The sequence below is a fragment of the Catharus ustulatus genome, chromosome 1, assembly GCF_009819885.2.
Source record: "Catharus ustulatus isolate bCatUst1 chromosome 1, bCatUst1.pri.v2, whole genome shotgun sequence".
Classification (NCBI taxonomy): Eukaryota; Metazoa; Chordata; class Aves; order Passeriformes; family Turdidae; genus Catharus; species Catharus ustulatus.
The window spans coordinates 55,203,674-55,333,398 of NC_046221.1; the positions used below are offsets into that span (position 1 = coordinate 55,203,674).

A 129,725-nucleotide genomic window follows, 5' to 3' on the forward strand; every position below is an offset into this window, starting at 1 on the left:
AGAATGATCACAGATGCTGAAAGAACCATTGAACATGTCACAATTAGAGCTATGGAGATTCCTGATGGTTGCTCACAGTCGTTCCACAAGCCACATAACATTGCATCATGATGTAGCTCCCACAGAGTGTAGTGGGAAGAGCAGCTGTGTGCTAGTCCTCAGAGGGTTGATGCTCTTCCCCACCTTGTTAGTTAGGTTAATTTACAACGCATGCTGGGAATCAAGCAAAATGCCTAGGAAAGCACAGCATCATTAATGGTTTATGTACGGATTCCCGATTGTTTAGTCTTGACCAAAAATGTAACAGATATTTTATTTTACTATTAAAAAAAATTGGACTAGTCTTGTTGTGAGCAGAGTATCAGATGCTGAGGGATGTGAAGAGGATTGGAGAGAAGGAAAGGCCATAAGAGAAGAGTTTATGATTTCTGCTTGTGTAAAGAATGAATAGCCCATTGACTGATAAGCAAGAGCTTTCATGATTTACATGAAGAAATTGATTTCTAAGTAAGAATCAGGCTTTGTTTAGACATTAGTTGGATTTTACATACATCACAGAAAGGAAAAGGACAGCTTTCAGCTAGATCAGCTTGCTGCAGGGCTGCGCATTTGCCAATGCTGCAGAAAGTGTTACAGGAGTGCTTAGCTGGAGTGGTGAAACAAGGGTGAGGGTACAATGCTTTCAGTAGTATTTAGACATTTTCTGGATGAAAGCACAAATTAAATCATGATTTCAGTCAGCAAAGCCTCCTGCTTCATACTACTGGAGATGAGAGATGTGAATTTATTATTGCTTACAGCTTATGTTAGAGGTTGACACCTCACTCAGCCCAACTTTCTTCCTCCTCCTTCATCCATGATTTCCATTTGGGCTCTGGGACATCTGCAGGCATCAAGAGTAAAAGAGCAAAAGTCAAAAACCCTCCCTGAAAAGAAGCCTGAGAGTCTTTTGAACTCTATCCCGCCTGCTAAGAACAAAAGAAGGCCTTGTATGCTTGAAGCGAAACATACCACATTGCAACAAATGGGAAGAACAGTTCCCATGAAAGAAATGAACATGAAAGAAGTGCTCCAGTAATCAGGGTGTTAAACACAGCAGCGTGCAGATAAGCAAACAGTGCAATGATGCAAAAGGGAAGAGATGCCAACCTAGCAACCTACAAATCCACAGCTCCAGAAGAAGGGAAGAACCTGCTCTTGCAAGGTGCCGGGGAGCACATTCTCTCCTTATCTGTATGCCTGTAGCAGGTATCAATTTGTATGATCCTGCTTTTATGTTTCTATCATTTTGATTCAAGAAAAGTAGATGGTGTAAGAAAACAGAAACCACGCACACTCATATTAAATGCCTAACTCTGATGTTCATTATGGGAATGCAGCTACTTGTGCTGATGCATCTGGTCTCCACTAAAGGTAGGAAATCATGTTATTTGAAATATTTACTCATAGACAAGAGATGTTTTAAAAAGGTTCTGCATTTACCTTTTCAGGCTTTGCAACACAGCACAAAAGACTTACCCATTAAAGAATACATGATGCATAAAGTAATTTTTTAATTATCACAGAAGAGGATATTTTATAGATGACTCTAAATTTTTAGTAACTGGTTATATTCACTTCCAGAATAAATACAAGGTACTTATTGTCAGACAGGTTGCTTGGAATTTCTGCTTTGTCATCAGCTCAATTTATAAAAAATAAAATGAAGAAAGTATTAATTAAAATTCATATCCTGTGGCAAGGTGACAGTCATGTCCCATTTATTCACATGTATATTGCTACACACAGCTGTAAACTGAAGCCAGTGCCAGGACAGATGTCACCTATATTTAATCTTAATATTTATTTTGATAGCAATAAAATTACCCAATGCATAAAACTAAAGATCAATAAGCCTGCACAGTGCCCAGTTATTGGATTAATGCTTTATGGTCCATCTGACTTACAAGTGCTGGCAAAAAGGATTGGCATAGTTGGGAGTAAATATTTCATGGGATAATGAGGTCTCCTCTGCCTGTATTTTTCACAATACTGTGTACAGTGTTTGGCCAGATTGCAGGCTTTCTGCCAGCTCGTTCTACACAACGATGTTTCAGTACGCAGTATCAATTCCTGAAGGCCATAGAATAGAAATATTCGCAACAGAAATATTTTCTATTTGAAAAGATTTATCCTCGATCATTGTACAGTGCCCTCTCATCTCGAGCTCTTCTCCTACCTTAAAGTGGAAGTGTCATAAGACAACGTGTTACATTTGTGATGACACAGTGTCCTGGCATTCAGCCCCCCTCCCCTCCCAGGACTAGATCCGAGACACAAACGCGCGATCCACACGGGATACAGACGCTGCTCCTCCCCAGGTGGGATGCGATCCCACCTTCCCGTCCCGCCGACACCGCCGACCGCTGAGGGCCTTCACCGGGCCCGCTGAGGGCTGTGAGGTTTTCTGATGTATTTTAGAGGGGGCTTGAGGGTGTTCTTTTAGTATGCTCTGGCTTGCTGGAGCGAGCTCCCGCCAGCAAAACGGTGAGCGCGCCCAGACCAGCATCACAGCCTGGGGGCGGGCCGAGGGAAGGAGACCACCCCCCTTCTCCCCAGGGAGCTGCCTCCTCTCGCCGGCTGAGGGGCGGTCGCCGCCGGCAGCGCCGTCCCCGCCGGGCGGTAGCCGAGGGCTGCGTCCCTCCCTCTGGCCGGGGCCGGGCGCGGGGGCTGCCAGCGGATGATCGCGGCCCGGCGGCGGCTGCGGATGAGCCGGGCGAAGGAGCTGGTGGCGTACTGCCTGCTCCTGGGGCTGTCCGTGCCCCTCCTGCTGCTGCTGCCGCTCCTCTGAGATGCGCCGGGCGGCGGCTCGCCCCCGCCGCGGGGGGACGGGCGGAAGGGGCCGGCGGCAGCCCCGCTCCGCCGCCCGGCGTGCGGCCGGCGGCAGCAGCAGCCCGAGGCACTGACGCCCCGGCGGGGGAGGATGAGGAGGCGCTGGAACGAGCTTTGCAGCGGTGCCACCCAGCCTGCGCCGGCGGGCGGGCTGCCTCTTGTCGCAGAGGGGCTCGGCCGTGACCCCGGCCGCGCTCTACCCCTGTACAGGCTGTGATGCCGCCGCGCTCGCCGCTCCCCCGCCCCGCCTGAGGGGACGCCGAGCAGAGCCGCGGCGTCGCAGCTTTCCCTTTCGCCTTCCAAAGTTGGGCTTCGGTGGCTCGGGGCCGGGGCGGCGGCGCCTCCGCCTTGGGGCGGCCTCGATGGGTCCGCGGGCACTGTCACCGCAGCCGCCCTCCTGATCCAGCCCCAGCGCCCGCGGGACGGCAGCTGTAGCCCGGGGCGGCCGCGGCGCTCGTGTTGCTGCAAAGCCGCTGCTCCGCGGGGCGGAGTGTGTCCCCGCCGGCTCGCCGTGCGGGGAGGCGGGCCGGGGGCCGGCTGAGATGGGAGAGAGCATGTCCAAGAGGCTGAAGCTGCAGCTGGGCAGTGAAGCGGAGATGGAGGAGCGGGCTTTCGCCAACCCCTACCCCGACTACCAGCCCCAGGGAGCCGTGGCAGCCCCCAGCGCGGCGGACACCCACCGGGACAGGGCGCTGCAGCCTCCGGTGGAGGAGGAGTCCCTCCCGTTCGGCGCCGATGGGAAGGTGAGTCCCAGGCGGCGGGCGGGCGCCGCGTTCCCGACCCTCGGGCCCGGCCTCACCCGCGGGTCGCTCACTCCTGGCGGGAGCGGCGGCCCCGCGACGCGGGTGGCCGTGGGTTCCGCCCCGGGGCGGCTCCGGCGGGGTGCGGGCCCGGCGGCGGGGGCGGAGGGGCTGCCCGCGGCCTGCGCGCCGGCCGAGCTCGGGGCGGCCGCCGCGGCCTCGGGGGCGCCCGAGGGGACGGAGCTGCGGGGTGAACTGAGGGAAGGAGCGGGAGCTCAGCCCGGCCGCGCGGCTCGGAGTCGGCAGCAGCGGCTCTTAATTCAGGCTGTTTGTTTTACTCCGGTACGGGAGTGAACGCGGTGCCGCAGACGGAGGTAATAGAACGCTGTATAGCAGAACAGCTATAGCTGCTCTTACTACGGTGGTTCTGTGTTTTAGAAGAAGTTGTCAGCACAAGTTGCTCGAGTTTCAACGGAGAAAGTGCGTAAGGGAACGGAAAAGATAGGTGCCCATCTAGAAAATGAGAGTTTGTTCTCAGGTAACAGCAACACTCAGTCGTTAGGTAAGAGAGACTGCTCTCACGTGTTTATTTACTGACATTCGCACGTTAATAGGTTCAGGTGCACCATGATAGACACCTGAAAGTCGGTTCATTTCCACGGAACGTCTGCTTGGTAGGACTGGTCACACAGGATTTGCAGTCTTCCTGCTCTGCTTATCTCCTCGTTGCCACGTGCTGCTGTTTGGTATACTAGGAGTGTCTTAGGTTTTAAGCAGAGAAGCTGCTCTGGCCTAGGCTGTTACCATGGAAGCTGGGTTAAGCTGCAGAAGGAATGCAGACTGTGGACTTTCTGTCCTTTAGCCCCTGTGCGGCCTCCATCCTTCAATACTGTGCAGCTTTGTCATCTTTTGCGTGGAAAACACTGCATGGTGACACTGCTACAAGCACAAATGCATTGAGGGTGGAAGTTAGCTTCCTAACTCTCTTGATTGTGTGCTGGGATGAATAAAGGAAAGCAGTTGTTGTCAACTGTATTTTTCTGCTTGTGGCAATATGGAATTATCTTGACTTAGTGATAGAGTGAGACAAGGATGGTGATGCCCAACAGTGGGAGGGACATTTTTTCTGACCACTGTAAGTACCGGCAGCTCACTCTATCCGTCCAAGGCAATGAAATGTTTGACTGAGTTGTTTATGACTGAGGTTTATGAAGTGTACGTAGCTAAGCAGGGTGCAGAAAAGAGAATACTTTGGGAGTTCAGTGTTTTAAGTGCTGCAGTTAATTGCAGCTGTCAAAAGCAGAGCATTTGAGAAGGTTTAAAAAGCAAGACTGGCTTCAAAAGTGAAGTCTGCTTTGTTTTGTATCCAACTCCCTAGTAATATGCTGGGTGTTGGTATAACTATTTTTTTGTTGTTGTGGAAGAGAAGGGTTATTTCTTTGTTCTTTTATATCTGGCTTAGTCTATAAAAATCATCCAAGTATGATGAGTTCAAGTATAAAGGCAGGGAAGAGATGGCAGAACTGCTATAGCTATATATTGTTGTTAAATTGGTAAAAGACATACCAAATCCTCTGTAGGCCAGTCATCTTTCTTGTGTACCTGCTTTAAATCCCACACTTCATGTCCATTTTTTAAAAGGGAAAATACTCCTTCATTTATTGCTGATCTAGATGGACTAAAGCTTTCTCAACTGAGATAACCAGAAGAATGGTGAGATATCAAAATAAGACAAACATCCTTAAAAATTACCTTTTAGACTATGCTAGCTCTGTTGCAGATTAGTTCAGTTCTAATTTACTTTGGATTTGATTCTAGTGAACGAAATTCAGAGACATTGTTCTGTGGCAGAGCTGAAATGAGTTAGTTAAGAATTTCTAGCCCTGTGTTCACATTAGGAATGCCTGCTATGCTCTCCTATGCATAAGAATGGTGTTTTACAGTGGGTGCAATTGTTTTTTCCCAGCATCAATGGTGGATGACATATCTTGTTACGGAGTGGCAGTCAGTAGCTATTTGTGCTGGTGTGTTCAGAAAATATGTTAGAGCACCTGAGTAGTTGTGTATTTGGTAAAAGGTAGTGTCTGAGCTTTGTTGAGGATGAAGCACCTCTTGGAAAAAAATCTTCTGTACTGGCTTAAAACCATGTAACTGCAGCAATTCTGTGCATTTCATAGGAGAAGGCAGAAGCAAGTGTACATTTTCTTTTGCATCTGTAAAATCTCAGGAGTCATCTTATGTGTTTCTGAGCTAGAATATAGCTGTGAGTATATTTATGTGAATTTATATTTTTGAAGTATTTGCATGCTATCACTCCTAGTACTATCATTTTATGAGATTTCATGGTAGGTACTTCAGGGGTGCTTTTGTTGTTGTTTGTGATTTTCAGTTTATGTTGTAGTGTTTTATTTTTGCATTTAATAGCTCCCATTCCATCAGAGAAATAGCTTTGCTTGCCTAAAGCCCCAGTGAAGACAAAAGGACTTTACACAGAGTAGGAAGTCTGTTCCTTAAACTTCTGTACACAATCACATAGGGTTTCCTAAAAATGAGAGCATCTTTCAGAAGGCCTCAGTGCACTGCATAATTCCTTCTTCCCATCTGCTGCTGAGTGACTCACGTAATGACAGCCTGAGGTGTGCGGGGCTCTGCTGTTGTCATGGAAGGCAATGCATTATTAATCTGTTTGATTTCTTTGTCATGATTGCCATCTAAAATTCACCTGGTTGATAAGCTCTTCAAGGCATTGTCTGAAATGTGAGACAATTGGGACAAAATTCTGCATATAGAAGAGTGTGTGGATAAAAAATCGTTCAGAAATCTTGAAGGTATGGGAGTAGATTGAGGTTGCTGATTTGCTTTCTTATAAATAGACAGAGTAAACACTGCAGCTATCTGTGTGGGCTCTGCTCTATCTGTAGTTGAAATTCACTGTTTTCATAACTAGGTTTCTTCAGCATTAAAGTATCATAAACTTAAATTGCTTTTGCAACTTGTCTGAGAAAGCCAATGTAATAATTCATCAGACAGCATTAATTCTAGATTAATAAGAAACATAATTTTAAATTTAAACCTTTGCTTAATAAGTGATGAATCTTTCAATTAAATATATATCCTGTAGCCTTTTTCCTTTTCATGTGGACCCCACAGAGATACCTTAGCCTAAAAAGATATCTGTAGATGTTATCTTAAAGTGATCAGTCCAAAAATTTTCAAAATGGAAATGTAGATGGTCAGGGGAGACAGAGAGATGAATAGTCTCATAACAAAAAACACTCCCTAGTTCCTAGTTCCCTAGTGTGGTAGAGAGTTACAAAGCTCTAAAGGATTTCTTGGAGGAAAAGGGTGAGGAGAGCTTGCTCCTGAGTAGTGGTGAAAGCTTGTTCTAGGACCTCTTTATTGCCCTCTGCCCTCAGAGCCACCACAACCCTGTGGCTACATTTATAATATAGTCAGGTGTGATTTGGGATTCTCCTTCACACTGACTGCAGGCCAGTAAGGTGGGAAAAAAAGGCCTGGTATTACCTGCTCAGCCAGGGGAAGGTGGAAGCCTAGACAATGATGTGGATTTTGTGGTTGTGCAAAAAAAAAAGGATCCTTGTCATCAAGAAATTAATGCAATCTCAGCCCTCGCTTGAAGATTGTCAGAATTCTTTGTGGAATAACAAGACAGAAGCAAAAGTAGGTTCAAACTTCATGGGTTGGTCACTAGAATGCCCAAACTTTAACTTCTTTTTTAGGCAAATTCTTTCTTTATAAGTTTTTTCCTGACTTACCATGGTGTTCTAAGACTATTAGAAAAACGTGGTATGTTCTGAGAAATGTATACACTGCCTTATTAGGCTTTGCAGGGGACTCCTTACAGAGAACCTGTTTCAAAGATAATGATGCACATTGGCAAATATGAATTAATAGTGATATAGAATATTTACTTAGATTTATCATTTGGGTGGTTTAGTGTTTAGTTCCTAATGCTTTCTCAATTTCCTGTTACTTCTAATAATTCCTTTATGTGGCTTTTAGTCTTCCTTCTCCTGTAAAATACGTATTTTTAAATATATGTATGGATTTTTGTCATAGCCTCACTTGTCTTCTCCCTTGTTTTTTGGGGGTTCTGTGGGGTTTTTTGTTTGTTTGTTTTTGGATTTTTGTTTTGTTTTTCAGAGTTTATTTGCGTTGTCTCACTGGGTGTTTTAGCTGTCTCACTGGGAGCAACATGTTCTCTGTGTTCTGGGACAGATTCAGCAACAACTTACACCAGTGGGAATTATACAACTTACTGCACTGGAGGCAAAATTCAACCTCCAAAGCCAGTAAGTATTTCTTCCCACTTTTTTCCAGAGATGTGGGATAAGGTAGCTGCATTCTTGAGCTTGTTACTTTTTTGACTGCTCCTGGCTCCCCAGCTCAGGCGTATGCTGTTTTTATAGAGGGCTCTGAAACAAACGAGGTTTGCAGTATTCTCTGTTATTCTTCAGAGGGAAAAATTTATTTTGCTTTTTGAGAGTCTTGGTCAAAACTGAGCCTGAAAATCAGTTTGTCATACTTGATTGTCCCTCACTAGCTCCTGACAGTTGTACACGGTCTGAAAGGAAGAAATGCTATTTCTTTCCTACAGCACAGATCAGCACTGAACATCTCTTAGGGCTTTTCTGATGCTTTTGTAGTGAAAGCCTCTTCTGCTATTCAAGAGGTGACCACAGAGTTAAGCCTGTTTGGTTTTAGTCAACCAGTTCTGAATGAAAATACTTTGTAAAATCAAACCCCCAAGTTCTGATTAAATTGTCTCACATCCATCCACTCTTCATCAGTTTCTAGTTTTATCTTGCAGACCTGCATGTTAATGAGTTGTTACTCCAGCTAGTTATGTGGGCAAGTGCAATAACACATACTTGCTTCCTGGTGAAAATAAATTTTATTTGGATCTAACTGTACTGATCTGCTGTCAAGTTCAATATGTGCAATATATCTACTCTCTGTGCATTGAGGTAATTTAGAATTGGCGAAGATTTTAGCTTTTTGCAACTTGAGGACCACCTAAAAGTGTCACAACTGGGCCAGAGACTTCTGTGTAGTGGGTGACTTTAAATCATACAACAGACTTTAATTTTCTCAGCTTTCAAGAAGTAGCATGTTGGTGTTGGGCTACCTGGAGGACCAGCAATTTTCAGTATTGTTCTTTTGGTTTATCAGTCTCTATTTCCGAAAATGTGGGATATCTGTTAATCATGTTTGTTCTTGTTGCCAATAATCTGGAGATTTTTGATGATTCCTTGTGGTGATCTAGATCTTTAAGTTTTGGGATTTTACTCTCTTATAACCAATGAGATATATAACTTCTTTCAGACACAAATGCATTAGTCTTCTTATTTCTTGCATGCTTGAAGTAGTTATTTCAATAACTTGAATGTTTGCCCTTTTAATGATGTTTTTCACACCCTTATATCCTCTGAGACAGAGTGATGACTATGTTTAAAGCCTATTCCTAAGATGGCATTTGTAGCAGTGTAGGAATTTGCCTACAGCTACTGATTTCTCTATCTCTTCCTCCCCTCCACCTTTTTTTTTTAATTTTTATTTTTACTTTTTTTTCCCATTATCACATATATGGCACTAAGTGACAGATCACTGAAAAACAGTGCAATGTGTTCTACAGACAGCAATGTTTCAAAGCATTTATTAAGCATGTGGTTTTACAGAACTGGCATTTGTTTCTGGAGGACCTGAGAAGTATCAGAGAACTGTGAATGTTTCAGAGACTGGGTGATGAGCTTTGACAACATCTGGAAGATAAAAATAAAATAGAACTTGTTCTTCTGTACAAAAAGGCTGGTCACCTCCTAGCAGACCTTGCTAGATTCTGCATATGGGATCCTACTGCCATCCTTTCTGGTCTGCTTTTGCAGGAACTTGTGGAGGTGAGCATGAGAGCTCATCCTGCTTCAATAGACCCATGCTTCAATGCATGGGTGTGAAACCTGGCTCCTTTACAGTCAGTGGCAAAGTTCCCAATGACTTCAGTACAGCCAGAATTCCTCATTTCAGCAGAATTGTGAGTTTTACACTACTACATTCTTCCTCACCATTGTCTGTCATTTATTTTCTGCTATCTGCTATGCAAGTTTGGTTTTTGCATGAGTTCTTGATGCAGTAGCCACTTAAGCTGTATTTTCTTCTTTTTGAGATGCACTTGGCTGTAAAACAACACAGCGCCATGTTATGTGTCCTGTTCTACACATCATCACCAGCAAAGTGAGATGAAATAAAAGTGTATTTCTCTTGTTTGGTGGGTAGCAGTGTGTGTATAGGTCACCTCCTTCCTACTTCAGCAGAATCAGTTGTTTACTTCTGCAGTCTGGTTTTGCACATAGCATCGGTCACCCAAAACCTGATGAATTAAAATAGGGTTAAGAGCAAGATGGTTGTTTTGGGAGGTGGTAGTGGCAAGAAAGATTGGTACATAGGCAGCTTGTGAGGAAGCTGTGAGCTCAGGTCTCCATTGTCCTGCTATGACTCTGCACTAGTTCTTAGTACAGGTGTCATGAGCAAGTAAATGCCAAGAGGTGTTTTTGAAAATGAAAGGGTATGTAAATGTCTTTGACAAATGCAAATGAGATTACTCATCCCGTGTCTGTCAAACCAGAGTGTTGCTTTTAATGACAAATGAATGCCATAAGGCGTCAGGGTTGCATTGTCAGACTTATATCAGCGCTGTGATATTTGGTCCAAATGCACATGCAAGACTTTAAAGTTTAACTTCTCTTACCTATGATATACAGTACATACGTAGCAGCTGCTTATTGCTTCATCTGCTCTTGGTTCTGGTTTGTTTTAATACCTTGACTGTAAAGCTGGATATGGCTGCAATGGTCAGTAAGAATTGGTATGTTATTGTAATGTTGACTGCAAGTGAAATGTTTTGGGGTTTTGGGAGATTTTTATTTGCATCAAGATGTATTTTTTTATAATAACAGAATCACAGAATTCTGTGTTGGAATGGACCTATAACAACCATTGAGTTCAACTTAAGGGAATGGCCCATGTGGGGATCAAACCCATGACCTTGGTGTTATTAGCACTGTGTTCTAATGTAGGTGTGTAGTCCTAGTGCTGAATTTACAGAACATGAGTTAAATTTTCTTTAGAAACCCTACAAATGAAAGAAAGCAGATGTATGGAAACATGTACTGCTAAAAAGGACAGCATAATTTAGACTTCTTGTGATTAGTGCCAAAGGTGAGTGAAGTTACATAAGTACAGTAATTTCATGACCACAGGGCACACTGGAATATAAGGCGCACCTCCGGGAACCGGCAAATTTCACTGGTTTGTACATTATATAAGGCGCCCCGGAGACTATAAGGCGCACTTTTTTTTTGCTGTGAAGATCCGTACCGTGTGCAACAAAGTAACTAATTAGTAACGGAATCCCACGATCCTGGAGTTTACTCAGGCAGCTGCTCAATTTGCAAACGTTTTTCACAGATTGGTGTAGCCTTTAAACGCAGCTCCAAGCGTCCTCCCTGTGCGCAGGGCCCGGCACTCCCGCCCGCCCCTGGCTGGCGAGGCGGGGCTCGGGACGGCCATGGCTAGGGACCGTCCGCGGCTCAGGGCGGCGTGGCACTGCCTGCTCCCTCTCTCCCTGTGCGGCTGCTGCTGCCCGGGGACTGCCTGCTCCCTCTCTCCCCATGCGGCTCCTGCTGGCTGGGGGCTACCCACTCCCTCTCTCCCTGTGCAGCTGCTGCTGGCTGGGGCCTGGCCAGTGCCGTCCACCCTCATGGCTCGGCGCTCCCGTGGCGCCGCCCCCCCTCATGGCTCAGCTCATGGCTCGCACTTTTTTTTGCAGTGAGGAGCTGTGCCACGTGCAACACAGTAACGAATTACTGGCAGGTGCTCAATTTGCAAACATTTTTCACAGATTTAGCCTTTAAATGCAGCCCCAGGTGCCCTCCCCATGCCGCGGGCCCCGGCACTCCTGCCCGCCCCCGGCACCGGCTGGCACAGCTCACAGCTCCTGGCTACCACCGCACAACTGCGGGTCCCGGCTTCCCCTGCCCGGCAACCGCAGCTGCCACGGGCCCAGGCACTCCTGCCCAGCACTGGCTGGCGCAGCTCGGCTTCTTGTTCCCCCCGGGCCGGGGCTGGTGGCAGCTCCTTCCCTCCCTGCGCGGCAGCAGAGGCCTGGGCTGGAGCTGACTCCCTCCCTCCCCGCGCGGCTCCTGCTGGCCACGGCCGCCTGCTCCCCTCGTGACTCGGCGCTCCTGTGGCACTGCCCCCCCCATTGCGTCTCACGCTTCTGGGTTGGCAAATTTCGCAACTTTGTCCATTATAGAAGGCACACCGGACTATAAGGTGCACTTCCGGGTTTGGGGGAAAATTTTCGTCAAAAGAGTGCGCCTTATAGTAGTGAAATTACTGTACTTTTGTTCTTTAAATTTTTGTTCACTTTGGAAGGCTTTGAATACAAAGCCTATGTAGCTTTGCCTGCTGTCTCACTTCAATGGAAAAAGTGATATGGTTCAAATAAATAACAAAACTATTAATTTCCAAACCAACATATTTTGTGTTTTCTGCATTACTTTTTTGCTAATAATGAACCTTTTTAGTTACCATAACCAATATGGCACAAGACTCTATTTGGTATAATGAGGGAAGAACTCTTTTTTTCAGTGTTTTGACAATATAAAACTTGAGCAGTAGTTGGGATGATAGTGGTTCTTCTTTCTGCAGCAGTAGAGAAGTAATGCCGCAGTTGAATTCCTGGAGAGAGCCTTTTCTAACTAAAGATACTCCTCAGCTCCTGCTATCACCCAGTATGTTGTGAACCAGAAGCGAATGTGCTATATCAGGGATCAGAGATATCAGAGATCAGGCTTCCTGGTTTTTGTTTGTCCCTACAGGAATAACAAGTCACCTGCAGAAAAGGCTGAATGCCAGCTGGAAACATCCACGTGAGATGAATGTGCTTCTGACGAAAATCAATCTGTGCTCCACACAAACGTGCATGTTATGCTCAGTTGTAATGCTGCCCTAAGATTCCTTGAAGGAAATTATTAAATCTTCTAATGCCACCTTTCAACATTCATTTCTTCATGTAATTAATTTATTTTAGTGCATGTAAGCATCTGTTGCAGACTTATAAGGGAATATTACTAAATGATCAGTGACAGTGCTCAGTTGTGAAATCTTCAAAGCAACTAGGAAAAAAGAGAGGCAATGGTAGAGGAGTAGATAGCTGGGGAAACTTTGTTGCCACTTGTAACCTAGTCACACTGACATGAGCTTAGGAACAGCTTTGTTGGGGCTTACAGATAATTATAACAATAATAATAAAAAATATCCTTTAATTTGTGCTTTTACAAGCACTGAACCAAGACAAGTAAGTTACAATTCAAATTTTAGAGAGAGGTATTACCAGCCTGAGCTAAATTGTTTGTATGGGACTGACCTTTCAATGAAGAACCCAGGCATCCTGATGTCCTAGTATTCCCTCCTACTAATCTAAGTAATTTAACCTGGTGTTTGATATAAAATATTCTGACTTGGTAACAGCAGGTGTATTGTCAGAACAAAAAGATAACCAGTATGCTTGTGATGTGCAGTGGGTAAATAAATGGGGAGTGTGAAGCCTTAATTCACTCATCAAATAAGCTGAGCTCTGTGCCTGGGTGCATCCACGTGAATATCCTCATGCTGTTTCACCATATGCCTTAGCATTGGCATAACTGTCTATTGAAGGAGAGAAGCCCTGCCCTTGGAGATGGTTTTCCTCTGTGTGTTGAGACCTCACTGATCTAGTTAAAAAAGGGAGGGTGTTGGGTGGTGGTGATGTAGATACATAGTACAATTCCCTAACACCTAAAGGTGCTCAACACGATATTAGGGCTGAAGAGTGACAGGCTTCAGATGCCTACAGTGTTTGGCTGCTATATCTAGAGATACTGGAGAAGATTAAGGTGTCTCTAGCTTGTTTCTAGAATGATATGTGTTCAGTGTGAGAGGTAATGGCACAATTTCCTTCTCCCTTCTTGTCCTACCATGCATATCCTTAAATGGATTTGAACTATTGACTCTGGAGATTACTGGTGTGTCAGAAGCCTTGTGCAATTTTTACAGTTTTTCTGATTTCTGAATCTGTTGGATGGATGTTTAAAATCATTGATATTTATTTGAAGTTCCACTCTGAACAAGAGTACAAGATGAGGTACGTCTTGAGTAATCAGTTCCATGGTGGCATCCCGGACCTGTAATTTATTCAAACCCTGCACTTTTGGCATATGCTATAGTCAAGCAAGAGCTTACTTTACTCCTGTGCCAATTTCCCTGTTCCATAGGCTTTGAGGAATAATTAGTAACATATCTTCCCTAAAACTGTGCATAATGAGAGAGAAATGCTGGCAGGTGTAAAGTATTCTCTGCTATATTTCATACATTTAATCCATGTAAACTTTTTTGGTGAAAAGTAAAAGCAAGCAGTGTGTAAAATCAAAGACTTGTTTCTTTGCCTTTGTGCCTGAGCTGAAGATGCTGAGCTGCTCCTGCTCATCTTTGGCTTGATTGTCTTGAGTATGAACATTTCTTTTCCTTGGGCTATTTCCTGCTCTGTAGTGGTTCAAAGGCTGTGCAGGGACCTTGTGATGAGAGCAAGCACCTATAACATAGGGCTTGTGCTGTTTGCCCGTAACATGGTCTTGGTACCAGGACCCTGATAAGAATTATATGCTGTTGCAGTGTCCACAGCTGCTTTTTGTGTGACTTTAAAGAGTGCACAGCTAATTTTTGTCTAATGTAGATACTTGTACCTTACCCTGAAAGGTACAGTAATTTCATGACTATAAGGCACACCAGAATATAAGGTGCACTCCCGGGTGTCGGCAAATTTCCGAACTTTGTCCATCATATAAGGCACACCGGACTATAAGGCGTGCTTCCGGGTTCGGGCCAAAATTTTAGTCAAAAGGGTGCACCTTATAGTAATGAAATTACTGTAGTCAGAAGCATTTACATGGGACACACTTAAGATGAACCACCTTAATGGTGCTGATTGCTGTATATGTTATTTATTTCCTAGTTATTGTTTGATTCTTTTTGGTTTGGTTTTTTTTAAACAAGAAAGTGAAGTAGGCACTTTGCATTCTTTAATTAGTTTCTTTTCTGCCTCATTCCCTGTCTCCTGTTTTCAGGTCAATGCTCGGTTCTCAAAACGGATCCAGGCAAAAATCAAGGACCTTCTGCAACAAATGGAGGAAGGGCTGAAGACGGCAGATCCACATGACTGCTCTGCCTATACTGGCTGGACTGGTGAGAAAGTTAGAATTTGGATGAAATGTATTTGTTAAATGGTGTAATTGGATTTATTCACGGAAGATTCTGATATTCTCATAGGAATGGCAGAAATACTCTGTTATGGGCATTTTTGAGAGTTGTTTTTTCTTTTAATTCTGGAGCCTTGGTCACTGTTTTCTGTAACTTGCATTGACTTCAGCAGACAAAGATACAGAATGATAATTGACTTTTGTATATGGAGATAATTGTTTTGCAAAAGGAGTGGATATTCAACGGCAGCACTTTTACCTCTTGTTTCTTTAAGCTTACTTTTAAAAATGAGTCATTTTTCTAGTGGTAACAGCATCTTCCAGTCACTGGAAGTAGGTGGGGGGAATATGTTCTGTGGCCAGGATCTTGGAGCCTTCAGATCTGGAATTTGGGTAGTTTGGCTGTTCCTGTTCTGTCTGTACAAAAATGGTAACATGATTGTGTGAGGAGGGAGAGTGTAGACGTATGGTTGCAAGACTGCGAAGATCGTGAAGAAAATTACACATGTGCAGGTGATGGTTGTTGCTATTTTTCATTTAGCATTGTATCACTGATGCTGTCCAGATGTAATTGGTGTGATTTAACCCCACCTGGGAACTAAATATCACACAGCTGAGCACTCACACCCTGCCCCTCCTACATCCCCTCTGCCATAGTTACACAGGGAGAGGATTTGAAAAAAAAAAAGATAAAATCCATGGGCTGAGATAAGTAGTTTAATAATTGAAATAAAGTAAAATAAAAAATAATAGTAATGGAACCAACAATAATAATGTAATGTAAATGAATGAATCAATGTAATGAAAAGGGAAGAGGGATAAAATTCAAGAGAAATTAGTGATGCAGAATGCCTTTGCTCACCACCAGCTCACCGAAGTTCAGCCCATGCCTGAACAGTGATTGGTGGCTTCCAGCAAGCTTCTCCCAGTTTAAGTACCCAGCATGATGTCCTGTGGTAGGGGATATCCCTTTGGCCATATAGTGTCAGGTGTCCTGGCCATGGTCCCTCCCAGCATCTTTGCACCTGCTTCCTGGCAGAGCATGAGAAACTGACAAGTCCTTCACTTAGGGTAAGCATTGCCTAGCAACAGCTAAACCATCAGTGTGCTGTCAGTGTTATTCTCACACTAAATACAATCCACTGTAGCTACAGAGAAGAAAATTAACTATATTCCAGCTGAAACTAGGATCCTTTAGGCAGAGCCGACAGTTTTTATGTCTGTAATGGCCACTGTTCTTTAAGTTGCCAGGACATGTCTATTTGGGCCTGTTAAGTGGGACTTCACCGGATAGAATGGCATATTCTGTTCCTACTCTTCTAGCTCAAGCTTCAGGCATACACTAAACTTTTAGCGCCACATGTTTGAAATGTGCCCTGAGGAGATTTATTCTTTTATCTCTGTGTTGTGAGGGAAGAGCAGCTTGGAAAAGCTCTCCAGCCTTCATCCATCCTTTGGCTTAAATCCGGCAATTAAAGGGTAAAATTTCTTTGCTTTCTTCTTGATATTTGGATACAGATGGTGCTGTGGGTGTATGGGTGGGGAACTTTTAGACACCTCAGGCTTAAAAGATAGATGTGTTTCAGGGTCTGAAAGTGACCAGCTGCTGAGTGCGCGCAGATCTCCAGTGGTGGGCTTTCTCATGCTGACAGTACAGAACGGCTCCCAGGGAGCTGTGTTCTGACACAGTGACTGAAATTATGGCTGATAAACCAGAGCATCTGAAAATGAGTCATAAGGTAAAAGTTAACACAGCCATCATTAGCTGAAACTGGAATATATAGATGAACAAGTGATGTTGTCTAATGAGTGTGGGATTTTTCCATCCTGTAGAAGGATTGCCATCTACATCTACAGCTTTCTTTCAAGGCTCCTGTGGACATGGTTCTGAATAAAAGGATTTAAATGATCTGTTTTTTAAAATACTTAATGCAGATACTTTTCCCCCAAACTTGTTCTTTGCTATGTTGTGCTAGTGTGCAAATCAGAAAGTAAAGGTAGTGCTGTAAACAGCAGCCCTGCTTTTTATGTACCAAGTCTAGAAAATCTTATTGGCAGTGCAGTCATGAGCATTGGGTTGCATTTTGTGAACCATCTTTAAAGTCTTGGAACGCCTACTGTTGACATGTAGCAGTCATAGGACACATGTAGGTATCTATCTTATACAAGTAGTTTTTTACATGCCAGACCTTTTGGAGGAACCATTTTAAGGGTGTTACACTGAGAAACCCTAGGAAGGATTAGATGAACTGGACTTCATGGCTACATTTCTAATCATCCTTTGATTAAGCCAAGATATTTACACCTTTGTTGCAGCATAAAAAAGGGTTCCACAAATCTCTGTATATAGCCCACAAGTTCCCATGATGTTGAACTGGGCTACCCAAGCTCTTCAGCTTTCTTTTTAGATTCACCTAAAAAGGCTTGCACGGAGCCTACACAGGGAATATGTGAGGATGTACCAGCACTTGTGGTGCTGTTGTTCTTGTACTACTGAGGTAGCCTCTCTGTGAGCTGAATGAGCCTTGCATGTTCTCAGCTTTGGATGAGGCTCAGGAGAGTGCTCTCTCCATTCAGAAATGGATTTAAGTTACAGTGTGGTGTGGAGATAAGTGATTTACTTCTGCTCCTGTATGCCTGCAATTGACCAATAGGCATCCAATTAGATGGATTTGTTTCACTTCCTTCAGCCTATATTGTTTTTATTTCTAAGGTTTTGGTTTGTTTGAATGGAAAACTATGCAATGAGTTTAATGGAGTGAAGCTTGATAATACCTCCTAGCATTCTCTGAGCCCTGGTTTGACTTCTGGCTTTTACAAACCAGCTTGACTTGTATAAGCTTGTACAGTAATTTCACGATTATAAGCCGCACCATTTTGACTAAAGTTTTGGTCTGTACCAGGAAGTGTAGCTTGTAATCTGGAGTGGCTTATATATGAACAATGTTCTAAAAGTTGCCAACCCGGAAGTGAGAGCCTGCAGCAGCCCCAAGCTGAGCTGGAGCCCGGCCAGTCCCGGCAGAGGCAGGGCCGGCGGTGCGGGTGGAGGGCTGGCAGAGTCGGGGCCAGCAGCGCGGGGAAGACCGGCAGCAGGGGGAAGCCCGGCAGTGGCGGGGGGCCAGCAGCGCGGGGAAGCCCAGCAGCACGGGGGCCGGCAGAGCCAGGCCAGGGTGAGCAAACGCCGTGGCGGCGGTGCAGGCGGCGGGCGGGGGCGAGTGAGCCTGGCGGCGGAGGCAGCGCTGCCCGAGTGGCCCCACCGAATGGCAGCGCCGGGCTGGGCCACCCGGCTCCGTTGGTAGCCCCGAGCGGGCCGAGCCCGCTCGACCCCGAGCTGAACCATTTAACCCTGAGATCCCGCAATTCTGTTACTAATTGGCAACTTTGTGAAAGTTGCACACGGATCCTCGCTGCGAATGAAAGTGCAGCTAATAATCCGGTGCGGCTTATACATGGACGAGGACCTAAACGTTGCCAACACCCTGGAAATGCGGCTTATAATCAGTTGCGGCTTGTAATCATGAAATTACTGTAATCTTGTTGTGAAATACTTTTAGGGGTTATGAAGAACTTGGCAACTTGAATCCAAAAATTCACCAAAAACTTTCACAAATCAAATGTGAAGTTACTTCTTGCGTATAATAGATGAGTATTATACAATTAGTGTACTCAGTCATACATGTTCTTGTTAGCTCAAATTTATGAATCTTCAGTGATTTCTTTGTGCAGTGAGTTGATGCTGGCTGAATGCAGGGCACCCACAAAGCCTCTCTCACTCCCCTCCACAGATGGACAGGGAAGAGAAAAATGTAACAAAAGCTTCACGAGTTGAGATAAGGACCAGGAGAGATCCCTCACCAAATATCATAATGGGCAAAACAGGCTAGAATTAAAGATATTACGCAGTAGTTTCACGATTATAAGCCGCACTGAGTATAAGCCGCGCTTCCGGGTGCCAGCAACTTTTCGTTCTTTGTCCATACACAAGCCACACCTGATTATAAGCCGCACGTTACAATACAGAGTGTGATAAAAGGTATCTATTCTATCACCATCTGTTGAGGGTGGGGGCAGTGATCCTTATCTCAACGGCAGATATTCTGCTAATGGACCATCCATTGAAACCAGGCAGGGCATTGTTCTTTATCTTTTCACAACCCATCCTTCCTCCAGCGAGTCATTTTCTGCTAATGACCCATTGAGTCCCACTGTGTGACTGATAAAATTACTGCCTCCCATTGGAAGTTGCTCCAGCCAGGGGAAAGAGCCCAACATTTCTTACCAAGATAAAAACAGAGGTTTTGGGAGACTAAGGGAGCACCTTTCTCCACTGGACTCCAGAGGAAAACGGGATTTCTCCACATCACCACTGGACCTCCGGAGGGAAACTGCACCTTCTGCAAGAGCACTGCTTCAACTGAATCACATCTGTCACTGCAGGAGAACTGCAACCACCATTGAATGGGACTGCTACCAACACCCTGCCTGTCAGGGTGTCAGGTTGTACTCTGACTTTGTCAGGGTTTGGAGTTTGTTTCTTTGTAGTACTGTATTTCTATTTTAATTCCCCTAGTAAAGAACTGTTATTCCTAATTCCCATATTTTTGCCTGAAAGCCCCTTGATTTCCAAATTATAATAATTTGGAGGGAGGGGGTTTACATTCTCCATTTCAAAGAGAAGCTCCTGCCTTTCTCAGCAGACACCTGTCCTCCAAACTAAAACAGCAACTTTTTGTTCTTTGTCCATATATAAGCCGCACCTGATTATAAGCCACACTTTGGTTTCGGACCAAAATTTTCATCAAAATGTTGTGGCTTATAATCATGAAATTACTGTAATTGAATTTATTGCTAACCAAATGAGAGTAGGATAATGAGAAGTAAAATAAGAGCTTCGAAACACCTTCCTCCCACTCTCCCTTCTTCCCAGCTCTACATTCTCCCCCAGTGACACAGAGAGACAGGGAATTGTTTCACCTGCTGCATAGGGAGAGGAGTCATTCCCCTGCTCACCCACAGTGTCCCTCCTACAGGAGACAGTTCTCCATGAACTTCTCCAGTGTGAGTCCAACTCACAAGCAACAGCTCTCTGCAAACTGCTGCAAGATGGTGCAGTCTTTCAAGCAGAAGCTGTTCCAGCCTGGGCTTCTCTCTCTTCAGGGATTACAGACTCCTTCCAATAGGTTACAGCCTCCTCTTAAGAATCTACCTGCTTTGGTGTGCTTCATGAGTCTTCTCCATGGGCTGCATCTCTGCATCCCCATGGGCTGGAGGGGCACAGCTGCCTCACCATGGTCTGCACCACGGCCTGCAGAGGAATCTTGGCTCCCATGCCTGGAGTACCTCCTCCTTCTCCTTCTTCACTGGCCTTGGTGTCTGCAGAGTTGTTCCTCTCACGTGTTCTCACTCTGCTTTTCTCTGGCTACAATTACAATGGCACAATAACTTTTTTTCCTCATCTTCCTAAATCTGTTGTCACAGAGGCATTATCGCTATTTCTAATTTGCCCAGCCTTGACCAGTGGCACATCAGCAGCTTGGCTATGCAAAACCAATACAGTTTGCCAAATGTTGAGGCCTGTGTCATGAGTTTTCTTTTTTTTTTTTTTTTTTTGAAAATTGAGACTCTACCATTGGGCTTCAGTCTGGTAATTTTTATTTTTGCCACAATCCAATTGTAATGTCATCCAAGTAGTAGCCCAGTGCCTTCACACTACATAAGCTAGGACCCTTGACTGACATGTTTTTATTGCCAAAGTACCTGTTTACGAGTTACTGGTTCAGAGGTACCAAAGAGGGGAATATGATATGCTTAGAAAGAAAAGTAAGTGGAACTCTCTCTTTTTCATGTGTTTGTTTCAGGTATTGCCCTCTTATATCTGCAACTGTACCGCGTCACAAAAAATCAGAGCCATTTGCAGCGATCTCTTGATTACGTGAAGAGAATCCTTCGCAATCTGAATGGCAGAAGAGTTACTTTCCTCTGTGGTGATGCTGGGCCATTGGCAGTGGGGGCAGTGGTTTACCACAAACTGAAAAACGACAGTGAATCTAAAGAATGTGTTGCCAAGTAAGTGGTGGATGGTAGGAAATATCATGCCTTTGTTTTGTAGAGAGCATTGGTTCAGTAACTTTTGCAAGTGAAATTTTAGAGGACAGGATTAAAGAATGGAGACTTTGTCCCCTGATAAGTTTTCAGCACAAGAATGCAAAATAGACTTTATCTTTGTTAAAGCTGGCTTGTACTTGATTCATATTTAGTGGGTTATCTTGAGTCCTCTATTGCTGTTAGGACAGGATGTCCTGGGCATATCTGTAGTGCATGCACGTTCTGATTTTTGTCACATTGAAGTGACATTTAACAAAAGCCACACGCTTGTCATTGGCAATATGTAGTGCTTGTGCAGTATGTGATGCTTTCTGTAAAAAGTGGGTCTTAATTGTAGATTCAGTACAAAGTACGTGCACTGCAGGATCTGGAAGCAGCCAGATAGAAACACAGTGTATCAGATTGATACCTAACAAAAATTTAATGTAGCAAAGAGGAAGTATTTGCAGGAGCAAATTTGTAAAGGCAAGGATTTAATTAGGTCAGAGCATATGAAGGGTGGCCTGAAAAAAATCCAGCCCCTTTTCAAAGTAATCTAAACGGAACAAGTGTTTCAAGAAATCCCATTTAGATGTAGCTTCATTAGAGAGCTGAGTGTGCCTTTGCTGGTACAGGGTTGATTGCTATCCCAGCAAGGGCTGAAACCCTGTGGGGCTTGCATTCAGCACCACAGTCCACCTGCTAGCTCCAGCAGACCTCAGGCTGGCAGAATTTGAAACGAGGCTTAAGTCCTCATCTCCATTCTGGTTTATGTTTGGAAATATAATTGGTCTCTTTCTAGTCTAGAGTCGTAGTGTGATTTATCTCTGCTGCTGTTCCTGAATGAATACTTCGGTTTTGAAGTGAGTGTTAGGTTTGGGGTTTCTTACTTTAACAACTGGCAGTAAACTTAGGCATGTCATTTTGAATGCAGCTCAGAAAGCAGTGTTGCTTGCTGTAAGGCAAGAAGCATGGGTATAGCAAAATGAGATTAGCAGTAAATCTTTTAGTGTTACCTCTCCTTGGAAAGTAATTTCTATGAGGAGTACTGAAAAGGAGTTTGGTTTGATGACTTTTCATTTTATAACTTTTTGTTTACAAATATATACATGGCAACAGCTGAGTGGTACATTATAGATGCCAAAATGTAATCTGTGATTTCACTTTTAACTTTTTACCTTGTCCAGTTGTATGAGTTCAACAATAAAACTTAAGAGTGGACAGTTTAGAAGAAAATAATTTAATTCTAAACCCAAAGCGTAGTTCTGAGAAGGGACATATAAAACTGTTCTTTGTGAGTAGCTTTTCCCTATTATTAAGCAGGGACAGCATAAACACATGATTGAGGTCAGTGGTTTTGCTATGGAATGATATTAATGCTAACATTTCTCCTGAGAAATAACAGCCAGGGGAATCTGGGAATTGATTTAGGTCTTAATCCAGGGTGTTGTTGCCCCTCCCCCAATTTAAAATCATGGTGATGATCATCACCGTGGTTTCATCTAATTATCAATTTAATCAAAAAAGATAGGAAGAGACAGGGAGGGAGCAACTGGAAAACAGATCTCTGATCCACCTCAATGCTAATACAGACCGGTAGAGTATTAGCAGAGAGTCATTCTGGAGAAAATGAGAGTTACTATGGCCAGCGCTTCTTGTTTTTTGTTTTTACAAGCAAAACACTTGTGCATTATAGCAGTGTCCTTTTCAAAATGAGGTGCTAAATGTTTGACACAATGTGTTTTCTTAGGAGAGAGAATGACGAATGGTGGTATTGGGGTTTTTTGTGTGTTTGATTTTTTTCTCTCTTAAACATGTACAATTAAGTGTTCCTCACTTTGGTGAAATTCCCAGAGGCTCCAGGAGATTTCTGTCTTTGCTGGAGTAGCTAGCTGTCTGGGCTTCCCCTCTCCTACCGTGCATCTGTTTCTGTCTGCACAAAATCCTGACAGTTGTGCTGATACTGACTTGGCTCTGGCTCAGAGTTTCCTGTCTCCAAGATGGCAGGCGTGCAGAGCTCCTGCGAGTAAACCCGGCAGCCAGCTGGACTGGGCTGATTGAAGTGGCATGGTGGGCTTCACTATTTGTTCTGCATTTGATTGGATTGATAGTTTGTACAATGCACAATCCAGTGTGGTCACTACAGAACATACTGTCTCTCCCCAACTTCCATGTCTGATGCAGGTTGTTGCAACTTCAAAGGACAGTCATCAGCACAGATTCTGAACTTCCAGATGAGCTGCTCTATGGCAGAGCAGGTTACCTGTATGCCTTGCTGTACCTGAATACTGAAATCAGTCCAGAAACTGTCCCACAGTCTATTATCAAAGAGGTAAGACACTTTTCTCTCTCCAGCATCACATTATTAGTGAGGTTGAACTGGAATCACTCTTGTGCATATTTCAAGCAATTTAAGAGAGGAATGCTGGAGAGAAGAGGGATCTAGAGCTGGGAGCCCAATCTCAGCTCTCCATCCAGTCCCTTCCTCCTTTCCCTGCTGCCCAGCTGGGGCTGGGACAGGCCAGTGTGGCTGGGTCTGTGTCTAGCCAAGGAAATAGGTCAGTATTTAACTAGTTTTGGCCACTTGAGACATGGTTACAAAAAAATCTTAAGACAGAAGCGTGGAAGTATTTTAAGTGAAAAGAGAGGGAATTCAGTGTGGGGAACATTCACAACCAGAACCAGAAAATCCAGGGTTTGAAAAAAGTACAGTAGTTTCACGAATACAAGCCGCACGGATTATAAGCCGCACTTCCGGTGCCTCGACAATGTTGCTGTCTTTGTCAATAGATAAGCCGCACCCGGAATATTAGCCGCACTTTCGTTCGTCGCGAGAATCCGTGCGCAGCTTTCACAAATTGGCCAATTAGTAACAGGATCGCGGCATAGCGGGCTTTACTGGCTCGGGGCGGGGCCAGGAAGGCTCGGCCCGCTCATGGTTGCCGACGGGGCCGGGTAGCCCAGCTCAGCGCCACGGCTCGGCGGGGCTGGCCGGGTGGTGCTGCCGCCGCCGCCGGGCTCACTGGCCCCCCTCTCCCGTCAGCACCGCCCCGCTGCCGCGTTCCCTAGCCCTGTCGGCGGCCTGCCGCCGCCCGGCTCGCTGGCCGCCGCCGCGTTCCCTAGCCCTGTCGGCGGCCTGCCGCCGCCCGGCTCGCTGGCCGCCGCCGCGTTCCCTAGCCCTGTCGGCGGCCTGCCGCCGCCCGGCTCGCTGGCCGCCGCCGCGTTCCCTAGCCCTGTCGGCGGCCTGCCGCCGCCCGGCTCGCTGGCCGCCGCCGCGTTCCCTAGCCCTGCCGGCGGCCTGCCGCCGCCCGGCTCGCTGGCCGCCGCCGCGTTCCCTAGCCCTGCCGGCGGCCTGCCGCCGCCCGGCTCGCTGGCCGCCGCCGCGTTCCCTAGCCCTGCCGGCGGCCTGCCGCCGCCCGGCTCGCTGGCCGCCGCCGCGTTCCCTAGCCCTGCCGGCGGCCTGCCGCCGCCCGGCTCGCTGGCCGCCGCCGCGTTCCCTAGCCCTGCCGGCGGCCTGCCGCCGCCCGGCTCGCTGGCCGCCGCCGCGTTCCCTAGCCCTGCCGGCGGCCTGCCGCCGCCCGGCTCGCTGGCCGCGCCGCGTTCCCTAGCCCTGCTGGCGGCCTGCCGCCGCCGCCGCTGGCAGGCATGCCGGCCGCCTCGCTGCTGCGTTCACGTAGTCGCCCTGCCGGCGGGCCAGCCGCTGCCGCCCCTGCCAGGCTCGCTGGCCGCCCCCTCCCGTCTGCACCGCCGCCGCGTTTCCTCGCCCTGGCCGGCACTGCAGGCCCCCGCACCGCCGGGCTCCCCCACGCTGCTGGCCCCGATTCTGCTGGGCTTCCCCCGCTGCCAGGCAGCCCCACCCGCCGGCCTTCCTGCTTCTGCCATGCTCCCCTGCACTGCTAGCCCCAGTTCTCCCGGGCTCCCCCGCCCTGCTGGCCCGGGCTCTGCCGCCCCCCCTGCCCCGCCCTGCTGGCTCAGGCTCTGCCGCCCGCCCCCACACTGCTGGCCCCGCCTCTGCCAGGCTTTCCCACCTCTGCCAGGGCCGGCCGGGCTCCAGCTTGGCTTGGGGCTGCCGCGGGCTCTCACTTCCGTGTTGGCAGCTTTTAGAATTTTGTTAATAGATTAGCCGCCCCGGAATATTAGCCGCACTTCCGGGTTTCCACCAAAATTTTGGTCAAATTGGTGCGGCTTGTATTCGTGAAATTACTGTAATTAGAAATATTGATAGATTAAATTTCTACTCTTAAAATACAAGTGATTTCAGCATTAAGGAAAACATCTTTTCTCCCTCAACACTCATATCCAAATTAATTGAATATTGTTGTCCTACCACTGTATTGTGACTTATTGTTTGTTGTGGGTTTGCAGAAGCAAAACCCTTTGAATCAAAATAAGCAACACAGGTGATCAGGGTGTGCTCTTTTTCTTAGGTAATAGATGCTATTATTGAGTCGGGGAAAAACTTCTCAAAGGAAGAGCGGAAAACAGACCGTTGTCCTCTGTTGTACCAGTGGCACAGGAAGCAGTATGTTGGAGCAGCCCATGGAGTGGCTGGGATCTATTACATGCTCATGCAGGTAAGAGCATCTTCTGTTGGCTTGGGTGAAGTAGCAGGATCTTATCTTCAGCTTTCATGCATGTGCAGTGTTTTGCTGGATTGGGGTCTCACAATTTGGAGTTAAGACTGCAGCACAGAACTGTGCAGAGGTGCTGCCTAAAGTTTTCATAGCAGAAGAAAACTGACTAGGATATCATCACATTAGAATAAATTGAGTTGTGGTTCAGAGCACCAGTTTTTTGGGATCTGGTTTCTTGTCTTCAGCGAAGACAGTGAAGGGCTTTCTCTCATCTTCATACTTACTTCTTCTGGTGCCTGCAGGTAGAACAGCTGAAAATTCACTCACTATCCATCACTCTTCAATTTTTTGCTATTTTTAAATTATTGCACTGGTGATGTCTCCTGTCCTCTGTGTCCTTCCTCTCTTCTCTCTCTTCCCACTGTCTTGGTGCCTTTGGAAGACTATCCTTAATCACATATTAGTTTTCAGCATGCTTTTATTATTTAGATGTTTTTCTTCTTTCTTAGCTCCTCTATTTCTCACACAAAAGTTTGATGTTTTTTAGAGCGTTTATGACCCCTGCTTTCTTCTTTCTATTTTCCTTAGTGAGATTCCTCCTCTTTCCCAAACTTAAATTAATTCCCCCCACCCTGAGATTTGCAATAGGATTATGATGTTTTCCCAAACAAACCTGTATATCTTATTTCTATTCTACAGTCTGGGAAAAGACCCTTACAATTCATTATAGAATATTACCATGGAACTGCAAAACTTTATTGCACCTGTTTCTGGTTTTTGAAGGTGCTGCTGCCAGTGTGTACATCTTTGTAAATATCAATTTCCTTCTCAACTCACACAGAATGAGTTTCCTTTCAGGCAAATGGAAGGACCATACATCTTCACGGTCTGTAGCTGTGTACAAATGTTCACTGCAGAAGTGACTGAGCTCGTATTTTGTGCTGTCACTGCTCAGACATTCCTTGCTTAGAAAAAATGCTGCATTTCAGATTACCTTATACCAGTTCCACCAGCAGTTCTGGTTAAACCAACTGACTTTGTTATAGAAGTAGCTACTGCTCTGCTACCTGGGGTGAGTCTTAACCTCTCTACACCCATTTTCTGCAGTGACCATCCCACTGGGGCCTCAGGCTGCTCTGATTTACTGTGCTCCTATCTTTACCTACCGCTTTCTCCAACAAGGTTGCTCACCCCCTTCTGCTTCCTTCAACTTTCTGGCTTCCATTTTTCTTTCCCTAGTAGTGCTAGATTTTCAGAGAAGCATCTAGCCTTCTAAAGAAGGCTCTTTAAAGGCTCCATCCTTCATTTGCTGTTTGAAGCTCATAGCAGAAATCATTGCACATTGCTTTTTGGTTTGAGCAGAAGCTACTCTGTCAACATGTTAAAATCCTAGTTATTTTTCCTTTACATGTAATTGCTGCTTTTAAGAATTACCAGAAAGCCATTGTTTATGCAGCATTAGATTACCATCTTTTCACTGTATGTTAAATATTGTGAGTCATCCAAAGTTGAGTCACCCACTGCAGAAGAAGACTGCATATCAGAGTCCAATCCTTTCCCCATCCCTCCCACACCAAATGGGGTGAATTTTGCTGTATTTGTATCAAAGAATGCAAGAGATGGTTTGTTGAGTGGTTATTAAAAAAAAAAAGGCATTTAGCATTGCACTTGAAATGTGAAGATCACTGAGGATCATTCCTGTACAGCACCTATATCATAGAATCACAGAATATGCTGAGTTGGAACGAATACATCAAGGTCATCATCCAGCTCCTGACCCTCCACAGAACACCCCAAGAATCACACCATGTGCCCAGACTATTGTCCAAACACCTCTTAAACTGGAGGAAACATGTATTGCTGGATTTATTTACAGGGTACTGGAAGAATAAGCTCTTAGCTATGTTGAATAACTCATCCAGGAGGTAGAGGGAGAATTCTGAAATTCTAGCTAGGGAGTCTCTACTCCCAAGATCCTTTCACTAACCCTGAAGCAAAAACTTGTGTTTGCATACCATTGCTTTTGACCAGAAGGTCAGGATGCGCACCTGAGCTGTTTGAAGTAAGTGCTGGTAACCTCAGTGCTTGGGAAAAAACTCACTTGTACTCAAATCTTCTTGGAAGCACAAGGTAAGAGGTTTGTAAAGAGCTCTGCTCTTCCTGGATTTACTTTCTAAGGGTTTCTGATCTGGGCTCGGCTTGCCTTGCACAGCTCAAGACTGAAGGCATTTACTGCTGTTGCCCATCCTCTTTGCCGTCTTCTGCAGGAGAGCTATGTGAAAACAAGAGCCTCAAAACAAACATTCCTGTGAAGCCTCCCCACTTCACAAGGAGGGTTCTGAGTGAGGGCTGATTAGCTTTGGGGTTGTTTTTCATGACAAACTGCTCTGTATTCGGGTGTATTTTTGATGAGCAACATGAACATTTCTGTTCCACTCAGAAAAGTGCAGAACTGGAGTCTGCTTGAGGGACCTGGTAGATAGAAGTCTGGCAGAGGTTTTCTAGCTGAAGGATAATAGAGGTTTCTGATTTCTTCAGGTTACTCAAAATATAGCTATTGAAAGTTTTCCTTCATTTGTCTGTCAGACTTTGAATTGTGGGAGTGTGCTCACCTGTTGAATACAAATATGCTGGAGCTGGTGGGAAACAGCAGCATTTCATAACATTGAATCAGTGATAAAGACATGTTATTAAAAAAATTAAGCTCAGCTTTTAGGCTGCTATAGGCTCCAGTGTTTGTGGTTGTTCCCACAGATTGCAGAAATTCCAGAAATCATATGAAAATATAGAGAGTTCTGCTGGTAAAAAGGTGGAAAATGGGCTGGTAGTGGAGGGAATGCCAACCAAGAGCAACTGTAGACACAACAGTTATTTGGCTTTTAAACCTTTAGTTACAAGAAACATACAGGATGATGAATGTATTCACCATTTGACAAGGATGTAAATTAAACAAAAAGACTAGGAAGAACATTCATAAGAGCAATTGAAAGATGAGTTTGTAGTACAAAGATGTTTATATATCTGGTGAGGTAGCTATTGCTTCTGAAATTGGAAATGCAGATTTATAGCCCATAGCTTCAGGGAGTTTTGTTTATGATGGAAACCTTCAACCCTCATAAATTTCTTGCTAGATATGCTTGCTATATACTTTCCTATATACTTGCCTTCATTTGCTGGGAAATAGTTACTTCTTAAAACAAAATGTGTAACTCAGTATGTTGGAAGTGTGTATTATTAGCACCATGTGTACAAAACGGTCTTTTTCCTGTAAGTGTTCTCACTATTTTGAGTTACAAAGAGAGATTTGAGAGTCTTCATACTCTGTTCTTGGTTCTTCCGTAGTCTTTCTGGGTCATCTCCATTAAGACAAGTAACAACTTGGTGCCCCAATTTCTTTGTCTCTTGCAATGACGGTAAAAATGCTCTTCGCAAGTGATCCACAATATTTGGATCAAGGGCATGTATGTAGAATACTTGAAAACAGATTGTAGAATTAAGTGTTGATACACAATTTGCTACTACTTCTGTTGATGTGTTTAGTGATGTTTATTTTATTTCTTCAGCCAATTGCAAATGTGGACCAGGAGACTCTGACAGAGCTGGTGAAGCCAAGCATTGACTACGTGCGTCATAAAAAATTCCGATCTGGGAATTACCCGTCATCACTGAGCAACGAGACTGACAGACTGGTTCACTGGTGCCATGGTGCCCCTGGAGTCATCCATATGCTCATGCAAGCTTACAAGGTGAATCATTCTGTTTTCATAGATTTCACAGATTCACAGAATATTCTGGGTTGGAGGGGACCCACAAGGATCATCGACTTCAGCCCTTAAGTGAGTGGCCCATGCAGGGATCAAACCCACATCCTTGGTGTAATTAGCTCAAAGCTCTAATATATATATATAAACATATATACATATATATCTGTCTTTACAGAGAGACTTATATGCAGGCCTGTTAGCTTGCAAGGCTTTAAGTTAGTATCTTTCTAGATCTAGGCTTTTGAACAAGAACCCCAAGCTAGACACCTAAAAATCTCAGACTACAGTAATTTCACGAATACAAGCCGCACCAATTTGACTAAGATTTTGCTCCTAAACCGGAAATGCGGCTAATAATCAGGAGCGGCTAATACAACCTCAGAAGTGCCTGCCAGAGTGCTGAGCCGAGCAGCTGCAAAGTCGGCATTTTGCGATTGTTACAAATCGCTACTCTGTTGCACTGCGGGTGGAGCCTGGCTCCCTGTAGGCAGCACGGGGGGCGGGGAGAGAGGCAGGAGAGCTCTCTTTCCTCCTCTGCCACAGCCCAGGGGAGAGACCGGGGGGGCCCGGCGCCGCCATTGCCGCGGCCCGGGGAGGAGAGGGGGGACCCGGGCCGCCCCTACCGCGGCCCGGGGAGGAGAGGGGGGACCCGGGCCGCCCCTACCGCGGCCCGGGGAGGGGGGGAGGAGCCCGCGCCGCCATTGCTGTGGCCCGGGGAGCCGACGGGAGCCCCGCACTGCCATTGCTGCGGCCCGGGGAGGGGGGGGAAGCGCGCGCCGCCATTGCTGCGGCTCGGGGAGCCGACGGGAGCCCCGCACAAGCCATTGCTGCGGCCCGGGGAGCCGACGGGAGCCCCGCGCAGCCATTGCCGCGGCTCGGGGAGCCGACGGGGTGCTTTGTCCCCGCCCGCCGCCGCCGCGGCAGGAGCGGGGAAACTCCGTCCCTGCCCGCCGCCGGCGCCACGGGCGCGGGAAAGCTCCGTCCCCGCCCGCCGCCGCTGCCGTAGGAGCAGGGGAAGCTCCGTCCCTGCCTGCCACCGCGGGGCAGCGCCGACCCGGGGTGACCGAGCCCAGGGGCAGCGGCGGCCGGCCCTGAGCTGCAGCACCGTGCTGGCCCACCTGGCCCCGTCAGCGGCCCCTAGCGGGCCGAGCCTGCACAGCCTTAGCTCAGCCAGTAAACCGCGCCCTCCCGCGGTTCTGTTACTAATTGCACGCGGGTCCTCGCTGCGAACGACAGAGCTGCTTATATTCGGGTGCGGCTTATCTATGGACAAAAACCGAAATATTTGCCAACACCCAGAGATGCGGCTTATAGTCAGTGCGGCTTGTATTCGTGAATTTACTGTACTTACATTGGTGTGTTTTAAAGAGAAAATAAGTGGGTAAAATAGCTTCTCAGAGCACTAGCAGTTACTAGGCTTTCTTGGAAAAGAGACATCTATTTAAACAATTTGGCATCAGAGTCCTGGGTGTGAGGACATTGACCTAAATGCTCTGAATCTTCACCCTAAGAGTTTTAACAATTACATTGATTTTCAAAAGTATAGGTTCATGTGCCTTGCCAAAGAATGTCTTCCATAAATTGCTCCTTTATTAAGATAAAATTCTTGAGAACTTAACATCAGAGCCAAGATCCCAGGCCCCTTCCAGGGCATAAATAAAACTGCTGAGCTACCAGAAGCCTGCTGTTTGCCCTTCTCTGTTCTTAACTAGGCTTGCTACCTGTTTTTTTTGTGCTTCTGATTTGCATGACGTTTGAAAGTACGCCATTTAATTGAATTTATCCAAATCAATTCTTGCTTGTGACAGCCTTCCCTTATTCTCTGATTGGCATCTGGTGGGCTGATGAAAAGCAGGCAGTGTGGAATAATTACTCACACTGCTACCTGAAATATGGACTTTAAATTTCTTTCAACGTTGCTGCATGTAACAGCAGTTGATTTTTCTTTGGACTGTGGTAGGAGGTTGGCTTAACACTTCTCCACTCTCTCCTTCTTTGTCAATGTGATGCTTTCCCCAGCACAAAATGTTTGCAGGATGTGAGAGAGATAGGGCCATGTTCTGATTGGCAGTCTCCTTTTTGGCCTCTTTCTGTGGTTAAGGTGATGAAAGATACTCTTTATATTCAGCTTTTTGAAGCACTGTAAGAAAAAATTGGCACATGTTTTGCTGACTATGCTTTCATACCAGGCACAGGACTTGTGATAACACACAGCAGTATTTGTCCTGGAAATCAAGTGCTGTTGCCAGGACTTAATTCAAATTGTTACAAAGTGTCAATTCAAAATGTTACAACTAAGCAGATCTCTATTCAGAGAGAGGCACTCCTTTATCAAGCTTGTGAATTTAATAATCTTGCATGTTGGTTGCTTCTATTATGTTATTAAATAGTTTGGCAGGGGATACCATCTCCCCAGGATTAAGTTTTACAGTAGTGCATCAGATTTGTTTTGCTGGGGTTATTTTGGTAGGGTTTGTTGATTTGGGGTTTCGCTTGTTGATCTGTAAAGTGACTCAGGCAAAGGTGAGCAACAGAATGGCTTTATAAAGGTGGAATTCTGGTGTTAATCAGCTAAATTACTTGGTTTTGTTTGCTTCATTCTGGATGAGCCCGCTATGTTTAAAGTGCATTTCAGTTGCAATAAACTTTGCAAGTGTTCCTTTTCTCAAACTGACCGCTGCTTCTGAGTACATACTATACAAATATACTAATACAAGTAGCTATAAAGGTAATGTAGGGTTCCTGCTTGTATTTGTGACAGAGAAAAGAGTCCTGTGCTATGCGGGGAGATATTCTTGTGCATTTTTGATGTGGAATTGAAGGTAGACAGTGAGTAACCAGGAAGAATTAGTTATGAAGACCAGACCACCAATTTGAGTCCAGATTTCATACCCAATATTCTCTTTTCAGTATTCCTGGAGGCAGCATTACATTTCTGTATTTTCAAATTCTGGTTTGGAAATAGAAAACAGAGAAAAAAGGACCATGTGCCCTTCAAATAGATTACAGGTTTTAGAACCAAAGGCCTTGAATTTGAGTTTTATCTTTGGAGTCCTAATTTTGGAAAGAAAAACCTAAGAAGTTTTTTCTTTTGCCATGTAGGGAAAGGAGAAACAACTTAGTAAGAAAAGAAAGACAAGTCTATGAAGAATGAATTATTGCCATTCAAAATAAATTTTATATGGAAAAACCTCACTCAAACAGCAAAACATCTCTTGGGCAGATTCCTTTGATTTTCATTAGTACTTCAATTGATATGTGTTTATTCTCTGTTTTTATTCCACAGACTTTTAAAGAGGATAAATACTTGAAAGATGCTATAGATTGCAGTGATGTCATCTGGCAGAGAGGTTTATTGAGAAAAGGTTATGGGATCTGCCATGGTACTGCTGGCAACGGCTACTCCTTCTTGTCTCTCTATAACCTAACTCAGGATAGAAAGTACCTCTACCGAGCTTGCAAGGTGAGCTATGCAGCATCCCAGCAAAATCACTGTACCTTTCACTTCCCAGTGCCTGTACAAGGGTAAACTGGGGTGGGAGTGGGCTGATGTGCACTGGGGATGGCTGCGATATTGGGTGGGATAACAAGGCCCATTGTGAACGGCAGCGATCTCTTTTATGGTCTGAGATCACTCACCGCACAGTAGTGGTGATTTGAGAGTTCTTATTTTTCAGCCTGGGCACCGAAGGAAGAGTCAGAAGCCATTTTCTGAGGTTTCCAAGGTTGTTTATTCTTTCTTATCTAAGGAATTTTCTCTCTGACTCACGGTTCATCCTGCAAATCGTTCAAGGCTTTCTGCCTGCCCTTCTGGGCAGGCCTTATCTTTTACACTATAAATTATGCATACACTGTTTATAATTAATCTCCAATATATGACACCTACATTGCATTGTCCAGTTTTCCCCTAGACCAATCCAGAACTGACATCCTAACCCAAAAGATGGATGACATGAAGAAGAAGAAAGACATACCATGCCCTAAATCCTCCATCTTGTGTTCAGACCCCTAATATAAACAATTTTTAAAACTTCACTTTTCTACCTTTTACTACTCTAATTTATACTCTACTTATATTTTTTGCGACTTTGCAATTCTTCATATAAAGATGATAAGTTCTCCCAGGAACTTAAATTGAACTCACAGGGGTTTTGGGCACCTTGCCAAGGCATCTGAGCCCCCTGCCCAGGTTCCAGGGAAGCCAGGGGAATATCCTGGGTTCCCATGGCCCATCACTTTCTCCACTTTCTGGACAACTTCAACTATGTGTATGGAGAGCAAGCACTGTCTTAATAAGCAGAGTGAAACACACAAATGATCTGTAAGAGAGGAGGGGCTAAATATATTCGGAAGAAAATAAGAGCCAGAAAATTAGCCTGCTTGAACAATAACAGACTGATGTTATATGATGCTAATTAATTCCACTGAGAGATCCACTGTCAAGTCCTCAATCAGTACTGTTTGTAGTCTTTTGTAATTATTTGTTTTCAGACTAGTGCCTGTTTGGGACTTTTAGAGCTCTGAATTGCAGTTATTAAATTACTCACTTAGAGTTTTTTTTTTTATTAATACAAATTACAAAGAAAGACACACTCAGATTTTCTCCACTGGAATTGCCCAAGTTCTGCTATCAGCTCTTGGCTATGCTAGCAGTTACTGAAGGAGAAAGCTTTCTCTGCCTGTTCCCTTACCGTGTAAGACCTTGGGTTTTTTTATTTGATTTTTTTTTCCAGTTTGATTCACTGACATGAGGTTTCATTTTGTGTACACAGCTTTTTAGCTGAAGCTTGTTACAAAATATTGCAAGTGAAATTTGATGAGTTGCTTCCTAGCTGCTTTTTAGTGAATATTTGCCATATATAAATTTACTGTATTCATCTCTGCAGTCAGCCTGCCCTCTGTCAGCAGAGCTTTAAAAATCTATTGCTTGTCTCACATTTATCAAAGCATCATGCTATGAGGACCTGTAGACATACCTGCATCCTAAAGATTGAAATAAAACCCACAGCAAATTACACATGGAGTCACCCACTGCTCATAGATGAGCCATAACACCCTGCAGGCATTGCTGGCAGCATGGCTGTCAGCTCTGCCTATCATCCTTCATGCTAGCACACCATCTGCAGCTCTGTGCAGCATTGTCAGCTCCTGTTGGTGCTGCATTTCTGGCCCAACAGAGCACTGGTATTTGTCCACATCTCTCTAGAGAAAAGCAAACATAGCTGCCTCAAATCTAGAATAAGGAAGAGACTCAGTTATGTACCTGAAATCCCTTTAAGAAGGAAGTTGTCATGCAGCAGCCAAAGACTGTTTGCTGGAGGTGCCCTCCACAGACAGTGGATTTGCCGTCACTCTGATACTTAGCATCTCCAGCATCCCCTTGCATGGGATCTTGAAACAGGCAAAGGAATTTGCTTGTCTGGCATTCTTGAAATCTTTTCTTTGTGAGCCAGAGCATGCAGGGGAAGCAAACATGTGGTTATGTTGATACCTAGAAACATGTAACTGAGAGAATGAGATGGCTCCCCTCCCAGGGGTGCTTCTTCAAACCAAGAACATTAGGCCCAGGGGAAGAAGCCTTGCCTGGAATCCCTGGTTACCTCACAAAAGCCATGAAATGATTTTCACATTTGACAAATGAATCACGAATAGAAGAGACCTCTCTTTTATGATTCACACTTTCATCTTCACAGCTTTCATCTCAGATTTTCACGCAGGCACCCAGGAGGCTGAGGCACTCCTAGCTGGCCTGTCTGTAAGAGGAGAGAGGGGCTATGGCATCCTGGGCTTCAGTTAACAGACCATTGAGCCCTGTGCTGTTCAGCCTTGTGATTGCCACTGTTGGTGGTAAGCATGCCCAGTCTGTGTGACAAATGTCAGATGCCTTCCTAAGATATTTTTTCTTTCCTCCCCAAGATACTGTGACTTACTGGATCTGCATTGTGCTGAAGCTATGAACTTGCAAATGATGGTTGTGTTTCAGTAGCCTAGGGTGCATTTTTTAAATTTCTGTTGCAGTTCCCAGGCTGGAAGTAATAATAAAGGCTAGTGTGCAATCAGATGTGGATGTTGCAAGAATTGATTGTAGCTTAGAAACATGCCATAAACATGTTTTGTCCTCACATATAAGACAGGATTATATGGGAGAATTAAAACATAGTTTGGAGATTTATAGCCACAGGGTGCCCAAAAATGTTTAATTGGTTCTTAATAACAGTGTGAATCACAGTGTTTGTGGTTTTCCCTTGTGTTTTCTGAAGACACTCACACACATGCACATACCTCTATCAAGAGAAGAAAATTCATTCCCCTGCTAAATATTTAAACAGAATGGAGTGGGGAGGAAGAGAGGAGATACCACCCATTTCCCTGTAAAGAACAGACAGATGGCTCTGGGATCATATTTACACCCCATAGAGGCAGAGCTGGGGCATCCTCTCGTTAGGCTGATATTTGCTAGCAGGTAGCCCAAATTGCAGAGGAAGCAGGGAGAGACCTCTCAGTTGTTTGCTTTGCAGGAGTCTGTGCATGTATTTTGAACAAGCGGTGGTTTGCATTCAAGCACAGAAATGCCAGCAGAACTTGTACCCCCCTAATGCTCTGGGGAGCCATAAAGGAGAAGTAGCTGATTGTTACTGAATTGATCCAGGTGTGGTTCATAAGTCATGTGTCTAATGTAGCTACTGCAGCAGTGCTGATCAAACATGAGAAAGACGCTGTTAACTCTTTTTAATAGTTATCCATCTCCTGCAACAAAGTATTGATGTCCATAATTGTCTAACTGTATTTATAAAGATTTTTCATAAGGCTTGGGGAGAGCAAATAAATAAAAGTAATTAATGACAGCTGAAGATTTAATACTCTCAATTGGTGCACAGAAATGAAAGAAAACCAAAATGCAAGTAAACAGCTATAAGTCCTGAGTTTGTGGATAAATTAACACCAAGAGAAATAAGAGACTGGTGCAATATTAGTAAAATTTTGACTATCTGTTCTTACAGCATTTTCCTTGGCATGTAGCAGGGTTGATTTACAAAAAGCAGATGTCTAGCCCACCATTACATTGTTACGAAACTGAAACTCATTCTATGCAAATACATATTTTAAAACCTGATTGTGGCCTTGCCATGGTTGAAGGAGGACAAATTGATTTATGTGTTGCGTGTCTGCTTACACTGCTTCACATTTTGCACCTATTAATGATATTCAGATACTCAAGCTTGCGTTTAACAGTGTTGAATAAAAATACGTATTTTAATGTGTTCCCCAGTTTGCTGAATGGTGTTTGGAGTATGGTGCACATGGATGTCGTATTCCTGACCGACCTTACTCCCTCTTTGAAGGTAAAGTGATGGTATTAAAAATGTTTTTGTACTACAGGAAAGAGGAGCATCCTTGCAATTTTGGCACACGTAGGAATTGGAAAGTCTTTGGAGGGATCCTCCTCTATTAAAGCCCCCCTCACCTCTGCCTAAAAGAAGGCAGGGTGGTAGGGGGTAGAAAAGGACAAACAAAAATCATTCACTATCACAACTTTTATTCCTGCTTTCATTTCAGCAATTTGAATGTAAAACCAGCACCACTGTTACTCCAGAACAAAATTCTGCTGTGCTGATGCAACTTGGTTTAAAGCAAACAGAAGTTCAGGCAACAGTTTTGTCACTGGTGGTTTTTAAGAGGGACTAGGCAGAGGAGCGGCTGTGAGTAGGGGGGGGTCTCAAACTAGTTGCTAGCTGTCAGAACTAGGCTTTCTCTGCTGCCGTACTCAACCAAGGAAGTTTTAATGTGAACCTGAATCACTTGAACAGGAGAGTCCTTAACGGCTTATCTGTAAGTTCAAGATGTTACCAGATACTTTCCTAGAGCTTTGTATTTTTTTTAATGTAGCTTATTTTCTATTCCCTGTATCATCATCATGTTACAGAACCAGTAACAAGGAATTACAGATCCAAGTGGGATTTAAGGTAGGGCCCCAGCTGCTCCATGAACAACGAGCGTCGTGTGCCACCTGCTGCAGATATTTGAAATTACAGCAGCCAAGTAGGGATATTTGCAAATTAACAATTCTGGGCCTTAACAAACACAAGAGAGCAGCAGTTTATATGCAGCCCTTCTAAATACAGAGTTAGTGTCTTAATGCTTAAAGGAGAAAAGAATAAGTATTCCTATTCCTGGGAGCGCCCTTGCATGCAATCTGTTGTATAAAAGCTTTGAAATTTGTTGAGAAGGTGAAAGAGTGCAAACAGCAGGATGAATTGTGCTTTAATGCTGACACACAGCTTTTATTTTAGTTTTTAGTTGTCTGGGAAGTCTCATGTGCTTGCAGTTGTCCAATTCTGCATTTGACAGAATGCATGCTTTGATCGGAATTTGCACGTGCATCTTATGAAATGGTCCTAAGTGTTTTGTTTCCATCAGATATTGGCATTCAGAAAGGTTCCTTTATATGTGCTTACCTGTTTATAAAGTACGATTTTAGTTTGGTCATAAAACTGACCTTGTATCTATCACCCTATGAGTTCTGCTGGATGATGCCCTTTGGGCTCTGGATAACCTCTACATGAATAGTGAGGAAATGAATCTGTATTTCACAAGTTCATTAAAGTTTTGGCTTCTTCTTTTAACCAGTGCAATGACAAGCAAGAGCTGCTCAAACTATGAAGGACAGTCCAAGCTTGGATTAGCTTTTTCTTAATTTGAAATAGCATTGAGGTTGTTCAGTTGAAGAGATGTTAGCAGAGACATCTTCATTCTTGCCTTTGATATTTTCAAATAAAATTTGCTTTTCTTGGCAAAGTACAGATGAACTTGCCTTTCCATAGGGCCTAAGTTCACCTCTTTAAAAATAGATCCTTGTGAGGGAGGAGCTCAAAAAGGAGCTTTTGCCTTTGCTGTTAGCTGTGCTATTTTAATGTACTCAAAGATTTCCTTCTCATTATGTTTTAGGTATGGCTGGAGCTATTCACTTCCTCTCAGACATTTCAGTACCGGAGACTTCCCAGTTTCCAGCGTTTGAACTTAGACCTCAAAAGAGGGAAAACAAAGTGGAACAGGATGGGTAAAAACATCATTTTGAAAGGAAACTGATGCCAAAAGAGATAAGACTGTTTAGTGCCTCTGATAGTGAACCAACTTGACGCTGAACCGACAGATGGACAGATGGATAAAGCCCTTTTCTCACCCCTCCTGCCCCAAAGGACCATGAAGTCATTAGAGCATGAACAGGAGAAGCCACACTTAAGTTCTGTTAAAGTGATAACTTCAGATGTAGGACCAGAGAAGTCAAGTTCTGAACTTAATCTTTTCCGTTGTATTTGTCTTCTTTGGGTCTTTGCCATGCTCTGCACGTTTATTGGTGTTGTGTGTTGATCTGAGTCTTTTGTTGTTAGCCAAAAGCTGGTCTCTGTGTGAATATCTGTCCTGTACCTTCATGCATGACTCACAAGAGCAATGTTGCTTTCTGCAGTGTGGTCACCCACAGAGAGAATTGGCTGCAGGACAGTGCCCAGCTTCACTGGTGTGCTGGCAGCTCTAAAAAGAGATGAAAAATGTTTCTATGTTCATTTTTTTCTGCCTTTTTCTCCACAAGCTTACAAGCTAAGCTGGTGGAGATCAGCCAGTTTTGATGAAGAGGCATGAGACCATTTCCATTTTCAGAAACTCAGCAGGTTGAAGGGATCTGACTTGTCTTTTGCTGCTGTTGCGGGAGGCTTCTTTGAAAGTCTGAAAGAGATGTTGGCTTTGATACCTGCAGCTGGTTAGTGTGTTAGGTACTTATAGCAGGGTGGAGATGCTTCTCCCCATCACTGCGAAGTCCCATCCCATGCCATGAGATTAAACTGGAGGTGGAGTCACTCGGACTAACCTCCCTTTGTCACCGGCAGCAGAGCCTGGACAGCATAACTGCTTCTCCTTTCCTGGACCTCAATTTAAAATAAACCTGTCCATCATATACAGATGAGCAAGGGAGGGTGACAGGGCAAGCTTCTCATGTAGGTAGTTCAGGATGGTTATTTCTTTGGAACCAAAGTGGTGATTTGTTCATCTGTCCCCTCCCCTCCCATGTAGTAGTGCAGGAGTGATAAACAGCAGCTGCTTTTGGAGGCTGCAGAGGGTTATTGAGCAATATGAAGCCATTGCTAGTGGCTGTAATTGAAGTGTATTTCACCTTCAAATCCACAGAGAAAAAGCTCTTTTCCTGTAGTCTTAACTGCTGCTAGTGCTTTGCTTCCCCCTGTAGTGTGGTGGGGTTGTGAAATACTAGACCTGCCTCCAGGTACTCCTGAGTATCAGGCCATTGGTTTGGGAGGAGAGATGGGGCATACTCCGAGCACTATTAGAGCAGGTTTATGTGTCCAGGTAGTACCTAAAGTGTAGCACCCTCCAAATCACTCAGGCTCTGTGGTCATCTTCCCCCAGGTCTCCTTGTGCTCTGTCATTTCAGATGCTGATTGTAATTGGTGTCCTCTGTCGGGTGCGAGTGTGACAGATGGCAGAGTGTGACATTTGGGCACACGTTGGGATATCTGTGACCTGTGGGCCATCTGCTGAGTGCCAATGTCTGTGGTTGGGCTTGGAGATGCATTGTTGCTCCTGTATAAATTGGTCTTGATTTGTCACCTTGCAGGTGACTTCCTTAAGCACATTCCAGTGTCTGTTGCCAAATCCCTTAGGATGTTCATAATTACTCCATTCAGTTCTGCTGGACAACAGCACTAGTGTCAGTGCACAGACAGCTTAATGTTACAGTGTAGCAGCTCCTCTGCTGGTTTGTCAGGTAGGATTAAAACATGGGAGCAGCAGAAGAGACTTTTCCACCCCTCTGGCAAAGGCAGAAGGTGACGTAGTACAACAAACCTAGCTGCATCTCTACAGCCAGGGGTGGGGGAAAATGCTGAAAGACAGTGGGAGTGGGAAGTGCTGCATGGCAAGCAGCTGGACTGAAGCAAACAGGAGCAGAGCAGCAGAAAGTGAGGAACAGAGGGAGTTATTAATGTGAGACGTGAGTGAGGAACAGGAAGAGCTGGTCACGGAGGCAATGCACAGTGCACCAGCAGAAACCATTTTGATGAGAGATTCCTCTGTGCCAAGAATGGCAAGAGTTAACTGTTTCTTTCTTCAGCCTGTGGATCCTTGATCTCGTCCATAGAAAAGCCAGGAAGGAAACTTGCCCAGCAAGCCTCAGAGAAATACTAACAGAGGTAGACGCTAGCTCTGTTCCTGTTTCACATCACCCCCCACCTCTTTGTCCCTTCCCCTCGTGGATGCAGAGCATGTTGGGTGTGTTAACAGAGAAAGGGCTCACCACATTTACAGGAACTGCCTGCAAACATTGGCCACCTTGGCAAATCCCAAGCCTCTGTTGTATGAGCTGTTTAACTCCGGGGTCTGCTTGCAGGTTTTTCATTCAGTGATTATATGCATATTGGCCTTGGCTAATGTGCTTGGAATGGCTCCTGTGGGGTGTGAGTTTGGCTGGCTGGAGCCTAAAGGGAATTAAAACCTGCTAGTTTTAAAAAGATATATAAACACTCAGATCAGCTGAATGCTGAGCAGATCCTCAAGATGCTGGCATGTACATGCCACAATGATGAGCAAGTCAGCTACCTGCTCTTCTGTACCATAGCCAGCCTTCTGCCCTAGTGGGGCCTGGCAGGCCTGGCACCATCCTTCTCTGCAGAATCCTCTCAGAATTGAGTAAGACTGGAAATGTATCAAGCTGGGAAGTGTCTTGACAGTGCATCTGCCTCATCTTCCTGATGTGACTTTCCCTGTGGCTTCTCCTCTCTGTCCGTCACAGCGTTGTGGTATCTAGGGTGGCCCCTTAAGGAAAGATACAGTGTGAAGGTGATTTCACCGAGGCATTGTCTTCAGAAATGACATCAAACTAAAAATGTAGAAAATGTCTTAATATTCCCTGGTTTGCTTTGTCTGTGTGTAATAGTCCACCTGTTGCATAAAGCAGTAGTTTTAAAAATGGAAATGCTCTTTGGGCAGAAAAAGAGGAAAAAAATGCTGATGTTTTATTCTTTGGCTTTATTAGTAAAGTTCAAGCTATGTGGTGGTAATTTGTGTCTTTTTTTTCTTCATTGTGGTTCTCCTTCCTTCCCTCCAGCACTGTGGTGATAGGTGTCCCACTGATCTGACTGCTGAGCTGCTTCCCTCTCTCATAGTCCTGCAGGATGAAACACATGCCAGAAAGAGGGCAGATTGCTTTTTTTGTAATCTTCACATTTTCTTAGCACTGCAGGTGCCTTTCCTGCTGCTGCTTCCAGGTGATTTTTAGTGAACGTTGCTTAGTGCAAAGCTCTGCTTTCCTTTGTGGCCACACAGGTCCTGTTGAAGAGTTTGCAGCTAAAGCCAGACTCAGGATGAACTGGTTTGTAAAACACATATATGAAATCTCTGTCCAGCTGAATAACAGCTGTTTCCCAGCTTTGAGGAAGTTTGAAATGTTGCTCTAGGTAGGCTTTAACAGAAGGAAACATCAAGTATGCTGCAGGCAAGAGGTACTATTTCTGTTTCACAAAGCGCCTTTGTGCTACTCATGGCCATCTTGGCCACCAAGAGAAGCTGCTGCTTTTTCTGGATGGAGAGGATCAGTTCTGTACAAATTCAGATGTAGATGGGTAACTGCATTGGGGCTTTTCTAGCACAGCAGGTCTCTAACATCTAAATTGCACATGAGAGGTAGATAGGAAGAAGTGCTGTGTGTCACCCCATAGCTAGGCACCATTGTGCTACCTGAGCCCTGCCCAGCAGGGTGTTTGATATAGCTGCCTTTCCTAGTGAAACTTCGCTTCTTTTTCCATGTGTTTTCATTGGTTTCATGTAGATTCACAGTCAGGACCACAGTACATGATTTGTGTGTAGGGATCTGACTTTAAACCACTGCTTGTCCTAGACATCTACAAGTGAATTGTGGTAAATCCAGCTTGTAGCAATTAGGTAAGATAGGGTTAGGCAGCAGAGTGGGACAGGTAAAGAGGCATCCCTCCTTGTGACACCTCTCACTGCATAAAGCTAAAATAACAGATTTGCACAGGAAGGCAGGGCTGCTTGTCACTGTTCCCTCTGCCTTCTCTGCTGTCCCCTTCACCTTGCAGCTTGGAACAGGGCTGTGAGTTGCACCTCTCATCTTTAATTGCCTTATTATCGAGCAGTTGCTTTGTAAAAGCTGTCTCATGCTGGATCTTGACCTGCGTGCTGTCTCTGTAGTCATTTCCCTGCCAAATAGTACAACTGTAAGGCAGCTCAGCTCCTGGTGACGGGATCAGAGGGGAGAGCTCCTACAGCCACAGGGCCTATAAAGGCATCCTGGCTCACCTACTCAATTAGCAATGTTAGATCTGAAAAAGTGTTACGGCTTCTTGGCTAACCCGTGTGCCAAAAAGTGATGTTTTGGATGTATAATTATGAAGCTAACCTTTCTGAAGTTTTGGAGTTGGTTTTTTTAAAGCAGGGAAGAAAGAATATCTCCTTTGCTTCTTCACATGGTCTGAATACTTTTTTTGGAAAATACAGTCCCAGCTGTTGTTACATCAGTGTAAGCTGTCACAGAGGCACCAAAGGGGAAAAACCCAAAAAAAACCTCCACACACCATAAAAAGTTGTCACTTCCCAGAATGATGAAACACAGACCCCACCAGAGTTACATGCAAAGTGAACCAAGAGTCCCTGGTGCCTCTTCTCATAAAGCAGCATACAGTAAATTCACGAATACAAGCCGCACTGAGTATAAGCCGCATCTCTGGGTGTTGGCAAACATTTCGGTTTTTGTCCATAAATAAGCCGCACCCGAGTGTAAGCCGCTCTGTCGTTCGCAGCGAGGACCTGCGTGCAACAAAGTTGCCAATTAGTAACAGAACCACGGCAGGGCGGGATTTACTGGCTCGGCTCGGGCTGTGCAGGCTCGGCCCGCTCGGGGCTGCCGACGGGGCCAGGTGGCCAAGCCCGGCGCCGCCGCTCAGCGGGGCCGGCCGCCACTGCCACTGGGCTCGGTCACCCCGGCCCGGTGCTGCCCCGCGGTGGCAGGCAGGGACGGAGCTTCCCCCGCTCCTACGGCAGCGGCGGCGGGCGGGGACGGAGTTTCCCTGCTCCTGCCGTGGCGGCGGCGGGCCAGGATGGAGCCTGCCTGCTCCTGCCGCGGCGGGTGGGGATGGAGCACCCCGCCTCCTCCCCGAGCTGCGGCAATGGCGGCGCGGGGCCCCCCCGTCTCTCCCCCGGGCTGCGGCAGAGGAGGGAAGGAGGGAGCTCTCCCGCCTCTCTCCCCACCCCCCCGTGCTGCCTGCAGGGATCCAGGCTCCACCCGCGGCGCAACAGGGTAGCAATTTGTAACAATCGCGAAATGCCGGCTTTGCAGCTGCTCGGCTCAGCACTCTGCCTGGCACTTCTGAGGTTGTAAATGTCAGAAAATTATTCACATATTAGCCACTCCTGAATATTAGCCGCATTTCCGGTTTGGGAGCCAAATCTTAGTCAAAATGGTGCGGCTTGTATTCGTGAAATTACTGTAGTTGGGAGATTTCAACAGAAGGGCACTGACCCCCTTCTCATTCTTCCTGCTGCCAAGTCATAGGGGCAGAGACCTCAAAGGTGTCCTTCTCTGCCTGCTCCCTGCCTCCTCAGAGATACATCAGACACATTTTGGGGATGCACAACTGAAGAAAGGCCCTCAAGGGATTACATTATTCATGTTCCTGGCTCCCCACCCAGGTTCAGTGGCTCCACTAAAGCATCTCCAAGTCCTGTCAAGATGTTTAACCCCTCTGGATCACACCTCACTGCAAGAACCAGGAGACAAACAGGCACAAGACACAGAAATCACCTTCCTGAGGTAGATTGAGAGATCTCAAAGGCCAGCTGGGAGTCAGCTGCTCATTGGTCCAGTGCCTCTGGAAGGGGCAGGGAGTGCTCCATCCCTAGGGCTCCCAGCCATGACAACCAACCTTATTTTGCAGTCAAAACACCACCCTGCCTCATCAGCAAGGCACCAAAATCCCTCTTGTGTTTGAGAGAGAATGCAGTCGCTGCACCCAGAGAATCCCAGCAGATAAAGCACCAAACCCCCATGAGGAAGTTCACATTAGCAAAGCTGCAGCAGATGGCAGCTCCTAGGGCATCACCACTGCCAAGTAAAATCCTGTTAGAATTTCAAGGTAGCCAGAGGAAAGACATGTAAACAATTTGCAGTTAATGCATATGGATGCCCACAGAGGTAGTGTGTTTTCAAGAAAAGACCAAGCAAGTTTGCTAGCAGAGAATTCCCTGTGCTGTGTGAGGTGTCATTCATCAACACTAGGAAATAAACAAGCCAGACTTGAGGAAAACTTCACCTGAAGTTGAATTTCACTGTACAAAGGTTTCTATTCAATGTGTCCAGGACAATGCCAGCTGTCATAGATACATTTCATAATATAAAAGGACTTAACAATATCTATCTATTAACATGAGGTCTGTTGCCATTTATATTGACAGAAAAAGGTTGGAATTACTTTTAAAAAAATGTTTTGTAAACACAACTATACTCAGTGACATACACAGCTTTTACACTTCAAGTACAAGCTAATTTAGAAAATACATACAGTTGTGATGCACAGATGGACCTTTTATAGATTCATCTATTAAATGTACTTTTTTGTTATCTGAAGTGTCCCTCAAGCCTAAAGACTGCACACACAGAAGTACTTTGCTTTGTCCCTTATTATGATGCACAATAAGGGAAAGTCTTGGTTACAATTTCATCCAAGTCAGGTAAGCAGGGATGAACTCCTCCAGTGCTAGCTCTGCTCCAGATGGCTACTGACTCCACCAGCAGAAACAATGGCCTTTACAAGTTTTTCTGTTAGACACTCATATTCATGGCAAAGGGGGTTTTGCAAATCCAGCTTGGTACCTAGAAAGAAGCTCACAGAAGCCACTATCATAGAACAGCACAATAAAGCTTTGGTTACTTGTGCACAGGTCTTCAGATTACTCCAAACCACCTCAGTGAGACCTCTGAGCCCTGGGTGGTGCCACACAGGAGCATTCACCCGGTACCCAAAAGACCACATGGGCCTCCTAACCCTAAGCTATGTTATTTTTCAACAGCAGGATGCAAGGGCATCTTTTTGTCACTGCTCAGTGACATGACTGAATATGAACAAAGGGAGAAGGTCCCATTAGTACAAAGTCATGTTTCAGAGCAACTTCAAATTTTTGCTAGACATGGATGGGTGTGAGAGCCCTGATGGCAAAGGGGCTCTGTGTTTATTTGAAGATGTTCATTTGTGGTCATTCAGAGGGTTGGTCATGAACACTCACAGCAAAATGCATGAAGAGCTAAGAGATACTGAAAGCCAAATTATCTGTGCATCAGGTCAAAGAAAGCTATTAAGTACCTGTCTCAAAAAGTTACTATTTTTCTGACCTAGAGAGAAGAGCAGATTTACAGATCTGTCACCTAAGATGACAGCTTTACTTGGTACTCTTTGTGGCAGCAGACTATAATGAAAGATACTATTTCTCAGGAACTAAACTCCCATCAACGCCAAAGAGAGTAAATTTGTACCTCTGCTCCCATCCCTTCTTACTGTAAATATTTTCCAATTTAGGAAAGAAAACTTATGTCTTTCTTATATGTTTCTAACTGGTCTATCAAGAGGTACAAGTAGCTCTGAGATTGTAACACCTTTCCTTTCATGCCAACATCTACCTCATTCTCTGTTTCATGCAATCTCAGCACTGGCAAAACAAGGGGAGCCAAGATGCCAATCACAGAGCCAGGTGATGGACAAGAAACACTCAAGTCCCAGTCCTTAATATTTGGATGCATCATTTAAAGGAACAACTCCCTCTTTTCTAGGGCACTTGGCAAAGCCTCTGCCACAACTCAACCAATACTGGTACTCTATAGTCACAGTGACCTTTATCAGAGCATCTTCCTGTTATACATCAGAAAGAGATGGTAGTCACAATTTCTGGTAAAATCATTGCCCTGCTGCTTCTACCTTTATCCTCTTTCTCTGTTGTTTCCCTTAGCTGACGGCATTTCTGCTGTGGGGTCTTAAGAGGTTGCATATCACTCTGGTGTTGCAAGAACTGCTATCAGTAACCTGCCACGACGCAATTAAAACCTTGATTGAAATGAACAATAAATAAAAAGACATACAGGTTTTAAATATAGGTTTCCATTTAAAGCATTACAAAGACAACTTCTCTCATTTTGAAGACAAAGAAAAAATCCACTTCTACTAAAAAAAAAAAGGAAAAAAAGAAAAAAAATTAAAATCACCCCTTTGCAAGTAACTTTAATGAGGAAAGGTGCAGGGAAGGGAAGGAGAGAGGACTTGGAGAACTAGCAAGTGTTCAAAAGGGCAGGTGCCCTCCATCTTGGTCATTTTGCAATTGCACCTTCTTCTCACACAGTCAGGTCAGAGAGCCAGAGTCCTCACGTGGAGGATTTCACCACCTGCTCATAGGGGGGAGGTGGTGTGTTGCAATAGGAAGGTGGGGGTGGGTAAACCGGGTTTCCTTGTGGGGAATTGGGCTGGACGTGGAAAGCCATAGCCATGGGATTCATCACAGGTCCACCTGGATCTGTGTAATACGGCACTCCAGGTTGTTGTGACCCTGAAAGAAAGAAAAAAAGGGAGAGAAAAGGTATCAGCAACAGCAGAGGCATCAGGCTGTGCTCTCTCAGGGCCTGTGCTCTGCATACTCAGACTAGGTTTTTCAAAGTGTTCATCAGAGCAAAGACAAGGAGTATCTTTCTCCCTTCAGGAAAAAAAAAAAAACAAAACAGGCTGGCAGGACTGTATTCACCTCTTCAGATACTACCAAAAAGTTTCAGTTTTGCATCCAATGGAAATCACTTAGTGAAACAAAGGGCACCATTGCCCCAAGCAACTACCATTTGAAAGGGAAAACAGCGAGCCCTGTTCAGTTGCTCTGACAGAAAAGCTGTTCTGTCTGCACAGAGAAGAGGCGTGGGATCCCAGACGGACAAAGGAGTCTCTACTGTGGTCCTGACTCAGGTGTCAAGTCTTACAAAAGGACTTCAGAGATTATTTTGTGGTGTCCTGGATCTGTGGATAAGCCAAAGTGAGGCTCAGATGGATAATTTCCCTCCTAGGCATAATACAGTTTAGAGGTGAACCTGCATGAAGCAGGGAGCCAAGCTGTAGTCAGTTACTGCTGGCTAACACAATGAGACAAGATTGCTTCGCATAGATTCAATAGATTACATCGGAGCCTGCAGGGACAGGGAAAGGAAATGTATGGCCAAACACAAAACTCCTTGGCTATGACACGTAAGGAGTAGCAGAGATTGCTGCCAGTAAGAACAAAGCTGGCGTGTAATCCTCCTCAGGTATCACAGTGGGTGGTGGAAGATGACTTAATGCAACTGAAGTCACAGACTATCTCAAGACATAAGTTAGATTTTTTTTATCTTTCTCTCTGTCTGTTTAAATAAAGATAGACTGGGAAAAAAGTCATGGCTAAGCAACAGGTTTTCTTCTTTTGGTGCCAGTCTGTGTTTCCTATAATGACAGAACTTCTAAGGGATCTTCCCCTTTCATTCTCCCAGTCAGGGTCCCAGAAAAGCACGCCCAGCAGATGCTGCTGGAATGGCAGAAAGATGCTGCTATCTCTGCAGCGAAGGAGTGAGACAGGCTATGAGTCGTATTTTGAGAGCTCCACCTCAACAGTGAATTGGCTACTGGTACCAACCAGAGAGTGACTAGTGGAAAATGGGAACTTGCTTGACTACTAATTGTCATTGCTTTTGCTGTTAAATATTTCTAGAACAGTAGAAAAACTAAAACTAAAAAATAAAATAAATGGTGGGGTTAGCTTCAGAGCCCAGAGCTTTTAAGTAATAGTAATAACTGTCTGGAAGCAGGTGCCATAATCAGGTCATCAAAAAGCTTGTGCTTATTTTATATTTACCCACAATTTATGTTCCATGAAGCACCATGGAAGAGTAAAACCATGTTCTAAATTTAAATCTGGTGTTTATCAATCCAGCCAAAGACATTCCCTATTCACATAAACTCAAGGGTATTTTTCAGGCTTAAAAATATTAGTCTGGTTGGATTGGCTCCACCCAGTTGAAAAATATTCTGTTCAGTCAAGGAGAAAAACAGATGCAGATGCAGAATGGGAGCTCTAAAAAAATTCCTTAGGATTTAAACAAGGAAGGTGAGTAAAATGTCAGTTTGTATCTGTAACATCTTTTTAACCATTTTGGCCTAGAAGAGTTCCCAACTGGAACTAGCTACCAGAGGGGAAGAAATTACAAATTTAGAAAGCAGTTTTACCAGAGGAGTCCTCACTAGGTAGGTCCTCCTGATGCTCACAGTTATGACTTACCAGACAGACAGCAATCAGACTAACAAGGGAGAAAAGACTATTCTGCCATAGAAAGACAGCAGCATGGAACATTGAAGGCAAATCAAAAATACTTGCAAGATGGCCAGATTCTGGAAGAAAATGCTAGGCTTTCTTTCACCTCTGCCAGATATTATCAAGTCTATTTAAAACTCTTTCTTCCTGTGACTGTTGAACACCTATCATTTTGCCTACAACATAAAGGGAGAGCTTGCCAGCCTCCTTCCATGCATGGACACACACCTGTAAAGCTATTAGGAACCAAACAGACCTGAAAGTTCTGTCATCCCATGTGTTTCAAAACCACTTCCACCCCGCAGCTGAATTACATTGTTGGAAAGGCTGAAGACATCACTCACTGCAGGAGGTGGCTGCATGTTTTAGTGCAGTGCAATCCCTTGTACAAATCACACAGTTTCCAAAAAACAATGAAACAAAAGCTCAAAACCCAACCATTTTTAGTGCCTTGGCCAGAGTAAGAAACCAGTGAAACTTCTAAGAGCAGTGTCTGACCTGATGCAGTGTTGACTGGTTGTCTGGTGTAAGACACATTAAAAGTAGGTTCTTCTACTAATGGAGGAGGGTACATCCGCCTCCGGATAAAGAAACCAGCTCCACAACAGAACAAAACTCCCATCATCAAAAGGAACCTAGGCAAAAAGAAGAGGGAAGTCAAAACCTGCACATTCAGGCAGCATTTAAATCCAGACTGCTGACTGAGAATACATCAGCCTCCAACTTTTAACAGGGTTTCTTAAATAAGTTTCCTCTTGAGAGCAGGTCTGTCATTTGGGATAGCACTCATAGAGCACTTATGGATATATTATGGACATCTTCAGTGATTAGTACCATTGTCAAAGTTCTCTGGCATGTAACTCAGAAGTAAAAACACCTGAACTTTTCAAAAGCTCAGATTCATACCTGACCTTGGCCACTGGAATGTTAAACCGGAATGCCAGGTCAGTACAGATTCAAACTGCACATCTTGGATGCATGCCCCAAGCTTAGTAGCATCTAGGTTGCTCAGGATGTTTGTGGAGTACAGAGAGGAATACTATTCTGCATTTGCCATTAAAATAAGAATGTTAGGTATTTTTAAATTAACTCAACCCTTTAATTTCATCTCCTGTGGGAAATACGGTAACTGGCACTTAAGCTCAAGCCAGAAGACTGAAGCATTCAGTACTAATGGTGAAAAACTTCTGTGCTTCCTAAGTGGGATATTACATTCTCCCTAAAAAAGAAATGATTTAGCTACCATTCTCCTCCTCTCAGCATCTTTTTCAACCTCACTAAAGTGTCCTCATCATTTCCTTGCCCTGGTGTGGTGGAAACAGGAACATGCAGCAAGGGCACATCAGATTTTGTTCACAGTGGCTTTCACTGTGTTTCCTTGATCAGTTATCAGACACTTCAGTGACTCATGCAAGCTCTTGTAAGTAGGAATGATTCTTCTGCCTTGTAATTGCAATCTTGTTTCATGGCTTTTTACTGGAAGACAATGACTGTGCTTTTTTGGAAGGGAAGTTGGCCAAAGGCAAGCCTACACACCATGCTTATCTCCTCTGGAGAATTCCCAGGTGGCTGAGAGGAACAGTGTGGTGCAGCCTGGCAGCACGAGTTATTTCATTCAAAGGCTAAAACTCTGTTCTTGTTTCTACATTAGAAATGAGAGCAGAAGGAGATTCTTTTTCCCTGAGCCAATATTAATACATTCCCCTTTGGCAGTGTTCCTGCAAAGGATTTTTTTCTGAACAGAAAAACAGAGATTTATGACGTCACCCCAGGGATTGAGATAGAGAGCTCTTCACTTATATCAGTAAGGATTGTACACTGAAATGCCACAGTCAGCTTTGGGAAATCTCTGTATTATAGTATACACCAGGCTTCTGGTTTTCACTGTTTATTTGTTTCAGTTTCAAAGGCTTTTTTTCAATCAGTCTTCAAATTCCACATTAAAATGCCTGAAATCAGGTTTTCTAGGAGAATCTTTGCTTTTTCTTTACTGTAATGAGATGGTTTTATTCAGGTGCTTTCTTAAATTCCACTCCAAAAAGAATTTACCTTATTTTTTCATTATGCATATAACACTGATTAGTTTAAGCTTTATCCAGATTACTGAGCTGCTGGTTTCACAAGCTCAATCTTTCTGCCTTCTTTTCCTTTGCTGTCATCTCCAGTGAAATCCTCATAGTCACAAATGTACCTCTCTTCCTTTTTAATTGAAGCCTCAATTCAGCTGGCAAGAATATATTAAACCCTGCCTAAAAGCACAATCTTGCTTATATGATCCTCTTTTAAAACTGAGTGCCCAAAAAAAGGGAAGAATGTTGCTGCTTGGTAGTACCTGGGACAGCCATAAAGAATTCAGCATTCTGGATAAAAGTGGAACTGCTGCTTATACAAAGCAGCGGGATGCAGAAGCAGGAAAGGTCAGTCTTACATGATTAACCTCCTATTTTAGTATTTTCTTACAACATCAGGAGAATGTATAAGAAAAAAACAAAATCCGTGCATTTCTATGCACACATATACCTTCCTACATACTTGCACCTACTATATTTAAAATACCAGGGCTGGCAATATCCTGATTTAAGTCCAACCAACAGGACGAGGACAAACACAAAATTCCCAAATTCCCTGGACCTACCAAAAATACCATAGTCGCTGGATAGAGAGAGCTCTTACACAGCATCTTGAGCCACAGCAATCCTCATAGGAGCGACATCTGCAGAGAAATAAAGAGACAGGGGTGTTAGAGGAGTGGCTGTGGCTCAGATTAAAACGGCATCCCCAACCCTGACACCATTCCCACCCCTGACCAAAGCATTATTTTAAGAACAGACTATCCTTGGCTGGATAAAGCTGTCAATCATATACATGGCACAGTTCTATTCCCAATCAGGAACTTTTTCCATGTTATTGAAACTACCTTCCTGTACACTTAACCTTAAACCACCTCAAAACGGATGAATATGGTGTTCAATTCTATATAAAAAAAAAAGGTAAGTTATAAAGAAAAGCAGTATCACAGTGTTTTCTTTCATAGTAAATGAAAATTGCAGACCCCCAACAGATGTTTGGAGTTTTATTCACTGGAACAGACAAGAACTGCCACAATAAAACTGCCAGATCACCCTTTCTTTGAAATCAGCAGCTTCCAAGCAGAGAAACCACTGAGTGCAGAGAAAATTCCAATTGTTTGCAAATTTTATACCCTCTTTTCCTTCTCAGAAATTGCACTAGACTGCAATTGCCAACAACTCCCATTATTAAAGCAGCCTTTCCTCTAAAAAAGCCCCACACTTCAAATTTTGTACGCACAGAACATTTTTAAAGGTATTACAGCACCAATCATTGTGAGCACGAGGTACCACTTCATGAAAAGCAAGCACATACGTTAAGGGCAACCTCTGAACAATTCCTACAATAATTCCTATTCCCACACCAATCAAGTCTACTTAATAGGGAAAAGGACCAAGTTATCACAGAATCTATGGTATGTTACAGACTTGGATGGAAATAAACAGATTAGCACATCCACATACAAAAAGAAAAGAGGAGGTGACCACAATTGGATTAATCTTCTTAAGGGTGTTCATATCTGTGTGCAGAATGCACATATTGATTTAAGCATCTGATCCTGGAGGTTTGCTCAACTGCATGACTGTGCTCCCATATTTGTATGCGAACTAAAACCATGTCAATTGAATAACTCTACAGACAATTACACATTTACATGCTCAATTAACAAGGCTTCAGAAAATACATTGTCACATAGGCTTCAGCCTCTAACTGGGGCTAGAGGGCGATGCTCTATGGATACATAATCAGTTGTTTTGCAAGTGAAAACAGTTATTACTCTTCTGATGACAAATAAGTAGGATTTATTCAGGCAAGCCAGGGGATCTGACATGATCATCATGGCAAGGCTAATTAAGACTCAGGCACCCTGTTTGAGACTTAGGCCAAGAAAGTTGCTCAAGCCAAAAGAGAAAACACCCACTTTGCTGTCACTGAACCTGAAAGTGACCCACCTGCAGCTTTTCTTCTTGAAAGCTTCCCAAGATCCTGACAACTTCTCACACTTAAAGCTACCAAACTTCACGTAACTACTAACAAGACTTAGCGAGTGAGCATTAACTTCAGTCTCCTTGGCACCATGAAATTAAATATTCCTCCATGCTTCCACAGTGGTTCAACCCAACAGGAGCTTTCAAGACATATGTTGAAGTGAAAGACAGATTGAGGTTCCTCATGAAAAGGGCTGCAAGCTGCTCTCTTCTGCTACACCAGTGCTCATAGTACCCCTCTGGTCTTCAATATACTTTGGTTGGAGCACTTAACCCATGGTGATGGGTACTTGCCCCCTTGGCTGATGTTGCACAGCAAGGATTTTGTTAGGCCAGAAGAGCAGAGAAGGAACAGAGCCCTTAAATCCAGAAGCCCTTCTTGAGTCCATTAGGACAAAGATAAAAAGAAGGATTTTTGGAATGTGAGCAGTCTATCTCTGCCTCCACACGCTGGCTCTGTCAGTCCAAACACCTACATCTGACCACACACAGAATGGAGAGTGGAGGCACCATTTCCCAGAGCCCCAAGAGCTTCACCTGTAATAAAACTTAAACAGAGAGGTCAGAGAGACTGCACACACACCTCCCCCATGCCCACCCCTGCCTTGCTTATTTTGTACCTGTTTTCTCCAGAGCCAGAAGAGATGAGAAATGCCTATTTTAATATATATAATTATGGTGATTCAAACCATCAAAATTAAAGGAGCATCTGTAGAGAAATATAGTACCTCAATCTATTTTTTATCTGTAAATTACCCAGGTTATGAGTCAGCACCATTTTTAAAGTCTCAATGGCTTAGCTTTTATTCCTGCAAAAGAAAGCTAAAGCACCAGCTGGAAAGCAGAAAGACTACACTGCTGAATATTTATGAAGCTCCTGACATCACTGACTGACAAACAAACAGGCCATCAAAGAAATTTCAGGTGACTGAATTTTCAAATCGTTGAAAACAACGATGCAAAGGATGGAGGAGCCTCTCATCCTGGCTGCAATTCCTGGGAGTCAGTAAGCTTTCCGAGCCAGCTCATCGCAGGCTGAGCACTGCATTTGCTGGGTAGAGCTGTGAAAGTAAACCACTACCACAATCCTCACAATCCTTTGAGATCTGACACTGGTAACTTTGTCACTTTGTACCGATAAAACAAAACAGGTTCTTTATTCTGTGCGCCTGTGAGAACGGACACATGTACCCATATGTAGGAGCCTGGAATCAAGGCTGGAATCAAGATGATGCCAACCTGCTGTTTGTACTCCCCACCACTTCACAGCAGCACCAAAAAAGACTGGAAGAGTGAACATTCCATTTGCTGATACTGCCATCAGACTACAGCAAAAGCTCTGCTGATCTCTTGTTCTTGATTCAACACAGTATGGAAAAACAACCCAACTCCTGACAATATTGATCCCAATTACATGACAATTAACTTAATTACAAAAGCCATATTTACTAGCTGGCAAAAGTCAACAACAAAATCAGCTTATTAATAGAGTAACTTGCAAGCTTAAGTATAATCAGTCTTTGATGTACTGTCTCTCACTGCCTGGCGGCAAATCACAGCAGAATTAAAACCCTGGTTCATTAAAAAAACCCACAATTAAGCACATGCACATTGAACTGGTATGCATTTTCTTTAAATTGAACCCATGCTTTGGCTTTGCTTTACAAGGAAGGATCAGTGTGCCCAAAGCCAGCTGAAGCAGAATGTGCCTTACTATCAATCAAAACTGGACTGAACCCATTTATAGAAGACTTTCCTAAAGTCAATTTCCCTCTTTTCACAGATCAGTGATGATCCCAAGAACTGCATTTCTCTAAGACAATGTTCATTTCATTGATCAAAAATTAACCTATGACACAGGATAAGACATAATTAGTTGCTTTGCTGATCTGCAACTTCACCAAGAATACAGTCTCTCAAAAACTGTCTGCAATGGGATTTATGATTTAGAAGGAAAATCTTTTCATTCATAATTCAGTGGAATGAATGGACTGTATGTGCATGTCCAGTATCTTGCACTGCTGGCACACCAAAGAACTGCTGTCACCCATCAAAGTTGTGTGTCAGGTTACAGGGACAAGATTTTTATCTGGGTTCACACTTAAATCATGGCACTGAACTTCCTTCCTTCATGGACAAGTAAAGCATAGAGTTTCACATAAAGATATACGGTATGACCCAAACCATTACAAACCAAGTGATCTGTGGATAATAGCTGCTCAATGAAATGGTCCAATAGCTCTTCTCCAGTTATACCTGCACCTACACAGTTGAACAAATCCCTTCCTACAAGAGTTGCTGCAGCAAAGAGCTGCATTCCCTACCACCATCACATCTTTGAAATAAATAGAAGCTGTAGTATTCTTAGGTTTTTTTCTCTAGATGTTTTACATCATATGGGCCAAAACCCAATTTAACGTTTAAGGTGTTTGATTAGTAATGTATTTTGGAAGACTGAAACGAAACAGAAATTGTCAACCCACATGTAGTGGCAGAAACCCTACTGTATACACAGAGATAGAGCAGGTAAAATAAAACCACAATCTCACATCAACAACCAGATGTAGTAAACTGCATCATCTCTAACCTCACCTTGTTTTGAAGACAAGTCTGACATGAATTCCAAAAAAAGGTCACCAGTCATAGGTTAAATGATTATACATGGGTATGTAAATTCTATGATACAAATTGGGATTCACTGAAACAAAAGAAGCACTGGCAGTTTTGGAGTGGAGGGGGAAAGAAAACTAAAGGGGACAGTGTAATGTACACAGTCAGGGGAGTGTGTAAATGAAAATACAGCAGTAGACCAAAGCTAAGAACACAAAGGAGACATTTTGGTGGTTGGTGTGGCATTAGGCGAAGCTGAGGAAGTGCCGAATGCAGCCCTAATATTGGCACGGGCAAAAGACCAGGAGTCGTAAGAACTGTAAGGGGTGAACTGCTGAGGTTTGGTCATCTCCAGGCAGATTCAATGCTGAGCCTCCAAAGACAGAAGGTTCAGGTCTGCTCCCATGGAACAGATGATAGCAGACAGTTGAAGTGTGCATATGCATTTACTTGTTCTAGAACAAAAAAAGTTTTAAAAATGAAGTAATCTAATCTGCTTGCAGCTCAACTGCCAGGACACAATGATGCTGAACAGAGAAAAAGCAAGCCTTGAAACATAAAGAAAAAGCAAGCAATCACCACAAAGTGACTAGCAGAAACAATTCTGATGAAGTTCTGAGTTGTGGCTGTGCTATCAAAGAGGAGTGATGTCACTGCCACAAGACTGAGACCTGACAGGTGAAAAATGGGAAAGATCAACAGAAGGTGTACTATGTACCTAAGAAAGAGTTATTTTTCTACCAAGTTTACCTAAACTTCTATTCATTTCCAACATTCCACAGGTGCATTTCCATCTTTCCATAAAAATGCAGTCTTCAAAGCAAATCCATTGCCTGTACTGCTGTCTAAGGAAAGACACAGACTATTGGCTGTAGACATGGAGAAGAACACCACACAATGGAGGGGTTATCCCAAGGAATCTGTGTTGCTACAGGTGCCCACAGAACATGGAAATCAAAACACAGTCCATCTCTGCACTCACAAGTCCCATCTAAGTAACTGTTTTTGAGTCTCAAAGTGGTTTAACCTCTCTCCAGAAAGATGCTGCAACACAAAGGCCACATCCTTCCACTGGCATTCACCCAAGTGCTTGAGGAGCAGTAAGACAGGTAAGGTCTTTGGCAGGTGGAGCAGAGTCATGGGAACATCTGCATTCTGGCCTTGGTCTTAGGGTCATTTGTGTCTCCTTGGCCTAATTTCCAGCAGACATGATTCTACCACAGTCGCCTGCAGTTACAGGTTCTCAGCACCAAAATAATTTATCTTTTTATAAATAGCAAAGATCTCTCAGCATATGCAATAACAGTGCCTTGTAAAAAACAGGTCTGATAAGTATGAATAGTTAAGTTTATTACAATAAATACAGTTGCTTCATAGGTGAATGCAGCTGTGACCTCAGTGCACATCTGTACTTCAAAGTGAAATCACTGCTACAAGGATAGCATTAGAGAGATAGTTATCCAGGTACAGTAATTTCACGAATACAAGCCGCAGCAATTTGACAAAAATTTTGGTGGAAACCTGGAAGTGCGGCTAATACTCGGGAGCGGCTAATATGTGAATAATTTTCTGACATTTACAACCCCAGACGTGCCAGCCAGGGTGCCGAGCCAAGCACCTGCCAGTAAAAGCTGGCATTCCGTGATTGTTACAGTGTTACTCTGTTGCCCTGGCTCCCTGCAGGCAGCACGGGGGGCGGGGAGAGAGGCGGGAGAGCTCTCCCCTCCTCTGCCGCAGTCCAGGGGAGAGACGAGGGGAGCCTGCGCCGCCATTGCCACGGCCGGGGAAGAGGAGGGGGGCCCGCGCCGCCATTGCCGCGGCTCGGGGAGCTAATGGGAGCCCCGCGCCGCCATTACCGCAGCTCGGGGAGGAGGGGGGGGGGGGCTCTGCCCCTGCCCTCTGCCGCCGTGGTGGGAGCAGGGGGTGCTCCGTGCTCGGCCAGCGCCGCGGCGCGAGTGGGGTGCGCTCTCCGTGCCCGGCCAGCGCTGCAGCGGGAGCAGGGCCGGGGTGAGCGAACCCAGAGGCGGCGGCCAGCCCCGAGCGGCACCACCAAGCTGGGCCACCTGGCCCCGTCAGCAGCCCCCAGTTAGTATTTGGCAACTTTGTTGCACGCGGGTCCTCGCTGCGAACCACAGAGCGGCTTATATTCAGGTGCGGCTTATTTATGGACAAAAAACGAAATATTTGCCAATACCCAGAGATGCGGCTTATACTCAGTGCGGCTTGTATTCATGAATTTACTGTACTTGGTAAATCACACAGCCCTTAACTACATAAGAAAATGCAAGACAAAAAAAAAAAGGAAAAAGGTTGTCAGGCAATTTTTTTCTACGGAGTAGAAACAACTGAGATAGAAACAATATTTTCTCAGATCAGAGTCCTTTGTGTACTTTGACACAACTAAAATCTCCTACAAGACAAGATACTTGGCTCCTGTCCTTCACACAGAGGTGAAAAACCAGAGCAGGCAACAGATGAAAAAGGGCTTATTTCTCAATTACTCTTTAGGTGAAGAGCCTATAAACACCATCTCTGTGCAAGAGCTCAGCAGAATACAGAAATCCTCTCCCACTTCTGATGGGACGAGAAGTATTTGCTCAGGTGCTTCCATCAATCCTCATAATCTTCTGCTACCCAAAGGTTTGCCATAACTCCAGCCATCTCTTCCCAGATCCCAAGCAGAAAGTCACCCTACAGAGGAACTGTCTTTGCTGTCTGTAAAAGTACTGCATGGCTTTCTGGTCAGTACATATCCATCTAAAAATTTTCTCTGCTCCCCTTGTGGCAGAACCTAGAAAGAATTGCAGTGTTTGGGCTTTGGCAGTATACAGAGCCTTAAACAACCATTTTTCAACACAGACTAAACGCTTTTCTTTCACAGAACAAAGCAGAGCATTGCCTAAGGCTCTGACAAAAGTAAGCCACAGATAATGCCTCTGACACTTTTGAATTTTTTGGAGGTGGAATTGTAAATTTCTCATATCAACAGGAATGAGGACTTGTAGTTAATCATCAGGCCCCTTATTAAACAGATGATTAGTTCTTCATATATCAAGCTGCTCCCAGTGGGTGGGCAGTCCTACTGCATCTCATCCCTACTTTGGGAAATCATAAGCAATCTGCTGGCAGGGGGCAATGGGCATCCAGGAATTTGTTGTCTGCCTCAATTTAAGATACTAACACATAGTAAAGCTTTTTTTCCTGCACCGAGCCATTGCATGATCAAATGCAGAGAAGTAGTAATGGCCAACTGTTAAGTGCCACCAAGTCTTTCAAAACTTTAATTCAGGGTTTCCCTACTTAGAAAGGATTAGAACTTCAAGATTACTTAGGTGTCAGAATGCACTTTGACACTGTCCACTGAAGATCAAACCAGGCGCAACCCTTTTTGTCCCACAGACAGGAAGCCAGAGGAAACTGATTCTCAGCCTCTCATTAGGGTTCTTACCTGGGACATGGAAGAATTAAGACCTGATGAGTATTTCAAATCAAACATCCTCCACAGGAAAAAGTGAGGCTCACTCATGGTAAGTCACTACTATGGTTATCACATCCTCTGGAAATGAGAAGGGGATGGGACTGGATTCTCGGCTCCACCTCAGCCAGGGGAGTACCCCACAGAGGATGCCCTCTTTTCCTCTTTCCTCACCTTTCTCAGAATCAGCTGTCTATACCTGGTTATTCGTCAGTCTCCAACTCCAAAATCATCCCAAGCTTTAAAATTGAAATTAGGTCCATCACCTGTCTGATGGCCTGTGAAGGTTGAGACATTAAACCCCTCTCCAGGACCTACTCCTAGCAAGCTGAGCTGGATGTTAATTTGGTAGCCTAATTCACCCTCGATTCCTTTAGATAACTGATTAATTGAAGGAAATTCCAGTTTCTGGCAAGGCACCTACCTGCTTTGTAACACCAGTCTCTTATTTGGAACAAGGAGTAAGCCACCCCAAGGGCACTGACTTTTGGAGCTAGTTGTAACATTTTGCTTTGTCATTGTTTAAGGCAACGCAGGACTGAGCAATGGTGGTGGGTTTCTGTTGCCTTTTATATGGATGGTCTGGTAATTACTGCTGTTCTCCTCCAGACACAAACCGTGCACTTACGTTCTTGTATTGAACTACATCTGCAAACAGGCCCTTCCTGAGTCTGCTCACTGCATAAGTGGTGACACTGGAGTGAATCCAGGTCTCTGTTTCTGTACAGTGCCAGCTATTCAAGGCACCTGGAAGCATGCAAAACTATCACACTGCTTCCCCTCTCCCTCCTCCCTCTTGGCTTCAAATCAAATGAAAGGATAAATCAGCAGCTATATTACTGCCCTATGCACACACCTGCTGACACTCCATGCAGCTGTAATTGCAATGGAAAACTAAGTGTACCATCAGGAAAGCAAACTTAATGAACAACAGTAAACATAACAGGATGTGGAGCACAGACAATAGCCACCATCATGCAACACACCCAGTGTCTGTTTTGGGGTGCTTTCTCAGTCTCTTGCGCACATGTTCATGGAAGAAGTGCCCTCTAAGCTATCTGAGTAACAGCAAGAGAAAACACATTTTTTAATGTTTTCATGTGGGACACTTTGCAGGTTCTTGATAATGCACAGAATTATTATGGACTGATCACAAAGAATATAAGGACTCATATTCAAAACCCAGATGAATACGGGTGTGTGGTAAGTACAATAAAACTTAATTGGTAAAGTAATAGAATCATGTGGAAATGTGCAAAAAATTCATTTTCAAAACCCATGAAAAACCACAAACTTAATATATTCCTCATTTTTCTAGACAATAAGAAAAATAAGTTACTCTTCCCATGCAGGGCAGGAACTTGTTTTAAACATGAAGAATATTAGCAAACATTCATTTCTAAGGTTTCCATTAGTATTCTTATACTAATTCTAATTGAAAAATAAACAGATTTCATCAACACAAATGTGTACATGTGTAGTTGTCTGCTGTATGCAGTAAACTGGTTTCTACAGTGGAAACATCCCAAAAATACAGCACTTCCACCTGCTTTCAGCATTAATTCAGGATAAGAATTAGAAGATACTATGAGATGCCAGTCGTCTCTGTTCTGTTCTTCACATAATTACCAACAGCAATGATTAACACTTCCTTCCAGAGAAAATGTCCATGTTTCTTTCTGGAGGTCTTTCATGTAGTAGCACACCTTTGAGAAGTCAAGACTTACTATAGACAAGAAACCCACAGCAGAACTCAGATGCAAAAAGTCAGTATTTAGGAGGTAGAAGAAGATACAGGCTACCAAGGAGGCATTTAGAAATCATCACATATACAAGTAGGTGTGATGTTAGAAAAGCCAAACCTCACCTACAACTAGTAGTTGGAAGGGACACTAAGTCCATTAAGAAGAGCTTCTAGCACTACACTGACAGTGGAAGCCATCTATGGACAAACCAGAGAGCAGGAGATGTCATTACCCTAACTTCAGCACAGCTTTCCACCCTGTCTCCCTCAATATTCTCATAACCAAGTGCAGACCTTAGAGTCTGGACAGGTAGGCAGTGAAATGGGTTAAAAAAAACCACAAACAGAAACACCATGGTGAGGCTCTGAGGGCAGGGGATAATGGGTCCCCCTCCCTGTGGCTGAGTCCTTCACTGACTCAGTGACATCAGCCGTGCTGTATCTATTGCTGTGGACACTTGCCTACCACTCATACTCAAAAACATTCCTGCTGTTTTATAAATATGCCATGAAGCCTGGCAAGGAGAGGATTAGAAACATGCATCTGGAATTTGTCACCTCATTAAAAGCCCCAGTATGATGGTAGCTAACAACTGAAGGAAAAATAAACAAGAAAATACCTATGGGATTGATCAGGAAATATACTTCACCCTGCAGTGAAAGGGACATTCATTATCATTCTAATCAAACTGCTACCCATCAACAAAACATAAGGCAGCCTTCCCTCTCCTATTCATGCCCAATTTAGAAGTGGAAAACCAAGTGAAGTATCTTAAGTGCTGCTGGCATCTGCTTACAGAGAAGGTGGTTTTGCAATCTAATGCATTCTCTATGTTACTATGCACACTATTGCCATGGAAGAAAAGTACCTTGAGTGTTTCTTCTGCCAACTATCAGCACATCTGAGATAAGGTTGAGCTGGCTTACTTAAGTGAGAGTGGGATGAGGATCCTTGTAGAGCATCAGTCGAGTTTCTTGGGACAGCTTTAAACTCTGAAACACTTTCTGTGCATCCACACAAGGAGACATAAGATCTAATTCTTTAAGCAAAGTCAGGAATAACTTGGTTCCCTGCTTTTCCAAAGGGTAAGAATTAGACTCCTTATCCAACGACTAATTCCTTTCTCTGCTTTATATTTACTTACTTATTTTTCTAGGTCATATTAAAACATATTTTGCTTAAGTAGGACAAAAGTAACTGGCAACAGTCCCTGGTGATTCGGGCAACAAGGACATGGAGAAATGGTTGGATGGGTTAGCAAAATAAGTTAAGAGCAGTCTTGGAAGTTCTCTGTACTAATGACAGAAAACTAGTGCAAGTCTCTCAAATTCTTGGTAAGACTTCCATGTTCACTTCTGGTCAGAAATAAGCTGTATCTTACACAGGAGAGGGAAAAATTTTTGGAAAATTATCAATTCCTCAGTCTAGCCTTAAGAAATGAAATTACATTTGAAAGAAACATGCTTGAATTAAACTAAAACTTACTGATGATATATGAAGGATAGAATAATTATGTCCATTAGAAAAATTATTTTTTAAAAATACTAGTACCATTCAATAATTGGACAGAAAGATGTATCATTAGTTCTGGAACAGCGATCTCCAACCTTTGCCCTAGTTGAAAGACAGAAAACATAATAGACAAGTTTTAAGAAAGTTTTGGACAATATCTCTAACAGATTTTTCTTTTTAAAATTATTATACTGAAAGGCAGATTGAATAAAAAAACCTAAAAAACCCTTAAGCTCTAAAACAGGAACTGTCAAGTTTTACCCCCCCAAATCTGAATTTCCCAAACACTTCTTTTGGCACACTGTTCCTCTGGCTTAGCAGACACATTATCTGTCTTTGGATGGTTGAAGTAGAGCCTTTACAGGAAAGATTAACTCAGCTATCTTGCCTTTAAACTTCTCATAAAAGCAAACCACCACTTTATATGAGGAGTCCACCAGATTTCTATTACTCTGGGTAATTTAAAGAGAGGCAGGCACCTTCTAGGAGAATGTGCCTACCCAGCAGTGATAAGACGTGTAGATGGGCCAGTTCAGGGATATCTTGGTCCCAGCATGCCATACTGCATTCGTGAGTAGACACAGCACTTGGCATTTCTGAGCTGACATGCCAACCTTTTCATTATAATACCAACTGTCTCAGTGAGAGATGTGACAGAGTGTCAGCATGGGACTGAAATCACAGCGAAATCATTAAAAAGGATTGCATTGTTGGGCTTTGTAAGTCTCCAAAGACAGGACAGTCTTGAGACCAAAGGAGAGACTACATATATTAACTGGGTAAAAAAACAGGGATAGAAACAAATGGAATCTATTGTGAACTCCTTTAAATGTACATCTAAATATATCTGCTTCTTATGGAGTGTTGCTACAAAAATTGTAAGATACAATAAAACCTGCTTCACTACAGCACATCCCAGATCTAGATTTGTACAGAGGAGGTTGTCTCAGGACAAAGTTATGCATTATGCTTTTAGATAATTTAACATGTAACCATATACTGATGGAGACGATGCTATTCATGCCTCCTCCTCCACAATATGCAGAATACTCCCTTCCTCCCATTTCACCAGTGTTTGCCAAAAACTATACCAAGCTGATTCAACACTGACTCGAATGTGCTAAAATGAACAACTTTCTGTGGGAATAACAAATTGAATTAACTCAGTGAAGGGTCAAACAAGTGCTGAAGCAATGGGACTTCACCCTAAGATACTGAGATTGGAGTTGTGCCTCTTCTCCACCATACAGGTGTGAAAAGACAGAGCACGTAGGAAGCAGCTGGGGACCCTAGACAACAGAAACTGAAATTGCAGGAGTAACAAAGTAGAACAGCCCAGGCAATATAGACATGCATGACCTTCCTATTGCCTTGATGCATCTCCCCTTTAACCCTGCTGGGCTCCTGTGCACTCCAAATACCCTCTCCCTACTCCTTTCCCTATTCCTTCATTTGTCACACATAGTATCGATCCTCTGAGCTTTATCATCCCCAAATCCTTATCATCTTTTCCTAGTGTTTCTTCATGCCCACTTAAACTCATAACCACAACAACATTAGCATTAACGTGACACTCATCACCATCGGGACAATTGCTGAGCACAAACATCCCACCCTTCCCTTCCCCTTCCTTTTTCCATTTACTTGCACTACTCAGGAGAGTGGTAACCACAACACTTTCATGCAATGACTTGGGTAACATGGTGCTGCAGTAACTACTGCAAAACAAACAATGACTAGTGACAGTCTTCTGATTGACCTGACAGTGTCAATATACAACAGGATTTTTTTGTAACCCTTGCTTTGGCAGGACTCTGTATGTACACAAAGGGTCTGAACCAAATACCCAGTCTCCAAGTAGCCCTTGTATTGCCAAGGGAGACAAAACACCACCTGTGAAAGCACGTGGGCAGAAAGGTAAGCAAAACACCAAGGTGATGAGGAATAACACACTCCTGAATGTCAAGGTACAGTGGGATTTTCACAATTTTGTAACATCCCTGCTTCTTTCTCACATTGCAGAAAAGCAATATAAAATGTAGGTGGAACCAAAGTCTGTTGTTATTAGCATGCAAAGAAAATGAACTTATTTAAATTCCCCCATCTGTTCTGGCCAATCATTTATGAGTAATTTGCAACATTTCAGTCATCTGAAAAAAAGACAGTGAGTTCTAGGCACTAACACGTGCTAAGCAGTTAATATCGAGGATCACAGGTGATTAAATCATGGTGTTTCATTCTTTCTATCATAGTGTTTCATTCTTTCTGTGGGCTTTGTTTCACAATTGGTTTCCTGGCTGCTTTTTGTCACTAGCATTTCTCTCCTGCTTCTGGCAGATGAAGTGGAGGTGGAAATGAAAAGGGAGGGAAGTTCTTGGGTAGCATAAGGATTAAGATTATAGTAATTTCCAATCCTTCAGCAAAAAAGAGCTTGCTCAGAGAACAGATAACCTAATGCTCTTCCACCCCACTTTATTTTTTTTTAAAGTTATGTTTACAGTTGTTTGCAATTTTAAAGTTATCAACCCAAACAAAAAGTTTACTACATTTATCTCCTTTCTACCCCCAGATCCACATGGAATGTACCTCCCATCCACATATTACCTCCACTTTTTTGTCACTGCTGTGGGCAGCATGAAACAGAAAACTGCAATTACAGAAACCCTCAGTCATACACCTACAGGTCATTGACATTTGGTTCATACCCAAGCCTGATGTGAATGCAGATGCCACTTATCAAAAGAACAATTAAGCCATGGATAACAAATAATCTCAAATTAAACAACAGTAATCTATTAAATAATCTCTAAATTAAACAACAGTATTAGCACAGGGACAAGTTACTTTCAAAGCATTCTTGGTACTCTGTCTGATTAACTGTCATTGTCCAAAACAAGGGGAGAACTGCCTTCACATTGCTCTACTTATGCTTCTTCTCAGTGTTCTGAAATAAGAGCTGTTTAAGTACTTGAGTTTTATTTTCAGTTGGAAAGGTCATCTGATATGTGTGGCAAAATGAATCTGTACACTTTTTTAATAAGGAAAAAGGGAAAAGATATGTGTTATAGGGAAGGAGGGAAATGAAAGTTTACTGCATCTTCATTTTCTTAATTTGCAAAAGTCTCACAGAAGTTATAGAAAAAGTATAATTAGTAAAAGAGTAATAGTCTAAGAGCCTACAGAATTGAATTCTCTTTTGAAAAAGAAAAGTAATGACTACTTACATATAATATGTAGGATATAATCCTTCAAAGTACCAGCAATGCTTTTTGGCCTCTGTACACTACAAAGAAAGAAAAATATGGTATTAATATTTACATAGGATGATGTACAGTTATAAACACAAGCTTAGAGTATTTATAAATACTGTGACTCGGAGCAGTTAGGAAAGGTTTATATTCCCAAAGATTTCCCAATCCAGACACACACAGCGAGTGGGAAGTCAGTTCATGTAAATGACAGCATGTCCTGCCAGGATTCAGATCCCTCACGCAGGGACGGCTTTGTCTGCGGGGCCCCACCAGCTTCCCACAGTTCCCAAACAAAGTCAGTCCCGAACAAACATCTGGTGCAGACCCAGGAGCGAGCTGCATGTGTTCCCTGGCAGAGTTGGTGCCTTAAAAAGATCACGGACAACTTAAGAGCTCATGTGTGGTTACAGTCCCTTACGAGACCTTCAAGGCACAAGCAATTTGATGATACTACGCATATGACTACACAATAATCCAACAGTTATAGGGAATTATTCCTCTTTCTGGAAGTGTGTGGCATGTGCAGCCAGGCTCAGGAAGGAGCAGAATGGAGAATCACCTATCCCATCTCCTCTTCCTACAGCTTGGAAATGTCTCAAGTGTTTACTGAAGCAGTGGGGAAAGGAAACTGCTTTCTGCAGCTCAGGGGTATTGCTCTCCTTTGTGGATTGCCGGCGTATCCCTGAGAAAGGATGGCGAGAGGCATTTTCTCGGCATGTGTGTGCCAGCGACGTGAGAAGCGCTCATCCTTACAGGCACCGCCAGAGCACAGGCGACAGCTCGCAACAATAGTAGCCCCTAATAAAGAAAACCAGATGTCAAGCTCAAGCTCTATGCAACGCACAAAATATTTCTGTGTATCCCACTGACATCACTAGTACAAATGCCATCTTCACAGCAGACACAGCTTCAGCAGCTCCCCTGCAAGCTGTATTGTCCAATCACAAATGGCACGGCATTGTGGGACACTCACTGCAGAGCAGTGAGGAATATCTGGGGTTTTAGCAACAATTCCCTCTGCTGCTCACACCTGACACCTGACGACAGAGAGCCTCTGGCACACTGCCAGTGTTTGGATCATTATTCCTGTTCACTTGGCAGCTCACCTTTAAATAATAGCTCGTTTAAGTTTATTAGCCTTCCCAAATCCCAGAATACTAAATGAATCCAGTTAAGACAAAGACAGAGTGATTTTAGATCCTTGACTCTCATTCTTCATGAATAAAAAAGGCTGCAAACTCTTTAATGAGTGTCTGATGAGCTAAATCACAGACAGATCAATTACAGCCTTTGAAGACAAACTGCTAAGGATTAAATTGTTACGAGTGGTACAGGAGATTGGGGGAGGAGGAGAAGATGCTTTCGATGCATGTGATCAGGCCTTTTTCCAGTAACACAACAGGCTCACACCAGTCTATGAAATGCACAAGCTTTAGCTTATGCTGGAAGGACCAGTCCCCTTTCTCTAGGATAAACACAGCAGAAACCTTGTTCCTCTCTCAAATTGATGCCATGGTCCAGGCAGTAAATTCAGGACTCCTTAGCTTCTGCTGAAGCAAGTGGTGTTGAAAGATCCATCTCTGCATTTGCCCTACGCTGTCCTTCTCCCCTCTCCTTCAAAGTTTCCAACCTTTTAACCCATCCTTCCAAATATTTTCACCAGCTGGCTGTTTCCTCTTACTCTAAAATTAGAAATATGTCAAGTTTCTCTCCATAACACCATGCAAACCTACATGCATTGAAAAACCCAGTAGGCATGCTGCCAAGTCACTGAAAAATATTTGGTTCTTCACCTTTGAAGGCTGTAGATCAGCAGATGTTGGCTAAAATTCCAGTGCCTGCAGGTCAGTCCCCTGGGAAGCCTCATTTCAGAGTATAGCTTGGTGTGTGCACTGCCATTAAATGCTTTTCCTTCCTGCTTCTCAGCCAGTATGAGTCACCATTTACCTCAACAGCCTTGAAGCCTTTTGTCAGTCCCAAGGATTTTAATTGATGTTTTCCCAGAAATGTTTCTGAGCACGTGGAGCCTGCACACCCTTTGTAAGTGTAAAGCAGACATTTATATTCAGCACTGCCCCCCCCCATATTTTAATCTGCTTTACAAGTCCTAAAATGAATTGGGAGGATTCCACCTTCCAACATCTCCCTAACTGTAGGATTTCTGTTTCTGCCTCTAAATAACTCTTCAGACAGCCAATATGCTTACTGTTGTCATAAGAAAGGGTCCAGCCTTTTCCAGCTGGGAAAGTTCCTTCCAGTTTACAGGGCTTAGATACCTGCACTAAACATCCTTTGCTGCCCAGATTTAGTTTTAAATTGGAAGAGCAGGCACCAATCCCAGTTCTGCCTTTTTCAATATCACAGTTCTATGAATACTGCGTGGCAGTTGTTCAGCTCTCCTACATGTGAATCGGGCAAAAAAAGCAAGTGGACCTCAAATGTGAGCAGCAGAGCAAAATCTGATCCACATGACATGTCAGACAGATTAACACGCACAAGGACAAACTGCCGAGCGCCCTGCTCAGTTAAACTCCCACTCATCTCCATGGCAACTTTACTCCAGTAAAGCCTGACATAAAGCAGGCGGTACTAACCACCCTCTCCACTGCTGGTTAGCAGACTTCGCAGGAATTTGCTGCTGAGAATAAGTTGAGAGTGTCACTGCACCAGAGAGATGAATGGAGGTCAGGGTACAGACTAGCTTTTCCCACCCCACATACATCCTCTGAAGAAGGCTACAATAATCCACCACTTGCCAGGATCCAAATTATTCTTCTGAGTGGTACTGGCCTCAATAGCTAAGCTGGTGGACAGCCACACAAGAGTAAGAGGAGACATCAGGCCCTCAGCCTTTGGAAAGCAATGTCCTTGTAGTTGTTTGAGACTATTAAACCCTCAAGAAAGCACAGCTAGCAGGTACTCGCTGCAGCCCACAAACCAGATGCAAAGGGACGATTAGTCATATTGCTGCAATACAATAAGACCTCACACATCAGGATGGGTGCCCACTCTGCCAGGTCCCATAGGAAGCCAGGCTGTATATCAAACTTTCTAACAAGCACTCATTCATGTATTTTAAAAGCCATTTACCCATTAACTAATAGCCAAAAGTCTGTCTATGGTTTTAAAACTAAGATTAGGTACAGTCCTAGTAATACTTCCAGCCTTTCTAGGGAAAGGACTCTGCACATTTCTCTTACAAAATTCTCCTTTCTATGCCCTTTAAGATTTTGGCACAGCTATAAAACACAAATATGAGAGTACATTCATTTTAAAAATAAATTATGCAGGCCTAATTGGGTGTGCATACATAATCTTTAGAGAATTAACGGTATGTGAATTAGCCAGATGCTTGAATACATTCCTTAAGTTTGCAAAGAAGAGAAAGAGAAAAAAACACAAGACTTGGTTTTTTGTTTGTCTGATTTTAAATAAACCAGCATCTGTCTTGTAGCCTGTTTCCTCTGCAAGACTGTAGCAATTGCAAGCTGTCTTTTTCGGTGGCCTCTAAATTATTTCAGATTTTCTTTAAAAAAGGAAACCTGCTTCCTGCCACAGATTGATATTGCAAATGTTACAGCTGCTAGTAAGAACAATGAGAAATAGGAGTTACTGAAACATTAGCCAAAGACTGGTTTTGATCACACCATAAAATACAGAATACAAAATGCACATGTAGGCACATGGCGTGGGGGATGCTAGAGCACGCAGCCTGCTCACTGAATGTCAGGTGGTACACCACAGATAGCATTTCTGCAAATCCTGCAAAGCCTATCTCTATCAGGAATATCCTCCACATTGCACATCACTACCTCTCAGTCCACAGGACAACGAAAAGAAAATAGATCTGATCGATTAATTACTCTTTGTAATCAAGGGATTCACAGCCAGTGCCTTCAGTGGAGGTTTGGAAATTAATAACAAAAAAGTAAAAGCAAATAATGCCCCATATGCATATTCCAGTATCAGAACAGTCCTTTTTTGTTACGGGTACCAATGAAAACAGCAGCCTGCTGTGGACAGCTGTGCCTGTGGAGGGCAAATGGAGGGCAATTGCTATCTGTATGCTGAAGGGATGTCCAGAGTGAGTTTGTGACATCTGCTCAAATCCAGATTCTGTAGGAGGCATGGGGCTGCTATCAGTCACAAGGCCAGTTACCAGCAACTAAGGGGGAGCCTTTCTTTTCCATTATGTATTACAGGATCCAAGGCAGATTCAGAAGAACAAATGCAGGTATTTAACAGTCTCATACTGACATGATGGAAATTGCCTGCTTAATGGTTGTAACTTCCCACTTAGCTGGGTATATGCTATACATTAGTAGGGTTCAAGATGATCCATATGCCGGTTCTTGTGGCTACAGCCTCTGAGGCTTTGCTCAGGTTAATACACAGATGAACAGGAAGAAAGAGCCAGAAGTATCTATGACATCTTAAACATCTCGTTGTTTCTAAGCATCACACAATCTTATTCCAACACAGAGCCAGAACTCTGTCTTCCATACTGTTGGATCAAACCAGTAACTGAGAAAATGGGAAGGACAACACTTTTCTCACCATATGGCTCCACAGCATCTGAGAAACAACCATCTATACCTGCTGCCTCTCTTACAGAAGGCCACTTGTAAAATTCAGATCTCTCCTGGTTTCATTGGTCACTGCACCTGACACATATTTGATGAAGCCCAGACAAAATGAAGATAAAGTCTATGCTGCAACTCCAGACTAAATAGGCAGTTCCAGAAGGCACATTATTGGCTACGAATCACAATGTTTTATGGGTTCTGACCTTTAAATCTGCATCAGTTTTCAGAACACTATCTCCTTTTCAGTGCCTAGACAAGAGCTGGAAACATTATGAGATACAAGCTAGGTTGTATCAGAAGGACTACTGCGTGCTGAAAGTTTGAAAGACTGTATTTGCAGACACAAGAATATGAGGCATCCTGTTCTTCCATTGCCAAGAAAAGGGCAAATTATCCATTAAAGTAAGAGACAGCATATCCTGAATGTGGAAAGTGCAGCCTAAGGGTGAAAGCATTTTGGTAGAGAAAACACATTTTGTTTTAGCCTTGCCTGAAAACATCAAAATTCATCCCTACTTCTTCCCTGGTGATGATAACAGCTGAGGGTGAAAGTAACCCATCCACAAAAGTATTCCAAGACACTGAACTCACAAGCCATGTTACCAGTGATTTCAACATATACCTTTGTTGCAAAAGACAGGAGCAACTTTTACTAAAACTCATGATTATGTTAAGGTATTTTTATTTAATGAAGTAATGAGAACACAGCAGGAAGCTCACATATAAAAGGATGCCAATCCTTTATGAAGCTTTCTCTCTCATTTAATAGTAAACAGAATAAATACTATTTCAGCTATACAACTCTTTGATCAACACCAAGATTACAAAGACATATAACTCATAGTATAAGTAATGATTCTCATGTATTTCATAAGGAAATTAAATGGTTTTGGTTCAAACTTTTTGGTTAAGACAATTGGTTTTGGTTACACTTTTTGTCTGTTCTCTAAGAAAGAAGGGAATATTTCTGATAACAGGATTCGTAAAAGAAACAACTTTTCCGCCTTCATTTAATTAGTGTGTGTTTTGTAACAGTAAAAAATTTCAGCACAAGCATCTAATTGTTATTATTTCTTGTGCTGTTCAGAGAACACATATTAATTATCATATTTTTATTCACAAAGTATTATTTTACATTCAGCTCTATTAACCTTTCCCACAGAGGAAATACAAATATCCCTTGTATGTCATTTCATTTCAGGAACCTCACTCATTTATTTGTTAATTTTTTTTTTTTTTTTGGTCCATTATGCAGCAAATTGTAAATGCACTTCAGTCCCAGAACAATACCATTTCAATTGAATATAATTCCTTCATCCATATCCAGGGGAGGAAAAAAGGAAGAAATACAAGGCAAAGCAAGGCACCCTTGTTTTCCAGAGCCCAGGACAGGAAGGGTGCAGCTCAGCACCGCGGACAGCGTTCTCCCTCCCCGCAGTGCCCCAGGGTTGCTGCACCTTCCCCACAGCCCGACTGGGGCAATAATTCATCTGTACAAAATCTCACCCACACACATCACCTCACTCAGCTCTCAGGTCTCTCTCACCCACACCTACCAACAGTAGCCACACCTCTAATTATCTCTCTGCATGTGTGAGTCCTAATACGAGAAATTAATAAGCACAACTGCCATAGAATCACAGAATATCACAACCTGGAAGGGTTCCATAAAAACTTAGTCCAGGTCCCTGCTCCTCACAGGACTACCTAACATTACACCATATGTTTAAGAGCATCATACAGATGCTCCTTGAACTCTGACAGGTTTGGTGCCACAAACACTTCCCTGAATAGTCTGTTCCAGTGATCTCAGCAAAGAACCTTTTCCAAATGTCCGATCTGAACTTCTACCAATGCAGCTTCATTCCATTCCCTCATGTCCTACTGCTGATCACCAGAGAGAAATTAGCACCTCCCCATCCACTACCCCTCTTGAAGAAGTTACAGACTTCACTGAGATCACCCTTCAGCCTTCTTTTCTCTATGCTTCACAAAATGAGTGATCCCAGCTGCCTTTCATTAAGTCTTGCCTTTCACCACCTCAGTGACTCTCCTCTTGATGCTCTCCAATACTTTTATGTTCTTCTAATATTGTGGCACCCAAAACCGCACACAGGACTCCAGTTGGAGCCACACCAATGCAGGGTAGAGCGGGACATTGGACCAGCTTCCCTGGATCGGCTGACAATGCTGTGCTTGATGCATCCAGGACACAGTTGGAACTTTTGGCTTCCAGGGCATACTGTTGACTCATATCCAACTTCACATCAACCCAAACCATCATCAGACTGCCTTGGATGTAACAGCTGTACTCAATCTTTTTCAAACTGTTTGGAAAACATAGTTATGATAGTTGTCATAGTTATGTGAAATACCCAGCTGAGTTCCACATCAGAATGTCAACCCAGATGCTTACAAAAGTGCCAAGAGATCCTGGGTATCAGAGAAGTTTAGGACTTGCTTTACCTTCTTTCTTTAATTTCTACACCCATAAATGCAGCAATAATTGCACAAACGTAAAAGCTGGGGTTTGGAGTTGTTTAAACCTTCCTGGTGGAATTGACCTTACACTGAAAGTTCTAATGTTAGATCTGCAAGAAAGCATGAGCCATGCAACATACTGAAGGCATTCTTATCCAAGAAAAGCAAAATAGACTCAACATTCCACTGGAGTCTCTGTAGCTTCAAGGGGGTAGTGGCAGACGTCCACTATTTCCACACTCAGTCTCTTTGGAAATGAAACAAACCTAAATAAACTTCTTTATATAAAATGATTTGGTGACACAATGCCTTTACTATTATGACTCTAATGAACACCATGAATGCAGACACCAAACCAGCTTTCCTTCGACTGAGAACTAGAAGCTTGGTTCATCTCCAGACTTGACCCTGAGTGGGTACTTTCTGCCGGCAGGAACTGATGCTATTTAGGGTACTATTAAGGGCAAAGCCTATTTTTAGGTTTCTCCAGTTTTTATCTAAAACGGTGCCAGTCCATGTTGAACTGGCAAATTTGCCTGTTTCCTACATGCATTTCATTCTTCTGCTTTAACATCCCAATAATGGAAACAGCCTCTAAATTAGCTAGTATTAAAACCTCAGGGGTTGTCTTTCATCTACAAAACTAGTAAAACCAAAGCAAAGAGAGACTGAGCAAAAGAAGATGAATTCAGATTCAAGTTTCTTAGTCATCCACAGTGAAAAGATCGAGGCACTTAACAGCACTACACTACAGATGCTGGTTAGCAAAGTTGTGACTGCCCTTCAAAGGTTGCAGGAAAATAGATTCCTTGGATGGTCCCTAGGACATAGGGCAGCTGCTTTGGGAGTTCCCAGGCTCTGTTCTGTGGATGTTATGTACCCTCCACATGTTCATTTGCTCCACAGAGAGAGCACGAGCTGAGAGGACAGAGCACAGCTGCATAATCACAGCAACTCTTGCTCCCCTCCCTAATACCCTTATTTTTCATTCTTGACATTTAATCCGAGGATGCATACGTTCCTCAGATCCTTCTTAGGAGGAGTTACTGGAAAACAAAACATTTTTTTATTCAACTAAGACTCTTATCTTTTCACTTTTCTGATGTATTTATTCCTAAACAGCAAATACTGGATCAAAATGCTTTGTGCTTAGAAGTCCTGAAAACATCTCTAACACTGAAGATATCAATAAAAAGCAAGCAGAGTCCATGACCAATCACACACTCAGTGGTGCATGGAACAAAAGAAGACAATAATAATGAAATACTATCTAAGCGCTGTTCCTGTTACCTGGAAGGTAAGAAATGCCAAGGCAAGTTCTCACCTTGAAGAGATTATTCTAGAACCCCATCACATTTAGTGTTAGATTGTTTTCAGAAGCATCTGTTAATTTTTAAATCAGATTACACATGTCATGTGTATATTCAATTAGTAAGTAATAAATAAGTAATAATTAGTAATTATTAAATTAGTAATTTGAACACAGTGGGAATTAAAGAGGTTACCTTGGAAACATTCTGATATTTGAAAAGCAGTTTCTAAAAAACCCTGGCAAGTGAGAATCCAGGTACTTCTCTGAGGAGAAGCATCTATAGTAATTTCACGATTACAAGCCGCACCATTTTGACTAAAATTTTGCTCCCACCCTGGAAACACAGTTTACACTCAGGAGCGGCTAATATGTGAAAAATTTTCTGAAATTTCCAACCCCAGAAGTGCAGCCGAGGTGCCAAGCCGAGTACCTGCCAGAAAAACCCGGGATTTCACGATTGTTACAAATTGGTTACTCTGTTACGCAGCGGGTGGAGGTGGGCTCCTTGCTGGCAGCACGGGTGGGGGAAGCAGGGGGCTCCCTCCTTCAGGTAGCACAGCCCGGGGGAGAGGCGGGGTCTCCGTGCCGCCATCCCCGCGGCTCGGGGGGGATGCAGGGACTCTCTCCTGCCGGCCCCGCGGCCCAGGGGGGAGGCAGGGGACTCCTGCCCCCTCCTGCCGCCGCAGGAGCAGGCAGGCTCCATCCTCGCCTGCCACCACTGCCATGGGTGCCAGTGGGCTCCATCCCCGCCCGCCACCACCGCCACGGGTGCCAGCAGGCTCCATCCCCGCCTGCCACCACGGGGCAGCGCTGGACAGGGGCGAGCGAGCCTGGCGACAGTGGTGGTTGACCCCGAGCGGCCCCTCTGAGTGGCAGCGCTGAGCTGGGCCACCTGGCCCCATCAGCAGCCCTGACCGGGCTGAGCCTGCACGGCCCGAGCCAAGCCAATAAACCCCGCGATCCCGCAATTCTGTTACTATTTGGTAACTTTGTTGCATGCGGGTCCTCGCTGCGAACGACAGAGCGGCCTATAATTGGGTGCGGCTTATGTATGGACAAAGAACGAAATGTTGCCGACACCCGGAGATGCGGCTTATAGTCAGTGCAGCTTGTAAGCGTGAAATTACTGTACTTGAATGCTTTGTTGGGGGCTTCCCACTTGGTCAACTCCCACCTGCTTAACAGTGAAGTCAATTATTACCTACACACTTAGATTAAGGGTCATCATTACTGTATCCTTCACATCCTCATAAGGCCACTCAGTCTCTCAAGGGAAAAGCGCCGATGTATAATTGATGGTAGAAATCCAATCTAATTTAATGACCATACTGGGACTGGGGAAACAGTTCTAAAGGAAACTTTAGTTCATTCGTTCCAGTTGCATTAGAGTGACTATCTTGAAGTAAATGCTGAAATTCAGATAGCAACACACCAAAGGTAGGCATGGTCTGGTCTGCACAGCTGTCATGAAATCATCTCCATGTCACAGTCCAGAAACCCATTTGCTCTGGCGCACATTCACTGGAACACTTGAAGGAGTTTATGGGTTTGGGTTCATCCAGGCTAATAACCACAATTTTTTATTCTTGCACACAGTTTATTAAAGTTCCTACTGACCAGCAGCAAACATCTCTATCTCGACCCAAAACCCGCCTCACAGGAAGAAACAGCAGAAGAGTTGACTGAATGCAATTTGTATTTGCTTAACAAGTCAACTCAAGCTTTTAGGGAGATGCTGTGTTGTGGCTTTTAGGCAGACACTCACCAGGTAGACTGAAACATCAATGTCTTTTAATTTAAAATAAGAACCTAAAGTGACTCCTATTCAGACTGTCCAATACTATACTGCCATAGCAATAGCATATGATTATTAAATTCCAGTGAGACAAATCTAACAGTTATACCTCAGAACCACTTATTTAGAGCAGGAAGAAATACTAAGCATTTGTCCTTGGAGTATTTCCTTTTAAAGGACTAGAATAGCAAATAGACAACCCTTTCAGGTAAGTAACAATGCCTACTGATGGCAAAGCATTTTTCCAAATGAAGTAACTTCCTACCTAAGACTTTAATATTTGCTTTTCTTTTATTATGAGACTGAATGTACCTAAACAATAATCTACAACATCTCAGACTGTCCAATTTCAACATAAACTACTAATAATGTGACAAATCTCTTCATTTAAAGCAGAAGCACATGCGTTTTGGCATTTTTTAAGTGGATAATTTCTTGCTTTGAGTATCACCTGAGTTCTATCACACTCAAAATAGCTTCCTGGAAGAAGAAGAAGAAAAAAATATATTCTTAATATAACTGTTTAGAAAGAATACTGGATACACATAACCAGACAAATCCACACAACCTCTTTGGCTATGTATAGAAGCCAAAACTTGGCACACAATTTCCTTTCACCCCTGAAACCACTCACTTCATAATTTGATGAAGGACATGCAGCATGTGGGTAGCTTTTTACATACATCCTCTCACTATTAATCAGTGCAAGCCCCTGGTTCAAACATCTGTGCATATACAGGGATTTTTCTGGGACACGATCAAGCATTCAGCTTCCACTAAAAACACTTAAAATGCAAATGTCCCAGTTATCACTGCTGGACCTCTTGCTACCACCCTTGCAGTCTGTGGCTCATGGGATGTTTTTCTTTTTTCCAGCTTGCAGATGACAGATCATATTTGTGTGTTGGGAAGTTACTTGGAAAGACATTAAAAAATTTTGGGGTGCCGCAGTGAACTCTGCTCTTTTCTTTGACACAGACAAAATCTTCTTACTAGGGTTATTTCCTCCCAAGAAATAGCCGAGGTTACCTCAGGGATGGTCTGCAACTGAGAAGCACAAGAATAAGATGAGGCATAAATGAAACATTCACTCTTCTTTAACACATGGCCTACACTCCAAAAAAGCTCAAGATCCTCGCCTGGAGGTATTGCTACGGAGGGATAATAGCATGAGATATAGCCATAAATGTTTAATTTATAAACCTAGCAGCTAGAAAATTATTCAACTAGCCTGAAAGTGCTGAGGATTTTAATAGCGCCTGCCCACACTAAAAGACGGAAATAGCACCAAAGAGCTCAGAGACAAGCGCAGACACACTTGCATATTTTGGTCAGTGTTGATAATGTTGCATAAACTGAACTTTCGGAGAAAATTTAATCTCTGTGCATGTAGTGGGCAATTCCAGAGATTTCAAGGGCATTGCTTCTGCTTTCACAGGATATGGCTTGGCTTGCTGCCCCTCTCTTCACAGCCTGCGCCAGCTGCTCTTCCAAGTGCTGGGTCATCTCAGAGGGGAAACAGCACTGCAGTACAAAGGCATTAATGCTCCTACATTTCTTCAGAGCAATTCCGCTCAGGCAAAGTATCTTTTATACTGTAACTACAAATCCAAACTCGTGGATGGGAAGGAGAAAGAAAGAAAGAACAGGAGCAGTAGGGCACAGAAGCAAGGAAGACAATGACACGCCCAAGAAAACCAGAAAATTATGAAGTGAAATAATACCTAGGGCTAACTGGAATAAATGGCACTGACTCTGAGCCACAGCCAAGCCTCCTTCCCAGCATGCTTCCCAACAGATTTCAGGGGATAGAAACCAAGAGGGTGGCAGCCAAAGAAATCACAGAGGTAGTCTCTGAATTACTGGCCACTATATAGGAATGACAGCATCTTGCAAAGGTAATGATGAAGGGACAACTCCATCGGCTTTGTAATTTTTATCCTACAGACAGATATCTGGTGCATCTGTTCTCCATGCAAGGCAGCAGTTCCAATTTTTCACCTACAACCAAGTTTTGTACCTTGAGCCCTTTTGGACACAAAATCATGACACCATGAATTAGCTACAGCTCCTCCTGTGAGCCCAGGGCAAAAATCTTTGTATCATCTTCCCACAGAGCAAGGCAAAAAAGTAAATCCTTTTTTGTGTAGTGTGCTTAGCCTCTAATTTGGGAAAGGAAAAACCTGGCACCTCACCATTGAGAGGTTGCTTGCCTTTGGTTTGCACCTCACCATTGAGAGGTTGCTTGCCTTTGGTTTATGCTTGCTATCATTCTTTTTCAATAAGAAGATGAAAACTTCTAATAGCTTAAATGCAAGGGTGCTAACCCATGTAAATAAAGCCTCGTTCATCTAAAGAAGGAGAAGTTTTCACCAGTTTAGAGACTCCCAAATCAGACACCAGATACTGAATAAAGCCTCAGTCCTTCAAGCATGTCAATAGGGCTCCATATACAAAGAAGACTCTTCTTACTATTCACAGCGCACCTGTGTTAGGGGGAACAGGTTTAGTTCTCCCCTAAAATTTTAAGTTACTGAATATGAGCAGCAAACCATTGCCTTTATTAATTTCCACTCAAACCAAGAAACACACCAAACTGTATTCAACACTTCTAAAGGAATGCCTATAAACTCCCAGCAGTCTTCTAAAATGATGTCCAGCCTAATAAAAAGATCTCTGGTCAAGAGTTAGGTCACATAACCAGACAAAAGAATTGCACCACCTCTCTCTTCAGTTAAAGGGAAAAAATACATTCTTGCTAAATTGTTTTTCAAATATAGAAACAATGCACTTATGCCTAGTTCCTACAGTTGCTTTAAGGAGCATCTTCTTGAACTTTCAGGAAGGATAAGGCTCTTATCATTCCTAACACATGATCCTGAGACTTATGGGAAGAAACTCAAGCCACTGGGCTCTTGAAGGATGCATAAGAAATCCTGTTTAACAATCATCCTCTAAAGTTTTCCTAGCTTAACTTTAGGGCCTCCTCCAAAAACCACCAAACTAAGTGACTGTTGGCGATTAGGGCTTATATCTCTGACTAGGAGCATAAAACCTAAATAAAATGGAAAATTGTTTGATGCCAGCAGTCTTCACAAAAGGCTAAGACAGATGCTATTAGTAGTAGAGTGTTTAAAGGAGAGGGTTGATGGTGGAAAGCGTCCACTACCTCACTATGCACTAAGGTGCCACTGAAGTCCTCAGAAATTCGTAGCAGCAATCACACTAAGGGGCCCACAGAACACTGAGTAAACTGCTAGGTAACCCTTGGTGCTATTTGTTTTATGGATGCTTTTGTTAGGCAGGACATTTTTTTTTAACTAAAAACAAAAAAATCAGCCTCTTGAGGGATCTATTTTCCTTTCCTCTTCTGACTTCAGCACAAACACACTAGAAAAATTAGAGCCACAGTACAAATAAAAATAGCTAAAGAACTTGCATGTGTTGTTAATTTCCAAAGTATTCAACGTTGCCCGTTTAATGACGGAACAATATGCTCCAGTTTCAGTCCTGGCACAAGGCTATCTGAGCAGCAGGCAGATATTTTAGCTCATGCGAATGCCAAAGGCAAGTCAACGACTACAGCAAGTAGAGAAATGGAAGGAGGACAACATGATGTAAACCACTGGATGTCCACATCAAACATTTTCTCCAGCTTTTTGTTCCTCATTTAATGCTATTAGTTAACTCTCCAGCTGGATAGACCAGGCTTGCAGACTTACTAGCATGCTTAGCAGGAAAAAAATGTGCCTAATAAAAATTCATGAAGTGGAGAACATTTTTACAGCTGAAGAGCTGATTTTTCTATTTTAACTAGAGGGTGTTTCTGGTGCAAAATGATTTACACAGGGAGGTTTTGCTCACTTATCTCCCTGAATAAACCAACTTGTATATAGTCTGGATGAGTGGATTTCCTGAATTTCATACAGAACAAAGCAATAAAGTACTTAGCATTTGTAGAAAAAAATAAATTAAACAAAACATGCCTCTTAAGTTTGGCAAGGAGAATCTAAATACTAAAACCACTTTTGAAACACTGAACTCAGATGCAGCAGAAATGCTTTCTTAGTTACACCTCTTAAAGCTCTGCCTTCAGTTGCTAAGCATTTTCTCATGCTTACCCACTCACAAACCAGACTGAGTAGAATTAGCAAAGAGACAATGCCTATAAATTCACACACAACACCCATAAGGAGCAATGAAGTAAATAAGAAAAATTAAGACTTTACATATAGGAGTCAAATTCAAAGGCTCAGAAGTGACAAGGAAATTGGGAAATGGCTGATTATTCCAGGACATATGGAGTTTCCATATTTGTTGGGCTTCATTTGCCTCATTCCCATGCATAAAGGCACAGTTAGAGGTCATAAAACCAGAGCATTTAGGAGTTAATATCTAGTAAAAAAAATTTCTTCTGTTATTAAGAACCCACTGACAGCGGTAAAATTTAAAACATAGTAACAGTTTCAAAGGGGGGGGGGGAATAAATTTTAAAGTAAGACAAAGCTTGTTACATTGCCAAGAGCCCTCTTATGCTCAGATATGGTTTTAATCTACTCAAGGAAGGGAAAAAAAAAAAGCCCCAACAATCCAGCCTTGGCCCAACAATCACAAAGGCAAAGGCTCAATCCAACACTCAACAGATCAGAGACTCGGGTTCAGACAACTCTATATAAATAAACTGCCTGGTAAATGTGACTGAAGTGGGGAAGAAAATGGCCTGGTTGGGTTGAAAAGCAGACATAAATAACAGTTTCATACATAGCGTGTGCCTTCCTGCAGGTAAAGAACAGGATTAGGTAAATCCCATTTAAAAAGGCAATTGACCGCCCAGATGTGACAAAGCCATTGCTGCTGAGCACCTAAAGGCAGGTGGAGGAGGCACCCAGGGCCAGCAGCACTGTGCTCCTGCCCTCAGCCCAAGAGTGGAGAAGAGCAACCAGCTGGCTTTGGAGTCTCCTGCAAAGGGACAAAGCAATGGTGAGAGCTGTGCAGAGCCTGTTGGAGACAGCTTGGTGTCCAGCTGTTCTTTAGGCTTTTGGGCTCTCCCTGACTTCATCCTACACACAGAAGGTGTCCTTCCTGATCCCTTCCTCCTGCTGTCTAACAGAGCAAAGCCATATCCCTCTGGTGTCTACAGAGACAGCAGTGACACGGTTGAACTCATTATTCACATTACATACTTGTTCTGGCTGTCCACAGCTCAGCTCCTGCACGTATGGCTGCTCCTGTGACAGATGATACTTGTACATAATACGTGACATCACAGGACAGTAAACACATCAAGGCACACAGGTACCTATCCAGTCAGGTACAGACCTTGCAGGATAGAGTCCCCAGTGACAAAAAACAGAGCCTTCATTGTTTGAAGCAGGAGTGGTTGCTACTCAGAGGTCCCTGATAGAGATCATTCACTTTATATTCCCTGAGAAGGTATCAGTTTCCTGACATATTTCATTTTCTCTATAAAGAAATAAACTAGATCACAGAAGTGATTTTATTCAGCTTTTAAATCTAGTCTTAAAGCTACCAACAGAGTGAGCAACTACCTGGCCACAGAGCAATTGCAAAACTAGATAAAATTAGAGAAGGGAAACTGAGGAAACCTCTAGAAACAGAGAATCACACACCTGGCACCACAGCGATGCTCGTGCACACACTGCAACATGAAGGTGATGTGTGGAATGGGTGAAACAAGACCCTGTTCATCGCCCCAACAAACCTCTTAGTACAAAAGGTTTGCAAGGAGAACTTAGCTGGCATTACACCAATATGAACATGCACAAGTAGTGCTTGTATGGCAGTTTGGAAACTTAGGGACCAGAGGATGTTCTTCACACTTCAAGCCTAGTCCAGACAGAAGCCTTCACTGAGATTTCAGGGCTTGCAATTACATCACCAGGTAACTCCTAAAGGGCTAACTGTGTTTTCTTTTGAGTAGTAGGAGAAGTGGTACCAAAAAAACAGGAAAGAAAATATGCCTTACTGTATGTTTTGCAGGGGAAAAGCAAAAATGAAACCCTACATACAGAATGACTAGATCTGTGAGATGACTCTATGACTTATTCCAGGCACATCCACATGGACTGCTCTTAGAACAGTACAATATCCATTTAAACAAAAAGAAGAGAAAGAAAACATCATCAGGAGAAATCCTTCACTTTGAAACTGAAATCAGCAAGGCTGTCCAGTGATACACTGTTGAAATCCTTTACATGTTTTTTTGTTGACTTTCTGGAACTCTGTTCAAAGAGAATGAAATATCAAACTTTTTTGTCTGCAGCCATCAGACTACAAAGCTCCCTGCTCATTTGTTAAGCAATCATAACTCCTAGACTCTAGCAGTTGATCTTGGCAGAGTAAAGGAAGATCACCAATGTGAGACTGACAACTAAATGGCAAAGATTACTAAAAATAAGAAACCCACAATGCACCAAGAGACTAAGGATGATAATTTGGAAATTCGTGTTCTATTTCAGAACAGCTCTGCAAATTTAAGTCTAGCTATCACAGAAAAGGCATTTTTAATGGTTAGAAACATCTGCTTTAAACCAGAACAGATATCAGGAGACTAGAAACAACAGGACAAACACTCTTCAAGAGATAATAGTTTTAAAGAAAGACAAAGATCTGTCAAAAGAAGCAAGAAGAGAAGTACCTGATGCCAGCACACCAGATTGTGAACTCTCAGATTGCTGCCAATGACACTGATGAACACAAATTAATAAAAGAATAATTAAATTTAAATAATATATACATGCAGCCACATCCATCTAGATGATTTGGAGATCTGCTGCAGGGACAGTGAAACAAATCCTAAGAGAGAAATAAGATCTGGAAAAGCAGGAAAGGTGATGATGCTGTGCTGTTCACTCACTTCTACAAAAGCAAAGAGATGGAAATTAAAAGTCCACATGAATTTACTAAACGCTCCTTTAGGTTACAGGGGCACAAGAAAGAAGTTTCAGTTCCCTTATTAGACTTAAAGCACAACTACCAGAACACAGCACGTAACAGAGATATATTAATCTTTTCTGAGCTCTGTTTTGGGAAAATTTAATCCTCTTTCCTATCCTCTCACGTTCTCTAAGGTCATCTATATCCCTCTTCCAGCATCTGTCCTGTTCTAGATGATACTACATTTTAAAATTGTTTTGTTGATGTTTTGGGGAGCACCCATATTCAGTGTACATCTTAGAAAAGTTTGAAATGCTGACAGCTTTTCCTGGAAAACTATGATCGTGACATCTTTAAATTCAGCCAGTAAAATTAAAAGGGCAGGGGTTTTGTTTTCAGCTTTAAAGAAGGGAAACAAAGACTGCAAAGAGGGGACCAAAGCTCTCAGAATCTTCTGTTGCTTTTGCAGAGGTCTCAAGCAAAGCCTAAACATAAAGCATCCAGAAAAGGGGTGTCAGCAGAGTAGAAGTCTTCTTACCTGCCCATCTGGGAAGTTTACCATTCAAGGGAAAATACCAGGGTGCAGCCACACTCACAGGTAACCATGTCCGAAACCAGACCACTGTCTGTCCATGCAGGTACCCAAACATAAGCAGTGCTTTTGTTTATCTACACAGCAAAACACCAGAGGATAATATATAAGTAGACAGTACTAGCTTATATCTATTGAGAGTTGGTAGGTAGTTTTACAGTTTCTGCACACTTTGAAATACACAGTACAACAAATCTATAGGCATCCTTCAAGGCACACTTAACAAACCTTACGTAAATAGAAGGCTCACTCAGGATTTCTGCTGTTGTTGTTGCTCAGTACAGAAGGCTCCATATGCTGGGTCCCACGAGATGCTCCTTTTCCCACCCCCTACAACCAGTGAGCTAACCACAGGCATTCTAGCAGAGACATCCTGAGGCTCCTTTGGGGACTCTCCTGCTCCTCAAAGCCAACACACATGAGGTATAGTGCTGCAAACACATACTCTGCTAGCTTTGCAGGGAGAGAGAATATGAGGTGGCCAGATGAGCCAGTCTCACGCATAAAATACAACACCCATCAGATCTCTGTGCATGCAAGCTAACTGGGAAAGCTACTTTGGTGCCTAGGCAGCTGCCACCATTGCTGGAAACACTGCAAAGGATATTTACAGAAGACAAAGCCAGAATGTAAAACAAATTATGAGAAAGTGCCAACTTCTCAACCTCAAAGAACTCACAGCAGCCAATATGAGTGGGTCTCTGGATTCACTGGCGCTTGGTTGACTTCTTTTCAGAGCAAATTCTTGGATTTGTCACTGCCATTTTCCTTTTTCAAGAGCCAGTAATATTGTTTTGCTAATGGTTTGTGCAGGAGTACTGGAGCCAGTAGCTTGCACACTAGTTGCTTTTATTGGTCTATTAAAATGAAATGAAGCTGATACTAAAGCTTTTATAATCATTTAGGTTACTTTATTATGAGTTCAGGGCAGAAAAGCAACCAATGGTGTGCTATACAATTAAGTAAGCAAAGTACATCTGCCCCTTACTATAAAGGAGAAATCCATATGGACTGAAGGAAAAATCAACAGTGGGAAATCTGGCTCTCTAGAGCTTCTGCCGGTAGATAGCTGCTTGCTGTACTTAGAACCACAGGGGAAAAAAACCAAAAAACAAAAAACAAAATAACAAAAAAGGGAAATAAATTCACCAGAAGTAGAGTTTGACAGAAAGTATGCCAGGATGACTGCTATTGTACATTTATCATTGGCTGCATCCAGAAGCCCATATCAGGAACCAGGACATGGCTGCACAATCATTACACAAAAGGGAAATAGGGACTATCAAAGTATAAAACAAAAGACACAACAGAAAGTAAGATGCAAAGAGAGGGTAAAAGTAAACAATGAAGCAATATTTTTTGTCCTGACAGGAACTGGTCTCGATACAACCACTTACAGTAATTTCACGACTATAAGGCGCACCCTTTTGACTAATATTTTCCCCAGAACCTGGAAGTGCGCCTTATAGTCCGGTGCGCCTTATCTGATGGACAAAGTTCAAAAAATTTGCCTACCCGGAAGTGAGAGCTGCGAGCCACAGGGGGAGCCGGCAGGGCCATGGTTGCCAGGTGGAGGCGGGGTGGAGTGGCGGCGGGCATGCCCCGGCCCCGTGGAGGCGGAGCTGCCCCTCCAGAGGCACGCCCTGGCCCTGTGGAGGCGGAGCAGCCCCTCTAGAGGCAGGTCCCTGCCCCGTGCAGGCGGAGCCGCCCCTGAAAAAAAAGCAACCAACCCATCATGCAAGATCCCCAGCAGCTGAACTTTGATTTGTAGTATTTAATGTAAGACACACTGAAGCATTAGTTGTTAACAGCCCAACGATGTAATCTGATTGCTACAACATAGAACAAAGCATATAATCCAGTTCCTTCACCAGCAGTTTGAGTCCAGACAACCAAATTAATGTTCAAAAGGATTAATTTTCTTTATTTACTGCCATACTGAAATGGATGACAATGACATGGATATGAATGCTAACAATCTGCACACAATTTTCAATTTCTCCCTGCATCTCACCACTGTGAGCACAATGGCACTACTGTGATGACAGCGTTAGACAAGGAAGGCAAAATGCAGAGTAGAATGTGTTTTGAGGATTTTCCATTAATCTCTGACTCTCCATATACATCCACAAGTGGTCAAATTTGCCTACCATTTCAAGGGCAGAGCACAATTAAGAAACCCCAACAGCCTGGAAGTCCCAGCTTCATCTTGTGGTCTATGTCTTGGAATGGGTACCTTTGCCATCTCTCAGTCCAGCTGTGGCACTATAACAGATGTTTGTGACACACCATAAAGGCATTAGTGGCTCGGAAAATCCAACAGGTACCAAGCATCACATTGCACTCCCCTCAATAACACAGGCTAAAAGACAGAAAAGAAGACCAACACTCCATCCTGACTCCCCCACAAGCTTCTACACATACCCCCCACCTCAAACATCATGAAACAAATTCTACTTTCCTTTGTCTACAACAAAGTTTCATAGGATATGAAACTGAGCCTCTTACATAAAAAACTACTCAGCTCACTAGAAGAGGACCCAGAACAGATATTGGCCATGCTATTTGGTACACCACTGGAAGACACCACCACAGCAGTGGCAGGACAACTAAATGAAACAAAACATAATCCTAAATAATAGCTACAAACCATGTAATAACAACTTCCATTATGCAATACAGCTCTAAAGAGCCAGTTGTGATGATCAGCAGCCTTTATGCTCATGCTGCAGAAGGGAGCTGACCATGAGTTGGCTGCAGAAGCAGCATATGTATTCCAACTGTCTTCTGACAGCTGCACTTACCCACACTCCTTCAGGCTAAAATCTGTCCATCTCCTCCTACAAGTACAATCCAGCAAGCCTTTGAGCACTGAATTTTGAAAATTCAACTAAACTAGTTTCTGTCAGAGGAGGTGAGCACATAATTTCCCCCTTAGCCAGCCCCATCAAAAGCAGTGCAGCTTCAGGAGGCATGAGTCAATATGTGCTTTTCTGGTAGGTTTCAGGCTCTTTAGCTCTCTGTGTTGAAAAGTCCTTTACTCCACTAATAACCCCTTTCAGAATAAGGGCAACTAAAAGACAGCAACACTACTGAAATCCAACTCAAATAAATGAGTTATTTTATTACAGTTCCTTAAAAGCTTAGAAATTAAAATTAGCTGTATTTTAAAATTCAGTTTGAGCTCTTTTTCCATACAGGAGTTGAATCCCAAATTCTCAGTAGATACTAGTAACTAATTTTTCCCCTATTTTAAAGTGCATCTCTAAGTCCTTATTTCTGCTTTCCAAGAAGTGCTTGTAGCTAGAAATCAGATGTACAGGGAGGGAAAACTACAATGAATAATCAGATGTAGCAGCTGCCTTTCAAGAAGGGTTTAAAAGGTTTGGAAGCCTTCAACTAGGAAAACAGATGCCTGGGTGATGAGGAAGAACAAGGTTGAATGCACAGCTGAATGAGGCCAAGTACAGAACTATTATTTGCCAAGCCCTTTAACAATAGTTTCTATTAGTGTCCCTTTTCGTAGCAGGAAATTAGTTTAAGAAGTACTTTTTTACATAGCACACAGACAAAATCTGAAATCTGTTGCCCTAGGAAACTGCAAAAGATGACAGATTCAAAAGCAACTAGACAAATCCACAGAAGACAGATCCAAACCAGTAATTAAATCAAATAAAAAGGGAACTGCACCCTAGTATCTCTGATCCAAGTGGTCCATATGTTGGGGAGGCATGAAAGGAATGAACCTCAGACAGTGGACAGTCTTGTGGCCCTTCCTGACACAACACCTGCCACCATCCAAGACAGAGTACAGACACAGACAGACACTTGTCTCACCCATCTGATTTCTTTCAGTCTTGCAGACACGCATGTTTCTGAATATACAATTACCAAGAGCTCAATTAATAAATGGTGTGAACAGAACAGTATTTTGATCTGCAATTGAAGGTGAACAAGGCAAAAGCTTTTATAAAGGTGCAAGAAAAACATCCTTATAAAGAAGGACAACAGAATGCATTTTTTAAAGTCCTCAAAGAAATACTTGCATTCTTTCAGTAGAATAAATTCAGGACACTAAGGACATTTTCCAACTTGATAATCTTGATAAAGTTTTTTGAAATAAAGTCAGTATGGCAGCAATATATTTTTTTCCTATTTCATATTAAATAAATGAAATATTTATCATTCTGTATAACCACTACTTAATTGAGTTTTAACCACTACTACATATCTGGGGGCAGGCATGAAATATTAATTACCTAAAACCTACACAAGATGTACAAAACATTTCAGACACATGATCTCTGACCCTACAGAGTTTAAGAAGCAAACCAACCAATCCATCAAAACACCTTCTCAAAATTCATATGTGGAAAAGTTATGCAGTATTCAATACTCCATTAAATATTCAGACTTCCTCTGTATAGCTGCAGCCAAAGAATACAAACTCCATCATTCTGCAGATTTATAAAACCATAAACAACCACAAAGATCATCTTATGCAAGACACAGACCATCCAATTAAACAAAACCACAAATAGGAAGAGCATTTTCTCTCACCCCTGCAAATGTTCTGCTGAACTTTATGGCCTGAGAGCTGGCTAGATGAGGATTTAGAAAGGTGTTCCATTTTGACCAACACCTCCCAAAGAGCAACATCACACATGGATGGGTCTGTAGGGTAGTTTACTGAGGGTGCTTTTCATTAAAGCATCATGATGAAATGTGCTGAGTTTGGCTGGGGTAGAGTTAATTTTCTTCACAGTAGCTAGTTTGGACTTGTGCTGGAAACAGTGTTGATAACACAGGCATGTTTTAGTTATTGCTGAGCTGTGCTTACATAGCCACAAGGCCTTTTCTGTTTCTTGTACCACTATGCCAGTGAAGAAGGCTGGGGGTACACTAAATGTTGGGAATATACAGTCAGGACAGCTGATCCTAACTGTGCAAAGGGATATTTCATATCATGATGAGCACATAAAGCTGGGGAAAGAAGGAAAGGGGGATGTTCAGAGTGATGATGGTTGTCTTCCCAAGTACAGTAATTTCATACCCATAAGGCGCACCGGACTATAAGGCGCACCCCTGGGGAGTCGGCAAAAATTCACAACTTTGTAGATCAGATAAGGCGTACTTCTTTTTTGCAGCGAGGCTCCGCCCCCAAATCCCCCCGCGTGTTTGCTGGCCGAGGCCCCGCCTCAACCCGGCAGCCATTGGCCCCCGGGCCCGCCTGTACCCGGCAGGAGGGGCACCATGGGCCCCCAGGCCTGCCTGTACCCGGCAGGGCTGGGGCATGCCCGCCGCTGCTTCATGCCACTTCTCCGGGGCCGGGCTGTGGCCGCCACCCCTCCGTGCCGCCCCCTCCATGCTGCCTCTCTGGGGCCGGGCTATGGCCATCGCCCCTCCGTGCCGCCTCTCCGGGGCTGGGCTATGGCCGCCGCCCCTCTGTGCCCCTTCCACGGGGCCGGGGCGTGCCTGTAGAGGGGCCGTCCCACCTCCATGGGGGCTGGGGCGTGCCTGTGGACGGGCCATCCTGTCTCCACAGGGCCGGGGCGTGCCCGCCGCCACTCCGCCCCGCCTCCACCTGGCAACCATGGCCCTGCCGGCTCCCCCCGCGGCTTGCAGCTCTCACTTCCGGGTAGGCAAATTTCTTAACTTTGTCAATCAGATAAGGCGCACTGGACTATAAGGTGCACTTCTGGGTTTGGGGGAAAATTTTAGTCAAAATGGTGCAGCTTATAGTCATGAAATTACTGCAACCACTACATGTGATGGAGCCCTGATTTCCTGGGGATGGCTGAACACCTGCCAGCCCATGGAAGCGGTGAATGTATTCATTTTGCTCTGCTTGTGTGCACAACCTTTGCTTTTATCTCAATCCATGCTTTTTTCTGCTCTCGACCACTCTGATTCCCTTCCTGGGCTGGCAGATGACCAGAGCATCACTGCTGTGCTGGACAGGATGGAATTCCAGTGTGAACTCAGGTCAAAATGACTGAAACCTGTGGATGAGTCCACACCAGAGTAGAACACTCCAGAGCACCTGTGGCTGCAGACAAGCCCATGCCAGAGCAGGTACTGTGGCCGTTTATGTCTGTGCTGTAGCAGGTGTACCTCCGAAGGGATTGTGGCCAATGGGTAAGAGGCCCTGTTGGAACAGGTGCTTCTGTGCCCATGGGTAAGTCTACACCATAACAGGCATACCCCTGAAGAAACTGTGGCTCATAGATAAGACTGCATTTGGACCAAGTACAATCCTAAGGAATTGTGGTCCAGAGATAAATCTAAGCTGTATGAGGGTCAAGTTCATTGCACTACTAAACCCTAAGGTCTGGTCCAAAGGGACAAGGGGTGGAGATTGTAATGGAAATACCTTTAAGTTGCTGTAACCCAGGACAGGAGTTGCATGTTATGGGAATTACTATAGCAGAAACCCCCTGAACCAACAGAGGACAAGCCTTATAAGAAGCACTGCAAGTGCAGCAGGGATCTGACCTGAGCTGGTTGCGGTATCCAGTAATTCCACACAAGTAACTCCACACCATCTCTCCTGTCCTGAGTGCTCCCCATAAGAGGTGGAACCCCTAAGTCATGGACTAAATAAACCCAATATTCATTGACTAAGGGAATGATATCTACACATTATACCAAAGGATGTGGGTGAAGGGTGGTAGGGGTTAATGAGGATGGATTGGATAGTGTGGGACCTGAGCACGATGCAAATGGATGGAATCAGCAGTACAGAACGTGCTGGTTTTAGCTGGGGTAGCGTTCATTTGATCCACAATAGCTACTATGGGGCTACGTTTGGGATTTGGGCAGAAAACACTGTTGATAACACAGGAATATTTCAGTTATTGCTGAGCACTGCTTGCATAGAGCCAAGGCCTTTTCTGTGCCTCACACTGCCTCACCAGGGAGGACACCGAGAGTGCAAAAAGAAGCTGGGATGCGACAGAGCCAGGACAGCTGTCTGCAACTGACCAAAGGCATATTCCACACTATATGGTGCCATGCTCACAATATCAGGTGTGGGAAGAAGGAAGAAGGGGAGATACTCAGAGCAATGGCATTTGTCTTCCCAAGTAACTTTTATGTATTATGGAACCTGGGGATAGTTAAACATTCGCCTGCCCAGGGGAAGCAGTCAATAAATTCCTTGCTTTGCTTTCCTCATTACGCTGACTTTATCTCAACCCAAGGGTTTACTAGCTTTTACCTCTCTGAGTCTCTTCCCCATCCCACCAGGAGAGGGTGAGCAATCAGCTGTGTGGCATTTAGTTGCCAGCTAGGGTTGAATCATGGCATGAAATGCAAAATACTTTTTGTGGCTTTCAGATAAAAACCTCTGGAAGATATTCTCGTTTATAACATTTTCTGACAAACTTAGGTAAGCATCTGGAAAACCATGGTGAATCCGTAATTTCTAGATAATATTGTGAGCGAACTTTGCTTGGAGCTACAATTCATTTGAAGACAAACCTCAGATCAAAGCTACATGGATTTAGATAGAACTTGCTTATTTCTTGTGAAGTTATGTACTCAGGTTCCAGAATCAAGCTGCAGGAGGAAGAGGATAGTCCAGCTCTGGCACATGATGGAGCAGAGTTTAACACTGTGCAATACCAATGCCAGTGGCTCCTTAAGTTACAATGCCAACTGTATCACAGTTCGAACACTGCCTAAGGCTTTGCAGGCCAAGAGGAAAGATGTGATCAAGGCCATTAAACAAAGTGGAAAAAAGAATCCAAGAAGTTGATGTTTCTCAGTAAAAGGAATGAAACAGATACCCTGATCTTTTTACTTTTATAAAACAAGGTTTTATTAAAGGCCTTAGGTTCATTAGCTAAAAAAAGATGCCTCCTAAATAGGAAACAGTATAAACTGAAAAAAGAACCCCCAGCCCATAGTCAGAGTGAGCATTATTTGATGTGAGAACCACACGTTACATGACAAGAAATAATTCTGTCGTACTTGGTCATGACCCTTAGTACTCAGTAAAAGGATATCAGAGATCCCTCTTCCTCACCTCTGTTAATGGTAGGATCTGCTCAATTTAATCTACTGAAACCTGTCTTTTCTATGGCTTTTAACCCATGGCTTTAATCCACAGCTTCCAAGACTAGCTATGAATAGAATTTATAATTTCTTAAACTAAAAGAAGAATATGGGACAAAAATCACAAAGAAATGTGCCTGTGCCTGACAGCAGAGCCAACAGCAGAACCCCACTCTCCTAAGTGACACTGCCTTTAGCCATGAGGCCACACTTTCATACTCCTTCCTACAGAATATAGTAGATCACACTGGATGGAAAAATGTCTTCAAACACATGAACTCATGAATGAGGAAACTGATTATTTCTAACACAAGACAAGCTCTAAAGAAGTAACTTTTTTTTTTCCTAACAACAGTTAAAACTGGGTTCTTCTGCACCAAACAGAAGTCATCCCCATCACCAGGATTCATTATTAACTTTGCCAACAGCCTTATCTGAGGGGCAGAGCTCTGAGGAGGTGGGAAGCTTGGGCTGTGTATCCACCTACAGATGTATTCCCTACAGGTCAGGTTTGAGGTTTATTTGCAAGGCACACATGTAGGCAGCTTGTTTCAAGACTGCCTCATAGCAGAACAGAGAATTCTTGGGGGACACTATAAAATCCAGCACTATTTATGCGCATAAAATTGTGATCACAGGCTCAAGATGCAGGGTTCCCTCCAAGCTTAAATCCACAGTGTGCAACAAGAAACCCAGAGTGCCATTCTACACATTGGTACAAGGAACTGTTGATACACGTTTTTATTTGAAAACTCTTTACCTCTTTTCTTTTGGTGGTTTCACTGCCTAGAACACTTGGATGGTCTCTCTTACCAAAAGAGGTGGCAAGTGTTAAACCAATTCTAATTTACCAGCCCTGCCACCAGCCACAGAAACATAAAATCGGAAAATTGGACTATCCAGGAAAAAAAAAAGTAAATCATTGGTTTATTTAAAAATATTCAGGAAAAAAAACCCAAATAAAGCAAATTAGAGCAGCAGACATAAGACAGACTTAGACAGGAATCTATAAACTCACCACTTAATGTCGCAAACATCCAGCTTCATGGACATTTCATCAGGCCATATAAATAAAATTTGAATTAAGTATCTAAGACAGCCTTAAGACGTTCATTAAAGGGAAAGGACAGCACCAAAACCAGCCTCAGCATAAATTTCCTAATCTAGACCCTACCAAACAGAAAAGAGCTGAGGAAGGTACCATGAACTGGCACAGCAATGTCACGAATACAAACAGCCCTGTAAAAAATCTGGTGCTTGGAAAAGATAGTACCAATACTCTCAGCCCAAATGTTATATGGATCTGTTTTAGAACAGTCTGTAAGGTTGGAAAAGGTATACCAGGCATTGCCCTCTCTACATCCTCCACTGTACCACCTTCCCATCTCCCTAGTTACTGGAGAGGAATGGTGATTACTTGAAATATATCTCTCCAGTATTGCCACTGTCCTTGCCTTGTTGAACAACATTCAAGACATTGCCATGAGACGCTCTCAATACAAAAAGGAGGGAAGACAGATTTTTATGAGCTATTTATTAAATATAAATATTTTATGTAATCATATGAATTAAGTATGCAGCAGCAGGTAAACTCCAGACAGTGCCAGTTTGATATGAAACTTTAAGAGAAATCTGAGAATCCCGCTCATATTAGGGAGCTGGGCATATAACTGTATTTTTCAGATCTTGAAACTGTGCTTCCTGCATTCCTAAAACACAAACAAAACAACAATGTTCCTTTGAGGTTTTTTGCATCTGTTAGGTGTCCAAAAGGACACATCTGCAGAACAGAGATGTATAAGGGGAAGGGTACAGTAGCAATTGAGTCAAGATCCACCCAACACAACTAATGCACTCTGCCAGGATACGGCAAGTCTATTTTCCTATGTCCTACCCAGAAGGATTGGAGCCTCCCTTGCTCTCCTGGAAGTGAATAGAACTTAACTTCAGGCAATTGGAGGAGACAGAACGTCAAACTTTTGTGCTGGCAGTGTTTCTTTTCAACATTATGCATAAATTTATGCATTATATGCATTTGCATGAAATGCATAAATATAGGTGCAAAGACCTATTTTCACCAGCAGCCTATCTCTATCAGGAGATAGTAGCAAAATTTTTGGGACATTGTATAAAAAAGCAGCAAGGACAGAACTATCTTTTTCCAACGCACACAAGCAGATTCCTCAAACTCCTCATGTAAGCACTTCCCAAGACAAGGCCATGCTGTTTTAATGCAAGTAGTCTCACCCTTTTCTGTCTTTCAGAAAGTTCCTGGAAGAAACTCTCTTCCTATGTTTAGTCTCTGAAGGGGTAGAATTGGAATAAATGCTGCAAACACAGGTCTCTCTCTTCAAGGAGCATCTAAACCACTGAGTGATGGTGAAGCTTCCCACCTAGCTTAGCACGTATTTCCTTTACAGGTGGAAAAGAGGGATAATGTGAACAACTGACATAAAACAATTCTAGTATACCCTATCTAGGGTAGAAACTCTTCCAAGGACTCATCCAGAGGACACAAAGGAGACAAAACTGGCCTCCCATACCCTGGGCGACTGCCAAGCTTTTCAGAGAAGTTCCACTCTCATCATGCATTGTAAACTGGACTTTAAATTCCCCAGCTTTTGGAAGTGCTTAAACAAAAACAGCCTTTGATAGTTTGAAACTGTTTTGATGTGCTGTTATTTCTATTTCGACCTAATCTACTCAATGGCATTGACCCAAGTTTGCAAAATATTGATTGTCTTAGGACTGCATATTCAATGAATGATTAAAACCAAAAGAAAAAACCAAAAAGGAAAACAAAGAGCCTCACACAAGCATTAGTTCCAGTGGTATTTCAGAGTGCAGCAGTATGAAGATAACAGTAAGTTAAACAGATTTAGTCAGCTATCCAAAGAGGTGAGATGCAGGTGGACACTTTCATTAATTCATATTCTACACAAATAAACACTGGCATCACTAACAGGCTGAGGTTAATTAGATCATCAGAAAGTCATTAAGTCTAGAATACAATCCAAATACAAGTACAGTTGAGTGGTAAATGTGCAAATGCATAAATCAAAACAACAAGGGCAAGAATCTGGAGGTATCTATTGATCTCAGATTCGCTACTAACAGGACACAGTGTATAAACAATTGTGTTACAATTGTATTAGTTTGATAATTCCCATGGAGAAAGAGTCTGATCCAGAAAATTCTCCTCCAGATCACTCGCTCGCCTGTAGAGATCCATACATTGACAAGATGCCTTGCTTGGAACTTCCAAAAAAATGCCCACGTTTATAACTTCATTAAAAAGAAGGGCTTGCTGTGAAGTGTTTATAGTAAAGTCAAAGTGGTTGCCTTATACTGGAATAGGAAATCAGAAATCAGAAATCTTAAGTTTCTAAATCTGCTACAAACACCCTGCACAACATTTTCAATACTTTCTGCCCACTTACCCATCTGCACAAGGCTATGCATCTGGACTGGATGTGACTGGAACATGCCATGACATATTTAATATTGCTTAAGTACTATGAAATCCTTCTGTGAGAGATGGCAGACAAGCATACTTTTGGCATTATAATCAACTGCAAAATTCTGGTTTCCCATCTAAGTACTGGCAAGGACTTCTGAAGTGTAGCAGCATGAATTGTTCTTTATTTGATTACTTGTGTTTGAATAAAGCATGAAGAAATACCATAAATGTACAAATAGAGTTAATCTAATTTGGAAGATGGATAGTTGGAGAAGCTGTTACCATGATTACAGAATGTATATCAAAGTCTAGGACATTATTAAGAAAGAATTTCTCCTTCAGAACACAAAGCACTAAAAGAGAAAAGAACAGTGGTTTTTTTCAGCAGCTGAAGAGCCAGGTATTAAAGTCAGGCATATGATGTACAGTAATTTCACGATTACAAGCCACACTGAGTATAAGCCGCATCTCCAGGTGTTGGCAACATTTCATTCTTTGTCCATACATAAGCCGCACCAAATTATAAGCCACTCTGTCGTTCGCAGCGAGGACCTGCATGCAACAAAGTTGCCAAATAGTAACAGAATTGCGGGATTGCGGGGTTTACTGGCTTGGCTCGGGCCGTGCGGGCACGGGGCTGCCGACGGGGCCAGGTGGGCCAGCTCGGTGTTGCCGCTCGGTGGGGCCGCTCGGGGCCAGCCGCTGCTGCCACTGGGCTCGCTCGCCCCGGCCCGGCGCTGCCCCATGGTGGCAGGAGGGGACGGAGCCCACTGGCACCCATGGCAGCCACGGCAGGAGAGGAAGGAGCACCCCCGCTCCCACGGCGGTAGGCAGGAGCGGAGCCTGCCTGCTCCTGCAGCGGTGGCGGCAGGCAGGGATGGAGCCCCCCGCCCACCCCCCGGGCCGTGGGGATGGCAACATGGAACCCCCACCTCTCCCTCTGGCCACGAGGATGGCAGCGCGGAGCCCCCCACCTCCCTCCCCCAACGCGGTGCTGGAGGCTGCCTCCACCTGCTGTGCAACACAGTAACCAATCTGTAACAATCGCACAATGCCGGGTTTTACTGGCAGGTGCTCGGCTCGGCACCCTGGCTGGCACTTCTGGGGTTGGAAATTTCAGAAAATTTTTCACATATTAGCCACTCCTGAGTGTAAGCCGCGTTTCCGGGGTGGGAGCAAAATTTAGTCAAAATGATGCGGCTTATAATCATGAAATTACTGTCGTTTTGCCCCCTCCAGTCCGTGCTCTAGGAACAAGTATCCGAGTGTGAACGCGTCTGTCCCTGCAAGTGCAGGCAGAGTGGGCAGGCAGGAGCTGTACCCAGCCCACCAGAAGGATGCCAGCCCTGCCAGCTGTCACCATCATACCCGTGCCACAGGCACAAAGGTGGCACATCCCTGCCATCAAATGGCTGCAAAAACACCTGTCAGGCTGAGGGACAGTCAGGTCCAGATATATCTGGCAAGCCTGCACAGACATGAGATCAATCCCCTTGAAGGAGTCATTTGTTCCTGCAGATGGCTTCAGAGTCAGACCTCAATCTTTCCTCAAGACCTGGGTGTTTATAACCCTTACACGGGAGGCGGTCACCTTCAGGGAGATGCCCAGGGAGTCACCAGCAGGAGTAATGTAACACTTGCAAATACTGACATTGAGATTACAAGTGCCATCCCTACCACAGTGAAAAAGGCTGCCAAGCTTTCTCTAGGCAGTATCAGGAAACCCATTACTAATTGTCCCTTCATAACCTTGCTTCACATCATGTCTAAATGTTCTTGCTTGAAGGCAAGGCTTTTTACAAAGGGTTCCTGCTTTCAAACCTCTAGCTTTTTTTTAAAGCTTGCTGCAGGAACATTTCGAAAGAGAACTTCCTAAAGTTATTGATTTGGCTCCATCAGGCACTTCCAGACAGCGGGATATTTGCAGACACTGCTCATTTATTTCCTCCGTTGGACTTGCTTTTGGAAATCTTTTTAACTGAATCTATTTAACTGTACTTGAGTTTCATAAGAAATTTAGTATCTTTGCAGTCTATTTTCTACAAAGGGAACAGATGACCAATTAGGATTGAAGTTCAAACTCCAAGACATGGAGCCCATTCTGTCCTTCCTACCAGTGAGAGTTCTGCCATCACATCCAATACAACTGGTACGCTCCAGATGAACCCCAGAGCTTCTGTCACTGACTAGCAAGCCACATGGCCAAAGCTTGCATCTGGAGGTTTCAGAACAAGGAATGTAACATTACTACTAAAGTCAATCAGATTATACATTCTGCACGTGACACTGGCAAGGCAGACAAAAGTAAAGCAAAATCTTGTATGGTGTCTCTGCAACAAATGTAAAAATTGCCTTCATACCTTTTAATACCATACTTACACACCTTGAATTGTCTTATCCACATGAAACTAAGAATTAATGTTTTTCTTTGATCCTAGGCAGGAGTTTACATACACACCTTTCATTAAAATTGATACAAATGAGACACCATTTCAGTTTCACTGGTTTTAAAAAGTTAACACAGTAAACGAATTTTGGCTTTCTTCTCTTTTCACTACTTCTCACTTGCCTATCAGTCCAGATAGGATTATTCTTAATGTAGTTGTACAGATGCAAACTAAACAGTTTTCACATTGCAGAAGCTCTCATAACAGCTCTAACACATCCTTACATGCTTTTGCACAAAAACTCTCAACTTTAGTCACATCTTTTTCCAGATGTGTAATTTGAAACTGAAAAATTAAGTCCATTAAGCATCTGACAATTTACGTGGCATCAAAATAATTTCATATAATCCATGGCCTGTGCCTGCCCTCGTCCTCTATAATTCACAGGGTGCTGCACATGCAGTCTCCTCTGCCTATTCACCATCTACATTATGCAACAACCATATGTTTATTACAAACATTCCCCTAACATTTCTTTTGCCCTGACAGCAACAACAGCATATTCCAGGGTTGATACCCTACTAATAGCAGAAGACATAAGTAACATAAGTAACAAGGAGAAGGAGTCCGTACACAAAGCGGCCAACTGCAACAAGGAATCGCCCATTCCACAAAGGGAATTCTTGGGAGAAGCTGCAAGCTGAACTCTCAAATCTCTAGTCTAACATACAAAAATGAGAAAAAAAACATGCATGGGAACATATTCAGGTAAAAGGGACAGGATGGAAATCTGTATTACTTTCAAGGGAAAAAGATTTGTTTTTTTTAAATCTGCATCTAACGCCTAACTGCAATACATGGGAAATAGATTTATAAGGCACTTTTAAGGGCAGATGGTACAGCCTTTCCTTCTGCAAGTAGGAAAAAGTAAAGAAATTATGGGAGAGGCAAAACCCACATGGGAACCCACATGTTGTGCCAGGGCTGAATCATAGATGGAACCGAAGAAAGCCTAGAAAAGAAATGAGAGGAAAGTAAAGAGAAAAAAACCCCACATTTTAAAAAATAACAGGGACACAGCAGCCAGGGAAGTGGAAACTATTGCAAATCATGAAATCAATAACGCAGAAAAGAGAGAAGAAAACCATCCTAAGCCAAGAAGGGTGGAACAACAGTCCAGAGAAAGGCTGTGGAGGAGGAGGAGGAAACCAGGTCAGAGTCGTAGGTGAAGAGAAGATTATGTGGCAGCTTGAAGATAAGGTTAAACAGCTTGAGCTTTAGGCAGCAAGAGATGAGGAGCTGAAAAAGCAATTCAAGGTAGAGAAGACATAGCTGTAGCAATGAGAAAAGGTGGCAAACTGTACCTTCAGGACAGTGAATGGGAAGGCAAATAAAACCAAAACAAAATAAAAAATTAAAAATGACCCCAAACTCACAACAAAAAGCCAGCAGCCACCCAGACTCCAGAAGCTGATCTAAAAACTGCAGGAACATTTTTAGAGCCAGGACCAATGTTCCCCAGTGAACTACTGGCACTCAGAGAGTTTCTTTTGCTTGCTTCCTCCCCTGCCACACCTTTATCCAGTTTCATGCCTTCTCCCAAGCTATCCCCAGCTCACCCCTGCACAACGTTCTCAGCACTAAGAGACTATAAGGAAGAGCACCCATCTCCTCCCTTGACTTCAGTTAGCATCAGAGTCCTCACTGTTTTTCGCAGCATCTGATGGTTTTTTTTCTCTTCCCTTCTGCAAGAGAGGAAAAAACCTATGAACAGAGATGCAAGTAAGAGTGGAGCTGAAGCACACATGGTCTTCTCAGTTGTCTCAAAGCAGGCAATGAGCTTTCTTGCTCCTCACCAGGTTTCTGGAAATTGTCCAGCATCTCCCAGACGCTTCTTGGAGTGAGGTAGGGGGAAGCGGTACTGGCAATTTCAGCATGAAAAGCAGACAATTCTGGTAAGGAGAGAAAGTAAAAATGTCCCAAATTCATGGAGAAGCAACATGCGTTCCCTCCTCCATCATCTGCTCTGCCTATGCATTGCACATCCTCATAAGGATGCCACAGGCAGGTGGCATAGGCTTATCAAGAGCAGATGGATACCTTCACTGCACCTGTGGAACAGGTCACACCACAGTGTGGGGCAGGGGGAACAGTAGCTGATGTGTCTCGCCACGGCAGCACAGGGGCAGCGGAGCTGTGAAGTCTCTGCAAACACGCACACACAGCAGGCACAAGTATTTCACCCTATGCCACTGCCCAGTACCCACTTTTTCCAGCGCTTCATCACTGTGGATGGCTATCACAGAAATAAATGCATATTCACAAGCTATTCTTAGCGTTCACCAGAGAGGAGATTACCAAATTACCCAGTTACATAATCTCTTTTATATAATCACTACGATGCTTTCCTCCTTATGCAACATGGACAATGACCCTGGCCAGCTGAAGTAGTTGCTTCCCCAAGGAGAGCTACATTGGCAGCTGTGTGTATGGACGTCCTGCACAGTGTAGGTGCACAGAGGAGTGACAGCAAGAGCTGCTTCAAAGCAACCAAACTTTTCAGTCTGTGTGCCTTCAGCCCAGGAAGACACCACCACCCCTGCCCACAGGGCTCCAGAAGCTGCGCAGAGCAAAGGCTACCTGCACCTCAGGCTGGTTGAGACAGCAAAACCAAAGGCACCCAGCACCCTCCAGGTAGCCTGTCCCAGCACTCACTGGAAGCAAGTGGAATGTCTCCATTGACTTTTAATGGCCTTTGGACAGAGCCCAGGATTAGGGATTTAATAAAAATAGGAAGTCAAGATTACTACAGAATTAAAACAAGCTTAGTCCAAATCTCCCTGGCATTGTGTCACAGCTGTGACCATGGTTTTTGTCCACAGGGAAAACCAGGTGAAGCTGCAACTTAAATGTGTTCCCACAGATTGCCTTGTGACAGGCATACATGCACACAGAGCTGGCAGTGTGGGTCAGCATAGCCATGCTAGGAGGTTTCACCAGCCAGGTTTTGGGCATATTCCAATGTGTCTCCTACAACATTTTCACTGGATCCCATCCATGCCTTCTAGGAACACCACAGATACCTATCCAGATGACTGTCACATACAGGGTATAGTGAGAGCCAACTTGCTAATATTCACCCTGAGTAGTAAGGAGTCAGCCTTAGAAGTATTACCCAACACACATGAAAAAACAAATCTAAGACCTGGATTTCATAAAACAGATGTTCTAAGATCTACAGATCACCTGCAGATCCTGAAACACTTTTCTGTCACAATGCTTCAAGTTAGGACTAAGTTCAGCTGGTTGCATGGTGCTGGCACTATGCAAAAGCCCCAAACTGCCTTAGGTTTTCCTCAGCATTATGCAACTTCTAGTACCTAGCTATTATTAGGCACTTATGCCTCCCCTGCTCCCTAGCTTCCCTAGAAATACAGGTCATCCTAAGAAATATGCAGGCAAACCCAGCCTTAGTGTAGCATCATAACATACTTTATGCAGGGATGCATGCACACAAGTTTAGGAACAGAGACCACTATCATTTCAGATACAGAATTAAAAATGAAACCAGTGTTATCTTACACTATCTCAAACTACAGGATGACCCAGTTCTGAAGAGTTTTAACCCAATCCCATACGCTATTAGCATTTCTGTATCACTGCCAGGAGATGTGAATTGCTTTAGCCAAGAAGCAGTTCAGAGCAGAACTGGGGTTCCTGACACAAAACCCCACTGCATACAGTGGGGCCCACCATGACAGCGCTGCTTGATAGTTCAGGATCAGCAGGCATCCTCTGCACCATGGCTGCTCCAAACATTGAAAATCATGGTTACCATTACTGATATGTGTTTGGGATAGGCAAGATAGCACTCAAGATAGAAGCATCTTATGTCAGCCTGAAAAAGGAAAGCAGACTGTGAAAAAGTAGATTCAACATTTCTTACCCACCCATACTCCCCACCTTTTTTTTTTTAGGCTAAACAATTGCCTGACCATTTGAAAGCAACATATTCAGAGATCATGTGTCCTCTCTTTTGGACTGAGATTCTGTCAAACTTAATGGCACTTGAACAAATGAAGGTGAACTTTTACACCCATTACCCTTTCTGTAACACATTAAATCCCTGGCTCCAATTGCAGCAGGGAAATAAGGCCCTTAGCTGGGAACTCACACAGCAAGAGAGCCAGCAGTGAATTCCTGGATCTCACTTACACCAGTATTGAGAGACTTATCCATAGTGATGAGCAATGTATTTTTCCTCCCTGAGGAACAGAAATGAAAGAAAACACTTGCTTGACTCATCCTTGCCTGGTTTTTGCATTAAAAGCTGAAGCACTCACAGTCACCCAACAACCAGACTGAGAAGTGCCTGCTTACACATTTACAGGTATCATGAGGAAAGCAGCAAAGAATTCACTAAGTTAACAGGTTTTCTATCCACTTTAGTGAAGAGATTTAACAAAACTGGGAGAAACAAAACACTGAGCAACACCTGAGCAATTCCCCAGATACCCTTACAATGTCTGTTGTCATATCACCATGTCTAAACAGAGTTGCACAGTTGGATATCAATCTCCTGTACTGACACTAAAGGGACTGTGCCAAAACCAGCAAGGTATAAACACTGGTCTCTTCTGATCAGACAAGGAGTGTTTTCTGTCCAGAAAGGGAGAAATACAGACTCCAACCAGGACACATAGAAGACTTTTGTTGGTCTGCCTACAGTCATCAGACATGCATGCAGAAAGACACAACTGTGCCAGCCAAAAAAAGCCCAAGTTTGCAGCAACTCAAAAGAAGCCCATCTTTGCTACTACAGTCATTGATTTTATTTTTCTGTGCTAGTATATGTTCCCTGACAGAGTTCCAAATTTATTGACAATCAAAACCTCTCGATCACCCGCACACCACCTGCTTTTAACCCCATAGCAGCACAAGCCTGTCACTGTAACTACACTGCTGGCAAAATCAAGCTAAGTAGAGTAGGTCTACAAAGGCATCATGCTCCCTTGGGTGTTAGTGCCACTGACTGAGGCCTAAAAAGAGGAACATGCACAACAAAACGCTCCTCTCACATCAAGTATAACACGTGCTACCCATCGTCTTCAGTCTGCTGTCAGTGAGACCCCTGCCACCTTCCCACATGTTCACATTCCTCTCATGCTAATTTCATTTCAGGGTTCTCCACTTCTTCATACTCCCAGGGAAGATCCAAACAGACTGGAATGCATGTAAATAGAAAGGCATAAGGAAACATTAAATGCAATTACCTTAGAAGGACAAATCTTTAGAGGTATTGGCTGCATTCCTGGAGTCCACAGCCCTCACATTTTATTCCAGCAGCACAAGACCTGGGAAGGAAGGATCCATCCCCAAAACGATTTCCAGCTCTTTAGCTGCCTGATGCCTATCAGTGTCAGAGGTGGAAGATCAAGCCAGCTGGTAGAGTATCTTTCCTACTCCAGCTGGAAACAGTGAGCTGCTTACATGTGCAGCCAGAACTGGAGTCCAGGTACAATCCCATCACCCTGCTTCATCACCCTTCACAAACAGACACTTTCCACCGCCTCTGAACTTTGAAACTAAGGCCCAGATCACTTCACAGTCACTTTCAATGAAAGGCCAAGGTTTTAGGGGTTCTTTTTAGACATCCAAATAAGAGAGGTGGAGTGAAGGGTGCAGCAGAAGAGTGCTGTGTTTTGTAGTTACCTTGGCTGGACTCAAGAACAACAGTCTCTCCCATGCTGCAAGTGATGCTGGACCTTCCCCAGAAGTACAGTCTCCATCCATGACCCTCTCCTGCCCCACAGACGGGAAAGAGGGGGGGAAAGGCATTAGCTCCTGGTAGAGTACTTCTGCTCTGAGAGACACTTTGCAGGTGATTTGGGAAAATGATAAGACTAACTTCTCCAGAACAGTATCTAATGACATCTTTCAGGCAAAGGAAAAAAAAACCAAACAACCAGGCTTGCTAGTTTGCCCTTCTAGGAAAGCACAGAAAAGGTGTCCATGATGGCCTTCCACTCCTGTACAAATGCAGCACCATCTAGGGACACAGTTTAGTGGTGGATGTGGCTGTGTTAAGTTTGCCATTGGACTCAATGACCTTAAAGGTCTTTTCCAACCCAAATGATTTTATAATTCCCATTAAGAGATAGTTGACGAATTGAAACAAGAAGTGTGCTACCAAAATTAGCAGTCCTCCTCCAAGCCATACATTCTCTGTCCTCCCTTGCAGCAAGTTTCATCGTGCTATATACCACAGCAAAAACCTCTGCTGAACCAATGGAAAACTATTCCCTCTCACTTTTTTCCCCAGACTCTTTTTTGTGGCTTAGTCATTCACACCATCAGTGAGTTGATATGATCCTTTCCTGGTCCCAGAGTCACTAGAGCTGTGGGAGCTGGCAAAACCAGGGATTAGAGATCAACCTTGCCAGTAACAGCCCACACCTTCATTGCACGAGATACAGATAAGATACCACTTCTTGCTAGTTCCTTTCCTTTAAAAAATCTACCAGACTGAAAGCTGAGTCATTGAGAAAGAAGGAGAGGTTTTTAGTTGAACTATTTAAAACACAGGTGTAGCTAACACCTATTTAACACAAAGTTGAAGACACACTTCTGAAGAAAGATGTTTTTAACTCAGCAGTGACAACTCTTCTATATAATATGTGAGAAACCTGTCAAGATATATTGTTCTCAAAAAGGAAAAAAAGAAAAAAGCATCCCACAAACCTAGATTCTCCTCTCATGCCCTTCTGAAACACCAGGCATGGCATTTCATCCCATATATTACTATTCTGATATCAGGAAAGCGATAATATCCACTATTTAAGACCTCAGGTTCCCCTTGTCTTGAAACTGTTATTTAATGCCCAAGATCCCAGGCTGTGTGCCCAGACTTCAGAAAGACCTAAGATTCAAAAACACTATTCAAGCAAGCAAAAAAAACTTCTAGAAAGGTTTTGCCTCTTGCTAGTCTGAAGAGAGCTTATATTTGCCATAACAAACTCTAACAGAATTTCAACAAAACCTTCAGCAAAACAAACTCAGCTGCATTGCTGAGGATACAAAGCAATAGTGTTGTCAAAAATTAGACACAAAAAATAAAACATGCTAGCTTCATGTAATATTTTTTCATATGGATTTTACTTTATATCACAACAAATTTGAGGTAAATTCGTAGTCATCTTGCGCCAGCAAGAGATCTTTTTAAATATTTTAAATATTTTTAAATTTTAAATTCTGTAGCATAAGCTTAAGCATTAATCTGGTTTTGCCTGTAAACTCAGCCTACACTGATGACCAGAGCAAGTCTCTATATGGGCATACTCGCTGCAGTTTTTCTAAGCCTCTTCTTAGTGGAGAAAACCAAAATGAATTTGTATTAAACCAAAGAGTTTCAACTGACCCCTTGTTTAAACTGATTTTAGCTAAACCTATTTTAAAAGAGCATTTGAACTCTAAAGGCTTGCTTTGGCCAAGTTTTAACCTTCCAGCCACCTGCATTAGCTGAATGGAAAGTACCAACAGGAAAAAGAGTCAGACAACTTCCCTTTTATAGAGAAAGCATAACGGAAAGTGCTAAATATTTTTGACTGCCATAAGAAAATACAAACAGATTTTAAAGATGCTTGTTCTAATTAAATAAAAAAATTAAAAAAAAAAAAACAACCAAAAAACCCCACAACCAAGCCCAAAAAACCCCATTTGCACCTCCTCATAGGGGATGCAAATGGCAGTCGGCCACCCATTCCCTACCCACAATCAACACGAATCTGTCTCCTCACCAGGAGCAAAGTGAGAAGAGTGAGTGAGCTCAGTCCTCCTGTCTGGAAATCACAGCCCATCTCACTGCTGTCAAGAGGCAGGGAAGGCTTGCCAGCACAAGTTGGATCTCCAAACTACAAAGTGTAAGAAAGCTCTTTCCCGCCTTCACTCAGCAATGCAATAGATGCCTTGCAACCAGCTGCAGGAGGGTGAGGAAAAAAACCACCAGAAATTGTTTAAACTGCTAAATCCATTATGTAACCAAAACTAAAAATCAGGAGAGGATTAGTGGACACATCTACACTAAGAACTCTGTAGTAGAATTTTTGGGATAGATTTTTCCCCCTTATTCCCCCCAACCTCACGGAAAGAACAAGTTAAGCCAACAATAGGGCAGCATCTGTATTCCAAAGAGGGACATCACAAAGACAACAACACTGGTGTGCATGCACATTTGCACATTCAAGGGTACATACACTCTTACAGTACTTTACATAAAGGAAAATCTGACAACTAATGGATAAAAAAAATACCAGAAATTGTGGGGGATGGAGTGGTCCCCAGAATCCTCACAAATTCTTGAACTCCACCTGTGCCTATCATGATTAAAATAAGTACAGTAATTTCACAATTATAAGCTGCACCATTTTGACTAAAATTTTGGTCTGAACCCCGAAGTGCGGCTTATAATCAGGTGCGGCTTATATATGGAAAAGAATGAAAAGTTGCTGTTTTAGTTTGGAGGACAGGTGTCTGCTGAGAAAGGCAGGAGCTTCTCTTTGAAATGGAGAATGTAAACCCCCTCCCTCCAAATTATTATAATTTTGAAATCAAGGGGCTTTCAGGCAAAGATATGGGAATTAGGAATAAGTTCTTTTCTAGGGAAATTAAAATAGAAATACAGTACTACAAAGAAACAAACTCCAAACCCTGACAAAGTCAGAGTACAACCTGACACCCTGACAGGCAGGGTGTTGGTAGCAGTGCGATTAAATGGTGGCTGCAGTCCTCTTGCAGTGACAGATGTGATTCAGTTGAAGCAGTGCTCCTGTAGAAGGTGCTGTTTCCCTCTGGAGGTCCAGTGGTGATGTGGAGAAATCCAGTTTTCCTCTGGAGTCCAGTGGAGAAAGGGGCTACCTTAGTGTCCCAAAACCTCTGTTTTTGTTTTGTTGAGAAATGCTGGGCTCTTCCCCCTGGCTAGAGCAACTTCCAGTGGGATGAAGTGATTTTGTCAGTCACACAGTGGGACTCAGTGGGCCATTAGCAGGAAATGACTCGCTGGAAGAAGGATGGGTTGTGAAAAGATAAAGAACAATGCCCTGCCTGGTTTCAATGGATGGTCCATTAGCAGAATATCTGCCGTTGAGATAAGGATCACTGCCCCCACCCTCAACAGATGGTGATAGAATAGATACCTTTTATCACACTCTGTATTGTAACTTGCGGCTTATAATCAGGTGTGGCTTATATATGGACAAAGAAAGAAAAGTTGCCAACACCCAGAAGTGCGGCGTATAATCGTGAAATTACTGTAGGTTTTTTCTTTAAGACTGGTGGATTTCCTCATCTTAACACTCTTGTTCCTACAAGGATTAAAAAAAAATAAACAAAACCCACAAACAATCAATGAAAAAAATAAACAAACCTCTTCAGAAAGGGCAGAAATTTTTTGTTTCCCTGTTTTGATAAAATCTCTCCTGTTGAAGTCCACTTACAAAAATAATACCAAAAAGCTGAACACAGCAATTAACCAACTGAGGAGCACCGGCCAACTTTGCTTTTACTTAAACAAATCTTGTATGACAGACTGTCGAGAGTATTTCAATTTTCTTTCAAGATAACACATTTTGCCGTTCCTATGACATGTCCATTTTCTTGTTCTTTTTTAAAAAGGCACTTGACCCTCGTGCAGTATCTTTCATTGGAAAAATTAACAAGAGAACTATACTGATCACTATTTTCAACCATCCAATTATCAGTGTTTCTATCAGCATCCACATTATAATTCACACTATAATGAGAAATTCAGTGTGCAGAAATATTAATTCTAGTCCTTCCAGAAGTGAGGGTCTCAATTTTTTATAGCCACATGGAAACCTATGTAGAGAGATTCTCACAAACACCTCACACCACATACAGCGACTACTCCAGACCTCACTCAACTAAGAAGCTTAACCAAAAAATATCAGAGTTTTAAGGCATCTAAAATTACTTACAGTTACAGTAAAATTACTTACAGTTTTGAAAGTTGGGGCTACCCAGCAAGCTTCTCTGCAGCAGTGACAATAAAACACTTTTATTACCACTGCAGCATAGACAGGGTCCTCTAACAGCTCTGTTCAGCTTCCCCATCCTTGAGCTGAGCTTCAGCTACTGAGCTCTCTTCCATCCAGCCCTTCCATAGCTTGTGAGTGAGAAAGCACGCACTCAGTCTGAGAAGCCCCACAGAGACACTGGTGCTGTCATTCAGGCCTGAAAATAAGCTTGCTTCATCGGGGGGGGGTGGAGGGATTGCCTCAGCTTTAGTTTTTCCCCATTCCAAAGACACTACTATTCATTGAAGTCACATTTAAGCTCAGACAACCAAAGCCCTTGGGATCATTGATAAAACAGAAAATCTTGATATATATATATGCCCCAAACAGTCATCACTTCAAGGACCTCTTCAAATCTTTCCATAAGAGCCAACTGAGACAAAATACAATCCTGTTGACAGAACCACAAGCCAAGCTAGCAAGCAAGACTATTGGTTATTTGTGAGTGCAGAAATCACATCCCCCAGTACTGTGGGTATACCAGACATCCAGGCTCCTGGTGAAAAAGGGCATTACAAGCAACTGCAGTTAATCACACTCTGCCATCTTCCAAATTAATTTGTAAAAGACAGATAAAACTTTAACAGTCTTCATTTCTTCCTGCAAGAACCAAAATTACCTGTCAAATTGTCTGCCTCATTTTACCTTACTTGTTAAACTGTTCAACTGCAATTAAGTTGTGAGCAAAACACATGGCATCTTTGGCTTTTTTCCCCTAATAACAAGGTCTTCTCAGAGCAGAGCTTTCTGGGTCCTGGGGCTGGAGATTTTTCTTCCACCGTGGTCTTTGTGGTTGCAGTGAAAAAACCCTTGTCACACAAGAAAACTCAAAATTAATTCCCCTCTCCCACTGTCACAGTGCTCTGTGTGTTTCTACAATTAGTGCATCACAAGCTGGTCTAGAACAAGGACTGGCATTTTAGCATCAAGAACCAGCAATTTCTTATGTGTAAATCCTGCTTCAATGGTGATGCCTTTAGTCACCATCATGAAACCAACAACCAGCACATGGAAGCTCCTTCCCTTCCCCTGCCCCTCAGCCCCTCTTCTGCATCTTCTGCCTTTATATCAGGAGCAGCAAACCATGACTTCCTCACGGGAGACTGCCACAGACAGCTACTGACCAGGCTTCAGCCTGAAACCGCAAGCACACACACTCCCCACACCCAAACTCACACCCACCATGAATTTGATGTATACTTCATCGCGAAGGAGCTCGTTCCTTTCACCAACAGAACCAGAAATAATGGCTTTGCAATATGAACATTTTACAACAAGTATTTTGGGTAATCTAACCAAGGAAAACTTGGTTAGAATCAGTAAACTACTGCATAGTGCTCTGATGGACTAAATGGGTTCCTCCCCACAGTACCTGGGTAAGCCAGAGCCCTTTGCAAAATGATCAATGAAACCTATATTTCTTAGCTCATGCTCTGTTCAATAATAAATAAGATCACATTGAAGATGCAAACAGATTTAAAAGAATTGCAGCAATGTTATTTCAGATAATATCCAGTACAGAACTTTGTGCAGAAGACAGTGGAAGTTTCATGTACCAAAAACCTTAAAAACAATCAGATGTCTCCGATTAAGTTATTTAAACCCCCAGCATTCTGGTTTTGGGCATGTAGAATACAGCCTAATTTACATATCACCTCATTTTAATAGGCAACCTAAGAATTTACAAGAAAGAAAAATAAATCCACAAAAACAGATGGTAAAACTAACATTCTAGATTAAAAGGGGGGTGGGGGGGGGACCCACAATTCAAACCGATACAAAAGCTTAAATAACAGCAACACTGGATAGATCCAATGAGGATTTATGTAAATTACTTTTTTCAGGCACGAATGATCATTTTCAGCAGAATGCACATTAAGAAAGCAGAGACATCTAATCAAAGAGATCCTGGAGGGGTGAAACCTTTCACAGTCTCAGTTGAACACAATCCCTCAGGGAAATGCTGGTGTTTGTTTCATTTAATCGACATTTTGCTATTCCTGCTTTCTGAAGAGCTGCTGTGGAGTCAAGAGCAATTGAGGGCCAGGATCAGGGCCAGGTTTACAGCCAACATAAGCAGATGCAAATCAATTAACTTGTAAAGAGTTGCACTTATTTACATTAAGCGATGATTTTGATCTGAGTGTTTTAATAGGATGATGCTGGATGGTAGAGTGGGCAACACACCACAAATCATTCATCTACGTAGGTGGCATAAACATGTAGTAAACACCATTTTCATTAATTATATCCATTACCAAAAGCAGTAATTACACAGCCAGCACTTGGTTTCCATGTATGGATTTGGTGGCATGAAGTTTTTAAAAAAAAATTAATCCATTTTCTGTCTAAACAGCTCCATCACAGAGGCAACACAGCTCTTCCACGTCCCTGACACTTTCAGCTACATTGCCTCTGGGCTTTATCAACGTAGGGATGTGCCTAAGACAAGCCCACGGGTGTTTCCGAAGTCACCCGGCACGCTGCCACCGCACGTGTCCCGGTGACTCCAGCACGCCGGCAAACCTGGCACTGGGAGCCGCACATGGCAGCGCGCCCGCACGGGTCTGTCCCAGCGGCGCTACTGCTGCCCCAAGGCTACACCACAGACCAAGGGACAGCTCGCCCCAAAAAACACCTACCGACCCGCCCGCTGGGAAAATGAGCTGCTTTCCCAACCCCCCGATCCAGTCTCATCCCACCCCACGGCAGGGAGGTTGAAACTAGACGATCTTTAAGGCGCCTTCCAATCCCCAACTATTCTATGATTCTAGAACTGCGTGGCACAAATTCCCCCCTCCAATTAATGAAAGCTCCTAATTCACTGTTTATTTTGTTGTCCTAAGTGGGAAAGCTGCGCCATCCAGGCTTTCCAAGAAGTTTAACCACGCTGCTCGGTGCCGCCACGGCTCCTCGTGAGCTGATGGTGCCGCACGCCTCTGCTTACCTCGCAATGGACACTTTGCCCACGAAAGGCGACTTAAAATGAAAACACGAGACGCACCTTCCGTTTAACCCGTACTGACAGGGGCGGGCTTTGTGTCCCCTGGACAGTCTGCCAGTCTGCTGGGAATAGGCAGCTTCCAGAAGCTTGCGCCCCTGCGTACAGGTCCCGCGTTACTCTGCTCCATAACACCGCGAATAATCTTCCTCTGCTCCAGCAGCAGGACCCCGGACAGGGCGAATGCTCGTGACATCGCAGCCGCGCCGGGTCTCGCCCAGCCCGGCCCCGAAGCTCCCCCGCACTCCTGACCGCGCACTGCCTGTGGAGCCAAGCCCGCTCTGGCACAGGCATTAACCCCAAAATAAACCACCTCCCGCGCACGCCGCCCGGCTGGGTGCGGGCTGCAGCTCCGCTCCTCCAGCCGCGCAGCTCCAGGTCGTGACCGATGGCGGACCCCGCGGGGTGAACCCGGGCTGTCGCAGGGCACCGCTCCCACCACGGCCCACCTCACCTCCCACAGCAGCGAGAGCAGCAGCGCGACCCCAGCGTGGAAGCGCTTCATCTCTCCTCCTCCTCCTTTTCCTCCTCCTCCTCCTCCTCCTCCTCCTCCCGCGGCGGTGGCAGGCTCGCCCCTCCGCCTCAGGCGCGCACGGGCGCTGCCAGCCGCGCCATCCTCGACGGCGGGCGAGCTCCGGGCGGCAGCCGCACGGCGAGCTCACACCCAGCCCGGGGAGGCGGCGGCGAGTAGCCCGCACCGGGGGCAGAGGGACGAGGCGGGGTAGAGCGGCGGCGGGGCGGGGAGGGAGGCGGGGAAGCCTTGCAGCAGGGCGGGGATGGGCTGACCCGGCGATCCCCTGAGCGCCAGCGCCCGCGGCCGGAGCCGAGCGAAGCAGGGCTGGGGCGAAGCAGAGGACACCGGGTGCCGCGGCGGCCGGCACAAAGAGGCCGGGCACCGCCGCCGCCGAGGGCAGGAGAGGAGCGGCCCGGCCCCGCCCCGCGCCGCTGCTCGACCGGGAGGGGGCGGTGGCGGCGGGCAAGAGTCCTCGCGTTTGTCCCCTCATCGCCCCCTGCCCCCGCACCTGCCCCCGGCCCGAGAGGACAGTGACGGGCTCCACCTTGGAGCACGTGGGCCTCGGGTCGCCCCTTCCCCTGAAGAGTGATCTGGAGTGAATCCAGAGAAGGCCACAAAGATTCCCAGAGGGTTGGAGCATCTCTTCTACAAACGCTAAAAAAGTTGGAACACTTCAGCCCGAAGAGGAGAAGGTTCTGGGGATACTTTAAAGCAGCCTTCTAGCACCTAAAGGGGAGTTCTAAGTAAGATGAGAAAGGATTTTTTACCTGTTTCAATAGACCAATGGGCAATGACTTGAAACTGAAAGAGAGTCCATTTAAGTTGAACATGGAAGAAATTTTTTATAAAGAGTTTGGTGAGACACTGGAACCAGGTTGCCCAGGAAGCTGTGGGTGCCCTATCCCAGGAAGGGTTCAAGGCTGGGTTGAAAGAGGCTTTGAGTAACCTGGTCTTGTGGAAGGTGTGCCTGCCCGTGGAATGATTTTGAGTCCTTTCCAACTCAAATAATTCTGTGGTTCTGTGATTCTGTAAGATGTTCTCTCTGGCAGCCTGGTGGGTGGGAACAGGAGCTGTGTGTCTAGGCTTAGCCCTGCTTGTCCATGCAGTAACCTTTGCCATTTCAGAGAAGAGGCCTGGTCCTTCATTTCCTCAGCATGCTTGGTAATAGCCCTGGGACATCTACCTGTAAAGGTCTCTTGAAAAATCCTGAACTGGAGTGGAGGTACTCTCCAACTCTGGTGCTGATCTCTCCAGCTCAGGTGGCTGGTGTAGTTATGTTTGGGTGTTTCCTTCACCATGACCATCTTTTTCTGGTGCTTTGAGCCTCCTTTTCCAAGCCCTTTGCACCCTTACCACAGCTGGACACTGTAGTTCAGCTCTTCTCTGAGTTAAGGAGGGCTAGAGGTTTCTTGCTCTTGCTTTGTAGGTAAGCTAACAACTTACTGGAAGGGGGAAAATCAAAATAGATAAGGGGAAGAACTGCCTCATTTCCCTCTGAATGGCAGACCTTTCCCAGGAGCATTTCTGAAGGAGATAGACTTCCCACTGTCCTTTTGTGGGCTACCTATTAAAAAACTACTAGCAGTTCCTCACAATTCACAACTCTTCATTCACCACTTCCCTGTCGTCAGAGTATTGAAGCGGAAACTTCCATCTCCTGATGCCACCTTGCAGCAAAACATCGTCAGGTGGTTAATTTTTCCATATGGTGAGCTTTGGGTGAGTTTACAAGCATCTTCTAGCTGGCACCATTAATCACACGTGCTCTCAGGCCCCAGTCATATGCTTTAAGTAAGAAGTAACAGTATACAGGTTCCCACACACTCTATGACATTGTATGCTCAGAGGCAGTCTGCACAAGTCCTTCTTGAGGGCCACTCGTTATACTTATTTTTGCCTCTGTTTGATGCCAACCAATCTGAATCTGTGAGATTACTTTTTCAGATGAATGCTTACATCTCTAGCTGAATTTGCTAGAAGGCGCCTAAAGAAATGTCATGGCCAACAGTGAAGTCTGACTAAAGCAAATATACACATAGGTGTTTATGTAATCTGAGTTGAAAAGTTACGCTTTCTTACATGTGGCATATTGAGAAAGATACATTCTACACTGGGTATCACCCAAGAGGGACCAACATAACAATTCAAAGTCAGGCATCACTTCAGAAAGGCTCCAATTTACAGAAGTTTGAAAAGGATGGTTTTCAGAGCTCTGTCCTGATGTATGGCTAACCCTAAACTCCCTTCCCATTCCTAATTTCTGTGTTGCATGACCTAGGAGACAGCATTTTGGAGACACAATCACTCATAGAGAAGATGAAGACCTTAGAGGATGTTTAGGGACATCAAATGAATCTGAATGTCAGTGCTGAGCACGAGTGTTCTGTGCCACTGCTGTGTTTCCCAGCAAGGGTGCTCTAGCAGCCCAGAGACAGGCAGAAATCCTGACAGCACAAATTCTGGGGGTATTGAGAGAGTACTAAGGCATAAATAAAAGTTAGGAAAGAAGTCTGGAGTGTTGCAGCCTAAAATACTACCGCCCTTGAAGGCTGACCCTGCCAAAACTTTCAGCTGATGGCCCACTATCAAATGCACCTGGGCAAGAGCAAGCTCTAAAATACATTTCATTTAAGTATTAACACATACATCACTACCGACTTTAGCTTGAAAACTAATAAAGTGTTAGATTTTTTTTTTCTCAAAAAGAGATTTCAGTTAAGGCAAGAAAGGCTAAAATAATTAACAGTTTTTAATCAATAGACAGATTAGCAAGAGTGAGATTGAAGCAGCAGTGAGCTGGAGGAAGAGGAAGCTGTCCAGTGTGGAAGCATGTGCTTCCCAGTGCATAGTTTATTATCCAGCCTAGATGAGGGTATGGATATCCCATCCTATAAAATTCTTTCCAGGCCAACATAAGCCGAAAAAGGAAAAACATCTCCTGACCTAGGAATAAACAGTTTCATGTTCTGTTTCAATCATAACTCGGCTCCCCTAAGTGATGTCTGCTTTCATTTCCACCTAGCTTCAAGAAACCACCCCCAGGGAAAGCCCATTAGCTTTAATGGAGTTCAAATACAAATGAACTTGGCTCAGCATGTGGCATTTTCTCAGCAAAAGAGTGAGTTGCAGCAGAGCCCCTTAGAGCTTGCCTAGGTGAGAAATGAACACTTTCCCTCCACAGTGCTGCAGCTTGGTGGCAAGGCAGCTTGACACAACAGTGAAACAAGATAAGGCTTTTGTGAGAGGCAAGGTCCCTAGCTAAAAAACCCCATCCTGATTCTAGTCTCTCTTCAGTTACTGTGTTGAAAAAGCTTAAAACTCTAGAGCTTCCAGAATCTGTGTATAGAAACAAACAAATATATTTTAAAATAAAATATAATAGTTTCAGGAGCAGTAACAAAGCTTTATTTTATCTGATTAAGGCTTGTATTGCAGATGAAATATTCATAATATGCTGCTTCTCTGTGGAATCTTAGATGTTCTTCAATAATATAGCCATAATTCTTTCAGCAGAGGTTGCCAATATTCACATATTCCTTGTATTCAGCTACCTCTCTTTCCTGTAATGTAAAAGCATACATCATTTTTGAGACTGCCACTCCTTTGTCTATTTTTCTTTTTCAAACTGAGCAACAGGTATAAAAATTCATAGGGGGATGCTCACAGTGCATATAGATGCATGTATTTTGTAGACCTTATTTATTTTGAACACTTGAATATTTTAAAATAAATAAATAAAAAATAAACTGATTGCACTGAATGCTTTCTTGTTTATATTGAAACAGTTGTGTTGTTTCTAATACTATTGAGAAATATTCAATTCCACAAGGGCTGTGTGTGAAGCAGGTAACCACTTTATTATGAACAAACAAATACATTATTTTCATTTGCTTCCCTGCACGAACTGTAAATAATTATGTACCTCTACAATTCTGTATTTAAAATATTTCACTACCTTCTTCACAGGTGATATTAAAAAATTAGCCAAATCCTTAACTATTTTCCAAACTCTCATTTTAAGTGTAGGATCACCTCAAATATATTTTGAGGGTTTGGAGTTTTTTATAATTATGTAAATGGAAATAGCCTTTATCAGTAAGTTAAAGAAAGCCCTTTAAAAGTGTATTAAATATTCAGTAACTGTCTAAAGCCTTCAAAAATCCTCACTCATATCTGTTGAGGACCTACACTAGCATTATTCATTTTAAAAAATGTAGGAAAAATATTCATGAATGCAGCAATAGCCAGCCAAGACAAACACAAAGTTATATTTCTGCAGCTTCCGTATCTTGTTCAAAACTATTTGTTTATCCAGGGTGTGTTTAAAGGGAAAAAAAACAAACCACCATTTTTTCTAACTATCTAGTAGTTTACATAAAGGTGTAGTCTCTCAGAATAATAGTTAAATTATAGTCCAACTTCCCAGAATGAAGGCTAATTCTTTTTTCATCACTTGCACCAGTAAGTAATCATTGTGATTGACTTTAAATGAAACTTTAAACAGAACTTAAAGGGAACTCAGGACTTGTTGAAGTTTCAGCAACCTACTCCAAATTCAGTAGCATATTGATACCAGTGCCTCTGTCTTCAATAATTATATTTCAGTAAGAGTCTGTGGACGTTTAAAGAGATGATCCAGATGTAGTAGCCCTCTTTCCAATGCTAATGTAAGAGTTGATATCTCCTACAACCTATTTTTTGTGTGGAAGGATATTACTGAGCTATGTGGCACTGATTAAAAAAAAATGTGGCAGATTCATATTTTGGTATTCTAATACATCCATTGATCTTCATTAATATCTGAAAACTGCATGAAGAAGTCACTTTTCCATAACTAATGACATTAAGTACACCTCACCAAACTGGAACAGAATGACTGCTTATTGGATTATACCTTAAGACCTCCGAATAAAAGTCCACACTAACCACAGTCACTACTACAATGGAAGTCTGTGTCCACTTGAAAGAAAATACAACATATTTAACAGATATGCAAAGAAATGAAGGGTGGAGTGGTTCTCTATAAGCTCTTCTACCTGGGCTCCCAAAGAACAGTCCCACTGTCACACACTGTGACTTTCAGGCTTTCTTGATGGAGTCATATACTTGTCCATCATATTAAACAAATAATTCTATAGTAAACAGTATTTTGAGAAGCAGCAACTACAAGGTAAGCATTAGTATTCTGAAGGGCGAAGCTTATTGATTAAGCATAGTACCCAATTCAACCAGAATAGCTGTGTCAATCAGATCAAATGCATTTTTGTTCAGTTTTCTCAATAAAGAATGATGTTTTATCCCCTCAGCAAAGATATTAATGCTTTGTGTTAGAGAACTCAGAAGCTGAGAGGGATTATGTTCCTCCTAGAAGATAGATCATTTGTAAATGCAAACTCTTTGTTTCCAGTCCACGGTGAAATGGCAAACGTGCTTGCTGGAAGGATTAAGGAAGGTTAAGTTCATTCAGAGTATCGTTACAGCACCAAAGCTCATTGCCAATGAAACATTTAGGCTTTGAATTCCTATTTGGGCTCCTATTATTGATTTCAGTGACTAGTTGGAAGTCTAAACATATGCTGTTGAATCTAGGTGGAGTGTGCACTGCCTCAGACCTGAGCAGTTTGGTACCTGACGAGTACCAAACACTGTCAAATTAAAGCAGTAACTTTCCAACCTGCCTGCAGATGGTTTGTAAAAAGACTGAAGAAAAAGATCTTCTGGGCAGGTGAGAAGGATAGCGCTGAATTGTACATATAGGAGACATGGAGATCAGATGAAGAAACCTGTCTTTAGCCAGGCAGAATTAGAGACAGAAAACAAGTAAGATTTTGTCAAGAGGATCTGAAAGCCACAAGAGGATGAGAAAGAGCAGGGCGGGACTCTGAAGAGGAATACATGGTGCAACAGAGCACGGTGAACATAAGCAGGGTGGTGCACAAGGGTGGAAATGGACTGCAGCAGAGATTCCTAGCAATGATATGTGTACCACTGATGGCCTCCATGCCATAGGGAAGTAGTGTTGTGGGGCACATAAATGCAGTTTGTGTCCTCCCTTGGGAATGTGAGAGTCTGCTCTGGAGGCAGAGTAGGGGAATAGGATGTAGTGCTTCTCCTATTATGGCCAAGGACAGAACCAAGAGCTACTGCCTGCCATCACTGAGGTGGCGTAGGTCAGCTGTAATTTATATATAAATATGTAATATACCAAGCTGCTTTTTGTTCCAGAATCTTTATCAGACTGCACAGTAAACTGCAAATGGAAGAAGGGATGGTCTGGCTGAATGTCTATGTGTCCCCATCAGTGCTTGCTTGCTTCCTGCATTGTTCACCACTAATTTCTTCCACAGAGAAGCCGCTTGATTTAAAAACTTATTCTGCCCAAGTGTTAAAATAAAATGGATGAGGAGAGAAAAGGGATGTTGGCAGAGACTAAGAACTAGAACTGATCACTGCTAGGAATATGTTGTGCATCTGGACACTGTCAGTGAGGTCTCTTAGCCCTCTGGAGAAAATGCCTTCGAAATGCAATTCCAAGAACATGGTGGCTTAATGGAAATGTAATGCCATCCCCTGTGGCCTGTGAGGACGAGCCCCCTGGAATGAGATAATCTGAAGCACTTTATTTTTGCTTTGTCTTATCTCATTTCCTGTCTATACAACAAACAACTCTTACAGCATCCCCCTAGCTAGAAAATGAAAAGCTCTATCAGGTCATTGGTTACAGTCTAGAACAATGAAACCTCAGCAATCCAGTTTTTCTCATACGAGTGTAAATTAGGATTAATTCCACTAAGTCAAGGAGACAAATATAAAACCAGTGCAAGTGAAGAATCAGGTTTCAGATTTCAGCTTTAAGTCAAACAAAAATATGAAGTTGCCTAATAAGGGTTTTCTTTCTTCATTTAAAATAGTAACCATTTCCTGTTGGATGTTTTCTCCTTCAGTGTGAATCTATCTGTAGCATTTCTTCACTGCTAGAGCCTGAATATTTCAATGTGAAAAATAGAATCCCATTAAATAAAAATGGAAAAATGCATCAATGGTCTGGGAATTATGGGCAACGGGTTTATTAACTAAAGTCTCCCAAGCAATCTCAATTTTCTCATATTGTAATGAGATAGCAAGAGGATTAAGCTATTGCTGTACTGAAAAAAAACCCAACACTAAATATATTCTAGAAATCACAAGGGATAAAATGCAATTGATGTCAGAATGACAAGAAATCCTAACAATACTAATAGGGCATCTGACCTGTAAAACAAATAGTTTTCAATATGGAAAATACTAGGGCTGTTAAAAGAACTGCACAAAGATGTCTGTTGTAGCAACCTTAGAGAGCCTCATGAGGGCCATTATTAAAAGAAAGATTATTTAACCTTTCATCAACCTTCTTGGAGATGTGCTGTCTCTATCTATAGTCACACACATACACACACACACCATGGCTAGGCAGGAAATATTTGTCTTACTGGTACCCCCAGTGCCATCTCCATCTCCCAGTAGTTTTAGAACTGCTAATTCTATCAGCTCCACTATCACAGTTGCATACAAAACCAAAAGAGGGTATCAAGCATATCTCCTGTCTTCCTGAAAATTTCTCAGCGACTAAAACAGAAAACAGAAAGTTGCTGTTTCCTTCTCACTGGAGTGATGGTCTGCAAGTGTGCCCATTGGGTGACCCGGAGCCCTTCAATAATATAAAATCTTACTACCAACCAAAGTTGTAAAGCAGTCTTGATGGCATAGCTTAAATAAAAATTTAGGGCAGACAGATCTGCAAAGCTAGCTGACATAGACAGCATGAGGTATAGCAGAGTCATGACTCATGCTCTTTAAACTCTGTGCGGAGTTGTCCACCATATGCCCATGTGAGGTAATAAACTGACAGGCAAGGAAATTTTCAGGAGAGACAATGAGTCAAAGAGGGCAAATGTGGAATACAGGAGGTTGAATGTAGGCTTTGTCCCCTGGGGAGAGTTTTCAAGCCCTTGTCTCAGAGTTAAGTTTCATAGTGCTAAATCATTCAAGCACAAAATGCAGTACTGATATGAGCGCTGGCGTCTGAATGGGTCTTGCTGTCTAAATGGATCCTGAGAGGATGTGGTCAAGAAAGCTTTGGGTTTGCTGGAATATAAACAGTGAGATGATTTCTATGTCAAGAGTGAAGAAAGAAGTCCAAAGTATTATAGATTCAATAGGTGTAAGATCTCTTCAGTGGAAATACTAGATAATAGGATTTTTTCGCCATTAAAAAGGAATAAATAACATCAACCCGTCTGCTATACCTTCTTCCAGAAACTTGAGAACCAGAGCCAAGAATTCCTCTCTGGCAAAAGTGGAAAAGAGAGCCTGTGGTGCAGGCACTGAACCTTGTAAGGCCCTGCGTGAGGAAACCACCTTGGTTTTCTTAAAGTGTGCATACTGCATATCACATAAATCAAGATAATTCCTTCAGCTGAGGAGCACCAACTCACTAATTCAAGATGCACTCTGGCAGTCTGGTTCACTGTGTAAATCTAAATGTAAGGACTTCGTAAATAGTAAAGTCTGTTGAAGTCAGTGATTTATTTTTGTCTTGGCCTTAACAAACTGTAATGCTATTCAGCATGGACAAACATCTCACACCTACCTAAACTCCACTACAGCATTTATTATCTCAGACACTCCTTCTTGGCTGTTCTGAACCACTGCAGTGTGCTCTGCATTCTTAAATAACCTCCAAACTGTTCTATTTTTACCTATGTTAGATTTTTCAGCTGCGCAACTTACATATTTGCCTCATTCTCAGTCAATTTCAAGTGCCCTCATTAAAATCTGTATTTGTGCTCCCATACCCATCTCTTGTAATGCTTCCTCTTCCAGCTAGCCCAGCTTGAGAAACCTTTCTGACCATGCTTCTTTATGTTATGGGTGTCTATGTCCTTATGATGTCTTTATGATAATTAAGAAAAGGAAATTTGTGTTCGTCTCTAGAAACCAAGTTCTTTCTGGAGCATAGGACATGGAACATGGTGAGGGTAAATAGCACTGCTAGGATAATGGGATGAAAACAAAATGGTCCTTCCAAAAGTCAAGGGAAGCTGATAATCTTACCAGGCACTGTGTAGCAACCACTCTTACACAATGCTGGATGCTAAGAGGGACAAGTATCTCATTAATGCTTGTCTCTGATAGTAAGAACTACATGGCATTCACATTAAGATACCCCAGGAGCATAAATTCGTGGGACACTTGAGGCAGAAGCCCAAGATGATACATACATAATGCATGGAGAAGCAAAAACTTCCTTCTGCAGCCACACAGAAATGGTACAAACACAAGATCGGTTCTTCCAAAAGAAAAAGCAAGAAAAACTATTTCCCTGTTCATTGTCACAAGCCTTTCCATCCTCACTTATCCCATCCCTTTCTCCCTGCTCTCTTTTCACAACAGCAGCTGGCCATACACAAGGAAGAAAACAATAGATCCGAAGTGTCCCAATCTACCTTTAAGATGACATCTATAATGCAGCCATAGCCCCAAAAATAACAAAACCATCCCACAAACAATGCGGAAACCATTCTGAGGTGAATTTTGAGCAATAGATTGACTTGTTAGTAAAAAACAGCAAAGTATGCAAAAGAGCAGAAAATAGGTTTAAAACAATAGCAGTTTACACATTGAAAAATGGATCCAAAAGTGAGTCTCTTTAGGCTGCAGCTGTGTTAAAAATTGGCTTGATAAGAAAGAGTTATGATCTGATACAGAGTTGTGGGGAATTGCTCCCACATATCAGAGAAGTGTTGGCATTCTGCCGCTCAGCATAACAATCACTGCACACCCATCCATTAGATATTGGAGTGAAGACAGCTGGATATCAGCAAGCCAAAGAGCAATGCAGCTTTTACTAGAGGAGCCAACCACTCAGCTTACCATGTACACAGCAGAGCCATACACAGCATCAAATGGCAATGTCAACATCAATTATTTAATAATTATTATCTATGCATTATTGTTAATAGGCCTGGCTTTGACATTTGCAAGGATTCTGCCTGCAACGAGTGATGCAGTTCCTAGGGTGAAGTGCCTCTGGGCTCCATTCAGGATGAATATCCATTATCCTCTTGTCCTTTTTTAGTAGTGATGAGAGGTATTTACAGGAACAATAGGACTGACAGGAGACAATACCCTTCTTAAGGAGACATTAGTCTGCTTTTCACTGTACAGAAAACTCCCACAGGTTTAAGGGCAAGCATAAGGAGTCTGAGCCAAATGGTATTCCAGCAGTAGCTCAGCATCAAAGTATTTGTACTAGGAAAAGTATTTGCCTAGGAAGAGTCAGACTTAAGATATTTTTGGTAGATGAAGCTGGTAACATTAATCACTCTTCAGATGTCTGCTGTATTTATAGCTCATTGACAGAGACCTTGGGCCTGTGTTTAGATACGGTGAGCAAGTTATCCACTTCTTTCAATGTCCAAAGTTTGGGATAAGATTTTTTTTTTATCTCAGGCTTGAGAGTTTCCAGTATAGAAAGTCTAAAGCAGGTAGAAATATCCTTGATATTACTTTATTACTAACTAGACTCATATGCATTTCAAATGAAATGTGAAATCTGATAGCTAAAAATAAAAAAGAATTATTATATTTCTAGTTGAAATAGCTGATAATCTGGTCTTGTTGCATTCTAATAGGATATCATTACACCTGCAGTTATAACAGTGTAAACCAAGTAGCTCTAATCACTGTGTTTTCACCCAGCTGTTCTTACTGAAGGAAACTAAGACAATCACAGAGTGTTACAGCAGTTTTTCAGACCACTAGACCATCCTAATCTAATTTATGCTGGCAACCTTTAATTTTAACTAGGTCAGTTCACTCTCTGAAACCATGGAGAAAAGTATCCTGACAATGCAAAATTATAAAGTATTGGAAACAATATAAATCTGAACTTGTAAGTAAGAGAAGAGCAGTGTTTGAATAAAGGTAGCCACAATGGAAATACTGTGTGAAGCTGCCACAAGAAAAAGAAACTCACTTTAGAAAGAAAAAGGGAATTACTTGTATTGGGTGAGATCCAGCAAGCTATTGAACTCAGCAGGGAATCTTTGTCTTGGTTTCAGCGGGCTTTGGCTTTGAGTTGTTGTTTCTCGCAATTCAGAGAATCAATTTGATTCTTTGACTCTTGAGACTGAACTGAATGAGTAATACAGTAATTTCACGACTATAAGACGCACCCTTTTGACTAATATTTTGGTCTGAACCTGGAAGTGCACCTTATAGCCTGGTGCACCTTATATAATGTACAAAGTTGCAAAATTTGCCAACCCGGAAGTGAGAGCCAGGAGAGCCGTGGGGGGAGCCGGCGGTGCCACGACGCTGCCAAGCGGTTCGGGCTCCAAGCATAGCGGTGCGATGTGGGCTCCCAGCACCGCGGGGTGGCAGGGGCTCTCGACACCGCGGCGCGGGCGCCTAGCACAGTCGCATGGCAGAGTTGCCCGGCACCGTGGCACGGTGCGGGCGCCTGGCACCGCCGGGTGGCAGAGTTGCCCGGCAACACAGGGCGGAATGGGCTTCTGGCAGTGTAGTGCGGTTCAGGTGCCTGGCACCGCCGTGAAGCTTGGATGCCCGACACCAGTGGCAGCCCTGAGCGGCACCGAGCCTGCCTGACCCCGAACCAAGCCAGTAAACTCTGTGATTGCATGATTTTGTTACTATTTCATTACTTTGTTGCGCGTGGGGTGGATCCTCACCGCAAAAAAAAGTGCGCCTTATCATCCGGTGCGCCTTACATAATGTACAAAGTTGAAAAATTTGCCGACTCCCGGAGGTGCGCCTTATAATCTGGTGTGCCTTATAGTCATGAAATTACTGTACTTATTTTGATAATCTGTAAAGCCTACTTGACTGATTTGAGGATGTTTAGAGCAACTGTGTGCACCCCACTTCTAATGCTGACTTTGCTGATCTTTACTGAGTTGGGATCCCCAAGTACTCCTCGCTGCTTCTGTCACCCTCTGCTCTCTGAGAAGCACAATGTATGGAGGGGTAAGGTACCTGATGCTGCTTCTTCCAGGGACTCCTTCGAGCTAATACTTACAGCAATATTCCTAATTTTCAGATTTTAATTACAGTAATTTCACAATTATAAGTCACACTGATTATAAACCGCATTTCCGGGTGCCAGCAACTTTTCATTCTTTGTCCATATATAAGCCGCACCTGATTATAAGCCGCACGTTACAATACAGAGTGTGATAAAAGGTATCTATTCTATCACCATCTGTTGAGGGTGGGGGCAGTGATCCTTATCTCCACGGCAGGTATTCTGCTAATGAGCCATCCATTGAAACCAGGCAGGGCATTGTTCTTTATCTTTTCACAACCCATCCTTCCTCCAGCAAGTCATTTTCTGCTAATGGCCCGCTGAGTCCCACTGTGTGACTGATAAAATCACTTCATCCCATTGGAAGTTGCTCCAGCCAGGGGAAAGAGCCCAGCATTTCTTACCAAGATAAAAACAGAGGTTTTGGGACACTAAGGTAGCCCCTTTCTCCACTGGACTCCAGAGGAAAACCAGATTTCTCCACATCACCACTGGACCTCCAGAGGGAAACAGCACCTTCTGCAGGAACACTGCTTCAACTGAATCACATCTGTCACTGCAGGAGAACTGCAACCACCATTCAGTCGAACTGCTGCCAACACCCTGCCTGTCAGGGTGTCAGGTTGTACTCTGACTTTGTCAGGGTTTGGAGTTTGTTTCTTTGTAGTACTGTATTTCTATTTTAATTTCCCTAGAAAAGAACTGTTATTCCTAATTCCCATTTCTTTACCTGAAAGCCCCTTGATTTCAAAATTATAATAATTTGGGGGCAAGGGGTTTACATTCTCCATTTCAAAGAGAAGTTCCTGCCTTTCCCAGCAGACACCTGTCCTCCAAACTAAAACAGCAACTTTTCATTCTTTTCCATATATAAGCCGCACCTGATTATAAGCTGCACTTCGTGTTCTGACCAAAATTTTAGCCAAAATGGTGCGTCTTATAATCGTGAAATTACTCTAAGTCAAATGTCAGTGGAATCATATTATTTTCATCTGGTTAGATTTTAATGATGTTTTAAACTGATCCTTCACTTTAATGGAATAATATATAATGCAGGGATGTGTGGTACTATTCATCTGAATTAATAACGTGATCACTTTTTGTGCTGTCATTTGTTGCTGAGGAGGGAGAATATCAAGCAGCTTCCTCAGTCTGCAGATAAATGAGGCAAATTTTTACCTGTTTGTGTTTACTGATATGCACTCTCCCTTACAGACCATGTATTACTTACTGTGACTATTCTCCTTCACACATCTTACACCCAAAACTCATGGAGTCTATTTTGTTTCTGGCTGAAGATGCCAAGTTAGCATTGTCAGGGTAGGTGACCATTGCCTGACTGATTGAAGCAAGTAGTACTGAAAGCTTACTCTGTTACAAGGAATTAAAAATTAAAGCTTTCTGTTGCAGACAGTCAACAAGAATGAATTTCAAGAAGCATTGTGAATTAGGAGAGCTGTTTGGGATAAAAAGCTGTTTAAAGGAAGTGGGAGGGGCATTTAATGCTGAGATGAAGGGACAGGTCAACAGGAAAAGAAGAGGAGATGGCAGCAGTGTTTTACCTGGTGGCATTTTTTCAAGGGCCTCTGTACTTCATTTAGGCATTAATTCTTTTCTGTAATTATTGTGTTTGCAGTGAAATAATTAGAAAGATGTTCGGCGTTCTGGTGAGGCTTCATAACGTATTCAGCTCCTGCAATAGTACTGTCTCTGTGAGGCGGATACACTCTCCAGAGAAATTACGTGGAAACCACATGAGGGGCACCCCAGGGAAAATTTCGCCCTGTCCTGGCAGCCACACACAATATGTGTCACACTTTTTAGATTTTCATCTCTAACAAAAAACGGAATCATCAACAAATAGACAGTTTTGCAGTCTGAGTAGACGTGGAAAGCACTGTCGGCTCATTATACCTGACTGTGGTTAGCCACTCTGTATGCATGTCATGGGGATGTACCTGAAGGATCAGATTTTTACCTGACGCCAAGCAGAAGTACAGTAATTTCATGATTATAAGCCGCACCTGATTATAAACTGCACTTCCGGGTGTTGGCAATGTTTCATTCTTTGTCCATATATAAACCGCACAGGATTATAAGCCGCACTTTCGTTCACAGTGAGGACTCACATGCAACAAAGTAACAAATTAGTAATGGAATCGTGGGATCATGGGGTTTACTGGCTTGGCTCGGGGCTGGGCGGGCTCAGCCTGCTCAGGGCTGCCGATGGGGCCAGGTGGCCCAGCTTGGCGCTACCACTTACTGGGGCCGCTCGGGGCCGGCCGCCGCTGCCACTTCTGCCGCCACCACCGGGCTCACTTGCCCCCACCCACTACCTTCACCACCGCTGCCGGGCTTGCTTGCCCTGGTCCAGCGCTGCCCCGTGGTGCTGGCAGGAGCCCACTTTCGCCCGTGGTGGTGGCGGCAGGAGGGAGGGACAGACCTCGCTTTCACCTGCGGTAGCAGTTGGGAGGGAGGGACGGAGCCTGCTTTCACCCACGGCGCTGGCAGGAGGAAGCCCAGCCCGCTTTCCCCCACTGCACAACACAGTAACCAATTTGTAACAATCATGCGATCATGGGTTTTACTGGCAGGTGCTCAATTTGCGAGCTTGGCTGGGCCCGTGGCTCGCACTTCCAGGTTGGGAAATTTCAGAACTTTGTTCATATATTGGCTGCTCCTGAGTGTAAGCTGCACTGCTGGGTTGGGACCAAAATTTTAGTCAAAAGGGTGCAGTTTATAATCGTGAAATTACTGTACTTTCAATCTAGTCTTACTACAACACTGTATGCAAAGATTGCTTTCCACAGCAAAGCAGAAAAACTTGCCTCCTCTAGTGTGCTTGGTGTCACAACTGATTATCACTCCATCAGTGCTGAGACCAAGAAATTCTCTCCACTCCCTCCCGAGGTCACACCTTCCTTGCCCTTAGTTCTCCATCACACTCACCTGCAGCCAGTCATCCTCCACCCCAGGCAGCTTTGGTTAGGTCAGCTTTTCACGGTATTCATTCTCCCAGCCCCTGATGTTTTTACTGCACAAAGGCACTTGTTTGACCTGAAAGAGCAATCATTTGGCTTCTGGATCTAAGGTCTCCATTGCCCCTTCTACATACCCAAATGAGGCAAATGAAGCTGTAGCTCCTACCTAGACTTTAAACATCAGCAGACCCACTGACCATCCTTACAGGTCTTCAGAGTGCATCATCCACTCAAATGAAGGAGTTCTCAAGACAACTCACTGTCGGGTTTAGCATGGTTTCATACATCAACCAGAAGTCATTTATCTATTTATATGCCATGGTTTATCAAGAAGTATGTGCTGCAACTGTTAATCTAAAAGGGATTTCCTGAGTCATCAAAACTAATTTCTTGCTATTTCAAGAATCTCACTCAGTTCAACCATAAATTTACCAAAAGACATCTTTCCTCTAATCAAATTACAGTAAATTCATGAATACAAGCCGCACTGAGTATAAGTCGCATCTCTGGGTGTCGGCAAATATTTTGTTTTTTGTCCATAAATAAGCCGCACCCGAGTATAAGCCGCTCTGTCATTCGCAGCGAGGACCCGCGTGCAACAAAGTTGCCAATTAGTAACAGAACCGCGGGCAGGGCGGGGTTTACTGGTTCGGCTCAGGCTGTGAAGGCTCGGCCCGCTCGGGGCTGCCGACGGGGCTAGGTGGCCCAGTCCGGCGCTGCCACTCGACGGGGCCGCTGGGAGCCAGCCGCCGCTGCCACTGGGCTTGGTCACCACGGCCCGGCGGTGCCCCGTGGTGGCAGTCAGGGACGGAGCCCCCCTCGCTCCCGTGGCGGTGGCGGCGGGCGGGGACGGAGCACCCCGCCTCCTACCCGAACTGCAGCAATGGCGGTGCTGGGCCCCCCATCTCTCCCCCGGGCTGCGGCAGAGGAGGGAAGGAGAGAGCTCTCCCTCCTCTCTCCCCGCCCCCCGTGCTGCCTGCAGGGATCCAGGCTCCACCCGCGGCGCAACAGAGTAACAATTTGTAACAATTGCGAAATGCTGGCTTTGCAGCTGCTCGGCTCGGCACTCTGGCTGGCACTTCTGAGGTTATAAATGTCAGAAAATTATTCACATATTAGCCACTCCTGAGTATTAGCTGCATTTCCGGTTTGGGAGAAAAATCTTAGTCAAAATGGTGCGGCTTGTATTTGTGAAATTACTGTATGTTGAAAAACAGGGAAGAAATTTTAATTTTAAAACCTTTTACACACTCATCACTTGATGTTTGTCTGTTAGGAAAGTCACCTCAAATCTTAATTATCTTTCAAAACAAATATCCTGCAACTTTTTGCCATTTTACCAGTCTGTGTTTCAGCCAAGGTGGGGATAAGTGGGCTGTAGTCCACAATCCAGAACATACCTTTATTAGCACTACCCAGTATGTTACAGCCGTTATATAAAACCTGGCTTCAGATAATGAGAGATGCCTTTCTGGGTTCTTCCCCCACATCCACATCCACTATTTCCAGGATTTCTTTCAGGGTTTCTCTCAGGATTCACTGAAAGAATTCCTTATTATCACGCCTACTTTCAAGCTGGGCTGCCATCACTGTATTATCAGTTTTCATTTGCAGGAAGCTGAAACACTTTCCATTCTCAGGAATTGTTTGAGGTCTTGAATTGAGATTTCCCACACTCTGTTGAGTTTTTGGTTTTTTTTTTTAAATCTTCACCCAGAAGTTTGAAATGTGGATAAGTTAAAATGAAAACTTTCTCAAGACGCTTTTTTCACTCTGGTAAATTCCCTTTTTTTTTAACCCATCACAATGTTTTTTGCAATATTTGCAAAGGACTTGCAATAAGATGTGAGACCTGTGTATATATGCTGTGAGTGTCTGGGGAGTTGGAGTAATTAGTGCATTTTTGCATTTTTTTCTAATGGTAGAAAGTCTCTCTTTACTAAACATGGATGATATACAACTTTTACTGTCCCAGCTCTCACATTTCTGATCTCATTTGCAGAAGACCTCCATTCTTCTTTTCACCATTTGTAAATATATCTATTCCTACTCCCAGCTGTAGCACACACTAGGATATGGTAGAAAGAAACCATTTTTGGTTCTGCTGTGGAGCTGTTGGCAATGTCTCCTTAAGGAACCATTCTTGTATTTTTAGAAGTGTATCCAAGTATTGAGTTTGGAAGGAAGAACCAGAAGTTTTTCTGGATGCTGGAAAGAAGTGGAGACTCAAGTGCAGTGTCAAAGCATGGGTGAATCAGGATATGGCAGAGAGAAGTGGAAGAATTTGCAAAATTTTCCTAGGAGGATCGAGTAAAGTGGATAAGCAATGAGGCAGGAGGAGGCCATGTTCCAGAAAGCCAAGAGCAGACCTTGTAAGTGTATTTTGAATGTACATATTTTGTGGTTCTAGGTGCATATAACCATCAAAATCTTGGAGAAGAGGATTATAAGTGCCAAGAATTTTTATTATCTTTATTTCAACTCTTATTATCTGTATTTCAACTCTTATTATCTTTATTTCAACTCTTATTTGACAATCATTTATTGTCTGCTTCTCAGTTGTTCTCTTTCCCACATTTTTCCAGCAATGGTGTGAAAGAAAGAGCACAATCAGCCTAAGCCATTTTTATGAACTGGCTTGTTCAGTCATTTTCCTTTGGCTAACCAACAAGAAATACTTGCAAATTCATCTGGTAAGAATCTGCAACTGAACTGCATGACACCTGGGTGGGAAGCTTAGAGGCTTAATAAAGTACTTTGCAATTACATAAATTTCAAGAAGTTCCAACACCAGTCAAAGATAAATTCCATTCTTTCTCTTTCAGTTCCTGATGACCAGAACTGGTGAGTTACTGCACAAAAAATCCAGACATCTTTCTGACATCCTTTGACTGAGCAGCAGTTTTGTTAATTCAGCAAGTTTATGCCCTTAGATTTGGAAAAGGAGAAAGAGAGGAAAAAAGCATGACTTTAATTTTAAGAACCAGTGATAGAACTGGTATGACACATTTCTGTCCTTAGCTGAGCATTATGAAGTTCCACTCACTTAAATTTGTATTCTGAGTTAGCCTAAAATGGCCTCTTGATGGGGGCCTTCCCCCTTTTAAAGGCTGCAGTATTCTTTTTCCTCTTAATGCCCTACATCTGGTTGCATAAAGAGAGGAATTAATCATGTGGACAATTGGATACTATTTCCCATGTAAAAAAATTAATGGTTTGAAGGTGCTAGAGGGCTTGGCCCTGCTTGATTAATTTTTTGAGTCATCCCAAAATTTAGTTCTTAAGCAATTAAATGCCATTGTCCATCATCCTTAGAAGATAATTCATAGCTGATCTGGATAGAGAAGCAAAGGAGAAAGACTGAGAGTCATCTGTCCGTATCAAAATAATATCTTAACAACTTTCTTGTGTTTGAATTCATGGCAAATTTCAGCTGTAATTTGTTTCAGACACCTCCAAGATACTTTTGTCTCCTATTGCTGTTGGAGATGATTAATGAATCTCAGCTTGTTATGTACAAGTGAATAAAGCATTTGTTTCCTGATTTGTGTAAGGACCAAGAGAGCTATCATGACTTGCCACAAACCATATGGTTCTCAAGTGTATTTCTATCTTGCACATTTTTCACTTTTAATGAAGTCCAGATCAACTGTTTGTCTATCAAATGTTCCTTCTCACTTGACACAGGCCTACAGCCCGAGTGCAATTTCCCTTTTTTAAGCAGACTCAAAATCCCCACTCACTCTTTCCCCTTGCAGATAAATTGGTTGTTTGTTTCTAGTTATCCTAGTATTGTCACATTAATCTATGTGTATAAGTAAGACTCAAAAAGTCCTGTGCATTTCACAGCTCCAAATTCTAGCCAGGTTGCTATCAAGTTTGTTAGCTGTCTCAGCTTAAGCAAGACCTTACTTTCTGTCTGTCCCATTTTCCACATTATTTTCCCTAAGTGCTTGTGAAGCTTATTCCAGGATTACTTTTTATTTCAATCAGTGCTCCTGACTGTGACTAATTTTGTCACAGTAGAAGCATTTACCTCAATTTCTTATTTCTGCTTCTTCTGAGTGCCAGCTTCCTGGTTTTTAACCAATTTTAAC

At 43.5% G+C, this 129,725-nt stretch overlaps 2 protein-coding genes across 6 annotated transcripts; one reads left to right on the top strand and one right to left on the bottom strand.

Annotated features, from left to right (window-relative positions):
* Nucleotides 1-3,315: 3,315 nt before the first annotated feature.
* On the top strand, nt 3,316-41,416 carry LANCL2 (LanC like 2). Of its 4 annotated transcripts, XM_033052679.1 has the most exons (11): nt 3,973-3,985; nt 7,851-7,924; nt 9,518-9,663; nt 14,795-14,912; nt 20,785-20,992; nt 23,195-23,342; nt 25,438-25,584; nt 29,148-29,330; nt 32,635-32,811; nt 36,619-36,691; nt 38,295-41,416. In XM_033052679.1, exons 3-11 carry the CDS (start codon nt 9,565-9,567, stop codon nt 38,408-38,410), a joined length of 1,269 nt encoding a protein of 422 aa, XP_032908570.1. In that variant the 5' UTR covers nt 3,973-3,985; nt 7,851-7,924; nt 9,518-9,564; the 3' UTR covers nt 38,411-41,416. The 4 variants fall into 4 exon arrangements, with proteins under 4 accessions (XP_032908560.1, XP_032908570.1, XP_032908542.1 ...); XM_033052651.1 differs by lacking the exon at nt 3,973-3,985 and having other exon boundaries at nt 7,813-7,924; XM_033052660.2 differs by lacking the exons at nt 3,973-3,985; nt 38,295-41,416 and adding an exon at nt 37,273-38,240 and having other exon boundaries at nt 7,813-7,924.
* A 5,083-nt stretch (nt 41,417-46,499) lies between these two features.
* VOPP1 (VOPP1 WW domain binding protein) lies at nt 46,500-110,644 on the bottom strand. Of its 2 annotated transcripts, none has more exons than XM_033074895.2 (5): nt 110,503-110,644; nt 65,362-65,420; nt 51,373-51,450; nt 49,236-49,372; nt 46,500-46,961 (listed from the first exon to the last, which is right to left on the bottom strand). In XM_033074895.2, the coding sequence occupies exons 1-5, from the start codon at nt 110,551-110,553 to the stop codon at nt 46,780-46,782; spliced, it is 507 nt and encodes a 168-aa protein (XP_032930786.1). In that variant the 5' UTR covers nt 110,554-110,644; the 3' UTR covers nt 46,500-46,779. The 2 variants fall into 2 exon arrangements, with proteins under 2 accessions (XP_032930786.1, XP_032930778.1); XM_033074887.2 differs by lacking the exon at nt 110,503-110,644 and adding an exon at nt 110,052-110,445.
* Between the last annotated feature and the right edge of the window lie 19,081 nt (nt 110,645-129,725).

Coding starts and splice junctions, on each gene's coding strand:
- LANCL2 (XM_033052651.1), top strand. CDS start 7,828: ATGTTCTCTGTGTTCTGGGACAGATTCAGCAACAACTTACACCAGTGG. Junction 25,585..29,147: donor TCTATTACATGCTCATGCAG/GTAAGAGCATCT, acceptor TTATTTCTTCAG/CCAATTGCAAATGTGGACCA. Junction 36,692..38,294: donor ACCTTACTCCCTCTTTGAAG/GTAAAGTGATGG, acceptor ATTATGTTTTAG/GTATGGCTGGAGCTATTCAC.
- VOPP1 (XM_033074887.2), bottom strand. CDS start 110,342: ATGCCTGTGCCAGAGCGGGCTTGGCTCCACAGGCAGTGCGCGGTCAGG. Junction 51,451..65,361: donor TTATATCCTACATATTATAT/GTAAGTAGTCAT, acceptor ATTTCTCTGCAG/ATGTCGCTCCTATGAGGATT. Junction 46,962..49,235: donor ACCAGTCAACACTGCATCAG/GTCAGACACTGC, acceptor TCTTTCTTTCAG/GGTCACAACAACCTGGAGTG.